Genomic DNA, 129,719 nt, shown 5'->3' on the forward strand with positions numbered 1-129,719 from the left:
AAACGTTTCTGACTTCTGGTCAAGATGGCAGCATAGGCAGACATGGCTTTGCACAACCATGTCAAAATTAAAACTGAAATATATAACGACTGTTACTCAGAACTGTCAGAAATTGATTTGAACAGAAGTCTCACAACTACGGACTTCTGTTACTGAACAAATGGACCCGTGGGCGGGTGGTGCCCAGATGCTATTACCTAAACAATGACTCCCCTTCGTTCCCCAGGGTCCCTGGTTGTAGGTCCCTTGACTGCTGCCCTTGGAATTATGGCTCTGAATGGCAGAGTTTGGTAGAAAAGGAAAGGAACTATTTATTCAAGTTATACAGGTTTGATTAATGGCTACATGTCGCCCTTAAATCTCAAAACCCCTTTAAAACACCCACCAATAAACATAGTCCTGCCTTCCCCTCTTTGCTCAGTCAGGCCAGTCAGGCCTGTCAGGGGTACCGTCCTTCAGAAGAAAAAGAACAGAAGTCCGCCTCTCGGCTAGGCAGACCTCTCGCAGTTTTCAGCACCATCCGCGGCTTCGCCGCGATCTCCAGCTCGTAATCCAAAACCATGTGGCACCTTCTCCTGGCCCACTAGCAAGAGTCCTTTCTTCCCTCTTTCTTCCCGCCTGGTCTTCCCACTGTTCCCCAGAGTCTGTGTCCCTTTGTCTCTCTTGCAGGCCCCTGTCTCTCCTCATCGCTCTCCCAGTTACATTCTGTATTAAGTCTTTCAAACCTCCTGAATAGCCTTGGTGATATGCAAAATAACCATCTTTTCATATGAGGAATGAAGCTATCCAGCTGTTATTGACATGCAAAGTAACTCTCAATGGCCCTGCTCCAGGTCTCCCATCCCCCATGGCAGCCTGTCTTGGGGTGGGGAGAATATATTTTTCTTGGACACCCCAATTTCTGCACCCCGTTACAAATACCCTTTGTCGGGGGAGGGCCCTGGCTGTGCCCCGTTACACTTCCATCCAAACTGGTACAAAAGGCACAGGCACGGAACAGGCTGGTCCTACACCCACATGTGGTGGATAAAAATTTGGGAGGGATATCTCACAGGCAAGGAGTTGCAGCCCTACAACAGGTCCCCCAGCCCCAGGCTCCAGTGCCAAGACGATAAGTCCCCACAACTTTTGGCTGCAAAATCCAGTGGGGATTGAGTTGGTGGAAGAATTTAGCACCAAGCGGTTCCTCTTAAAGAACCCACACAAGGACTTACCTACTCAAGACTCACTCCCTCTGGGCTTCATAGCCTGTGGCAGCCTGGGAGAAACTGGGGTGTCCGGCATCATGGTGAGCAGAAGCCAGTGTCCCTTTTCTGAGCCCTCTGCCCACAAAGCCACTGAGCCAGCAAGCTGGTGTCATATCTCAAACTCCATCAACCAGGCTAACACTGACCAGTCTTAGAGATCCCCAGAGACTCTGCCCCACCCAACTTACAGGTCCACCCAAGCTGATTTTCCATAAGAAGACTGGCCTCGGCTTCAGCTGCACGGCTTCCTAAATCCTATTACAAAACCAACAGCTGGCTTCAGTGAGCCTCAGGCCCTGCACTAGAAGCATCAAGCCTAGACTCACAGTTTGGCTTTACCTGGCTATCAAAGCTCCAGAAAAAGAGCTAAACAAAATGCAGATAAGCAATCTATCAAATGCAGAGTTCAAAACACTGGTTATAAGGATGCTCAAGGAATTTAGCGAGGACCTCAGCAGCATAAAAAAATCCAGTCAGAAATGAAGGATACACTAATTGAAATAAAGTATGATTTACAGGGAAACAACAGTAGAGTGGATGAAGTTGAGAATCAAATCAATGACTTAGAACATAAGGAAACAAAAAACAACCAATCAGAACAACAAGAAGAAAAAAGAATAAAAATAAATACAGGTAGTATAAGCAGCCTCTGGGACAATTTCAGGAGGCCATATTATAGGGATGCCAGAAGGGGAAGAGAAAGAGCAAGACACTGGAAATCTATTTGAAAAAATAATGAAAGAAAACTTCCCTAATTTGGTGAAGGAAATAGACATGCAAGTCCAGGAATCACAGAATCCCGTACAAGATGGATGCAAAGAGGCCCACTCCAAGACACATTATAATTAAAATGCCAAAGGTTAAAGATAAATAAAATAATCTTACAAGAAGCAAGAGAAAAGAAGTTAGTTACCAACAGGGGAGTTCCCATAAGACTGTCAGCTGATTTCTCAAAAGAAACTTTGCAGGCCAGAAGGGATTGGCAAGAAATATTCAAAGTCATGAAAAGCAGGGACCTACAGCCGAGATTGCTCTACCCAGTAAAGCCTTTGTTTACGATCGAAGGTCAGATAAGAGCTTCCCAGACAAGAAAAAACTTGTTTGAAAAACTTCCTAGACAAAGAAAAAAGAGTTCATCATCACCAAACCATGGTATGTGAAATGTTAAAGGGACTTATTTAAGAAAAAAAGACGACCAAAACTATGAACAATAAAATGGCAAAAAATACAAATATATCAACAATTGAAACTAAAAAACAAACTAAGCAAACAAGAAGAACAGAGACAGAATCATGGATACAGAGGGTCTTTGGACAGATGAGAAGGGGGTGTTAGGGAATGGGTGAGGAGGTGAGGGGATTAAGGAGGACTAGTAGGTAGTTACAGAATAGCCATGGGGATGTAAACTACTGTTTAGGAAACGGAGTAGCCAAGGAGCTTATATACTCATGACCCATCGACATGAACAATGGTGTTGGGATTGCCTGAGGGAGTGCAGGGTGCTGAGTGCAGGGGACATTGGGGGAAAAATTGGGACAACTGTAATAGAATAATCAATAAAATATAATTTTAAAAAAGAAAACAATCCCATCCACAATTGTTTCAAAGAGAATAAAATACCTAGGAAAAGATCTAATCAAGGATGTAAAAGACCAGTATTGAAAATTTATAAGACACTGAAAAAAGAAATTAAAGAATACACAAATAAGTGGAAGCATGTACTGTGTTCACACACAGGAAGAATTAACATCATTAAAAAGTGCATGTTACACAAAGTATCTATAGATTCAATGCAATTCCAATCAAGATTCCAATGATGTATTTCACAGAACTAGAACAAATATTTCAAAAAATTATATGCAACCACAAAAGGCCTCACATAGCAACAGTGATCCTGAGAAAGAGGAACAAAGTTGGAGGAATCACACTACCTAATATCAAACTGTACTATAAGGCCACAATAATCAAAACAGTCTGGTAGTGGCATAAAAAAGGACACATAGATCAATGGGACAGAATAGAAAGCCCAGAAATAAACCCATACCTTTGTAGTCAGTTAATATTCAACAGAGGAAGCAAGCACATACAGTGGACTAAAAATAGTTTATTCAATAAATGGTGTTGAGAAAATTGGATAGGTATGAGCATAAAAATGAAACTAGACCACCTTCTTATACCACACACAAGAATAAATTCAGAATGGATTAAAGACTTAAATATTACACCCGAAACCATAATAATCCTAGAAGAAAACCCAGGCAACAATATCTTGGACATTGCTCATAGCAATTTTTTGTTGGATATATTATCTCAGGCAAGGTAAACAAAAGAAAAAATAAGCAAATGGGCCTACATCAAACTAAAAAGTTTTTGCACAGCAAAGAAAATCATCAACAAAATAAAAAGACAACCCACAGAATGAGAGAACATTCTCCAATACAATACTCATCAATACATCTAATAAGGGTTAATATCCAAAATTCGTAAAGAACTTACAAAAATCAACACCAAAAAACAAAAACAAAAACAAACCCAATTAAAAAATGGGCAAAGGACCTAAACAGACACTTCTCCAAAGAGGACATACAAGATGGGCAATAGACATATGAAAAGATGCTCAATGTAACTAATCATCAGAGAAATGCAAATTAAAATCCCAATGAGATATCATCTCACTCCTGTCAGAATGGCTATCATCAATAAATAAAAAAACAAATGCTAGTGAAGATGTGAAGAAAGAGGAACGCTTTTGCTGTGTTGGAGGGAATGCGGACTGGTGCAGCCACTGTGTAAAACAGTATAGAGATACCTCAAAAAATTAAAAATGAATGTGCCTTTTTTCAAAAGCCATGGGGGAAGAAGAGGAGCACCCCTATGTTCATCACAGTGTTATTTACAATTTGAAAGAACATGAGCACCCCTATATCCATTGCAGCGTTATTTACAGTTGTTATTTACAATTTTCAAGATATGGAAGCAGCCCAAGTGTCCATCAATAAATGAGTGGATAAAATGACTATGGGACATTTACACAATGGAAAACTACTTGGCCACAAAAAAGGTGAAAATTTTACCCTTTGCAACAGTATAAATGGACCTAGAGAACATTATGCTAAACGAAATAAGCCAGTTGTAGAAAGACAAATACCATATGATTTCACTCATATGTGGAATATTACAAAGTGAACTAACATGGAAAATAGAGCCAGACTCACAGAGAGCCAGCCGGATGACAGCTAAGTTGGGGGGCAGGGGTGGTGGCCAGGGGATAGAGTGATTGAGCAAAAAGGGACTAAGGACTCATGGACATGGACAAGAGTGTGGTGATTGCTGGGGGGAGGACGATATAAGTGACCTAAATGGAAATGGGAAAAACACAATAAATATTAAATGACAAAAAAATGATAAAAAATAAAAAGCAATAAATAAAACAATCATAATTTCCTTGTTACCTGTTCTCATTTCCTCATCTGTCAAAGAGACAGTTGGAATCAGAACACGCAAAAATTCACAATAAATTATTTTCTAATGTCTTTTGTACTTAGAATCTTCAGTAGATACATAAGCATCTTATTCAGTAATAATGTACCACCCTAGTCTGTAACGTACTACGCATTAACTTTGACTACGTAAAATGTTGATATAATTTGGGAGCAGTCGTGAATTCAGTGCTAGCACAGTAAGCCCCCAGTACGTGGCGTTTTGTTTATCACTGGCATTGTGCGTTAGAGGGGACAAGGCGAATGGGCTTTGAAGGAGGGTTCACCTGTTTCCAGAGGGGCCTTAAGCGCAATGGTCAGAACTGTAGGATTTTCCTAATAGACACTTAGGGTTGAGATGGAAAATGCACCCTCCCTCACCCCTCTGTTCTCCTCTCCCCAGCAATGGAGGTGCCGGGTGAGTGGTGCTGTGATTGGGACGCAACTGTCTTTGAGCATCCTCTTCCCCACGAGCCTCACCGGTCGCTCCGAAGCGACAGCGGCCCTAGGGTGCGGAGGAGCTTGTTTCCAGCCGGACCGCGTCCCTGCGCGCTCCCGAGGGTTGCGCCTGCGCGCGCAGCCTATCGCCGCGCCGGCCTAGGGGACCTGCGCTGGCTGCTTTGAACTTGAGGTTGCATCCTCTGCGGCGCGTGGGCCCTGAGATGTGCCGCTGCCGGGTCCGTGCCAGCTGCAGGTGCGTAAGGAGCACGTCAGGAATCCAGGTGTGAGGTGGAGCGAGCCCCGGGAAGGGTCAGGCCTGTCTGGATCCCTCCATGGTGCTCAGGGACCCAGAACGGGGACGCCACGACCTCAGCTCTTTTTCCTTTCCCACTTCCCCGCGTCTTGACTGCGTCTCACTGGAATCGCTGAGAGGAAGGCCCAGAGAGAATGCTTTTCCTTTGCTGTGACGGGTCATGTCACATAAGGCATATTTTTTCCTGGCTGCGGTCACAGCAGTTTTCACCCTTGCTTGCCCTTCCTTTCCTAGTGTGGGATTTTGCAGTCTCTGGACTCGGCTACACCCCTAGGTGCTTATTGGTTGTGGGCGGTTAGGGCAAGGGCTAGTTGTCAAGGTCCTCTCTCCAGTGTATTCCCCCTCAGGGGGAGAGGTGAGGGTTCAAGGCCAAGAGAGTGGGTGGAGGTGTGTGGGTAGAGAAACTAGAAACTAGAGGGAAACGCCGTAATAATTGTCTCCAGAGATTATTCCCCAACTGAAAGTTGTCTAAGTTTCTCTCAGGTGTTTACTTTCTTTTACATTGAATTTTGTGCTGTCTTCACTTCGTTTTCTTGATGTTAGTTAAGGCTAGAAAACCAACAAGCTTTCAGCTTTGAAGCAACGTTGGAGGTTTTTGAGACCAGTTTTTACAGTTTTCTAAGAGTGTCTCTTGCTGTTGTCAGAATAGTTTTCAGATCGAACCATTGAGGTTTACTATTTTATTTTTATTTTCAGTTTAACATAGGAGAAATTACACAGTTTGGTTTGTTTTATTTTTTTAATATATATTATTGACCAAAAAAATCAGTTGAGAACAGAGAGAATCAGTTGAAGTGGGATTTGGACCTCTGTCAAATTAATATGTATCCTGTATAAGTACATAGGGAACTATACTTGGAGCATTGGGGATCCCTGAGCTGTCACTTATAAATAGGAGATGAGATCACTGCTTACCACCAGTAGGGCTAACAATAAAGAGTTCCCAGTGTTTTCCCACATGGTTTGGAGGCCAGTGACAATAGTATCCATTCTTATTCTTAGTGGTAGATTATCAGCCATAGACTCTTTGGCACAGGAGCTGTAGGTAGTCGATTCTTATTATTGTCAGAGATGGTTGTTTGTGTGTGGTTCTAGTGTGGGATTTTTTTTTTTAAGTGTTTCATAAACACTATAAAAGGGAAGAAGAAATCGACAACAGGAATAGAGTCGTCCAGCCCCAGGCCAAAATCCTTTGTGTGATCTGCTACCATAGATAATTGCAGGGCTTTTCCTGGCTGGCTTGGGAAGGGGAGACAAGGAGCTGGATAGGGAGGTCCCTCTCACCCACTCCCCCACCCACGCAACACACACCAGACTTGTGCCTGGTCAGTGCATTGCAGTTTTCTGGAGGGAGTTCCAGTTACGGACTCATCCTTTCCTCCCGTTAGCCATGTGTGTACTGCATTCCTGGCTTAGGTACCTCAATTCTGAGGATCTTGGCAGAGGCATTTCCAGGCACCTCTGCCAAGACCTTATTGGGAGGGGGTGGCCCTGACTGATGCACTTTTCTCCCTTTTGACACAGGACCTTTCCACTCCTAGCCCTTCCTTCCTCCCTGGCGTGGCCCACGGGTCCATAAAGAGGCAGAAGCCTTTTGTGTGTGTCTCCTCAGCAGTAAGATGATTTGTGTGCATTGCAGCTATCTGACCCTCACCTAGTGTCATTCTGTTTAGCCTTTTTCCTGCACTGTCACACTAAGTGAACAAAAGCTTGATTATTTTTTTCAGTTTGGCTCATTGTCTTAATTGACCACATCGACGCCTGATTGCTTGACAGGAATTAAATAAAGTGCCAAGCTCTTGGCAGTTCACTGGATTCATGACTTAACTTTAATCCTTATCCTGTTGCTGTATTAACAACATATTTAGGGATATGGAGGTCGTTCCCCTGTAATTTCTCTAATTTGGTGTCATGAAAATGAATATTAATAGCACCAATAGCTGATTGTTAATGAAATGGATATCTGGGTATTTTTATAAGTTAATATAGTGGCTTGCAGTCAGTATTTTGCATAAATTTTTGTGGTATATTTCATTTGGCCTCTAATTAGATTCTTGATAAATACTTTGGGATTATATGAGCCAATTGAACAAAACCAGACACTGTTGTTTTTCCTAGTAATCCTATCTCATCCTTAGCCACTTTGAATAAAGTGATTGATTTGTTGCAGGTTCCTCTGTCTGATGTGTGAAGAAGTATGTTAGGAACAGCCTTCACAGACTTTTTTACCTCTTCTTACAGAAGTTTCACAAAACAGTATTTGTCCTTGCTATGTGTCATGCAATCTGATATTTTATGCTCTGTTTTGTTAAACAAAAATGCTGAATGTGACCCACTAAATTGATTTCACAATCCATTAATGTGTAGTGACATGTAGTTTGAAGAAAACTGATAAAGCAACTAGTAGAAGATATTTGCTCAACAAGTGAATTATGATTTTATTTTTGTCTCTGATTTAGATTGCTGAAGAGAACCCTACAGTGGGAATGTTTGTGATTTTGCGTTTAAGGTGTGTTCTAGGAGAGGACAATGAATATCAAATAGCATATATGGTGGATGTTGGCTAAATCAATGGACAAAAGAACCTTGTATTTCCAGTAAACTTGTCAACTCTGATCTCAACTAAAAGAGACAAAATTAGAATGAGAGAGCTAGAACAGTGTTTTTTGTTTTGTTTTGTTTTAAATCTCTGATGCCCGTACTTAAGGAGAATACAGTAATAGAAGAATGATGAGAAGAAAATTGGCTTATAAAAGAGGGGAAGTTAGGCTGTAATATGGTTGTGAAAGTACCTTTTTTATGAGTCCTATGTAAGTATATTAGAGGGAAAAGTTTTATCTTAACTCTGCAATCAAAATGATCCTTTTATTTTATTACCTAAAAAGTGAACCACACATAACTTTCAAGTAAGTACTTAACCACAGACAGATATGTATATAGCCAGTTTGTGGATGTCATTGCTTCTGTACTTGTCTTTTAGGAATTATACAACAAAGTAGAAAGGAAAAATAAAAGGAACTGTAAATTTAGTGTGTTTATGTCTTAGTCAGAAACTCTAGAAATAATATTAAGTAGATAAGGATGAAGTTTTAAAGTTTCATTAGTATTGAGCTAAATGAAACCTTAACATTTATATCGTTTCAGTTTCCCAATAGGTTCAGATGCATCAGTAAGCATTTTTCTCCATTTTAGAGAGGAGGAATCTGTTTTTCCTTCTTCCTGCCACCAAGATTATATGGTGGACAATCCAGGACAAGAACACAAGTTTTCTGAGACATTTTCTCCCAGTTGTCCATGTTGTCTTTTGGTCCAAAAAACGTAATCAAGAGTACATAGTCCTACTGATGTGGCTAAGAAATCTAACTTTGATAAATAAAATATTCCATTCTCAAATCATGTTTAGAGTATGCTATAATAGAGTGCAAATACATCATATTTTTAGTATTATATTTTAATTCTTACACTGTTTACCTTTCAAGCCCGAAGTTTAAAAAAATGACAAAACAACTATATATTGACAAATCTACTTAATAGTGAACTAGGAAAATTGGAATTAAAAGGTCTATTTAGTGTTAAAAAATTCAATTGAGTTTCATTTTAATATAACATCTTAATTAGAAATATAGCTTAAAATTATATAGGCTTTTTAATATTTCTTTTAAAGACACATCATTTCTCTATATGTGTGAAATTATTTTTATGATTCTAAAGTATTCATCTAAAATGGATATTAACTTTTAAATACAGAAAAGTCCAGATCTCCTTATTCTTAACATTTTAGCCAAAGGACAAATGTCCTTTAAGTTATTTATTTTCATGTGAACAAATAATTTTTAAATTAATACATTTTTATTTTTAATTTTTAGACATCTGTGGAGATTAAGAATACTATGGAGTTCATCAGGATGTATCACTGAAGAATATGATGGCTGAAAACAATTTAAAAATGCTAAAGATTGATCAGTGTATAGTAACCAACAAACTACCGAGAAATAGGCCATATATTTGCAATATTTGCTTCAAGCACTTTGAAACACCATCAAAATTAGCTAGGCATTATCTCATTCATACTGGTCAGAAGCCATTTGAATGTGATGTGTGTCATAAAACCTTTAGGCAACTAGTTCATCTGGAGAGACATCAACTAACTCATAATCTGCCTTTTAAATGTAGTATTTGTCAGCGCCACTTTAAAAATCTCAAGACATTTGTGAAGCACCAGCACCTTCACAATGAAACCTACCAGAATGATGTTAAACAGGTCAGAAGATTGCTGGAGGCCAAGCAAGAAAAACCAGTGTATGGAGTGTATCATACTTTTACCACAGAAGAGAGAAGGGCATTACACCCGTGTACTGTGTCCGATCCTACCTACAGCCCTACAAAGAAAAGAAAGAGTATTCACACATGTACAATCTGCAGCAAGATGTTTCCGTCACAATCAAAACTTGATAGGCATGCACTTATTCATACTGGTTTGAGGCCTTTTAAATGTGTCCTGTGCAGTAAATCTTTCCGACAGTCAACTCATTTAAAAATCCACCAACTCACACATTCAGAAGAAAGGCCTTTTCAGTGTTGTTTCTGTCAAAAAGGATTTAAGATTCAAAGCAAACTTCTGAAGCATAAACAAATCCATACCAGGAATAAGAGTTTTCAGACTCTTTCATTAAAGGTGAGGAGTCCAGAATCATGCCCCCTGCCTAATAAATTAAATGCAAAACAGGATGGTTTTGAAAATGGTGATATAGGTGAATCTGAGGAGAATAATCAGCTTGATGTCCACTCTATTTATATCGTCCCTTTCCAGTGTTCAGAGTGCGAAGAGTGTTTTGAATCAGAGCAGATTCTCAATGGACACAAGTGTTTTCCTGCCAGAAGTGGCAAAATTCCAAGCAGTTTCCAAAGAAGCCTCAACTATAAAACCATTGTTAAAAAAATCTTGGCCAAGCTGAAACGTGTTGGGAGTAAGAAATTAGATAATTTTCAATCTGAGAAAAAAGTATATAAAAACGGTTTTTTAAAAAACTGTGATTTTATTTCTGGTGAGCCAAGCCCTGAACAAACCCAGAGAACATTTATGGGTTCTCTTGGGAAACATGGAACATATAAGAAAGTTGGCAATAAAAAGAAAAGAACATTGACTTTGCAGTCTTCTTGGCAAAAACACTTCCAGAGCCAAAATATGGGAAAAAACTTTAAAGGTATCCTGGTGACAGAAAACATGTTAAGTATGGATAATTCAGTGAATAATAAAGACATATCTATCAATGGTTCATCAGGTGAGGAATTCTTTGAAAACTGTGAGGTGCTTCAGTGTGATTTTTCAGTTCCAAATGAAAATATGCCTGCTGGACATAAGATGTGTCCTTGTGACAAATGTGAGAAAGTGTTTCCTTCCATATCCAAACTACAAAGACACTATTTAATTCATACTGGACAGAGGCCTTTTGGCTGTAATGTTTGTGGGAAATCTTTTAGGCAGTCAGCTCACTTAAAAAGACATAAATTAACTCATACTGAAAAGGTTCCTTATAGAAGATCTCTTTGCCAAGTAGAATTTGACAAGTTGAGCAAACTTTTCATTCATCCGGATGATAATGTTAACTATAATGCTTCCCAACAGTGCCAGACTCTTGGTTTTCAAAAATGTGAGGCCCCAGAGTCAGATCAAACATCAGAAAACAAAGGTAAGGCAGAATCCGAGGATTTCATTCTTGGTACTCACTATAGGAACAGGCAGCCCTATCTCTCTCATGCACTTCTGGAATCAGAACAGAGCCACCATAGCCACTGTTGTAGTTACTCAGGACATACTGAGAAGAATGATGGCCTTCTTTACCAATGCAGTGTTTGTTCTAAAAGTTTTAGATCTCCATCTAAACTGGAGAGACACTATCTAATTCATGCAGGACAGAAGCCATTTGAATGCTCAGTTTGTGGCAAAACATTCAGACAGGCCCCTCACTGGAAGAGACATCAACTTACTCACTTTAAGGAACAACCACAAGAAAAAGTAGTTATCTTAAATTCTGTTATATAACTGGCAGACCCACTAACACTTTTATGGTCTCTGGCGATCTTGTTCTTAAAGCCTGTATCATTTAAAATGTATTTTTATCAAAAGGCCTGCATTAGGTTGAATGATTTTAATAGGAAGTTGCTTGTCCTGCAACATAGGTAAGATACATAGAAAATGAATACAATGTTTTAGGAGCAGCCAACTTTTTAGAGAGAAGAACATGATTTGATGCCATAAAGTAAGCATGTATTTTATTATAATATATACTTTGGCTGTATTGAAAGTGTTATAAATCCATGATATGGCACAAACAATTCAGCCTCCTTTATTTTTTAAAGGAATTGTTCCTTGAGACATGCCATCTCTCTTTAGATACAGTCAAAACTAAGAGGCAAAAATTGGGTTTTGGCTGCAGCAAATGGCTCCATGATACTTCATTTATTTTACATTTCACATGAAAGCACAATTTTGTTCACTGATGGCTGAAATTCCATTGCATAGTTTTTTTCTTGTAAGTTTAAAAAATATAAAGGCAATAAAAGGGAAAATGGGTGAGAATATCAGCATTATTTTCACTTGTCATTTCCAAGCTCTTTATTCTTAGGATTCTGCAGTAGCCACACCTCCTTTTTCACAGGTGATTAGAATCAGTTTTTTGCCCAGACTGCTGTTGTCTTTCTCAAAATAATTTAAAAATAGGAGCGAGGCTAGGATGCACCTCCACACATTTACATGTTATCAGGAATATTGTCCAAGTGCCATAATCTTTTTGATGATACGTATGCAGTGTTATATTTTCAGAGGAATAAATTAATTTGTTTGCTTATTAGTGATTGATAACAGTTGATTTTTACATTTACTTCAGCAGAACTTTCAACGTTTCTTAATTGAGTGGTCCTATGACTTACCTAAATATATTCTATTAGGTTTGATCAATATTCTATTAGGTTTGATCAAAACGCAATGACTATGTCTAGTTACAGTTTTTATTCCTCTGTTTTTTGCAAGATTCTGATGCTAAAGAATGTTATTTTGATCCTTAGTAAATTGTTATTTTAATTAGTAATTATTCCTGTTCAGGAATAAGATGCTAGTAGAATTGAGAGGGTCATTCTTCTAAACGGTACTGTCATAATTTGGGAAATACTTCATCTTAAACTATAGAAGACATCACAAAATGCCTTTCATATTTGCCATTTTTTTATAAAAACCTAGCAATAAACAAAAAAAATTACCATTATCTTTGTAAGGTAAAAAGAATAGGTAGGACTTTGTCCTGTCACTCTTAAATACAGTGATAAGTCGTCTATGGAGAATGGATAAATGAAAAATTTTAAGTTTTTCATCATACTACACGAACTATGTGTGGGGAGAGGGGTCTGCTTACCTGTTTTATAAGTGAAATTTTGAGAAATGGGTTAATTTACAGAGATGAAACAGCGCAGTACAGCTAAAATGCCCAATGATGTACAAACGTGCAGGAGAATCATGTTTGGAGGAAGTTCTAGGTGTCCTTGAGATTCATTCCTCCAGTGCAAACAAGGTGGTTTATAGAATCTGCTTATGCAAAACTTTTCAAAAACATTACAGTAAAGCAAGTAATAAGTCCATATTTTCTAAGAATAAAGGTTCAAGGGATTTTTTTTCTTTTATGTCTAAAATGATGTATTTTGGGATTTTCCTAAGCTACTAATATAATTTTGTTTGAAATAAATGTCTTACATATTTCTCTCCCAACCCAAACAGGGAGAGTCCTTCACAGTGTTGTGCTTGTATGATTATTAGATTTTATTTGCCTAAGTGGTACTATACTTTTTTTGGCCCATGCCTTTTTAAGCTGTTTCATATTGAAAGTGGGAATACTGTACAAATTTTGTCAAAGATGTACTGTAGTGCTATTCGAAGTACCTGTAACAAAATACTTATTTACCTTTACTACCACTGCAAGCTTCTTGTGGAATCTTATAGGAGTGAAAGTAAACTGTATACACCCATACTAAGATTAAATGTTAGATATTAAATGATGATTTGCTGCATGCCAGAACTGTTAGTGTTGTTGAATCAGTTATATTGGTTTTCTGAAAAAAATAAACTTTATAAACATCTTTAAAGAGAAATCAGTAGAATTTTTTCTTTGGGTGATTCCAGTTTGTAGCATGATTATTTAATGAAGTAATTTGATTGGCTGAGTTAGGGGAACTAATGTTTCTTGTTTTGTACTGCGATAGGTTCTACAATTTTAGGACAAAATATGTATGTATGGAAGAAAAATAGATGGTGATTACAATTCTTGAAAAATTCAAATTTCAGAATATTTTTAAAATAAAGTTTCAAATTACACAGTTTGGACTTTTTTTAAAGAGAAAAATCATATAATACTGGATCGAGGTACCAATTACCAAACACTTTCCTGGGCGCACTCAACCCACCTTCTACAATGAACTTCCTAAGATGTATATTTAGTCTTTTTCATATTACATTTTTTTAAGGATGTTATTAATATATTTTTAGAAAGGGGGGAAGGGAGGGAGGAGGAGGGAATGGGAGGGAAATATCCATGTGTGAAAGAAACATCAATCATGCTCCAGCTGGGCATGCACCCCAACTGGGGACTAGCCCATAGCCCATTCATGTACTTTGGCCAGGCATCGAACTGGCGACCTTTGGCTTTGTGGGATGACATCCAACCAACTGAGCCACACTGGTCAGGACTCATGTTACATTTTTTTTGATAGCTTCTTATTACCGACAAAAGGATGTGTTAGCTACAGTGCATGCTGCATAATCTACCTGCCTACTATTTATCCTCCTCTTTGGCTTTCCTCTCCAGAGTTGTACTAAATAAATACAGAATTAGGTGCTCCAATCATGGTATTCCTGTTATTCTTGCCTCCATCTTCACTACTTGGTATAAATTTGATTTAGGCTCACACTCTTCAAAGAAGAAATTTAGCTGAGCCAGATTTTATTCAGAGCTCCTCCATGATTACAAGAGAACACTAAAGTGTTCAAGCTGACTTTAGAAAACATTTCTTTTCCCATGTTACATAAGGTAACCAATTCAAATTATAGATGTTTTAGGAACAATCTTGCAAGTCTGGGTATCTTACAAGAATTCTTTGTTAGAAATAACATTTGCAAGGTTCTGTTTAATGATGCAGAGTATTTGCTTTTTAGAAGCTTCAGGGAAAGGGAACATTTAATTCTATCTTGTGATTTCGCCTATTGGCAATTAGAAGGGCTTAGAATTTCAGAGCTAACTGCAAGAATTCTATTAGTACTAAGAAAAAAATTAAAAAGTGGTACAGTGGTGTAATTAAATAGAATATGGGAGGTATATTTTGTATTTACATTAGCAAACTTCTATGCATTCTTTGGCATTTGAGCTTAAATACCTCCCCCCGAAGCCTTCCTGATGTACTCGGCACCCATCCACTGCACTTCCACTGCCTTTGGTTCATCATGCTTTGACACTGTTGGTCAGTGGTTTTCAAATTTTAGTGTGCACTGGAGTCATCTAGAGGGCTAGTTAAAAACAAAGTGTTCACAGCATCCTCCGAGTTTTTGATCCTGTGTCAGACTGGGCTTGAGAATTTGCATTTATACAGCTTAGCTGTTGCTGCTGTATTGTGACTACACTTTGAAGACCAGTGAGCCAAACTGCATTCTCCTGGAAAGTAAGGGAATGCATATTTTATGTTTTATATGCACAGTTTAAAATATTTTGTACATCATGTTTGTACCTCTTGGTATCCTCAAATATATACTGAATGTACAAAGGAAGAAATGAATGGAGCCCTTCTTACAAACTCTTAATATTCTCCTTAAATCTATAACTTCACTTAGAGGTTTTCATTCACCCTTAGAATGAGTTTGCCTTCTAACATACTGCGATCAAATCCAACCCAATATGTACTCTCAAAACTTTCCTCCTCTTTACCCCATAATGGCTCTTTATCTTTACACCTTCCTTTTCTCACCATATATTCTGGAATAATAGTTTTCCTCCACCTTCTGAAGCTAGGTTTTCCTTACTCTAAGTCCCAGGAACTTTTTCAATAGTCCTTTCATTTTTCTCGTATCTGCAGGTTTTCTCTCTCCATTGGTTCCTTCCCCTCTGCCTTGGAAAGAAATAGTATGTTTCCTACTTGGTGATGATGGATTTGGCTGTAACTGACAGAACAATGGACTCAAACTGCTCCAGCAATAGGCACCTTTATTGGCTTACATGACTTTAATTCCAGCAACTAGACAAGCTCTAGGGTTGTTAAATACTATAGTAGAGTTGGCTCTGGTTCCTTTCTGGTTCCTGCTCTGCCTTTCACAATGACAAGGGTGTTTCCCTTACGGTTTTTGTACGCTTCATTTGCAATCAGGACGATATGCTTCCTTCATGAGGGTAGGGTGGGACAGGTTGTGAAAGAGATCCAGAAACTCACACGAAAGTAAAGAACAACTTGCCTACGATAAACATTACCTCTCACCTGCCAGAACTTCTTCACAGGCACATTCCTGAACCAACCACTGACCAGGGAGATAGAATTACCTGGAGCTGGAGCTGAGGCTCAGCTTCCTTTCTTTAGGTACATGATTATCTGAGGGTGATATGGACACTGGTCAAATTTGGAGCCGTGTTTGGAAAGAATGGGGAGGATTTGATAGGCAATCAATGATTTCCTCTGCACCTCGCTTAAAAAGAGATAGCGGTTGGGAGAAACAACCTGTTATTCTGGTATTGTTACATTTTGTTTTCTGCCTCTTATAGTCAAAGTTGTTGAAAATTCATTTTACACCTACTTTCTCATTGCCCCTTCACTCACTAACTTCTTAGCCCTTTCTTACTTAGTGATTTTCCTCACCACCTTTTGAGAGTGACTCTCTGCAGGATCATTGTTGTAGGCATTGTTGGTGGCAACCGCAACATCTTCTCTCCTTCATTGTGTACCAGCCAAGTAGTCTGGGTAGGACTGACCTTAAATGCAGCTTCAGCAATAGGTCATTATCATCTAAGACTATCAAAATGTTCATATTTCCTTTTTCATCATGACCATTCAGAAATGGGTTACCGAAGTCTAAGCCAGTCAATACACAGCATTACCTCAGCGGCCGTAATTGGCTCAGCAGTGAGCACTGACCTAAAGTGGTCTATCAGAGCGAAACTTCATATGTATTTCAATGATTGAGAAAAGAGAAAGGAGTGCAGAAAAGCTTTCTCTTAATTTGAAAGATGCTAGTCTGGTGAAGAAGTCAAACACAGAACAGGGTGGAGTAGGAGAGAGGGGAGCAGAGCCGAAAGAATTGAGAAATGGAGCTGGACGCCAATCAAGCTGAGGGCTAACCTATCTCTCCTTGGGGTGTCCATCCTTTTGGCATCTCTGGGCCATGCTAGAAAAAGAATTGTCTTGGGCCACACATTAAATACATTGCGACAATCACAAAAAATCTCATAATGTTTTAAGTAAATTCACGATTTTCTGCTGGGCTACGTTCACAGCCACCCTGACTGAGCTGCGTGCGGCCCCCCAGGCTGCAGGTTGCACACCCCCAATTCCTTTATTTTAAAGCCAAGTTTGACTTGCATTTTTTTTCTTACAACAAAAAATCCTAACTAATAATGGTCAACAGTAGTCTCCTAATTGTTAAACTACCTATGGAGTTTTCTAAGCTGTTGTCCTTTTAGATTTCTTTGAAGCATTTCACGCTAATGATAATCATGAATTTTGAAACTCTTCTTTCTTGATTATATGCTTCCTTTGCTTTCTCTCTTCCTTATTACAAAACAGATTATAGAAGGCTTGTAAAAATAAAAGAAAAATCATAAAATACACATAGTATTGTTTTAAAATGCCCTAACCCATCATTCAAAAACTTGGCTATGAGAAATGATAGGAAAATAAAGGAGAGGAGGGTGGGGGACTATTAAGAAAGAGAAAGATATTATGATACTGCATCTTGTCATAGGTATTATAAATTAGAACCTCTTAAATAGATCACTAGGAAGCTACATGTGATCTGAAGCTTATTGGCTTAATATTCTCTCAGCCACAAAATTATAGATTATGAATTTAATAAATATTTAAATTGGCAAACAAACCCCCCCTGCTCCTCACCACGTAGATCTCCTCCTGCTACCTGAGGCTGTCCCTCTGTAGAGAATAGAATCACCTCCTTTTAAAATCTGCTCTACCCTCTGTCTCCTCTACTGTGCTGTATAGTCCCCCTATTCTTTCAATTACTTAGAATGGAATTCTCTTTATTCTATCTTTTCAGTGTCTTCCACATTTATTCCTTCCTCTTCATTTTTATTGCTTTTGTCTTAGATTTGCAATAGCCTCCCAACTGGTATTCTCATGACGTATTACCTACTCTAACCCATCAAATATACTGTTGAAAAGGCATCTTCCAAAAGCAGGTTTTCAAGCAATGGATTCCCATTGCCTACCACAATGAAAACAGTCTCCTTTCCTTCACTTTCAAAGCCTTTGACATGTTGAGCCTTATCAATCATTCCTAACCTACCATCCCCATAGCATGACCTGCTTTCTTTACCTATGCTGTGACTATTCTAGAGATATTGTCCCTGCTCTTCTTCCTTATCAGAATTTTATCTACTTCAAAACTCAACACAAAAGCTATTCATAAAATCTTATTTTATCTCTCCCTTGTTTTACAGACTATATTTGTAAATAAAATGTCAATAGATTTTATTATATATTCAAAATCTGCTGCATCTAAAAGTGTAATCAGGCAAATTTTCATTTCTAGCTCTATCAACAGACTTGATGCAATAGCACGTAGATGGAAAAAGGACTCCACATTTAATATCCATATCTACAGACGTATTGTTTTTTTTCTTTCACAGCTTCTTATTTTCAAACAGATTATAAATGTTACAAAATTCAAAAGTTAAAAAATGCTGTAAATGTAAAGCATGCCTTTCCTCCCTCCTGGCCTCCCCTCCGCCAGTCCCTCCTTCCTAGAGGCAGTGTTACCAGTTTCTTGGCTGTATTCAGCCACGGAAAGCTTACCAGAGATACATGTTTAGTTTACATGTGGATTTGGGAATAGTAGAGGTGTTCACTCAGACTCAACTAAAAAAACAAAACCTAAAAAAATCAAGCAATCCAATGTAAAAATAGGCAAAAAATCTAAATGGAGGCTTTCCCAAAGAACAATACAGATGGCAAATAAGCACATAAATAGATTCTCAGTGTCATTAGTCGTTAGGAAAATACAAATTAAAACCACAGTGAGATATAACATAACTATTAAGGTGGCTATAATTTAAAGGACTGACCTACTAAGTGTTGGTGAGGAAGAGGAGTAACTGTAACTCTCATCTGTTACTGGTGTGAATGTAAAAAGATACTACTACTTTGGAAGACTGGCAGTTTCTTTAAAAGTCAAACATACACCTACTGTATGATCCAGCCATTTCACTCTTAGGTATTTACTTAAGAAAAAGGAAAATGCAAGTTTATATTAAGACATATATACACAAATGCTTATAGCGGTTTTATTTATAATAGTCAAAAATTGGAAACAATCTAAATGTTTATCCACAGATATGGAGGTTAACAAACTGTGGTATGTTTGTTAAATAGGATACTCAGCAATAAAAAGGAATAAACTACTAACACATACATTGACATGGATAAATCTCAAAATCATTATGCTGAGTGAAAAAAGAAGACGACCAGTACCTACTACATTATTTCATTTCTACAAAAATCTACAGAAAGTAAACTAATCTATACAACTATAGTGACAGAGAACAAACCAGTGATTGCCGGAGAATGGGTGAGTAGGAGTAGCGATAGGGATGGATTGCAAAAGGGCAGGAGAAAACTTTTAGGGGCATTAGATATGCCTATTATCGTTATTTTGGTGATACTTTCGCAGATTAAAATGGATCCGATTTTACTCTAAATATGTGCAGTTCTTTGTATTTCCACTTAAATATCCATGAGTCTGTTAAAAACAGTTAAAACCAAACCCCGCATTCTCGGTCTGTTTTTTTCACTACTGCTTTTTTTCTTTTCTTTTTTTTTTTTTTTTTAGGGTTGAAAGAAACTTTAGGTGTCCTACCCCTACCCGGCCCGCCCCACAACTACATCTAGAGAAACCCTCACCTAACACCATCTACTTAATTCCCCACTGAGACCTCAATCCGGCCTGTTGGGTGTTTTCTCTGAGTTTCCCGCTAGAGGGAGCATGCTGAGGAGGTCGGAGCCTTTGCCTCTCTAGCTCAGACCCAGCTTCATAGACTTCCGACCTTATTCAATACCGCTTCCGGGGAAATGTACGGCTGCTTTACGCGTTCCTTGTGGGACTGTGAAGGCTGAGAATATCCGGGCCGGGGGGTTCTTGCTTCGTGGGGTTAGGCGGCCGCTGCCGCCCCTTTGGTGAAGTGCATCGGATTCAGCGTTGCTCGAAGAGGTCCTTTCTTTAACCCTGGAGCAGAGGGAGAGTGCTGCCATGGCGGCTCCTGCTCAGCCAAAGAAAATCGTGGCCCCCACGGTGTCCCAGATCAACGCGGAGTTCGTGACCCAGGTGCGATTGGGAGTGTCTGGTGTGTGTGAGGGATGGGGACGTGCTAGGTGCCGGGGATGTCATAAGGAAAGAGGCCTCCCTGCCCTGAGGAGTTAACGTTACAGGGAAGGCAGGCAGACAGAGAAAGTTAGTATGCGAGCTTGCTCTGTTAGAGTTCGTCGTGGGAACGATGCCTTCACCCCAGTCTACCTTAAACTGGCAAGAAGGTTTCGTAGCAGAGGTGATGCTGAACGGATGGTTGAGAAAGGAGTAGGCTTTTTTTCTGAGCCGTAGAGTTACCTAGGCTTTTGAGTGGAGTGATGAGAATCTGCTCCAGATAGGCGCATCTGTGAAGAGAGGAATCCTGTGGTTTGAGAGCGTTTATTTCGAACCTTTTTACTCTATTGCATTGTGAACCGCGTGGTTGACTTTGAATAAGGAAATACAATTTTGTATCCCTCGGCAACATTCCTAATTCTTACTCGTTGCTTTAGGTATTGGATGAGATTGCAAATAGCACAGTTTAGAAGTTTGTTAACCCACCTGCTTCCTAATCCGTGTTTCAGCGGACTGGCCTGGGCAGAAGCCTTGGAATCATATTTGAGTCTTCCCTTTCCTTTAACCCCCACATAACTACTACATTCTTAATAATCTCTCAAATCTGTTTGCTTCGCCACACCTCTCTACCCTAAGTCAGGTTGCCATTGATTGCTGCATGTACCTAGACATCCTAACTTGCCTTCTTTTCTCTTGCTCTCCTCCAACCCATTCTTCATATTCCTATCAGAGTGATTTTACACAAATGCAAATCAGTGCCGTTAGGATAATGACCCGAATCCTCCAGAGTGTTGTTTGATCTAGCCTGTGCTCATAATCCAGTTTCCTCTCCCTTTCAAACTGTGCTTTAGCCATAACGGAACTGCATTTATTTGAATGTACCTTGCTATTTATAACCTCCTGGCCTTTCAAAATTGTTCCCTCTGCTTGGAATCCTCATCTCCAGCATTGCCCCCCTCCCCCGACTTCCCTGATATGGTTAATTCGCTATCTTTCATCGTTATTACTTTGGAGAGGCTCTTTCTGACAGCTGAGACTAGAACATAACTGTCGTTTTTCATACACTTGCATTTTTGTGGTGGAAGTCACTTATTAGTTTCCTTTTCTCATGGAGCTTCTATTTCAGAGTGATAAGCCAGACAAATCAACCGGTATAGTTTTAGCCAGTGATATGTGCTGTCAGGAAAATGAAACAAGGTGTTGTGACAGGGACCGGGGTGATGTGTATGAAAACGCAGTCAGGGAAGTCCTCTCTGAGGTGATATTTGAGTTAAGATCTGAATGGTGGTTTAAAAAAAAAAGAAAAAAAAGCCAGGTTTGGGAAGAGCAGGAAAAAAGTCTAGGGAATAGCAAGTGCAAGGATCTTACCCATGTGAAGGTGAGAAAGCCAGGATAGCGAATGTAAGCGGAAGAGTGGTATGCGAAGGCACAGAGCAGGTATCGAGGGACCAGAATCATATACAGTGTTGGAGGCTGAGGTATGAAGTTTGGATTTTATTTTATATACAGTAGCTTTTAATTGCACTGTAGTGAAAATTTTTTTAGAAAGATGGGAAGATCCCTGTGGCTCATACGTTGAAATTAAGTGAGGGTAGGAGAACAAAAGTAATAATAGGGTTACCATTTAGTCCAGGTAAGAGATGAGGGGCTCTATATTAAAGATTGAAGTTGACTGATACACCCTGAAACTAGAGGCAGTAGGATTTGATGATGATCAATTGTGGAGGGATGGAAGAAGAAACCAACTGAACATAGTTTGAACAATTAGGTGAATTATTTGGACATTTACTGTGATAGGAAAGACTGGGAAAAGGGAAAGTTTAGTGGGAATGTCAAGATTTCTGTTTTGTCCGTGTTAAGTATGAAATGCCTGTAGACATTCAATTGAGAGTGTTGAAAGGCTGTTGAATATGTGAGTCTAGAGAATGTTGGCAAGATCTGTGTTTGAATATAAACTTGCAAGTTAATCACCCAAGATGGTATTTAAAACTGTAGGATTGACTGAGATGTCCTACAGAATGTTGTTTGTAAACATAACATATTTATTGTATCCTGCTTTAATTGTCAGAGCTGAGGCTAGGGACTATGTGTTTTATTCCTCTGTAATACCAGCACCTAGCATTATATTAGGACACATTATGTGATGAGTAAGTATTTTGCTGAAAGAATGAGTGAGTGAATTAATGAATAAATGTACTGGGACATTAAGATGTAGTGGAAGGAATGAACTACATCTTAGTTCATCAGCCATCTTTGGCTGTGATAGAAACACTGAAGCTTAATGTTTGACAGATAACTGTTCAGGGCTCCCTAAGCTGCAAAGATGAATCAAATGTGATCCTTGTCTTCAGGGAGTACACGGTCTGTGGATGGAGACTTTAAGAGGCTTAAGGAACTCATCTTAGTTGAGTGTGATAGATGCCAGAATAGTGGTGTGAGGGAAGTGCTTTGAGAACAAAGTTTAAAATGATTACATCTGTCTAAGGAAAGAATTTCCAGAAAGAATGTTCTCATTGAGAAAGTGCCATTTGAGATGGACTTTGAAACATGAAAGTGGGAAAATGGGTTTTGTAGGTAGAGAGGACATCAGGCGGACCTCCTCCTCCTCCTCCTCCTCCTCCTCCTCCTCCTCCTCCTCTTCCTCCTCTCTCTTCGCCCTCCCCTCTCTCCCTCCCTCAGGCACACTTGACCAGAGAAGGTGCTTTTTAAGTATTATTGAGTGAATGAGATGTTGATGTAAATCTTAGTTTTAAGAAAATTAAATAGCTGAACTTTGACCTCGCCTTTTTTATGCTACTCTATTTTTTTCCTTCCTTTTTGTCTTTCAGTAAGACTTATTTTGAACAATTTGTGCTGTCATTGCTATACTAAGTGGAGAGTGGAAAGAGTTTCTATTTTACATGAGACTAGAGAGTGTGGAGGAGGGCAGTATGTTTCCAGAGGTGGAGGTGTCTGAAAAGTCCCAGGTTACACCCCAAGGAAAAGGAGACACTCAGAAAAAAGAGACATGATAAATGATTAATAAATGTTTGCTAGATCTTTAATGAATACAGTAAGCAGTTTAGAACAGAAGATAGGATTTACATATTTATTTGGAAACCCCTGAATCCAAGGAAACAAATCAGATTCAGTTCTCTTCAGGGTATGATGTTAGGAAGAGATGGCTGAGTTTTGTGATGCCCATCCTGAGGAAGTGAGCGTGCCACAGAATAACTAAGGGCGAAGTATTTTCTTTTCGGTTGATAATTTGGGAAAGTGTCCTATAAGTGGGCCATTACAGTAATGTTTTTGAGATTTTCAGTGCCAATGTCCTCACTGCTTGCAAGGCTCTTTATGTGTGTTGACTGTGGTATATACTTGCCTATAGTACCAAAGAAGACATTAAGTGGGCAGGAAGGATAGATAAGCAATGGCATGATTAAATAGGAATAACCAATAGGTCTCCATCAGGTAGGGTTGAAGAAAGCCTCATAGACAAGGTAACATTTCAGATTTTACTTCATTCGTCCATTCATCAGTATTATTTGAGTGCCTCCAACATACACTTCAAATTACAATACAATATTTTATAAATATATTGAGTCTTTGTGATTGCCAGTGTGTTCTATTTTTCAAGATTGTAGTTTAGGCTCCTTAAAGAAGCAAACAAACAAACAACATCCCAATAAGACATGTTGTTTGACTAGTTAACAATCCATCTACGTATGTGGAGACATTGTATGTATGTATGTAAAATTCACAATTTCCAAGTAAAACCGAATCTGCTGAAATGTAACCTACAGCTCTTTTTCTCTACAATCCGCTGATAGACTACAGTTTTTTTAAGGTTTTGTTTAGGTGTGTATTAGTGCATACTACTCATTTAAAGATTTATTTTACAAATTAACATTCCCAAAGATTTTGATTGTGGTTTTTAGTACTGGCTCAACTGTTAACTAATTGTAATCTTGGACAGCTCGCTTACTCTTTCTGGACCTGGCTTTCCTCATCTCTATGCTGAAGGCATTTGGCTGTGGTTATAAACGTTGCTCTGTTGTTTCCCTATGGATGGTTTAAAAGTATGTTAGATTTTTTAAACATAATGGCGGGTTGCAGTGCAGGGCATTAATGACATTTAGTGGGTTGTGGCAAGGGATGTCAACCGATCTGCAAGCCCTGTAGTTTTCTTAGAAGGTAGAGTCATTCTGTTCCCCCAGAGTCAGTAGTGCCCTTTAAAGAAACAGCTTGGCACCGAATAATCTCAGTCTTTTAACTCTAGAGTGGCATGAATCTATTACTTACTGTTTATACTGTTTCCTTTCACAGTTAGCATGTAAATACTGGGCTCCCCATATCAAGAAAAAATCACCTTTTGATATAAAGGTAAGTATTTTTGCTTTGCAACATTTTTTTTGAATAGATACACACTTCGTATCTCTTTTTAAGAGCTGATTCAACCAAAGCTTTTAGAATTTTTTAAAAAGTTAAAGCTACAGTTTTCTAATTATCAAACTAATAAGTATTCATGTGAGAAAATTGGGAAAATATGGAAGGCACACATAAAGAAAATAAAAATAACTACTCAGGGATAACCTCTATTGTCATATTGTTTGAGTTTCCTTTGAGTGTGTGGATTTTCATGTGTAAGATTGTTTTTAATTTAGTATTATAAATGACAATATAATGAAAATATTGGTAAATATAGAGAAATTTTTCTACAATTTTTTGACAGTTTATTTAGACTAGAATATTGTTTTCTCTTTTATTTTTAGGTTGATGAACTGTGATAAAGATCTTTAATAATGATTGAAGAAGTGGGAGTTTAATGTTGAGGGTTAGATGACTAAGGATCAGCAACAGTCAATAAGGAAATGGACTCACAGGGCACTTGATACTATTTAGAATGAATGAAAGGAAAAAAATTACCAAATGTAGAATTAATTCTCATTGAAATAAGTTCTTAGAGAGGGGTCTTTAAGTGAAATAGGGCTGGCACATTGCATGCTACTTAACAGGTAATTAAGAATTCCTTTAAGCTTTGCCATTATAAATTGAATGGTGATGTTTAAGGAACTCCTAATCAAACTGAACCTAACTCAAAATTTCTTACATTATTTTAGCTTAAAGGTTTTATTTATAAATATATTTTGTTTTGCCAGCAATCCTATTTTATCCATCAGGAAGATATTAATAAACATGGCATACATAAATCTGAATTATAATCAGGGTTGTTTTCTCTTATTATATGCTGTTTGTATACATGTTATGCTTGTATACCTTGGGTTTAGGGGTTCCTAGGAACATTTTTCATTAATAACAAAAAAATCTTGAGGACACTACTAAATTGAGAGTTGAACCTAATTATATTAACATCTTTAGAAATTAAATTTATATCCAGATTTTTAGTTAACACAAGTAATAATTCTAGAGGAACCTGTATATGCCTATTTAGAAGAACTGTACTATGGGTTGGTATTTAAGAAAGATTATGTCCTTCACTTTCTTACTTAATTTGATAAAAATAAAATAATAGAAAATTTCATAAATTGAATAAGATTGATTTGCTTAATCATCTTCTTCTATTACCCATATTTATTTAACAAATATACTTTGAGCAGTTAAAAGACATTATAATTACCATAAAATTTTATTTTACCATGTTATAGCACTTCATGATTTTACAGTAGGATTTTGTTTTTTTTTCTATTATCACTAGTACTACTACTATTTCTACTGATAACTTAAAGGCTTACCATGCCTGTGGACTTAAACTAAGTTGTTTACACGTGTTGCCTTATTTATAACCCCATGAGGTACTTTGTATTATTAAATCCTCTTTGTACATTGGGAAACAGCCTTAGAATGGTTGGGCTCTGAGGGGTCCAAGCCATCAGCAATGGAGATGGATGGTTTGAACCAGGCTTCCAACTCCAAAGCCTAAATTCTTAAGTATTGGATTGGCTAAAAGTTCGTTTGTTCTTTTTCCATAAGATGGCTCTAGTAATGCTTAGTTGTCTTTAACATCATTCGAAACAATTTTGTGAGATTGTATTGTGACAGCTGTCATACCAGCATGCATTTAAAAAAAAATTACGAAAATTAGTGAATTCTTGTGTAGCCATTTTAATATTGAAGCAACATTTTTGCATATTATGCTTTATTATTTCAAGAAAGTTAAAAATGTAACTGAAATGCAAAAAAAGATTTGTGCAGTGTATGGAGAAGGTGCTGTGACTGAACTCACATGTCAAAAGTAGTTTGCGAAGTTCTGTGCTGGAGATTTCTTGCGGGATGATGCTCAATGGTCCAGTAGACCAGTTGCAGTTGATAACGATCAAATCAAGACATTAATTGAGAACAATCATCATTATACCACACGGGAGATAGCTGACCTACTCAAAATATACAAATCAATAAAGTTACTGCTGAAAATGAAAAGTGTGTCTTTTGTTTTACAGAAAAAACTAAACGAACTTTTTTGGCCAACCCAATATTACACCATCCTGCCCACCCTAGCCTAAATAATTGGAAATTCTGAGGCTTTATCATTTGTATTTGGAAAACTGTGTAACAATTAACATTTGCTTCTCTTACATCTTTATACTTTTAATTTACTTTCTGGCTTTTGAAAACACATTGTTATTACTTATAGACAGATTGTGATAATATTTATACTTTAAAATTAAGTTTTTAAAAATACCCAGATCCGACGAACTTTTATTTTCCTTAACAAATAATGCATACACTTCATTTTTAAATTAAGTTCATTGGGGTCACATTCACTAATAAAATTATATAAGTGTCAAGTGTGCAGTTCTATAGTACATGATCTGTATCTATAATACATGATCTGTATTTTGCATTGTGTGGAACACCCAAAGTCTAGTCTCCTTCCCTCACCATGTATTTGACCCCCTTTATCCTCTTCATCTTCCCCCTCATCCCCTTTCCCCTCTGGTAACCGTCATACTGTTGTCTGTATCTATGAAATTTTTTGTTTGTTGCTTTCTGTTTTATATCCCACAAATAAGTGAAATCATATGGTCCTTGTCCTTTTCCATCTGACTTACTTGGTTATGATACTCTCAAAGTAATCCAAGTTTTCACAAATAGAAGTATTTCATCTTTTCTTATCACTAAGTAGTATTTCATTGTATATATGTACCACATTTTTAAAAATCCAGTCATCCATCAAAGAACACTTAGGTTTGATGGCATCATTTTAATAATTCTTTATAGGACTCTTTTATGCAGACACATTGTATTATATATGTTTTTTTGCTATTTTGTTTTCTTTTGCACATTTTGAGGAATGTAATGGGATTATGAAAAATCTTAAGTTATTATTTCTGTGGTAGTAATATTTAAGAGCTTTCCTAAACCAAGTTATTTAGTGTAATCTCAGTAATTGAAAACTATTTAGGGTCTGAAAAAAAATGAGATAGTAAACATTTTTGTATTTTTAATAACAGGTCATTGAAGATATATACGAGAAAGAAATTGTCAAATCAAGGTAGGAATGAGTTTAATTTTTATATATAGGAATTAGATTGGACTAACTTGGATCTTATCACAATTTCTTAACTAAATGTGATCAAAACTTAGAATTTTCTTTTCTTTTTTGGTTTGGTTATCAGAGAAACAGTAACTAGAAAATATTTAATCTAGCTGCTGAAGAATTATAAGGCTTTATTTTATTTTTGAAGGAATATGACAGTAAATATGGAAATTTTAAATTTTCAATTCAACTAATTTTTAAATCATTTACTGATTAATCTTTAAAAAATTTTAAAAAGCAAAACATAGTAACTACATACAAAATAATAAATGTATTTATAATGTATAAAATACATATAATGAAAAATAAAAATTATTTTGAATAATATACAAAATGAGGTAAGTTTCAATAAGTCTTCTTTCCCTTCCTTAGCCTTTAGTTTGTTTATTTATGTACATATATGTGCGTTCCAGTCCACTCCCACTCCATTTTTTTTAAACAAGAATTTATAGTCTCCATACCATTTGGCATCACGCAAAAAAAAAAAAAAAAAGACCAAAAGAAAACACAATGTATCTTGGGTATATTTCTGTATCTGCACCTGTAGACATACATGCCTAGTACTTATTTTGAAAGGATAATTGACTGAAAATGAAATAGAAGCATTTATATTATGTCACATAACTTATAAAATCTCAGATTTGATATTTATTATGTGTTTGAGTCTTACGAGGTAAATTTTGCTAAATATAGTAAAGGCAAAACCATGGCAGTGTCAAAACAAGAGACTAGTTGTTTCATTTTAATGATTGTTCCGTGAGCCTGTAGAAGAAGTAGGCAGGGCCAAAGACCATGTTACATAATTTTGTTTTTTAATTTGAAGAGTAAGGGGAAGCCAATGAAGAGTTGTAAGCACAATGGTAATATTTTTAAAAAAGAATTTGGAAAGGGCAAGAGGCAGGAAGGTAATGAGGTGAGAATTGTAGTAGATAGGTTCAAGACAGTGACAGCTTGGATTAGGGTGGAAAGTTGGGATGGCGAGGAGTTGCCAGTTTGAGAGAGAGGTGAAAAGACGGCTGGTGGTTGGATGTGGTGAGTGAGGAAAGGGAGGAATCAGTGATGACTCCAAAGTGTTTCGCTTGGGGTGCTAGGTGATTATTGGTGCCAAGACTAGCTTTTGTTATTTTTGCTGGGATGGGGTTGGTTGTAGATCATTAGTTCACTTTTGGAAATGTTGATTTTTTGCTGCTAAGAAGCCATGCAGATTAAGATATATAATAAGCAGGTGGGTATCTTAAGTGTAGAGCTCAGAAGAGACAACTGGGTTGAGCCCACTTTGTATCAACCTCCTTTTCAATACTAAGGATACGACAGTGAATATGGCAGTCTCCATTTAGGGAGCTTACCTTCTAAACCTTGTCTAGAAACAAAAAAAACACACGTATATAATATCAACAGGTAGTAAATGCTATGAAATAAAGTGTGGTTAGAATTTAGTGACAAAGGCTGTAATTTTGGATTGAATGATAAGGCAAAAATCTTCTGAAGCTGTAACATTTGAGTATATACGAAATCTGTCCAGAAGGCATCCAGCCATGTACTATGAAGAGTAAAGACATTTATTGAAGAAGATACAAGAGAGAAGAAGCATTGTACATAGGACAGTGACATCTCAGTTCCCTTCAGTGTAGGCAATTTGGGACCTCACACAGTTCTCCCAATCGCCATCGGCTGCCCCATCATATTTTCCTGAATCTCATCAATGGTCTGAAATCTCTTCCCTTTCAAAGGTGGTTTTAGTTTTGGGGAAAGCCAGAAGTCACAGGGTGCCAGATCTGGACTGTAGCGGGCCTGGGTCACCTGGATGATTTGATGTTTTGCCAAAAAATTGCATGAGACATGATGCACGAGCAGGCATGTTGTCAGGATGAAGCTGCCAATCACTCATTGCATCATCCCCGAAAGCCTTCTGAATCATCCAAGTAGTTTCTGCTGAGAAATGTTCAAACTTAACACAAAATATGATGCAGATTTGTTGCTATACTTGCCCATTTTGAATGCGAAGGCCACCCAGTACACGTGTTCATTCAATGGTGTCTACTGTCTCCACTGACTAATACAGTGAAGTCATCATTGTTCATGCATGTGCATTCCAGTCCACTCTCCTTGGCTGCCAGTTTACATCCATGTTGCGCAGACCATTCTCATTATATTAGCAATGGCTGGACTTTTTCTGGACAGACCTTGTATATAACATGTAACTTGTTGGTCTGAGGGTAGCTATGGATAAAAGTGCTTGAGGAAACTTAACTAAAGATGAGCAGGTAGATAAATTCTAGTAACCTTTTTTTCTTATATGTTAAGGATATATCAATCTGAAAACTGAACTTTCTGAACTAGTTCTCTGCCTCTTTTCAGAACAGGCTTTCAATCCGGTGGCTAGTAATTACATGTGTTTTTTGTTGTTTTATTTGAACTTTTGTTCCTCAAAGATAACTTCTGTATAATGAAAAGCTGCCAGTGATTTTTAAGTTATGTGATTTGGCTGCATTATTTCTATTTGCTGAAAGGTATCCATCATTAGCTGTCTCACTTGGATTTATCAGGGCACTTTAACAAGCACATTCTCATCTTGTACCATTTTAAAATATTTGAATACAAGTGAAATGATTTCATTCTGTCCTCAAGTATCAAAGTTCAGAACATTAAATGCACCTTTATAACACAAACTGTAGTGTATATTTAAAATTTTAAATGATTATTTTTTAGACCAGTGCCGTATAGAAGCTCTGTTGCTATGTTATGTGCTCATAATGTCTTCATTATTGGAGAATGACTTGATGTTAGATTTATTAATTTGTTTCTAACCTATCAAAATAGGCAGTTTATAGTCATAAGGCACTCAATATTATAAATTAAGGTTCTTGTAATATTCACTTTTGGAGCATCAACCCGGTGTCGCTCGGAAGCATCTGAGAATTAAATCAGTCAGTTCTTAACATTCTTTTGGTACAAATGATCATTTTTAGGATCTCAGAATTAGATCTTAAAATATCATTGCCTAGTCACCCCTGTAATGTGCTGTAAATTACATAATTGATTCAGTTTGCCATCCTTATTGTTATCAAATTTAGCAAGATTGTCTTAATAATTTTTTTACCATATTAAAAATAATTGTTACTTCTTGAGTGCTTATTACCTACCAGATTCTATTCTGAGCACCTTGCATATAGTAGCTTATTTATTTATCCTTACAACAACCCTGTGATAGTCACTGTTACTTTCATTTTGTTGGTATGAGGGAGGAAATAAGTAGAGATACAGAGCAGTCAAGTGACTAGCCCAAGATGTTTCCTAGTAGGTACGAGGCGGAGCCAGGTACTAAATTGTTGTTTCTGACTCTTATTCAATACACGGTTCTTAAATAGGATAGAGTTCATTGCCCTTTAGGATGCTGAACTAGCACACTTTGGTATGATTAATCCTGTTACGAGTTCTTCCTAGTGGTTTTTATACTGAAAAAAAGGTGGGTATAGAACAATTTACTTTTGCTACTGTTTACATTAATTTTTATTAAAAATAAAACTTCTTTAAAGTTCTTTACTATGAAACATAACAGAAAAGGGCACAAAACAGAAATATATAACTTTCTAAATTATTATAATTCATAACTACCGCCAAGGTGAAAAACACACACGCACCCCGTCGGTATTGCAGAAGCCCTTGCGTGCCCCTTTCCTCTACTGTTTTAATATGTAAGTGCACATCCGTGAACACTGTGGTTTAGTTTTGCTTGTTTTTGAACTTTAAATAAATAGAATCTCACAGTATGTAATCTTTTTGTGGCTGGCTTCTTTTGCTCACAATTACTGTTTTTTTAATTATCTATTTAACAATAAATCCAGCAGTAGTAGATCAGAAGTTTGTAATGCCAGGGCCCCTCTCAGCCTTTTAACAGTTTTTTTGTTTGTTTATTTTGGTTTGGTTTGTTGTTTGTTCAGCCTTTTAACAGTTTTTTTGTTTGTTTATTTTGGTTTGGTTTGTTGTTTGTTTTGGTTTGGGTTTGTTTGTTTGGCTTTCCCTGTGGGGTCGCCAGGGGGGCTGCTACAGCTCCAGACCGCATGTTTTCACACAGCCATATCCCCAGGAAGGAAGCAGGGGACAGTTATAGCAGCAACAGAAGTTCCCTTTATATGCCCCTCTCTACTTTTTTTCCCTTCAAATTTAATGAGCCAGTTAACAATACAGTTAATAGACTTAATTTATTGTACATAAATCACCCAACTTTAGGAGGATTTAATGAAATCCATATTAAACCCGTTACACAGAGTTGGGTGCAAAGCATGCTCTCAGTAAATATTGGTAACTTTAAAAAAAAATCCGAAAATTCTTTACATTAGTTATATTTGTCATTGTTACTTTTAACTTTCCATTCTTTAAATGTCTTCTGGCATGTTGTCTGGTCCTAGACCCATGTTCGTATCTTATATGTACACCTTTAGTTAAGCACCTCACTTTGTCTCAGAAAGGTTATATTGGCAGAAGCATAATACTCTAAATTTAATGAATACCACCAGAATTGCTAGAAGAGAAGTTGAGTTATTTTTCAGTGTTTTTGCTTTATCTTGACCTGTCAAGACTGATTTTTCACTTCTCCAGTCATCCAAAAAAATGATAAATTGGCCACTCTACCCTCTTTTGGACATGAGAAGACTGAGTCAGTCCCTAGAATGTTTAAAGGTGACGCTGAATTATGACTAGTGTACGGATTTCTGTATCTCATGAGCCAAGATTTTCTTTCTTTCATCAGTGAGGTCCTATTTGTGGCTGCAAATACGAGGCTGCAGTTACGTACAAAGTGGGCACCAAGTGAATTCTGTTGTCCAGCGTGCAATTAAAGTGGAATGTCTGCAACTGGAGATCTGGAGTGTGTCACATAAGCTGTGCGCCCATCCTCTCAGTGGACTGGCAGACTGGGGAAGCCAGGACCTTGGCAGGGTTCTGTCATGTGCTTTTTTGTGTACAATAAAAATCTTCATTTCTTTCTCACCAATATTCTGTAACAAAACTTACGTAGTGAAACTATTCAAGAGATCAGAAATCAGTGGAATAAGACTTTGACAGGATAATGGTCTCTTAGGAAATTATAAATTCATAAAGCATTTAATTTTTAAAGCTAGAGGCTATTACCCAGTGGCAGTGTTCTGACCTGACTACTTTGTTTCTCATATACAAAACGATAAAACTAAATAAGTGGATGTTTGGACCTGCATTTGAAGAGATAGCCTGTAACTACAGCATGGTTTATTCATATAGAATGAAATACTTCTATTGAAAAAAAGATAATAAAGAGATATCTGAAATTCCATCCACAATTTTGTAATATTTTAGACTTAATGTTAAGACTACAAAGCCTGTGAAAAGTCTGATTTCCATGTCTGTGATATATATGCAGTGTGTCTCATGCTTATAGGAAGGCATGACTTCAGAATGTTTCTATGTGAATGTTAAATGAAAGAATGTTGGTAATTTTTAAGAAATTGAGACAGGCTAGCATTTGGAAATTGCAGTCCAATATTATGAATATTAATGAACATTTGTGTTGTTTTAAAATATTTTTAGTTTATTGATTTTAGAGAAGGGGGAGACAAAGAGAGAGAGAGACAGAGAGAGACATATCCATTTGGTTTTCCAACAACCCATTAATTCATTGGTTGATTTTTGTATGTGCCCTGACCAGGAAATGAACCTGCAACCCCGGTGTATGCAGATGATGCTCTAACCAACTGAGCTACCTGGCCATGGCAAACATTTGTGTTTTGATTAAAATCATTTGGCTATGAATCTGTGTTATATCCCAGTATGTCATGGTTCTGATTGTGTTTCTTATATGGGTAGGGTAAGATTTTGCTTTTTACTGTTCCTAGCAATTTTTTAAAATAAAACAAACTACTCTAAAACAAAATACACATTAAGAAATATAAAAGCAAAATGAACTTTCATCAGTGCTTATCTAAATATGATTATTCTGATATGTGAGTTGATATTAAAGCAAGATTCCAAAATACATCTGCATTAATAACTACATGTTTATATTTTCTATTTAAATATTTTTATTATTTGATATTTTTAGGTTTGCCATCAGAAAAATAATGCTCTTGGAATTTAGGTGAGTTAAAAGTCTTTACTTTGATGAAATTAAAGATGACACCATGATTTAACTTTTAGCTAAATTTTCTGTACATTTCTGTAAGTGGTTAAAAAATAATTCTAAGTTTTTTAAGGTTTATATTTTTGTGATTTGCTTATTTTGTAATATGTTTATGAAACCGTTGTTTTCATAGTGATGCTCCCTTGTCAGTGTAACTTGTATTTTGAATTGTTTCTCACTGTGCAGAGCAATTTGTGAACTCTTAGTTCCTCTGTGATCAGTATGAGTGAATTAGAGTGCATCCTATAGCCACTTTTTCTTTCCAAGCTAAGTTGGTATTACCAAGGCAGCCTTGGTACCTGACCTAGCTACTTATAAATATTTCAGACTAAAGAGAATGTACAGCTTTTAGATCATGTAGGTAGATTAGGTCATATTTCAACCAAGTATAGTCCATAGGATGGAAATAAAAGTCAGGGTTGTTGTTAATGATAGTAATATTTACCATTTATTGAATGCTTGTCTTTACTAGGTAGGCACAGTATTAAATATTTTACATACAGAGATCTCATAGCAACTCTGCAAAGTGAGTGCTATGCTTTCTATTTAGTTGAGGAGGAAACTGAGATCAGAGAGATTAAGTAATTTGCTGAAGATAGTGCAGTTAAGTAATTGGCAGACCTGGGATGCCAAAGCTCATTTTTCTGCTTCTCTACAGTACCTTGAGGTTTAGTCTGCATCAGAGGTCAGAGTCTCTATATTAACAGCTGTTAATGACTATTACACACTGATTTGATCTTCACTCACACAAAAAATTGGTATGAAGTAGGTGTTCTTACCATTTTTACGGAGAGAAATGTAATTTTATTGTTGTGAATTAGCTAGAAAGTTGACCTACTACATCCTAAGAACTGTGTTGTTATTGAATGCTTGATCTCATTCAAAGTCTGAATAACCCCACCAGGATCTTCCTTATTTTATAGAGGAGAACACTGAGACTAGAAATTGGACCCATCTGGCCCTTATTAACATGCCTTTTCCATAATCATGCCATCTTTCAAGAAGACAGAAAAAATTAAGAGGATGCTGATATATAATTAGGATAAAACCAGAATTCTATGGTTCTGGCAAACAGCAGATATCAAGAGCGTTGTGGGAATTGAAGGAGAAAGCAATAGAACATATTGAGGCATCAGCGATAGTGAACATTTTTTAATAACTGAGAAATTGGGTTGTTACCTTTCAGGAACTTTTATGTAATATCTATGTGAGAATACAAATTTTGAACAGAGCAACTGCAGAGCAACAAAGAGGGAAGATCTTTGCTGATTTTAAGATTTGCTGAAGAAAAAAACAGACTACTCAAAGGGAAAGAAGGAAAATAGATTGAATGTAAAATCCTCAATTGTAGTAATAGAGAAGATAGTAGAGTGAGATTAGTAATAAAAAAAAATAACTATCAACCTAGAAAGAATTCTATAACTAGCTAAACATTCATGAAATAAAGATATTTCAGCTACATTAACATTAATAGCCTATTGCTAACAGAAGTTCTAAAGGACATAATTAAGGGAAAAGGAATTTAAACTTGCGAGAAAGGAGTGAAATGAATCTTCATGCACTTTATGGGAGAGCACACTAGTCTGTAACTTGGAGGCTTTTGACCATTATTCTGAGTAAAATATTATCCAGTTTCTTAGGTTTTCGCAAATTAAGTAAGAAGGATTGCTAAAGATAGACTCATGGAAATGCCAATGTGAGCAGACCTTTGAAGCACAGAAGTAGTGGAAAAACTATAGCACACAGTGGGATCAAAAACCCTTACCTCCGGGTTTGCGCACATGCACACGCGTGTAAGTGACTGAAACATTATGTGTGTGAATGCTTTAAAGCAGGAACAAAAAAATCCTGCTTTTTATTTTGTTAGTGCTTTAGAGTACAGCCCAGTGCAGCATTTGATGCTTATAACTATCCTAAATGATAACAAATGACTAAGTTATATTCTGGAAATCAGAAATATGTAATTTGTTTAGGAATATTTTCACCAAGGCCTTAAAATAAGAATTCTGGCATCTTGAGGGGGAATATGGCAGTTCTCTTGAAAACTGACTTATGTTGAATACCTTGTAAATTAAATATTACAAAGACTCTTTTTGATTATTTTTTTTAGTTTCTGGAAGTCACTTGATCCTGATAGGAGTCAGTGTTAATTTTCCTAATACATTTATCTGTGAAACTGTCCATGTTATTTTTAGAGTTGATATTTGTTAGATATTTTTACTTTTTACTCTACAGAGAGCCTTAGGTAAGGGAATATCTAGTGTTGTGATGATGATAATTACATGTCAATAACTTTTGATGTCCTTCTATGTAAAATATAAGACACTCATTCTCCAAAACTGCATTTGCTATACATAAGTTTGTAGTAAGTAGCAGTGGCCTATATTATAAGTGTCTAGTAGACAGGTAAATTGGTGAAGGATTCGCAAATTAAAATTACAGATATGCAAAATGTTTTTAGAGAGTTGTAAATAATTATGCCTTTTCAGATGACTAACATTACAAGTGTTACCAGCTAATGAAATATTCTATGCCTTTTCACTCTTTACAGCCAGTATCTTGAAAATTATCTCTGGATGAATTATTCTCCGGAAGTGTCCAGCAAGGCCTATTTAATGTCAATTTGTTGTATGGTGAATGAGAAGTTCAGAGAAAATGTCCCTGCATGGGAGGTAACAGATTTAAGTGACTTCATATTGTGCTAACTTAAGCCATTTATTACCAAGCAGCAGAACTTTTTATTAGTAATAAATAATGCTTTTAGAACAGAACTTTACCCAATAATAAAGTAAATGTTGAGAAAATGGATATATGAAAAGTAATACTTTTCATTCAATTTCAGTACTTTCTTCAAACTAATTTACTATTAATTAAAAAATTACGAATGGGGAGTCATTTTCCTGCTTTTTGCTTGAAACAAAGAATGACATGGATTATAAAGACCTTTACATCAGATAAAGTGAAGTTTATATTAATTAGTACAAACAGATAATGCTCAAATGAGCTAATATTTTTCAGTGCCTTGTTTCACAACTAGAAGTACAGATGTGTTCGTAGTTCTATGTGTATAAAATGGTGTTTCCAAAGTCAAGACAGATGTTTATATTGTAATTTCAGTTTCCTCTGTCTCTGATTTGGGATCTGTTTTCCTTTTTTGAAATTTCTAGTAGACTGACATTTTCTCTTTGTGCTTAGTGTAATTGGAGGTGTGTCAGTAGAGGTTCAAAATCTAGGTTTCCTTTGGCCACCACAAAATGCTCAGCTTATCAAGAGTTTCTTCCCTTTCAGTCATTCTTTTTTTCTTTTCCAGAATACCAAATTTTATTCAAGAAAAAAAAAAATACACAACCAAAATTTCACTTTATCTATTCAAAAGTTAAAGATACAGTTAAAAACCTCTCCACAAAGAAAACTGCAGGTCTAAGTGGCATAATCTGTAAATTCCACCAAACATTTAAGAAATAAATAATACTTATTATATACAAATTTTCCAGATAATAGAAGTGAGAAAACATGTCTTAGCTGATTTTGTGAGAGGAGCATTATCCTGATACCAAAACCAGATAAAATCATCAGAAAAAAAAACTAGAGACCAATAAATGAAGAAAAGGCATAGATACTTGCCATCTCTTTTGAGACGGTGGTCTCCAAAGTGAAAAGGTGTTAGACTCTTTAAGATAAAACCATGGTCACTTCTGTGAACTATGCATTAAGTTGCTACCATCTTATGGCAGTTAGAGCCCAAACTAAAATATGGGCCTTACATCTTATTCAGAGATCTTAGGAGTATCTTGAAGTTGCTTCAAACTATTGTACTATAGGAAAGGAGAGACGAAATCTTTTGATCCAGAGAATGGCCTGATCAGCTTGCATATTATAAAGACTACTTCGGCGACTTGAAATAGAGAACTGGCAATACAGATTAAGAGAAGAGGTTACACAAAGATTTAGAAAGTAGAATTGATTGGGTTTGATAATTGCTGTAGCATTAAAGAAGGAGAGTACTATTTTCAATAAGCTTCTAGGCTTGGGCAACTGAACATAGATGATGCTAATGCCACTTACTAAGATAGGTAAAAGAGGATTGAGGAATATTTCAGAGGGTACAGAATTGTTGAATTGAGTTTTGGATTTACTGAGTTTAAATTCCCTTTGGAGTATCTAGATGAAAGTGTCCAGTAGACAGAGAAATGCAAAGATTTCTGCAACTCTGAATAGTCCAGAACCCTGTATTTGACTTGCTACCATTAATTGTAAGTAAACAAATAAACTTTTTGTAAGTTTTACTTACTTTACTTATTTTTTTCAAGACTCCTAAAAAAGTCCACCGGTGCTTGTTTAAGGCAGAAAAAGAGGTGAACATGCCACTTCAAAATGAATTTTTATTTTTTCTCTTTTCAGACTTTCAAGAAGAAGCCAGACCACTTCCCGTTCTTTTTCAAGTGTATCCTGAAAGCAGCATTGGCTGAAACTGACGGGGAATTTTCACTCCATGAACAGACAGTCTTACTGCTTTTTCTTGATCATTGCTTCAATAGTTTGGTAATTTTACTTTACCTTTGGGGAGAACTTTCAGGTTTTCTTGTTCTTTTAAGTTGAATGTAGATGAGATTACCTCTGTAGCCAACTCTTCATTCATAGTAATGGGGAATGAGGAATGCTAACAGCCTAATTTCAGCCACTTCTTAATAAACCATTTTATAAGACCTGTTTGCTTTTTAATAGATTTGGACTTGCTCTCTCCTTTCTTCTCTTGGACTCCGAGAAAAATGATAATGAGAACTGAAATTCTCCAAGGTAGAATAGCAAAGAGTCTGGTTAATAGGAACTTGGAGTAATGAGATCTTTGCCATAAGCTGCACACAGAAACAGTTTCATTACTCTTTGGTCATACTTCACGCACAGGCTGGCAGGTCAGCAGGAGAGTGGCTTTGAGTTGACTGATCAGGGGCACCTGAGGATCATCTTTGAAAATCTCTTGGGTTGTATATGATACATTTCTAATCCTTCATAAGATTATCTTATAAAAAATTAAGTATTTACAATAATTAATATTTTATTTGTGCTTCCCTGCTGTGGTTCTCTGAAGGTATATACCTATTTATTTAAAGATAAGTGCTTCTGAATTGATAGTGCACTTAGACCCCTGCAGGAGAATGCATGGGCTTGTTTCTTATCCTGAAGACTGCGTGTCGATAGAGGGATGGTTGGTACCCGTCTCCATGTACTACCTCACGCGGATTTTGTAAACACATAAAAAAAATAGATTTATGATGCCTCATTGAATGCCACTATTACCCTGTAACATTGATTAAACTAAATGATGCAAATATAAACTTAAGTAGATATTATTTCTTATCAAAAATTTAACAGAAACAAGATTTAATTAGTTTGGTGCTAGCTTTAAGTTAAAAGCTAGCTTATTGAAATGCTCTATTTTTTTCAGTACACTGTCAGTTCTCTTTATTTGAGGTAGTTATTTAAAGCTGCAAATACTGAATTAGCTAAAACTGAACCATTGCTCCGGAGGAAAAATATAGGATTATTAGGATCAGCAAGCCTCTCTGGTTACAACATTTTCATCAACTAATCAATACATAATCTTGTTTTATATGTGTTTCTGTTTTAAAGATACTTTATGTAATATATATTGTTGATTCATTAATGTTGAACTCATGCTGTAACTTACATCTGAACCAACCTTAGATAACACATTTTCACTGAAAGGCACAACACAGCCTCCTTGAGCCTGAGCACACTAGACAACACTTCAGCCCTGTGGGTGGGGTCCATTTTAAATAACAAAACCACCAACAGAAAGCACAGAAATGTGAAAAAGTAGCACCAAATAGGCCATGACACTTTCTTATAGATGAGCTGAAACAAGAAGGCAGAGCCCAAAATGTGCATGTTGCGCAATTCACATTTTTCACTTCTGTATGCTGTCTGTGAGTGACTGTGAAAGCATGAGGACTCTTGAATTTGGGGTTACAAATAAATTTTTGCCAAGTAGGTGAATGTCTGAATACAGAATTTGCAAATAATGAGGATTGACTATATCTTTTTAAAACAAAGTATTGAACTTCTTAGTATTGCAATATCATTAATGTGAAAGCATCGGTGGCATGTTCTCCCCCACCTCCCTTCCCCCAGAACTGCAAAGGGCGGTATGCTGCGTGTGTAAAGACTTAGGTTAAAATGCTCATGCTGTTTCTAAACTTGTTTTCTTCATGCTTTAAATAGGAAGTAGACTTGATACGAAGTCAAGTACAGCAGCTTATCTCCCTCCCAATGTGGATGGGCTTACAGCCTGTAAGTATCTAATTTCAGAAACTTACTTGGACATAAAAGTGCAACATGTGGATTTAGGCTATGTAGCTTTAATATAAAATGGTAGCTAAAAATCCTCTTTCCTCCTCTAAAAAAAGTATCTAATTTACTATGCATTAATTCAGTCATAGATGTAGTTTTTAGTTTTAAAGTTCTTATTTGCAAGGTAATATATATTTTACCTAATTTTAGTATTGTAAGGTGAAATAAGGTAGTATCTATTGAGCTCATATAGAAGGGCCTTAATTTAGCAAAATATGGTTTATTCTTATGAATTTGGAGGAGAATCAATACAGAATTGAATTTTTATTTTCCTGGATTGGAATATACATACAACTATAGGAGAAGGTATGGATCATGTTTAACATTAACAACTTTATTTTTTCATTAGATCTTTATTAGAAATGCTTAACTAGTATCAAAGTCAGATTAACAGATCTTAACGAGTAAAGTTAAAACTCAAATTTCAGTATCATACTTTATTCAGGATTCCATTTCCTACATGCAAGTGATTTTCCAGACACTCAGATATGCAAGCTCATTCATAGGGACCAGTTGATGGGGATGAAAACAGACACGTAAATAATTAATAGAAAGTTAAAAACTGTAAGTGCCATATGAAAGAATATGGTGATGTGGACATTACCTTGTTTACTTGTAATACCTGTTTTATGTTCATTGTTTTAGACTCATTTTTCAAACTTTTCCAATCATTTCTGCTCATCAGTGTTAATGCTCATATTTTTCACAATGAAATTAATTTTAGAAATAAGAATTTACATGACTATTGAGCTTAAAATTTTGACTAGAAAAGGCAGTCTCTTTTGTCTTAGTTTGTTAACTAGTGTTAGAATTGAACAGTTTTTAAAAATAGAGTTATTATTTCAGGTTTTTTCTTATTGCTTTCAGGTTTTATCCCATTGTTCTGTATTGCATTCATAAATCAGGAAACCAGTAGTTGATCTAATTTTTATGTTTGTCATTTGCGAGGTTGCTGGTGATTTAATATCTTATTATTCTTTCAGGCACGATTGGAATTAGAATTAAAAAAGACACCTAAGCTAAGAAAATTCTGGAACTTAATTAAAAAGAATGATGAAAAGATGGATCCAGAAGCAAGAGAACAGTATGTTGCCAAAGCCTTGTTCTGTGTTGGTTTATTATGCTGGATTGTGGGTCTTAGGTGAAGTTGACTGGTTTGTTATTTGCTTTACATAGTGCTGAACCAAATTGATGATTAAGAAGTGTTGTTACCACTTTTTTCTTCTTTCTCTTCTCTCTGCCCCGAGGATAAATATATCAGTGGTATTCTTTCTGCCTATTGTTTATCATCTGTCTGTCGTGGATTGTTCTCAGTTTTCTCCACAATCTTTAGGCTGTCATTCTAACTTCTTTCTTTTTCTTACTCCCTCATTCTTAACAATGACTTTTATACATTTCAACCATAATTCATTCGTTCCTTCATTCAACAAGGATTGAGTGTTTATTATTTTGCCCTATACTATTATTGCAGGTATAGGAGATACAGCAGAGGACATACTGGAAAAGAATTCCTCCTGCTCTTGTGGAACTTACATTTTAGTTGGGGAAGACAGCAGGAAACAGATGGATTAAGATAGTATATTAGATTATGATTCATGCTAAGGAGAAAAACAAATCAAGTGTAAAGAGTAAAAAAGCAGGTGAGGGTTAGGGGTTATTTTAATAGTAATTATTATTAATTGGATAAAAGTCTGGTAGCAAGTGTATATAAAAGAGATCTGCATCTCTTTGAGGCTCAGTGGTCTAATTGTGCATTTACATTATTTACTACATGACTGGTCTAGCAATAATCCTATTTCTTTCTCCACCTTTAATTGCTCTTTTTCCACACTTTTTAGAGTAATAACATGATAACTTACTTTTTTTAAAAAAAACCCTCTGTTTCTATTACCTCAATATGATTTACCCTTACATCTCTCTGGTTCTAACATTCTGTGCTTTCCTGTCTTTGTATAACTCTTTGCTCTCTACTTCTGTTTGGATGCATTGCCATGAACTCCAATTTGGCTTAACAAAATAATGCTCATTGTTTTTTCCTTCCAAACTCACCTTTTTGCCCAGTTACTGTGAATTCTTTCAGCCATTTGGGCTTGAAATTCTCTGACTAGCTGTTTTTATCCATCCAGCCAGTCTTAACTGGATTCGTCTTTTTTTTTTTTTTTTTTTTTTTTTTTTTTAGATTATATTTATTTATTTTTAGAGAGAAGGGAAGGGAAGGAGATAGAAAGGGAGAGAAACATCAATGTGTGGTTGCTGCTTGAGCGTCCCCCCACTGGGGACCTGGCCTGTAACCCAGGCATGTGCCCTGACTGGGAATTGAACTGGTGACCTTTTGGTTCACAAGCTGGCACTCAGTGCACTGAGCCACACCAGCCAGGGCTGGATTCATCTTTTGACCTTCATCTTCCTTCTTGTCTATTCACACTACTGTTGTCTAACTGGAAGGCTTTTATAGGGGAGAGGGACCAGAAAAACCCAGAATTATCTCCTGGAGGCCAGGCCTCCTGTAGCACTGGCTCCCCCCGCTAGGTGAGTATTCTAGGAACCCGTCTGTATCAGTGTACCAGCTGGTGGTGTTGTGAGAGGCTGCCTTCTCCTTCAGTGGATTGTTTTTAAAAACTTTCAGGTGTCCATTTCATGATGGGTGATTTGGGAGTGCTCCTGCCCCCACTGCGCTGAGTGTTCAGCAGTTTTTGACCAAGAATGACATGAACCCAGTGCCCCACCCTCCCTATTTACTGGATCTTACCCTGAGCGGCTTTTTTTTTTTGTTTACCCTGATGAAAAATGCCCTCGAAGGGAAACAGGTTGCAGATGTGGAAGCGGTGAAACAAATAAACGGCATAAGCATTAAAAGACATCAAAATCAACAAATTCAAAAACTGTTTTGAACAGTGGGAAAAAAATGTCTCAGTAGGTGTATTGTGAGTACTTTGAAGATGACTGAAGTTTACACATGTAAGAATAAATAACCAATGTTTTATAAATAAATTCTGGGATTTTTTGGGCCCTCTCTTGTATAGCCTCCTGACTAAGCCGCCACAATAAATTCCTATTTAATGTTTCTTCTAGCTTTCCTACAATAATGGGCCTAACTAGCCATCCTCATAGAAAACTATGTTTATTTCGTCATATTCCTACTCACAAGCTTTCGGTGGTGTCCTAGTTCCCATAGGATAAACTCTAAACTCCTTACAGACCTTCTTGTGACTCTCCCAAATCACTAGACTAGTCTATTCGTTGTTTCTTAAAAATACTCCTTCCTTAAGTGCCCTTTCCCTCCACTCCATTTGAATAAAGGTTAACCTCCTAAACACTCTTCCAGACCGTTTTAGGCCACAGTGCTTTCTTCTGAATTCCTGAAACACATTGTGGTTTTTTCATTGAAAATCCAGTTGTTTGTGTAAAGGGTAGTTGTTTAGAGCAGCAATTTACAATTGGTGTGCTGCAAGAATTTTTATAACATGCAGTACCTGCCTATTTAGTCAAGGACACGGGCCTCTTTTCCCTTAGATTGTCAAATTTAAAAAATGACAGCAGCCTACACAACAATAGCCATCCAGTGTGAATGAATCAAAATTACACCTATTTTTTTTGCCAGATTGGCAAAAATATATTTTTTGGTGTGCTGCAGAATTCTGTTGATTAGTTTATGTGTGCTATGAGGCGAAAAAGGTTGAAAATCACTGATTTAAAATGTCATTCTGTAATTAGACATAATTACGTTCCACACTCAGTTGCCATGTACTTTTAGACAAGTTACTTCACTTCTTTGAGCCTCACTGTGAAATTGAAGCATTAGTACCTATTTTATTGAATGGTTTTCAGCATTAAATGAGATTGTTCATATGAAGTACTTAACACAACTCAGATCCTGGTACAGAAATGCTCAATTAATTTCAGCCAGTTTTATTAAATGCATGCTGGTTTGTGTTACTAATTATCTTTTTATTATATGACTTATCATTTCAAGTTTTAGTCATTCTCCCTCCTTTGTATTTCCAGCAGTACTGATATAATCACTTGTATTGACACCTGATGATTATTTGTTCATTCATTGGTATATAGTGCATCTTAAATTAGTAGGGAGTAGAAAATTGTTTTTTAAACTAGGTTAATTTTTAGATTTGTAATACTCTGTTATATTTAATACTTTAAACATATTAAAGTATAAAATTGCTCATCTTTGTCTTAATGACATACTTAATACTAAATTTTTAATGTTAAGGGAAGACTAGAAATGAAATTTTGAAAATTCCTTTCTTGTCCTCATCTTTAAATCACAACTGACAACTTTTACATGAAAAAGAAATAGATTTTTTTTTTTAGCTAGCTTTTTAGGCCAATAATTAGGCTCTTCTTTTCTGCATGTAGTGCTGTATTTACATAAGAAGAAAAGAGAAATGGAACATTTCAACAATATAAGAAAGGCTTGTTCAACCTTTTTTACTTTTGAAATAATTATTTTTCATAATAACTGATCAACGTTATATCTTTGATTTTAGAGCCTATCAAGAAAGAAGATTTCTTTCACAGCTCATCCAGAAGTTTATCTCTGTGCTAAAATCAGTCCCACTTTCTGGTAACTATCTTCTTTTACTCAGCTTACTTGAGTTATTTAGATACCCCCGTAGGATTTACTAATTTTTACTCCAGAAACTGCTCTTAGGATGACTTTTAATTGTAATGACAAAATGTTATGTCCTCCCCTTTTCAAATATATTACCAGTCTGAATATTGTGACTGCCATGAAAAATTCACATACATTAAAGGTATCAGCATGGTTATTAAAATGTTCATTTATTTAGTAAATATTTTTTGAGCTTCTAGTAAGACCCAGGTCCTGAACAAAGGAGCTTGGACAGAGTGGCAAACAAGATAGTCGCCAGTCCTGTCCACATGGCCCTTACAGAACGCTGCTGAGCAGTGTGTTCAGGCGACATCAAATGCTGTTCGCAGAGGAAGAGAAGAGTATTTTTGAGGTATAAGGAATGTATTTTTGAGGTAAAATGGAAAGGATTTCTTTCCTTTGTGGCCCCCATTTATTGATGAAAAAAATAAAGTTTATACTATGTATACACTTTGAAATATATCATGATTATACTATATGTAGAGATACCTTTATGTGTGTGTATGTGTGTGTTATATGCTTTTATGTCAGGCAGGGCCAATTATTTTATGCCAGTTTTACAAGATCTTTATAAACATTTGTGAATGCAAACAAAATATTGTTTACTTAATAAAGGTGTATATATGCTATGTAAGATATGTCATTGGTTAATAATATTTTATTTCCTAACCTGAATATAATCTAAGAACAGCTCTATAGATGTAACATAGTTCTATTTTTGCATCAAAAATTTTAGCTTTGTTTAACCTAAAAATACAATAGAATTACTTATAAATGCTGACCCTCCAAATAATATTTTACTGAAAATCATGCCTATAATTCTGTGAGGAAGAGTACTAATGTTATAAATCAGTTGTACCTGACTATGGGCACAATATTACTACCGGTATAAAGAAAAAAAATTATCATTTGCTTATAATCTAAGTCACTTAATTATTAGTATATTTAAATCATTCAGTTAAGAGGACTTAGATTTGGTTTTCTTGCAGCAATTAGTAATAATGAGTGCTTAGAACTACTAATATGTGTAATAATGAGGTCATTAAAAATTCATGTCTTGAACTTTGGAATGTTTGTCTGTGGTCATTTAGAAAAGTTTGATAATCAAGTAGCAATAACATAGGGCCTGCAGTAATTTTAACAGCCATTAAACCACTAACTATTGCCATTGTTATTTATATATTGTCAGAAAACAGAAAAAAAATTTTTTAGATCTTGAGTTTCAATCAAAATTTATTAACATTGCAAAGGAAGAAACAAGGTGTTGAAAACTGTGGGTTCAGAAAGGGTTTAAAGATGGATCGATTATATAGTTAGGAAACAGAAAACTAATTGTTAAAAGAATAAGAATTGTAGTTTCACTTTACAGGGTCATTAAAAACAACATGTCCTTACAGTTGTCATAAAGGAAATCTCTATAGGATAACCTGAGATGTCAGGGCGGCTCTCAGAAGGAAAAAGAAAACTGCAATACATGTAGGAAGCCAATGATAGGATATATTGATGTCTGAAATTGGAATAACAAGCTCTCAGCTCTAAAGAATGTGCACAGTAGGACCAACTAATTTAAAACATGGAGCTTTATTCACCAGAGCTCAGAAGTTGAGTACCAAGCATCATATTCAAACTTTAAATAAGCGACTGCCAGTAACTTTCTCAACCTATAAATAAAAATACCAAATACACAATGTGGTCACATTTTAAGTATTAGGCAAAAATATTTTCCTTTGTCAGTAACAAGAACAAAACATAGCAACAGAGGACTGGTTTGTATGGATTCTGGTCCTGTCCAGCCATTACTTTGTTCTACACTTTTATCAAGTCATTTTCTCTAGCCCTCCGTTTGCCTCTCACCTAGAAAATGGAGAGCTAAAATAGATCTAGTTCTCTAAGGTATTTTCGAGCTATCGAATTCCATGCATATGTAATTTTAGGGTCTGGATTATGGACATGGAAAAGTTCCAGTTAACATTTCCATATATTAGTCACAAAACTATTCACATTTTTTTGTCACATAAAGCCTTCCATTTTCCTGTATACCAGAAATAAATGCAATGAGTAGGTTTATTTAAGCATTTGTAGGGTGCCTTCGTCAGGTCTAGCAAGTGCTGCTTTACTTGTAGCTGGGAGTCCTTAGATTAAGCGATAGTAGGGGGTTGCCAAGTTTGCTCTGTGCCTTGGCAGAAATGCTCTAGCTGGTAAAACTGAAGATCATTTCTTGGCATGGGGGGCAGGGGATGGGGACTTGTACTCTGAAAGTATGTAATGTCACAAGATTGTAATTATTTAAAAACAAAAATGTAAAATTTTAAAACACAGTACATTAATGCTCATGAATAATATAAAATAAGATAGTGATTTAAAAATTATTTTATTGTATAAAGAATCCATGGACAAAGCCAAAGTGGGGAAGGATTGAGGGTGGGAGGTGGGGGTGGGTGGGACAGGGGAAAGTGGTGGCTGGAAAATGGAGACAAAGGTATTTGAACAATAAAAAATATATATATATATCAAATAGAAATAAATATTTTATTGCTTTATATGTCATTGACATTTTAATGTCAAAAAGGAATATGTGCACAGTGGGAAAAAAGTCATAAAAAGTATCCCTTTAATTAGTTTGGTATATATCTTTCCCACCCATTTTTTTATGCATTCTAAGGTATCTTTGTATATGTACATGTACACATATATGTATCTGTTTATGCATATAAAGAAGTTCTAGAAACTATGTGAAGACAATATGAAAAGTAGGGCAAAAACTGATACAAAACTGCCTTTCTAGTTTTTCTATCTCAGGTTTTTTAAAAAATGTAATCATTTAGTATAGATTTTAAAAAATTAACACTAAAATATTTTGCAAATCTTATTTTTATAATGTTTTCTGATGCAAGTTTTCATTTTTTCATATTTGTAGAGTAGATGTCGGGGAAGGCCCACCTTTTTGTGAAATCTATGGAAGGTCCTTACTCTGATCATAGTTCAATCCTGATGAATAGGGGACAAGTGACCTTGTTTAAATAACTGCCATTTTAGAATATAGTGCCACAGAATAACCTAAGTAAGAAAATTCTAACATGTTTTCTGTGTCATGTCTAGAACCTGTTACTATGGACAAAGTTCATTACTGTGAAAGATTCATTGAACTTATGATTGATCTAGAGGTAAGAAATGTGCAGGTGCTTTTCTGTAATACAGTCATTTTAAGGAGGCTATGATTAAGCATATGACTATATGTGAAATATTTTTTTATCACCTCAAACTGGCCTTTGCATTTATTTCAAGGTGTGTCAGAGAAGAAAGTCCAAAGCACTTGACTCTTGATGTTCTCAGATGGCTGCTGTTTGTAGGAAAAACGGTACTTAGTATAGTTATTAAACATGAACAATGGCAGTTTATTATCTGTCACATTTTAATATCCCTTCATAGAGTTTTAAATAGTGGCTGAAGTCATGGGTTTACGGCCATATCTTTAATAATCTTTTTTAAAACTTGCCTATATTGATGAAGAAACATGTAGCTGCTATTGTCAATTTTTAAAATTAAGATTCTTAAAAAAAGATTCCATACTACTAGGTAAAAGATTTTGATGGAAAGTTCACATGCAGAGTTGGTGTAGGTCATACTGAATTTATTTCCTTTCCTTTCCCTCTTTAATGAAGGAAATTGAAAGAAAATCCTTTCAGTTTGTCTCTTATCTGGAAAGGTGGCGTGGTTTCTTGACATGAGGATTAGAGTATTGGACTAGCAATCATTTATGAGATCTTCATTCAAATTCTAATTCTGCCAGTAACTGATTTATAACCATGGAGCATCTCAATAACCTCACCTATAAAAGGAGGATGTCTGATTATATTAGTGGTTTCCAAACTGACTGTCACCATCTTGCCTATCATCTTGGGCTGCCAGAGAGGGATGTGGGAAGTGGAAACCGAAAAAGGAGTCTCCCCTCGGGGTTCCTCCTCCCTTTTTCTCAAAGCAACTCCATTTTTAAACCTACACTCAGTACATTCTGGGATTTCATACAAGGTTTTGTTTGAAAACTTCTGGCTGAGACATCTGAGATTTTTTTCAGTGCTATAATTTTTGAGAAATAATAACACTGAGTTTATTTACAACATGGACCTTGCTTTGTGCACGATGTCTCCAGGAGACTGGAGGGTACTTTGGATGTGATTAACGCTTATAAGTTACATATCAGTAATTTTCACATTTAGCTACAGAAAACCTGCACACTTATTGCCATGGTGTTTATTTTTTTCTAGGCCCTACTCCCCACAAGGCGCTGGTTTAATACCATCCTGGATGACAGCCACCTTTTGGTTCACTGTTCCCTTTCCAATCTTGTTCATAGGGAAGAGGATGGCCATCTTTTTTCCCAGGTGAGCATTTATGTATCTGAACATACTTACTGTTCTTATTTCTAAATTGATCTTTTCTTTGCCTTGCAACTGAGAGTACCAGGGCATGATACAAAGTAATTTTGCTTTGTATTGAATTGAATAATGAAAATTCTTAATTGTTCATTTTTAAGTAAAATCAAGTCTTAATGTACAAAATAAATGCATTTTTTGTCCTGACTTGTGTGGTTCAGTTGGGCTTCATCCCACAAAGCGAAAGGTCGCCAGATTGATTCTTGGTGAAGGCGACACTCCCGCATTTTGGGTCAGGCACCCCTGCCCCTGTCAGCGTAAGGCAACCAGTCAATGTGTCTCTTTCACATTAATGTTTCTCTTCCTCTTTTTCTCCTTCTCCTTCTCTTCCCCTCTGTAAAAATAAAGAAATAAAATCTTTAAGAACTACAACAAAATGAATGCATTCTTATATAGGTGGCCTCTAACAAAAGCTTATACTGTATTATGTGAGTTTGTTATGATATTACTAAATTATGTAAAATTTAGTGATGTAGCCCACATAACCACTGTGGAAGATAAAAGATGATGAGCTTTAATTTCAAGTGAACTATGCCCTAATAACATGGCTCTCCATCCATGAGATGGTGCTTGATAGTGTGGAAGCATGTATGCTTTGTGTGCTAACTTGGATACGAAGATGAAGTATTAAAGAGTTTTGCATTTCCTGTAATGTCATCTGGAAGAAAATCCTTTTAACAAACTTCCAACACTTGTGTTTCAATAAGGTCATAGTTAGAGATATGGTTTTTATGTGTTTAGATATTATATATTGGGTTGACCAAAAAATCTGTTTATTTTTTTTTCTGTGAAGTAAAAGATACATTTTTTCTTTTCACCAGTGACTTTATTGATCTCGGTATGTTGAGTTTGTTGGCTCTCTCCCACTATTGGCCTCTACTGGGTAGAGGCCAAGGGTGTTGCTAAACATCTTCCAATGCATAAGATAGTCCCGCAGCAAAGAATTATTTGGCCAAATTGTCAGTGGTACCAAGAAACATCACAAACCACTTTTGTATTGCACAAATCTTTTTTTGCATTCCGATTGCATTTTTACCTTTTTTGAAATAATAAAGCATAACATGCAGAAAATATTGCATACTTTCTTCCATCTTCAATATTAAAATGACTGCACAAAAATTCACCAATTTTGATTTTTTTTTAAGTGCATGCTAATATACAGCTGTCACAGTACCATCTAACAAAATTGTTTCAAATAAAGTTAAAGACAGCTAAGCACTCCTAGAGCCATCATATGAAAAAATACTGAATGAACTTTTTGGCCAACCCAATAAGACTTCTTTTACCTTGTTTCTGTGAGCACTCCTTTTTTTTCCCTCATTCTCTTATTAAATCCCAGTGATTTTCCTCACATATTAAAATTCTAATATCTGATATGCCATGGATTAGCATTAAGAATAATACAGAGTCGGGGTGAAGGCAGCCAGTGAACCCTGTTGATGCTGCCACCCCAGGGGGAAAGCAGCCCGTTAGCAGCGGAACTACGGTGCCCTAGAGAAGGGGCCCGACGGCTGCGGAGACTGAGGAGAGGAATGGATTGTTATCTTTCCCCACCTGGCAGATTTTCCGCCATGGAAGCAGCACACACAGAGTATCTCTCCAATCAGCAATCCCAAAACTCTCTAAAAGACCTCGGGAGTTCCCTCTAGTGGTATAGTTCTATAGATTTGCAGTGATGTAGATAGATTTTTTTTTTTTCTTTAAAGTGACTGGCTTCCTTTGATTAGATCCTTAATATCTCTTTGTTATTGGGATTGGCGTTTAAATTCTTCTCTGTATAAGTAGACCATATATATGGTGTAGACTTAATTTATTCACAAGGCACATGCGTACCTTTTTCCACATAAATAAAACTACATTTGGGTATGTTCTGAAATGTTTGTTGCACTGTTTACAGAGCTTTTCAGAATCTCTGAGAAGGTAAACGTACTTGTTTATTATTTGAAGTAAATAATGTTTTTCATGCTTTCATGCTTTTGTGTTCACACAGTTTATTAATTTAAATATATCCTTTCAGCTTTTGGACATGCTTAAGTTTTATACTGGTTTTGAGATTAATGACCAGACTGGAAATGCTCTCACAGAGAATGAGATGACTACAATTCACTATGATAGAATTACTTCCCTGCAGGTAATTGAAATGCACTATAGCCTTTGCTTCTGCTCCATAAAGTCAGGTCGTGAATAATTTAGGATTTGTATAGTACAAATAGAAGAGGTATTAATTTAACACTGTTTTCATCATGAATTTTGAATTCATGAAAAAAAAAAACGGCTTTCTTTAATAGGCATCATCCTGAGAATAAATATGCTGATATTTGATACTCAGAAATATTAGTTACTGGGCCAGTTTAGTGCATTTAAACCTCTGTTTCATTTTATGAAAGAAGATATGTCAACATATGACAAAGTAGTGTAAACATTTTGTACATTTTTGAGAGAAACACAGGTAATGAAATTCACCAATATAGCGCAGATGAGCAAAAGTATTCTAGTTATGTTCTTTACTAATCTCATCTTCCTCTTGAGCCCCATTTCCTCTGTTGGCAGAAAGTAGCTTTTATTTATCAATGTAAAGTAATTCATTTCTTTCTGTTCTAAAAGTCATTTTTCTGAGTAAAGACTCAGTCAAACTTAAGTTCAACTTTCTTGCATAGTCAGTTCTACTATCTCGCAAGGAGTCTCTGCTGTTCCTCCTTTTTCCAAAATGGCATCTGGGTACATGGAGACACTAAGATTTATGGTTTGCAAGAGGAATGATCTTCACACTGTCCTAGCTCAAACATCTTTTCTTGCTTTTCTCAGAGCATTATTGTTTTTATCCTGTCTCTGCCCTTGAAGTGACCGTGGTTCGATTGGCATGTGGTCTGTTCTAGGCCAGGCAAGGCATGATGATTGCTCACAAGGAGCTTGGCTGTCTCCCTGGCGAGGAGGCCCCAACTTTGTTCTGGACAGAGCTAGAACTCTCCTGTGAGCTAACTCTCGTTCATTCCCTAGCTTAGCTCGCTCTTCAGCTTTGGGTTACGCAGTCATTTTGCCACTGCCTGTAGTAATCCTGCGGCAGGCTCATCCATAACCTTGACAGCCTCCTGCATGATACACTGTGGGTACATGAAAACCTCTAGATCTTCTTTGTGCCACATGGGCATTAAGGAAGACTAGGAATGCTGTCTTGTATTCTCCCATCAGATCAGCATAATTGCTGCTGTTTCGGTTTTCTTGGCACTTACTCCATGTTGGTTGGGGGTGGTGCCCTGCAAGGCCCTCTCTTTCCTGAGTTCCAACATAAAGCAGGACATAGCACACTATGCTTTTGGCTTCTCCCTCAAACTCTCTCTGTTTAGTGGGAATTTTCCTTGAAAACTAAAACTTTTAGTTTTGTTAGGTCAGTTCTTGATAATAAAGTGTTTTGCTTTCTTCCCTCATGTTAACTAAGCTGGCTTTCCTGTACATTCAGACTACAAGTTTAGAAATAAAATAACGAACATTGACTCTTTGTTTTTACATTTCTGCTAGAGCAATTCTGGGTTTCTCCCTGTTGTGTTAAATGCTTCTGGCTCAATAAGACAGCGGTCACATGTAAGAAGCATATCAAAAAGAGGAGGGCATTAGTATTTTTAAAAAATTTTAATAATAGGGTATATGAATTGTAGTTGATTGTATTAATATATATACATTAATTATTGACTTTTTTTTTGTTTTTTTTGGTTTTTTTTTGCTGTTCTTTTCTAGAGAGCTGCTTTTGCACATTTTCCTGAACTCTATGATTTTGCCCTCTCAAACGTGGCAGAAGTAGACACTCGGGAGTCCTTGGTCAAGTATTTTGGACATCTTAGGTAAGGCAACAGGAAAAAAAAACTGAATTCTAGCTTTCTTTTAATCATTTTTGTGCTACTTTAGGTAATGTTACGTGTTACCCTGTTTATTGACAACTAGAACTAGTGCTTCTCTGTAGCATTTAGTACCTTTGAGTCAATATATAATTATCCATCTTCTCTTTTTTTGGTAAAATTGGTACTTTTCATAACATACAGTTTTCCTAGATCTTAATTTTTTCTTAGAATTGAACATAAAGCTGGTAACCCATTAGTCATAAAAAACATATAACAAGCCAAAAAATGTTCATCATACACTAGTTCTTCCCTTAGCCATGGCTTCACTTTTTGCAGCATCATTTGTAGTTGTCTGTGGTCCAAAAATATTAAATGGAAAATTTTAGATATAAACAATTCATCAGTTTTAAATTCCACCCTGTCCCGCTCTCTCCCTCCCGGGGTGCAAATCATCTCTTTGTCCAGCGTATCTGTGCTGTATGTCCTACCCGCCATTAGTCACTTAGTTGCCACCTTGGTAACCAGATTAACTGTTACAGTCGTGCAGTGCCTGTGTTTAAGCAGTCCTGATTTTATTTAATAATGGCCCCCAAATACAAGATTAGTGATGCTGGCAATTTAGGTACCAAAGAGGAGCCATGAAGTACTTCCTTGTTTAATAAGAAAGCAAGCGTTTACTAAGGTTGCTAAGGTCTATGGTAAGAATGAATATTCAACCTTGAAATTGTGAATCTTGAAACTGAAGAAGGAAAAAGAAATTCATAAGCTAGTATTGCTGTCACATCACAAACTGCAAAAGTTATGACCACAGTGCGTGATAAATGCTTAGTTAGGATGGAAAAAGCACTAAATGTATGGGTGGAAGAGTGCTCACTTCAGCAGCACATACCCTAAATTTGTCAGTGGAAGACACAAACAGAAACGTGTTCCAGTTGTTGTGCCAGAAAGCATTGAGCCTATACAAAGACTTCAGCAAGTGATCCCCTGAAACGAATGACACCAAGACATTTACCGCAAGCAAGGGCAGGAACAGGTTTGGACTAAAATATAAAAATTACTGGAGAGGCTGCATTTGCTGATGAAGAAGCTCCTGCCGTATTTCTGATACAGTTGAAGTTGATTAAGGACATAAGGTATGTATGTACAGGGAAAAAACAGTATGTACAGGAAAAAACATAGTATATACAGGATTCGGTACTTTCAGGGTTTCAGGTACCCATTGGGGATCGTGGAGCACATCCCCCATGGCGAGGGGGATAAGGATAAGGCGTGGGGATTGCTGTCGATTTTAGAGCCGTGTCTTGGAAAAGTTTTGCGTGTTTAAAATTTATGAAATTAGTAATATTCTCTTGTCACTTAGCTATCTGCTAATATATTTTTTAAAAATAGTAATAATAGCATACTTTTATTTATTATATGGTAGGCACTCTGTTAAGTGTGTAAGTAACTTAATCCTGAAAACATTCCTGTGAGAGAAGTATGCAGGTATCATCTTACATATAAAGTAGCTGAGGCACAGAACAGTTAAGTAATTTGTCTGGTTCACATATCAAGCAAGTGACAAATAAGGACTCTGCTTTCTGAATCCTAACATTTAAAAAAACATTTTTTATTCAAGTATAATTGACAATCAACATTATATTAGATTCAAGATACAACATAATGATGTGATACTTGTGTGTATTTCAAACTGATCATCAAAATAAGTTGTTAATCTGTCACCATATATAGTTACAGAATTTTTCTCTCGTGATAGAACTTTTACCATCTCTTCTCTTAGCAGCATTCTAATGTGTAAATGTGTAATACAGTATTGCCACCTGTATCACCATGCTGTACAGTACATCCCCATAATCTATTTAACTAGAAGTTTTTACCCTTTCACTCCTTGTCACACCCTGGGGACCATCAGTCTTTCCTTTGTATCTATGAGCTTTTGTTTTTTTTTTTTTTTTTTTAAAGATCCCACATATAAATGAAATCATACATTCCTGATGGGAATTTGGAATGGTAGTGACACTTTGGAAAAATTTGAGTTTCCTGTTTCTTGTAAAGTTAAGCATGCACTTTACTGTGTGATCCTGTATTCTCACAGACATTCCCAAAGGACATGAAAACTGACATTCACACAAAAATCTGTGCAGAAATGTACATAGGGGCTTTATTTACAATTGTCAAAAAATGGAATACACAAATATCCTTTAACTGGAAAATGAATGAACCTACCATGGTATATCCCTATAATGGAATATTATTCAGCAATGAAAAAGGAATCAGCAAGGAATTATTCAGCAATGGGAAGATAAAACAGTGTGGGTGAATCTCAAGTGCATTGTGCTAGTGAAACTAACCAGTGTCAAAAGGCTGCGTAATGGATGATTCCATTCACTTGACCTTCTGGAAAAAGCAGTTACAGAGATTGAAAACAGATCAGTGGTTACCAGGGACTGGGATAGAGTGAGGGATATTGGCTGGGGACAGGGGGGTATTAAACTGTGCTTAAGTAGTAGAAAGCTATCAAGCTTATAGTGGCAAATGCAAGTTTTCAAAAATTCCAGTTTTTTACTTGGACGTTTACATTTTATCTTTGGCAGCAGATACTGTCAGTTGTTTTTCTTGAAGACACAGGTTTATTGTGTTTAAATTTTTTAAAATTTTGCCATTAATTCAAGTCTGAATAACCATCATTTGTCCGTTGTTCTGTCAAGGAAACATTGTGTAGAAAATGTGCACTTCCCATTCCATCACACAGGATATTTTTAAAACAGAGACTTAAGTGTCCCATTTTAAAAACTGCTCCTCCAAGGACATTCTTAAAACTGGGTTTTTGTGGAGAGGTTTAAAACTGCGTGTGGCCTGAAGAATGCAAGGACTACTTACAGTACTTGGTGCCACTGCCTCGGTCTCTGCCAGTATTTTTACCCGCCATTGCTTTTGCACTTGACTGCATATGCAAAGACAGTGGAAAAAAATAATGTCTTAGTATTAACATAAAAAGGGCTTGTCCTTGCAGACTCCCTGAAAGGATCTCAGGGACCATGAGCAGCTTTTCAGAAGACACTTTGAGGGGTTTAACTTTCATTGCTGATATTTTATATTTTCTACTCATGTTATAGGATTCTATTTGCTAGGTAAAACGTTTTAAGCATTCTATAAAATTAGATGTTTCATAAGTGAAATAAAATAAGAATAAAATATTCTGATTTCAATATTCTCTATTCTGCAGTTCAAATACACTCCACCAGGTGGCATCATACCTCTGCTTGTTACCAACTCTTCCTAAAACTGAAGACACAACTTTTGATAAAGAATTTCTTCTAGAATTGCTGGTAAATACATATTAATGCTCTTTGAGTTTTGCATATGGTTTTTCCTACCTATCTGAACCATTCTTAAAGATATAGATTGGTACAGATTTTTTTTCTGGACTAAATACTGGATAGATAATTTCCCCTTTGGAAATTATATTATCATTTGGTTTTATCCAGTTTCTTTTCTCATCTCTTGGATTTCTTTTCTCAAGTCTTTTACCTCTTAAAACTGCTTTATAGCATGAATTTATTTCAAGCAAATCTGTGTGAGCAACTTCTGCGTCAGGCAATGGCGTCAGGCATCGGGGGCCCATAGATAGCTGACACCATTACTGCCTTTAAGAGGTCACAGCTACACACTGTTATTTAAGTGTAGTACCTTGAATATGAAGCCATACCTTTATCACCAGGAAATTCAGGCATGTTTAGAAATAAAGTTATCACGAACTTAGTGGTTGAACAATTCTAAGGGATTTCGCAGTCATTTGGGAAAATGATGGCTTTAACTCTCAAACTAATACTTCTTTTGGTAACGTTTATTTTTTTAATGCATTTTTAGGTTCATAGCAAAACTGAAGGGATGGTATATACGTCATTTTTAATTTCAGTAAAATATTTCATAAAATGGATGAGTATTTAACCATACTCCTACTATAAAAATTTAAGTTGTCTACTGTTAGAAATAATGCTTCAATTTTTGTACATGCTTTTTTGTGCTTACTTAAAAGATAAAAGATGCAGTCATATCATCCCCCAAAAAGTGTATGTTCCCACCAACAATATAGTATATCTCCTTAAGCTCTTAACCAACCTTGGATGTTATGAGCCATCCTAATTTTTGCCACTCTCATGGGCAAAAAAAATAATAGCTTGTTTTAATTTTTTGTCTCCTGACTGCCAAAAGGCTGAGTTGTTTTTAATATTTCAGACTTTTTTTACACCTATATAAACATGCACTGTGGATGTATGTGTACATTTTTTATACACGTGGGAACAATTATGGGCACACCGTTTTGTGACTTATATCCAAGCTAATACTAGGATATAAAGTGTAATCTCCTACTGTAGAAAGAAAGATGATATACTAGTTTTTGGGGTAGTAATAGGAAACTCTTTGTAGCAGGTGTTTTAAGCCTGGTGACAGGTGTGTAAGTGCCATTTGGAGAGAATTCCTTGGGAATGGTTTTAAATTAATTCACATATAAAAAATACTTTATCAATATATTTACTTGCATGAAATGTGTATCCTGGGTCACCATCTTTACCTTCTTTCTTACAAATCATTTTTTATGGTCTCTCACTACAAGTACTATCTAAAAGTCTCTTGTCCTATTTTCTGACAATGTAGAATCTTCTCTAGTAAGTCAGGTTTTGGAGATTAGTAATAAATCCTTAAAATTTAAATTATTATGCCAAAAGAACAACATTTTTGAAATTTGTAGTGTTCCAGCATAACCTTACATATATCCTTCTATTAAAGAATTTTCTCAGGCTTTGGATTCTTCTGAAATTCTAAATTATGATTAAGAAGTTGAAATATGGCCCTGGCCAGTGTGGCTCAGTTGGTTGGAGTGTCATCCTGCAAACTGAGAAGTTGCAGTTTTTATTCCCAGTCAGGGCACATGCCTGGGTTGTGGGTTGGATCCCCAGCTGGCACGCATATGGGAGGCGGCCAGCCAAGGTAGCTCTCTCACATTCGTGATTTTCTCCCTCCCGTTCTCCCTCTTTTTCCCCACTCTAAAAGCACGTCCTTGGGTAGGGGTGAGAATAATAATAACTAACCTTTAAAATAAGTTGAAATATGCATATTATTTAGATGATATCCACTACCCTTTTTCCTAAAATAACACTATCTACTAAAAAGAATGTGACACATTTTTTAAATATGTCATTATTTTAGCATGTGTTAATTAGACAACAAACTTATTTCAGTATTTGAGATAAATCACTCTAATATTATCAATGGAAGGTTAGCTAGAGATCATAAAGTCCAGCGCTCTCATATTATCAATTAGACTGAGGCCAGCTTATTAATAAACTATCCCAGATTGTTTAGCAAGTTAGTACAGAGTGAAAACTATAACCTAAGACTTAGGGCGCCCTTTTTTATCTTACATAAACCAGTACTAAGTGCTATGGTTTTTAAGATCTTGGCATGTGCCAGGTACTATTTTACAGTATTCCATTTTATTTTCATAAAAAACCTGAGGCATGATTTACATTTTGTCTCTTTCACTGAAAAAGGTAGCTAAGATCTGGGAGATTGAAGTAATTTGCCTGGCTTTTACATAGTTCTTAAGTGGAGGTACTGAGAGTTGAACTCACATCCCTCTGATTCCAAAGACCGTCATGACTGGTACTTCCTTCATCTTTGATATACGGCAAAAAAAAAAAATGGAAAAAGGGAATAAAATTTCTTGTTAAGTGCTACAGTAACTGCAGGACATGAAACATCTCATTCCATACTTTTGGTGAATTTCTCCATAAATTATTTTGATTAAAAAAACGTGCTTCTGCCCTAGCTGGTGTTGCCTAGTGAATTGAGTGCTGGCCTGTGAACCAAAGGGTCACCAGTTTGATTCCCAGTGTAGGGCATGTGCTTGGGTTGCAGGCTAGGTCCCTAGCAGAAGGCACACAAAATGTAACCACACATTGATGTTTCTCTCCCTCCCTTTCCCTCTCTAAAAATAAATAAAATCGTTTTTAAAAAAAATTTTTTTAAAAAGATGCTTCTAACTTTCTGCCTGAACCTGTACTTTTAGGTATCCCGTCATGAACGTCGAATTTCTCAGATTCAGCAGTTGAACCAGATGCCTTTATATCCAACTGAGAAAATCATATGGGATGAAAATATTGTCCCAACTGAGTACTATTCAGGAGAAGGTATGATAAAGAATTACAGAGTCCAGGTGTATCATGAAACTTAGTTTAGAATTCATATATAACTGAAAATACTCCTATGTGTTATATACATTAGGATAATATTATGATACCCTCAAGTTCAACATAAGAAGCTAGAAACTATTTAGTAGTTTGAATCCTTAGCATGAAGGATTTTTATTAAATTTAATCATGCTTCTGTGTGTGTGTGTGTGTGTGTGTGTGTGTGTGTATCATCCTGTGAAACATGACCACAGAGCAATGGAATTGTGTTGTAAGGAGACCTAATAATACAGGAAGTATAGCTTTTCGTTATGTCAACATACTAGGCCTTGTTTGGTAGTGGTTTACTTTACTTTTTAAAGACTTTTTTAGAGGCTATTTCTGCATATAGAGCCAGATAATGACCACCAAAAAAAGACATTGTTATTTATTAATAATAAACGGTTAGTTTTGATCCAAAATGATATTGCCTAGTTTGTTCACCTACCTATTTTAACAGATTTTTTCTAAAAGCTTTTGCTCGTCCTCTAAGGATAAGAATTCAGTACACTTGAGTGTGTGCCAAAGTGTATCTGACATGCTTTGAAGGCATATTTCAAAAAGGTTGAGTAAATCTTTTGAACAACAGTGTTAAAAGAAATGGGGCCATTTTAAAGACATCAACAGTGTAAATTATTGGTACATTTATTTAAAAGAAAAACTGTTAACTTCAGAGTCATATCCTGAGCCATAACTCCAATAAACCCACTATGCTAAAATTGTACTGGACTTCAGAATAGGCAATCTTCATATTTTTTAATGTTCTGACAACGGTTAATGCATTATTTCCTCACTTTGCTAATTGTTCACACTAAAAGCATTTATGGTCATGTATGTAGGACATCTCATTCTTTAACTGATCAGCCCCTAAAAGGTACATAACACATAGGACTATTTTGTCCTTTTAATACAAAGCTTATATATCCCTAAAAATGTAAACAGTCTTGTACCTAGCTTTTGGTACTCTTCAGTGATGCTGGCCTCAGTTTAAAGCATATTTTGCTTAGTATCAAGTATTACTTTTCTTTCATTCCCATGGTTAATGAACTTAAATGAAAAGGAATACTCAGAATTTCAGTCTTTACACTTTTCGTAGAATGAAAGCATTTCAGAACAATATTAGTTACCAAATGGTTGGACTGTAACACAGCTGTTTTCAGAGACGTGGCTGCGCCTTCATTGTTCTTCTTCGACTGCGGATGGGACTGTGCTGTGAGGCCCGGTATGCGATGCTGTGAAATAGGCAAAGACCAAGCTGCTGCTGTGCGGTTATGCAAGCTGCCTGTAGCTCCCACGGAGAGAAACTAAGCATAAGATCGGGAGAGCTGTAAAAAGTACAGTGTATGAATTACAAAGAAAACCTTGGTGAAACTTTGCCTTTTTAAAACCTCTTTATTATAAAATAAATATAGAAAGCTACACAATATAAATATAGAAGTTTACTAATTATCATAAGGGAAATACCATTGAACCGTAGTAACCACCTTGTCTGCTCTCCCAGAACCCTCCCCTGGGCACCTTTCTAGTCACTTGCTCCCTCTACTTAAATGTGACCGTTTCTTTCTTGGCTTTTATAGCCATCACTATCTTGTAGTTTTAAAACAGTTTTATCACCCAATTGTGTATCCCTAGACTCTTCCTTTTCTTTCCATTGAATAACCTTCATTGTTTGGTCTGTATAGTTTCTCATAGTCTAGGTTTTTCTGAGTGACTATGACCATGTCCCTCTGTCCTTTTTTGTTTATTTGTTTGTTTGTTTGTTTGTTTTGCAAATTGGCAGCTGGTTGTAGAGGCTCAATCAGGCTGAGGTTCTCTCTCTTTTTTGGCTAGATTCTTGGTAGTGGTACAGTTTTTTTTCATCAGGAGGCACATAATGTCCAGTGGTCTCTCTTTGTGTTATATTAGTAGCCATTGCTGCTTGACAGCTAGGTTTGTTAAAATATGCTATTGAAAGAGATGGTTTTTATCAGCCTCTGACCTGTAAGCAATTGAATTAGATTTAACTCAGAGTTTTCTAACATAAACTGAAATTTTTATACATTAATCTTTTTTGCTTTTAGATGTGCTATTGCTTTGGTAAGTCTAGATAAGGATAATGAAAAGAATATGATTTGCTGGTAAAATATACTTTGGCTTTTGTTTCTTTTTGCTATCGCTGCTGAGTGCTTGGTCACCTATTATCCGAGGGAAGTCCTATCAAGTGAGGATAATGGAAAGAATATTATTTATTAATACCGTCAGAGAAGGGAAGTAACTTAAGGAACAAAATACAGTACAATCAAAGCCTTACCCTTAAAGTCTAGCAGGAAGGCAAAGGTTCAGAAGAGCGCAGCAGTGGTCTTACTAGAGATAGATTCATACAGTGTAATATGCTAATGCAGTTTTCTTGGAAATTTTGTCTTAGACTGATTTTATGGTACCGTTATTTATTTTGAAATTTGCCAAGTGTAAGTTAGGTGGTAAAGGAAGCATTTTTGAACTACTTGAGACTATTAAACCATCTTCAGATACTTTTTAGAAGCACAGTTTGAATATGAATCATTGATATGCAGATTACTTGTATTAATGGAATTCATCTTTTATTTTAAACTCTTACTATATAGCATTTGTTAACTTGGTTTCACTTATGTGTAGAAATAGAAATAAGATCTTATTAAATACACTGTATTTTAGACATAATTAAATTAGATTGTTACCAAATTTGTGATGCCCTTTTTATATAGAGGACAGATATCTGATTAAAATAATAATTCACATGTGGATGTTATGTTCCTTTTCAGGTTGTCTTGCTCTTCCCAAGTTGAATTTGCAGTTTTTGACTCTTCATGATTACCTCCTAAGGAACTTTAATCTCTTCCGCTTGGAATCAACTTACGAAATTAGGCAGGACATCGAGGATAGTGTCAGCAGAATGAAGCCATGGTTAGTAAATTGGTCCCACTTGCAGTGAAGAGATGCAGACAGTGACAGACACAATTCTGTCAGGAAGCTCATAAGTGTATTTAGAAATAATATACCTGGAATGAAGATGCCCTCTAAAATATGACATATTTACTTTGTGAGAAATTCTTTAATGTAAATTAGAATGTACCAAAATGCTAAAATGTAAAATCAGGGCATTTGGGGTTGGGACTGGGCATGAGGGATGATAGGTCATTGTTCTTGGGGCGGGGGGAGAGTATAGAGAGGACTAGGTCGGGCACTAGTAAAGGAGTAAAGAGGAAAGGGCGTGGGCTGGCCTGCAGGCCTGTGCAAGGGCAGGACAGTGTCAGTGCCTGGAAAAGCTTAGCACAAAGGAGTATTCTGCTACCCTAAGTGCTCCGTGACTGTCCCGCGTCTCGGCCTGTCCAAGGAAGCTGGCAGGAGGTGAGGGGCATTTCTGAACATTGCACTGCGTGGAACACTGGAAGGCCTTCCCTGGTCCTCCACCCATCAGTTGCCTTGAAGAGACTAAATCATCATTTACTTTTAGGGCTGGTTGAGTAGGTCTTGTTATTTGAGGAACTCATCTGCTTGAACTCAACTCCCCACCTGCCAGCCCATTACTTGAGATAATTCCTTTAGCTAAGAAAAAAAAAACAACTTTCATTCTAGTTATTGTATACAGCTCTGTAATATATTTGTGAAGGTTAGTTTTACTTTTTAGACATGACTGATTTGGGGTAAATGCTCTTGGTCACTATTTCGTTCTAAGTACAAAGTTGATGGAGATACAATGTATATCACAAGTGACTATAAATGAGTAAAGTGATTGTATAAAATGAAATTTTGTTACATTATAGTTATACTATGCACATATATACAATTATACTGTATTCTATAGAAAAAGCTTGACATATTTTGAATGTGAACTGATTCAGGTACCTTCCAGGCTTCTGCTGTTACTAATTATAGAGAGCTACATGGACACTGTGATTATGATCTATTTTTTCCCTTTCACATTTTATTTCATACACAGTTCTATTTTTTAATTAATTATTATGTGAATAGTTATTTTGGGTGAGACTATAAGACACAAAATAAAGTATTTTTGACTTAATAATCAGTTGAGTCACTAGGCTGGCAGGCACTGTGAAATTTATATACCCATTGGCTGATCATCTCTGCCCACAGCTTTGCTGAAACTGTCGCCCATTGTTTGGGCCCCAGGGGAGTGCTTGATCAGAAAGCTTCCTTAAACTGTATGTTTACCTTGCATGAATATGCTCAGATTCTAGGCCTAATTTTGGCCATTTTGCAAAGTAGGGATTTATTAACTAGCAGTTTATCAAATAGAATTTACTTATACTTTACTTAAATGCCAAGTAAAGCAATAACGCAGTTTTCATGGTCTATTAAAAACAATTTTTTTAACTTACATTTTCTGCCTGGAGGAAGAAAATGCCACTTTTTGTAGTTAAGTTGTGATACTAAATTTTTCTAAATTTTTATTCCTAATTGCCATGATTGAAAGCTTAAAAACAGTGAGATCTGAAAAAGGGCAGGACTTCTTTCTGTTCCATGTGTTCTGAAGGTAGGAAAGTAGCAGAGGCACTTTTTGAATGATCATGGTTTCAGGCTGATGAAACTGCTGAGCAGGGTAAGAGGATGTGTTTATGAGAAGCCGAAATCTGTACTTTTTAGTGCTGATTAGTGCCTGCCTGGAGGTGGGAGCAGGGGTTGACTGCAACTGGACAAGAGGAATCTTTTTTAAGTATCATGGAAATGTCCTAAAATTAGATTATGGTGATAGATGTACAGTTCTATAAATTAATAAAAATTCCTGAATTGTACATTTACAATGAATGAATTTTATGATATGTAAACTATACTGTAGTAAAGTTGTAAAATTTGAGGGCAGTGATAGAAAGTTATGACAAAGGGTTTAGATACAAACTAATGTCTTTTAAAAATTGTCCCGGTATGAGCACAATTTTTATTTTAATTAGTTTTACTCTTCAATGGTACAAAGTTCTACAGTTTTTTTATGGCACAAAGCCCTTCCTTGGGATGTAGTTATCTTTGTAAGCATGTCATTTTTGGCAATACTTTCAAATTTTGGAGTATTGCTGCAATTTTATATCATAGATTTCCCAAATATACTATTTAATGTAAAAATTAAAGTACTACTTGGACTAATGTAAGAGGAAAGAATTAGTGTTCAGATGTCAGTGGGTCTAGTTATTACAACTTGCTTAATTATTTGTCCCCCCAGCCCATGGTAGCTTCTTTTAAACGATTTAAGTATTATACCCTAAGGAAGGTATTTGCATAGATATTATCATTTGTTTGCCTGTTTTTAATTTTTTAAATTCTAGCTTGTTCTAAAATGTGTTGAAACAGTTTATCCAAATACTTATAGTACATAAGATAAAATTAAACAGCTGAGACTGTTCTCTTGAAGGGCAAAGGATAAGAATATAAAATAGAACTAAATGTACTAGATTGTTTCACTCTTCGATAAAATGGCTCAGCTCTTATGTACATAGAGTTACCTTTTCCCCTGGGGGTGCAGGGAATGTTACCCTATTTCCCTTTCTTTTCTGGACCATATTTGCCTGTTTCATTCTACCATATATACTCCCTATAGATTAAGACTTAGATTTTTTTTCAAGTGTTGAAGTAAGAGTTACTAGTGTCAGGGCTTAAATACTAACTAAATATGTATTCTTACTGGTTTTACTTGTCCAAAAGTTGTATTTTGTTTGAGTAATCATGCACTTCTTTGGTTTTCAGGCAGTCTGAGTACGGTGGCGTAGTATTTGGCGGTTGGGCACGAATGGCTCAGCCCATTGTGGCTTTCACTGTGGTTGAGGTTGCTAAGCCCAACATAGGTGAAAACTGGCCCACCCGCGTTCGTGCCGATGTTACCATCAATCTAAATGTCAGAGATCACATCAAAGATGAATGGGAAGGTAATTTTGCATTTCGAGAAGTGGTTACATTTTACCTTTTAATTATGTAGACTTTCACTTAGAGAATTAGCTTACTAAATGTTACCCTTTTAAACTCTTTAAATTTCATCCTTAAAATTTGATTTAAAGAATGGCAATTGCCTTTTTAATTAGTATTAGTAAAAAATACCTGGGATCATGTAAGGGTGATTAAATACCATAATACTTTAACCATAATAAAAGCATAAAATAGCATTCATATCAAAGTGCTTTGGAAAATTGCAGTCAGCAGAGCTGAAAGTGTTTTAAATCTTAGTAAGGTAATGTTTATGAATCTGTAGGATCAATGTAAAAAGTAGAAATATTAATGTTCACTAAACAAAGGAGGAACACACAGCAGAACAAGTAAGGAAAATTGTTATTTTTAAAAGTTAAAAGCAACCCAAGTGGAAAAAATAGGGATATATACCATTTATGGAAATAAAGATACAGCATCAAAATTAGACAAACTCAAAAGAAATTATAGGGGGACCTAACAAAACAACTCAAAAAGAAATAATAATAGTTTGTTTGCACCAAAGGGAGGAAGTCAGAGAATCAGTGAAATACTACATACTCAAGGATAAATAATAATTGCAGAAAATTAAATGAGTTCTTCTTTCTATTTTTTACCAGGCAAGAGTTGGGGGATAGGAGTTCTACAATTACTGTTACTTAGGGGCAGATATGTTTGGAGTTACTTAAGTCAGAGTTAAAACATTGCTGACACCTATGTCAGAAGTGGCACATGAACTGAGTTTTAATTGGCACTTTAAAATTTTTCTCCCAGCTGTCTGTCAGAGTTCTTGCTGCCTCATTGTGAGAAATAGTAGCTGGCAGGTTTTATCTCCTTTCTCCTTCTTGGCATGCCAGAAGGAAAGGGATAGTCCCTTAGCGGTTCAGTTTTCAGAAATTATTGCTCTCGACATAGCTGTTTATAACGACAGGGACTATATGATATATTTATCACATAATTCTGAAGGAATGCTGCGGCGAAGCTAGCCAAATGTTTTAGCAAATGGCCCCTGTAGCGGGTATAGTTTGTGGCAGATTTTATGACTCCACATTCCTTCAAAAGAGCCCCAGTCTGATGCATTACACATCTAGAATAACGTGTACCTTTAGTATTTCTGAATCTTGAGAAAGGCATTATGTTGCTGGAGAAGGTCTTATATTTGTTAACCGTTAATGCTTAAGGAGGTATTAAAATAAACACTGTTTTACATGGTAGGTAATAAACTGAAATAACTTACTGGCTACCCATAGATGTAATACTGGAAATAAACTTAAAAAAATATAAAAGATTCTTCACAGAAATTTATAGATGACAGATGACAAGTCTGTATTGTGTTAAGGGAAAAAAGGATGTTCATCTCAACCTCTTTCCTCCATTACTTTTCAGACTTCTATCAGACGGATATCAGTCTTTTGGGAGCGATGAGGGAGAGCTCTTTATTCTTTTAAACATAGACCTCTGGTAGAATGAGAAGCAGAATGGGTGAATTTTGATGGGCAAGATCGAGAACAATAGGGCATTGTGGGAGAAGCAATTCGTATTTTGAGGAATGGTGGGGAGAAAGTGTTTTATGGGAAGCCAGAGCCAAAATTCAGACCCAGTATTGATGACAAATAGAATAACCAAGTGGAAAATCAAGGCAAAAAAATGAGAGGGAGGTTGTGTAAACAGTAATGAATATTATCTTGTGAAAACAGAATAGCTTTTGCTTTGGCTGACATGGCTCAGGTGGAGCGTCGTTGATTCTTAGGCAGGGCACATACCTAGGTTGCATGTTTGATCCCGATCCCCTATCCCCGGTCCCGGTCTGGACTCGCCCGATACCTGGCCTGGGCACATACGGGAGGCAACCAATCAATGCTTCTCTCTCGCATCAATGTTTCTCTCTTCCTCTCTCAAAGAAATGAAAAATGTCCTTGGGTAAGGATAATACATATAGACATACATAAGAATAGCTCTGAAGAGTTTAAGCTAGATACTATAAAACATTCTTCTTATTCCTGCAAGAAGATGTGATGTTCAGGTTCTTACCTTCCCCATACCTCATTTAAATTTAAGGAAACAGAATTAAGGAAATCAAAACACCAGCTTTTGCTCCAAAAGGCATATCCCAAAAAGAATGAATATATATGGTTGAAAGAAGAGAGGTAGTTGAGTTCATTGTAATATATGTTTAATGTTCTACAGTAAAATAATCTGCTTTAGGTGGGAACAAGCACTCATCCCTCCGTGATGCTAAAAATTGACACTGGTAGAGACTAAGTTACTTCTCAGGGCCACTACTTTGACTCTAAGACTTGGAAGTTTTATTGAATCGTGTGGACCAGAAGTCACGCAGGCAGTACAAGTCATAGTAGAACAGTTCCCCTTAGTTCTTACTGCTGCTTCTCCTCTGCATAGAATTTGTTGAGAAATAAAGTATTATTATGTATCAAGAATTATTATTTCTAGCACACTCACACTCTACTCCATATTGAAACAAACCAGAATGGTCCCAATACCGTTAGCCGCACACTCACATTACTGATTTGATTTAGTTGTGTATCTTGTTACCATGGTTACGAGCACACAGACTTGTTTAAATTTACATTTATGTCATACACTGGCTAACAAAATCAAATCAGAAAATAAATAAAGATTAAGTGGCTTGACATTATATGCTTTGTGATCTAATTTTATGTTCCTTGTCTTCCACTGTCTACTTTTAATAGAACAGAGGATCCAATTAAATTTATTATTTGGTCAGATAGCTGAGAAGCCATGGACTTTGGCACAAGTATCCTATTTCTTGACATTCACTTATAAAAATTTTCAGTATTTTCCAACTGAAACTATATATATTCTGCCTTCTCAAGATATACCTATCAAGATAGTTTATCTTGATATATATCAAGATAGTGATGTTGTGCTTTGATGCATTATTTTCGAGTTGACCTTTTTTAGTGAAATACACTTAGATTGTGTTGTTGGAATGACTGATGAATAGTTTAAACTGATGTTAGAAACCTGCTAAATATGATATAGATGGATTATATGCCAACCATATTTTTGGTTACTTATTAAGAATGTTAAAAATAAGAATGAAGACGAGCATCCAATTTTGGAGCTCTAGCCTGACTTGGAGGACTTATTTAGTAATGTATTCATGGCATAAAAGTTTCAAATTTTAATATAAAGAAACTTGCATTTAAACTATTACTATCTAACGTTGAGTTTTAGAAGTTACAGGAAAGCCCACGCATGATTATATTACAATGCAAATATAATCATTGACCATCTCTGATATTTTAAATTTTTTTAATATCTCTATTTCTAAGATAAGAGGATGAAAATTTGCCAACAAAAGACTAAAAATAATGACATTCTGATAAGTGAAAATGTCTTTATGTTCTACCAGGCCTTCGTAAGCATGATGTATGTTTTTTAATTACTGTGCGTCCCACAAAACCATATGGTACCAAGTTTGACCGGAGGAGACCTTTCATTGAGCAGGTTGGCCTGGTTTACGTCAGAGGCTGTGAAATCCAGGGCATGCTGGATGACAAAGGACGTGTCATTGAAGACGGTATGGTGATCTATGTTCTTGAAAGAGTGTGTGTACATAATGATGAATTTTTTGCCTTTTTTTCTCTTGGCATCTTAGGTGCTATTTTTAGTTGTTTTATGTACTAAGCTGACATAAAGGATTATATATAAAATATGTGTAGAGTATCGGTTTTAGGAATAAATAATATGATTTCTAAACTTCTATGTTAAATACTAGAAAAGACAGGATCTTTTGAAATTATCTTTATTTAAAACTTCCTTTTATAATACTTTACAATATTACTTTTACAAAACCTCTGAAAACCTCTTATAGTTGTTCAGCAATACATTTGTCTAATTTTTTCTTCTTAAGTTTTATTGATTTGATTCATTATAGGAATGGTTCTCAACTGGGAATAGCACCACCCTGCAGCTTGAAATGTGTGGTGATATTTATATTGTCAAATAACTGGTGCGGGGATAGGGGATGGTTAACTGTTGGCATTTGCTGGTTGGGGACCAGGGCTGCTAAGCATGTAAACAAAACTCTCTTGTACAAGGAATTGTCCTGTCTGGGATGCCAGTATTACCCCATTTAGAAACCTTGCCTTCCAGGGGTGTCCAGTCTTTTGGTGTCTCTGCGCCACACTGGAAGAAGAAGAGTTGTCTTGGGCCACACAAAAAAATCTCCTTATGTTTTAAATAAATTTACAGTTTTGTGCGGGGCATTCATTGCAGGATGGCCTTCGTAGCCATCCTGGGCTGCGTGCGGCAGGAGGGCCGCTGGTTGGACACCCCTGCCATACTTAGTTAGCTCTTTGAGTTCTTAAGCTTATCACCGATTGTTCTTTGAAATTTTATGTTGTCCTCACTTTTTTGATAATACTGTTAAATGATAGCTGCATCCATGTCCAGTGCTTATTTTGTAATTTGTTTACTAAACCTCTCGTAGAACTTAAAGTAGTTTCTGTTACTTGTGATTTCAAGATTGCACCGTTGCTAAAGTGCTGACAATTAGCCCACTTTTATCACTAGAATAAAAGAAAAATAAGAGAAGGGAATAGAAGATAATTGGAATAAACATAAGGCCACATAATGGGACCAGAGTTGGAGGTCTTAGACAAAAAGAAAAAGCCTCTGAGCTTTCAGCCATTAGTAAATGACATTCTTTCATGCTAGTGATATTAGGTATAGAATGTGGAAGGAGGGAAGAGTGATCAGTCAAGTACAGTAGCTATGAGTGACTTGACAAAGGTAAAGTTCTTTGACTTCTAAGGCTCCATTTTTAGTTGAGGTCATATAGAAATAATTGGAATTCCTGGCATTGCATTGTAAATGTTACATGACAGAAGAAATAGTAACAATTTAGAGAAAGAAAATGTTTTCTACTTTTTAGAATTTGTAATGAGTGGAAGCATTCTAGTCAGGGGAACGGCTGGAGTTAAGTCTGGACAGTTTACTGATTATTTCTAGAAATGGAATACTAACTTATTTTGATATTTGAAAAGTACATATTTTTTTAACAAACTTTTTAAAAATGTTCAGGACCTGAACCCAGACCCAATCTTAGAGGAGAGTCAAGGACATTTAGAGTGTTTTTGGATCCAAACCAGTATCAGCAAGATATGACCAATACTATACAAAATGGAGCAGAAGATGTGTATGACACTTTCAATATAATAATGAGGAGGAAGCCAAAGGAAAATAACTTTAAGGTAATATTTGGGTTATATAACTAAAAATACTGCATAATTTAAAAAACTTCTGAGACAAATATGTATATACTAGGTTTAAATGATGTGTTAATAAAATAATGATCATTGCATTTTGATTCTAAAAAGTTCTCTTAGATTAAATATAGAACTTAAGGAAATTTCTTTGCTAAACTTTTGTTTTTTGATAAATTTAGAAATTTAAAATGTAAACTAATTCATGTGTTACATTATTTTTTTAATTTTAAATTTTTTTATTCATTAATTTTTAGAGAAAGAGAGGGAAAGAAAAAGAGAAACATTGATTTGTTGTTCCACCTATTTATGCATTCATTGGTTGTTTCTCGTATGTGCTCTGATTGGGGATCAAGCCCGCAACCTTGGTATATTGGGCCTGCACTCTAACCAGTTGAGCTACCCAGCCAAGGTATAATTCATATGTTAATTTAAAGGTCAGCCTCCTTCCTTGCTTTTTGCATGTTAGATACTCAGTTTGTGCCCCAGTAAGAGGTGAAGAAAACTGCTTATTTGTTTTACTGGGACTTCTTTTATGGATCAAAAGTAAGTATACTTCCCACTCACTAAGAATACTGTTGTGGAACCTTAGGGCTTCGATTTACACTATGAAAAAATGTATTTATACTTTACTCATTAGTGGGGAAAGGGAGGTTTGGGGATTACAGAGTTTTACTTTCATAATAACTGTGTGGAGAGGAGTTTTAGTAAAGGAAGATTTAAATAATTATTATTTGACTCAGCAGGATGACAGCTTTAGAGGAGGGTTAGGGAGTAGAGGGATCGAGGAAAAAGGACTCATGGACAGCAAGGTAGTGATTGCTGGGGGGTGGGGAGGGCATAAGGCGGGTAAATGATAATGGAAAAAGTACAATTGAAAATAAATATAAATTGTTGTTTGAAACTATATTATAAAACTTAAACATTGAGCACTTCTAGCATTTGGTAACACTAGCTTTTGCTCAAGTACCTTTCTTCCCTTTCCCCAACACAGTGCTGCTTAAAACATTGTCACTTGATTATCTTTTTCATTCGTAATTAAAAGAGAAAACCTCATATACAAAGGAGTTTATTCCCCGTCTCACTCTGTTGTCGAGACAAAACAGTGGAAGGACCCTTGATGTTTCTGGCCTCAAGCTCCACACCCAGTTCCTCAGGCAGCCTGATTAGCCTGCCACCTCCACTGATGCCTTGCCCTGGGCACCTTCATCTCTGACATCCCTGCTTCTATTTTTTTTGACTAGTATTGTGCTAAGTTTTATGGAGTTCACAAGGATGAGTAAGATAACAGTTTTTACCTTTAGGGAGCTTAGCTTGCTAATAAGGGAAGTTAGAAATATAGACAATTACCATAAAAGATTAGAAAGGGGCAGAAGCCATCAGAAGAATGCGGGTAACGGTGCCTTGGAAGTTCAAGGAGGCATTCAGGTTCTGATCCAAGAAAAAGGAGGAATGATTAAATTGCCTGTGTCTGGGAAAGGGAGAATGCTTTTTTGGTATCTTTGGTGTTTCATTAGATACTTGGGCAGCATCCCTTGTTTATTTCCTTCTCTCTTTTCCTGGATGTGCAGCATGTCCTAATCTGGATGGGTTACTTCCTGCCTGAATAGTTTCAGAAGTGGTGTCCTCTGTTTCTACCCCTGTTCTCCTCATTCTCTGTCACCAGTCACCTGTTCTTCATGTGCTTCCACTGATCATTTCACTTTGCTTCTCAAAACATTTCTGTGGCTTTACATTAATGATGACATAAAGCTTTTTCACAGATCCTTTACTTGAGCTAAATTGAAATACCACTTTTCCTCCAAGAAACCTTTGCTAATGTCAAAAGTCTCCCCTATACCCATTATATCCATCTCTCACTTACCTCGAATTGTGTTCCTGTTGTATTTTGTAGTATTTTTTACTCTTTGTCACATTCTACTGCTTTGCATCACTATTAAAGATATATTTTATCTTCCTACTATAATCATAATTGCCTTAGAGAGGGGATCTCTCATCTTATTCATCATGTAAACATACTCACATTTCCGTCCATCCATTTACTCGGCCCATATTTAAACTGTCCTATATCCCTGCTCTCATGGAAATTATATTCTAGTGGTGATTAGACAAACGATAAACAAGTAACCAAGTACATGAATAAGAGAATTTCAAGTAGCAATAAGTGCAAGAAAATAAAACAAGGTAATGTAAGAGTGTAATTTACATTCCTGTTATTTTGTCATCCTGTTGGAATGTGTAGCATTTACAATATAAAAATGGCTGGTTTGTTTATTTTAGCCTTTGAAATTAACAGTCTAGCCTTCTGATTTACATATATAGGATAGAACATTTTGTTGAATTATTGGAAAGTCTAAGAATTTGCCTTGGCTTTTAGTAATTATTTTTGACTGTATATATTAACTACTGTGATGTCCTTTTATTGTAGTCTTAATTCTTTCATCCTGAAATTTTATTTGACATTTTATTTTTATGATTTTCACTTCATTTTTTATTTCTTATATCTAGCAGTGCTAACTTTAATATTTCTAAATTGTGATATATTTCACAACTGAGGCATACATTAATGTTCTTTTGATTGTGTGTTCTCCTCATTGAGGCACTGTGGATTACAAAGGGGAGGAGACTCCTGTAGTTTCTGAGAGAAAGCATTTTCTTTAAGAGTTTGTTCTATAGGGGTTTTTGTTTTGTTTTGTTTTTTTCCTGTTTTCCTATTGTGTAGACCTGACTGGAGTTTTATCCTACCCAACAGAAGTCAAGTGGTCAACTCATTTATAACATTCTATCTAAATGAACTCTTAACGGATAAACTGTTCTTGCTAAGTTTGGTCTTTTGTTTAACTCAGTGTATGGTATCAGCTGAAAATATAGCTGTTGATTCAGTCTAGCCAAGCACCTGTCAGCAAAAAATAGATTCTTGCCCTGAAACACTCGGGAATTCTGGATTAGTGCAGCCAGCTCTGCATTCCACTGAAGTGCAAATGTTTGAGATGTCTTCTCAACACTATCCTTTTCTGTTCTTTTACTGACAGGCTGTGCTGGAGACTATTCGGAACCTGATGAATACTGACTGTGTGGTACCTGCCTGGCTGCATGACATCATTTTAGGTTATGGGGATCCAAGTAGTGCACACTATTCAAAAATGCCCAATCAGATTGCCACCCTGGATTTCAATGATACATTCCTCTCCATTGAACATTTGAAAAACAGCTTTCCTGGTCATAATGTTAAAGTAACTGTGGATGACCCAGCTCTACAGATACCCCCTTTCAGGTAAAGTCAGAACTGGATATGCTCCTTTCGTGCTTTCTGTAGTCAGGCCATTAGAACAGTAGCTAAAGTAAACGTTGAGCACGGTATCTGGATTTCCTTTGGGCAGTCTTTACTTTAGCTGTATACTCACTGGGATAAATTTATTTTTACTTGACTCTGTTTCTAATTATTTGTGCAGTAGTTATTTTGAGACCACAATAAAAGTAGCTTAAATCTTACAAGGAATCAAGAAATGCTTGTCTGAAGAGCACTATATAAATATAGCATTTGACTGAAGAAATATGTGTGCATATTATGTGTCTGGTATATTTCCTAATTAATACACGTGGCCATGTGATTTTGAACTTTATTTTGTTTTTTAAGAAAAAAAAATTCTTTTTTTAACCTTGCTTGCTTTCAGAAATTTTAAATATTTACAGTGGAGTTATATTTAATGTTAAAGGAGCCTTGGTTTTAAAATCTGAGTGGAAATAGAACATAGTGCTCGAAGCACTAATGACTCTTCCCTGATTAGTGGCAAAGCACTCAGTGCATCTGTGGGTGGTAGGAAAGTCCTTACATTTTTAGTTGGAAATTAGAATGTAGAATTTTAATTGACTGTTAAGTATAAATAAAGTAATAATTCTACATATTAAAATCATGCATCCCTTTAACACCTAAACCTAGTCTTCCTCCATTCTTTCCAAGTCCTATTAATGACATTATTTTTGGATCCTTTTACATCTATTGGCCTGCTATGCCTTGTAGATTCAGCCTTAAGGATGCTTTTTTTGTATGTCATGCCTCACTGCAACCTCTCAGGGCCCTCAATACCTCGGTCTTTACGGTGGCACTGTCTTTCCTGCCTCCGTCTCCGTATTCGAACTACGACATGCTTTATTGCTGAAGTCATTCCACTCCTGAGCTAAAAACACCTGATTTTTCCGGTTGCTTATCAAAATCAGGGCTGATCTCTTAGCCTCTTTGTTTCATAACATTTTGGGGGGTATTATCTGTCCTTTCAGAATGGGAAGAGAGACTGGAAAAAGTGCACATAAGAGAATGTTGTAGTTTAATTTTAAGGAACACATTCAGTTCCCCAGGTACCTATGGGGAGTTGCCTCCTGAGGTATCCTTGACTCCAGGCTAAGAACTTCTACCAATAAGGCTTTCTCTCCAGCCTTATTTTCTCTACCGGGTCTTACACTCCAGCAAAACTGGCTACTTGATCTGCGTTATTTTTTCCTTCCTGGAATGTCTTCCCTCCCCTGTTTATATGTCTGAATTCTTCAAAACTCACCTTAGATTCCACTTCACCCATGAAGCCTTTTCTAATTAAATGAAGGACAGTGTGCAAAGTATTTCATAGCACTTGTGACATAAGTATACTGGTCATATAAATGTTTTTTATTTTCCCTTAATTAGATGACTTTCTAATCTGAGCACCTTTGCACACATTTTAATGCTTTTAAATCTGCTTTGTTCAAAATATATGTATAGATAGTGAGTTCCGTAAGTCATAAATGTTCAATACTGATCTTATTACTCTTTATACAATGTCATGCACAAGATAGCTGCTTGATAAACCACTGTTAGTTGTAAAACTAAACAAAGGTTTTGTCTTGTAGGATAACTTTTCCAGTAAGAAGTGGAAAAGGGAAGAAAAGGAAAGAGGTAGATGGGGAAGATGAAGACACTGAAGAGGCAAAGACCTTAATAGTTGAACCTCATGTTATTCCTAATAGAGGTCCTTATCCTTACAACCAACCCAAACGGTAATTTTACTATCTATTCTAACTGTAATAATGAATAGTAGTTTCCTATTTCAACTGGATTTATAATATTTTTTTAATTTTCTGATTCTTTAAAAATCTCAGGAAACTTCTTTGCTGTACCCTCTTTCCTTCTTGTCTATCAGTTGGCAGAATAGCTCAGACATTTTTGGCCATCCTGTGGTCGTCTTCAGGTCCTATAAGGAAGAAATATTAGAAGACTGCCATAACTAGTAAAGGGGCATTACATTCGGTATTAGATTGTGAACTAGAACTCTGACACTCCAAATGAGGCTTGGGGTGGGCTAAGTGTATTGAAAAATAGCTGTAGTCTTTTCTTCCCACAAGTTTCACTCAGTTGTAATTGATCTGTGGAAGGGCAGGTATGAAGAGAGTCATTTAAAAGAGATTGGTTCAGTCAAATGAGATGTAAAAGTTCTAGAGATCTGCTGTATAGCATTGTACTTACAGTTAAAAATACTGTACTGTACATTTAAATTGTGTTAAGAGGGTAGGTTTCATGCTATGTATTTTACACACACACAGCCAGCGTGAGGGGGAGAAGAGACTGGAAGAACAGGGACAAATGCAGAGCACATGTTTAGAACTCTGGCCATTGTTATCTAAATTTTTACTAAATGTCATTCATCTGTATATTCAACCAACTTTCAATCTATTCTTATTTGCAGTAATACAATTCAGTTCACTCACACACAGATAGAGGCCATCCGTGCTGGAATGCAGCCTGGACTGACTATGGTAAGAGCATTATTGTTCTACGTGTTTTTACACAGATTCAGATCAGAAGTTAATAAGCACCAGATTTTTATAGTGTGTTCTATTTGGAGCACAAAAGCCCAGCTTAAGTGTTTCTAAGTACTTGTGGCATCCTTTGCATATGGAGATCTTGCTATTCACTTCAGTATTCACAAATAAAGTTTTATTGGAACATGGCTATGCCCATTTGTTTATACATTGCCTGTGGCCATTTTTATGCTGCATCAGCAGAGTTTAAATACCACGAAGCCTGAAATGATTACTTGCTAGCCCTTTACAGAAATGTCTCCTGACAACGGATTTAGACGTCTGTTTAATTTCCAAGTTTTTGGAGATTTTCCTGTTACCTTTCAGTTACTGATTTCTGGTCTAAGTTCATTCTGGTCAGGAAACATACTTTATGTGACTTCAATTTTTTGCTTTTTAATTTGTTAAGGTTTGTTTCATGACCCAGGTTATCTCTCTTGGTGGATATTCCATGTGCACTTGAAAAGAATGTGTATTCTGTTGTTTCGGGTTGGAAAAATAGCTTCTATATGTCAATTGGATTCATTTGGTTGATAATGTTGTTCAGCACTTCTTTGTCCTTGCTGATATTCTACCTAATATTTCCATTGATTACTGAGAGAAGAGTATTAAAATCTCCAACTATAATTATGGTTTTGTCATTTCTCCTTTAAGTTCTGTCAGCTTTTGCTTTATGATATGTATATACACATTCAGGGTTGTTATGTCCTCTGGGTGAATTAATGCTTTTATCATTATGTAATGTCTTTCTTTATCACTGGCAATTATCTTTGCTGTAAGCAGGGGTGTCCTACCTCTGCCCAGGATGGCTACGAATGTGGCCCAATACAAAATCATAATTACGAGAGATTTTTGTTTTTGTTAGTGTTTGTGTATTTAATGTGTGGCCCAAGACAACTCTTTTTCTTCCATTGAGGCCCAGAGACACCAAAAGGCTGGGCATCACTAAAAGTTCACTTTGTTATTACCATGTTTTGCCATGTATAATGTGCTCCCCCATTTTAATACTAATTCGCATGTATAATTTGTATTATACACATATAATGTATAATTTGTATGATACACGTATACACATATAATGTGCCTATGTATAATGCACATCTTTATTTTCCCTCAAAAATTTGGACAAAAGAGTGCACATTATACACAGCAAACTACAGTAATATAGCCATTGTAGTTTTCTTTTGAATCATGTTTACATGATATATCTTTTTCCATCATTTTACTTCTAACCCACCTAGTATATTTGAAATGAGTTTCTTGTAGACAGTATGGAATTGAGGCATGTTGTTTTATCCATTCTGGCTATCCCTGTCTTTTAATTGTTTAGACCCCATGTAATGTACTTACTGGATGAGTTTGGATTTAGATCAACCACTTTATTATTTGTTCGTTCCCTTTGTATTGCGGTCCTGTTTTTCCTTTTCTGCCTTCTTGTTAGTTATTTGGATAGTTTTACTTCCATTTTTTTATTGATCTATTCTGTTCTTTTATTATATGTCATATAATTTTTCTGAATGGCTGCTCTAGAGAATTAGAGTATATGTACTTAATTTTTCACAGTCTACTTAGAATCAGTATTTTGTTTCTTAAGTTCAATGGAGGGTTGCTGACCTCCATGTAAATCCCTTTACCTTCCTCTTTTATGTTATAAATGTTAGATGTGTTACATACAAATACGTTGAAAATGACATTAGCAGTGTTACAGTTTTTGTTTACAAGCATCAAACATTTTAAAGAACTCTAGAGAAGAAGAGTCATCTATTATCATACTTACCACTAATCCTTTATCACAAGCCTCCTCTAGTATCATTTCCTCTCTGGCTGAAGAATTTATTGTACCACTCTTAAGAACAGGCCTACTAGCAAGGAATTATCTTTGGTTTCTTCATGTGAGACTGTCTCTAATTCACCTTCATTCTTTAAAGATACTTTCACTGGATATATAATTTTGCTTTGACAGTTTTTTCCTTTCAGCACTTTAAAAATGTTATTCCACATGCTTCTGGCTTTCATGGTTTCTAATGAGAAATACTCAGTTATTTGAACTATCCTTTTACTGTGTAATGCATCATTTTTTCTCTGGTTGTTGTCAATAATTTGTCTTTTGTTTTCAGACATTAAATTAAAATGCATCTAGGCATAGATTTCTTTGGGATTATTCTGTTTGGGGTTTGCTCAGCTTGATTCTATAGTTTTATGTCTTTTGCCAGATTTGGAAAATTTTCTGCCATCATTTCTTCAAATACTTTTTCTATACTGTATTGTTTTTCCTCTTTTTCTAGGACTTCAGTGACATGCATGTTAGACCTTTTAGTGTTATAGATGCATGGGGCTCTGTTTATGATTTTCTTTAATTCCCTTTTCCTGCTTGTTATTTAGGTTGGGTAATTTCTGTTGATCTGTCTTGAAGTTCACAGACTCAATCTTGTCCATTATACTATTGAACTCCTCCAGTGAATTTTTAAACATTTTATCTTTCAGTTTTAGAATTTCCGTTGCCTAACAATGTGATAACTTAGTAGTTTGCTATGTGTCCATCTCCTTTGTAGGTTGTGGGCCCACCAGGTACAGGAAAAACAGATGTAGCAGTTCAAATCATATCCAATATATATCACAACTTTCCAGAGCAGAGGACTCTGATTGTTACTCATTCCAATCAGGTAAGAGTGAGAGAGTGAATGTGTGCATACATGTAACCATAAACATACAGAGTGGGCCTGGGGGGAGCTAAAGAAGGAGTAAAATCACAGTGGAGATTTCTGCTTGTATGATAACCTGATCATAGGTATGTAGGAACGGCTGAAGAGTATAGTGTGTATTATTGAGTTACTCTTAGATTATTACTAGTCATGACCAGACTGTATTGAGGAAAATACAAAAAACAATTTTCTCTTTCTAATTGAGGGGGGCAATTACAGAAAAGCTAAGAAGAATATTTAGATATGTAGTTAAATATTTGGATTAGATTAAATTAAATTACCTTTCCCTTCCATCTTATGTGCTAAGCTAGAGCTTTTACTTTAAGATCAAAAGCATTAGTAGCATTTGTCCTGCAAGTAGAACAAATATTCCTAAGTGACTAAGTCTAAGCTGTATTAATACTGGATTGAATTTTAAATCTTCATTAAGTATACAGATGAATATCAATATTACATGGAAGGACTATTTTAGGTTGCAGATTTAATACACAAAGCTTTATAAACAGCTAAAACAATAAAAACAAACTCCTTTCTTGTAAGTAATATCTGAAAAATTATCATTATAACTACTTGTGTGACGTGATAGTTGTTCTGAAGCTGTTGCTATCATAGAAAGGGAGAAAAACAAGTAACATTTATTAGTTCTCATGTAGAATGTAACAAACAACTCTCAGAACATCCTGAAACATCTTATGAAACTTGCATGGTAGTCTGAACCTCTGAAGGTACTTATTTTCCCTGAATGTATATTAATAATGGTGGCTTTAGTTGACCAGTTCTATAAAGAGTTGGTCTGCAAAGAAGCACTGAGTTTTTAGAATGCTAAATTTCATTTATTTTGGGTTTTTTTCAACTTTCAATTTATAGGTTTTAAAAATCAATACTATTGTGTTCATTCACTTATCATGTTTTTGTATCTTCTAAGTTTATCATAATGGTGGCATATTGTACTGCAACTGCATTGAAGAGGGTTGATTGAGATTTTATCTTGATAAAAGAAACCTCTAAAGACTCACCTTTTTCTATTTAATAAAATTTAGTCTAATAATTTTTCTATTTGTAAATTCTTAGAATGAATAAAGAATAGTTTATGTACTTTTTAGTAAGTCTTATTATATCTTGACAATGACTTTCTATGGTACCCTCTATTAATGATTGACTTGCATAGCACAATTATAGAGAAGGTCACTTTGTAAAAATAGCCAAAGACCTATGGTTTCCTAAGGGCCTTTTTTGATCCTTTGATCATCAAACCATCTTTCTTGATATCGATCAAGTTGTTGATTTTTCATAACTATTTTGTTTGCCAGATCTCAATTTACATATATAACTCAAGCAGTTCTCCAGTATCACTCTAATTCATAATGAAATCATGAAGTTTTTTCTGAGATTGTAGTGTGGCAGTATTTTTACCCTCTCAATCTATGTAGTTCCTGAGTTTAAATAGTAATATGATGTAGTCTGATCTCTTGGGCCTCCAGTTTTGGCTGAAAATATTAAGATTTTGGATAGTGGGGAATTTTTCTGAAAATTTATGTTTATGCCTTCAGTTTCTGAGCTCTAATAGCAAAGGGTATCTATATTTATGTTATATAACCTTGCTATTGAGGTGATTGTATGCTCACTAGATGGGCAATGTTAAACTGATGGTAAATTTGGAGAGATGTTTGAGTGGGGGCTAATTTTCAAACGATGTCTTTATTAGTGTATCCTCCCATACTATGAAACTTCTCCCTTTCTGAAAAACCTTGTAATTACAGATGTTTAGATAATAAATACTAGGATTTGAGGGAACCCTAAATAAGAACTTTCATGGTAGAAAGGATTGACTTGTGAATAGCTTTCATCAGGAGAGTTTGCAATGGATGAGTGCTATGCTCATTTCTGCACAGAGGTGTTCAGACTTTCAGCCTAAAGTTTTCGCTCTTGGTCCTCTTGATGGGTTCCACCTACACATCGCCACCTGGGGGTCCTCCAACCACAAATGCTTTTCAGTTCTCTGCGACCTGTGAAATTTCATTAAGTGAAATGGAACTTGGTGTGGTTATTAATTATTTTAGTAATTGTTATTACTTGGGGGAAATAGAAACTGAGCCCAGTCCTTTCTCTTTTCATAAATTAGAAGTAGAAATTTAGTTATTAGATGTTTTTTATGGTTTCCAATTACTCATTTGGCCAAGCATACATAGGCAGAACTATCAGAATTCAGTAAAAACACTACTTTGTTCAAATTGCAAATAGACTGATATAAGATGTTTCCTTTGTGTTTTTATTTGATCCTTATCTGACTGAGCAATTCTTATTCTCTTGTATCCTTCTAAATGTTAGTACTTGTTACTTTTAAAGGAATGCTGATTGGTCCTTCTTATTTTATTCTTCAGGCCTTGAACCAGTTGTTTGAGAAAATCATGGCTTTAGACATTGACGAGCGCCACCTGCTGCGTCTCGGTCATGGAGAGGAAGAGCTGGAGACAGAGAAAGATTTCAGCAGGTGAGCAAATGGGATGATAAGTTTTGAAATTGTGGACAAAGGAATTTTTAACCTTCTTCTTTTTTCTTGGCTAAAGAGCTGCCAGGAGAAGAGAATAATGAATAAACAAACTTAATACTAAAAGATTCTAGGGTAACCTACTTAAACTATGCATTGCCCTAAAAGTCTAGACACGATTGCCCTCAGCTTTGATACTTTAAGTTTATGCCATTTTTCTCCTCAAATATACAGGTATTTCCATGAAGAGAGTTCCTTTGTTCATCATTTTAAAATTGCAGGTTTCCATTTGCTTTCTATTTATTGAGGCAATTTTTAGTGTTACCATATCCAAATTATACAAATGATTCCTTTTCATGTTTCATCCAGACATTAATTTGCATATATTTTAGGCTCTAATTAGGAAGTTGATTCATTTAATGAAATGCAATTGAAGATTAATGTCAATGTAAGCTTTGGGGTTGTAAGTATTATTTTAGGTACTTATTGTCAGTTTAGCTGGACTTTTATGTTTAATATTGCATATTATAAAATGATTAACATTTCACTACCCAGATTTCTTCTGCTGTTAGTATTTTTTCAAAGTTGCTTCATAGTAACTCATTTCATTTATATTTAAATTCATTCTTAAAGCACAGTTTCAGACAGAAGGCATAATTAACAGCTGCACATATTTACTATAGCCTTGGCTATGAATATGACCTTTAACTAAATTGATCATAGACATCAAAAGAGCTAAAAGAGTGTTAAATTATTACATTGCATCTACTTTGAGTTCTTGTATTACCGAGATCACTAAACATTTGTTAGCTTCTGAAAAGTCAAAGGGCAAAGAACAGCACACATTAAGTAATTTGGGACTCTAGATTTTTAATTTTGTATCAGCCACTGGTAGTTCTGAATTTCTTCCCATGGGTGTTTCCTCATATGTAAACCTAACTGACTAGAGGGCCAGAGTCTAAAATCTAAAAATCCAGAATTCAGTGAACATACATGTGCTGATGAATCTACATATATATTGCTGTAGAATTTATAGGTTTTAAAGAATATTACAGTAGAGCAGAGATGGAATTTTAAAAATGATTCCTGGTTCTACTAAACTTCGAGGGGGAAAAAAATCTTTTGCTTTCTGATACACAAACCAAGGCCCAGGTCTTGTTATGTGTGCACTTGATCATTGGGCATATCCTTTCCTTTCTCTCCCTTTGTCATAATTAAAAAGAAAAATGTGAATATCGTGTCACAATGAAAGTAGTATCATTTTTCATAAAGAAAAAATTTTAAATCTAATGAGACAGGAGGGAGACAATGATCATCCGTAATTTCACTTATCCAAAACAAGTATTGATAGTCTTTTTTTTAATAATCAGTTGTAATCTAGCTATTATTTATAATTTTGTACATTGCTTTTTTAAATTAATAGACATTTTTAAATGTATCGTTAGATTTACAGACTAAGTGAAAAACTATCACATAGAGTTCCATTGTATATTGCTTTAAAATTTAACATGGTATCACAAGATTCTGGCATTTTTATTACAACCTCTTTATAAGCATTCCCAATTTTTTTCTCATTACCAAAGTATTCATTATAGGAAAAGTTTTAAACTGTAAATAAGCGTACAGAAAAAAATTTATCTGCTATGTTTATATTTTTCTAAGTTGGAAAATTCTTAAAAACATAGACCATGTCTTATCTCTTTTTTTCTTCTTCCTCATTGCTTACTGTCTCAAAGGCTCGTGTCTAGAGCAGCCATGAACATGACTTTTTCCTTTGTTTACACTATTGTATGTAATCTTTCTTATTGTTAATGGGTTATAGTGAGCAGTTTGTTAACAGTGGAAAGAGTATGTGTAGGCTTTGGAATCCAATTCTGGTTCCACTTTTTCTTTCTTAACTATATATCTCTGGGCCAGGTACTGTCCAAATTTTGGTTTTCTTACTCATTCAGCAAATGTTTGTTAACCTGCTCGGTTCAGCTGCCAAGCCACATGGGAGGATGATAGAATGAAAAATACATGACTTTTTAAAGCCTTTAGAACTAATCTACTTTTGTGATAGTACAAAACAGTGCTAGTCAAAGCAGTTTGTCTATAAAGTATATGTTCTTGGTCTGTGATGAGATGTACTAGCACCAGAATGCACTGTACTGTCTTCTGTGTGAAGATATTGTTATGGAAAAATTGCTAGCTGAACTAAATGGTGTACTTAGTGATGTAATTGATTTTTTTCCCCTCACTGATCACTAACACATTTGCAGATTTGCACTGATTTATAGGGTGCACTTTTGGTTACTTTGGTATAAAATGATCCAAGAACTACTACTTATAGTTTAATTTAAACTATCTTTTCTATAATTTGGCCATTTATTGTTTCTAATGACTTTTCTTGAATATCTTACTGACAGTTTCCTTGGAAGCCTCTTCATTACATAATTTTGCCCTTTTGCTTAATTGTAATTTCTAGGTATGGAAGAGTTAATTATGTCCTGGCTCGAAGAATAGAACTTCTAGAAGAAGTCAAACGATTGCAAAAGAGTCTAGGGGTTCCAGGAGATGCTTCATATACTTGCGAAACTGCAGGCTATTTCTTCTTATATCAGGTAAGAAGTCAAGGGGTTTTAAATCATACTGCACTTATATGGTCTTCAGTTGGAAACTGAGGTGGGTTTTTTGAGATTTTTCTTGAAAGCTTAATTTTTTCCAGCAAGTAGGTTAAAATACATACTATTACCAAAGCAACATTTGTGAGTGTTAAATCTTTGTGTTTCCTGTAATCTTCAGTTTTCTATGCTAACTTTGCTTGATGGCTCAATCAATAAAGACCAATGTTGGTACCTTTTAAATTTTTCTTTTTTCCTTTTTGCTATTGAAAAAGTTTCTAGTCTTTTTTTTAATCACAGTAAGGAACTAAATATTGTAGCTCCTAGTGGTAACAAAGTATAGTTTTGTAACTTAATTTTACTATGCATATTAATCAGTTTAAAAGAAAAACAAAATCTCCTTTAAAATTTCCAGAAATAAATTCTTTTAGAATTAAATTCAGTGTAGGAGTTTAAGTTAAAATTCTTTTGACTTCTCTTTAGAGATATCATCGTTTGCTTTTGTAAAGTTAGTTTCTTGAATATGAAACCAATGAGAAATATAGGCAAATAAAATGAATACAAATAAACTTTAATAGTCAGTTGGTTTACTCATAACTTTTAATAGACCAAAGCTTAATCAAATAATGAAGATTTTTGTATAACTTTGTTCTCTTTGTACTAATTTTAGCTATAAATCATAACATTGAAATTTTAAAATGTATATGAAAGAATGAGTTTGTGCTCTTTTTAAGTGCGTACCCAAACCAGTTGAGTCCATTCAAAATGAGCATATTCCATGGTTTCTTTCAGAACAGGGAAGATGTGCATCATCCTACAATGTATTTTGCATTAAACTGCATCTGTTTAGAACTTTGAATAATAGAGTAAAGATCATGCCTAAATGTATATTTGGACAAAATAAAAATCACTAGGCTATCAGTAAAAACTACCATACTTTGCCATATAACTCATTGCCATGTATAATGTGCACCTACGTTTTTGGCCCAAACTTTCAGGGGAAAAAAGTCTTTTGTTTTAATTTTTAAATTTAATTACATATTTATATTTAGATACTTGGTTTTTTGTATAATGAAGGAATTTTAGCATTTATTTTTGAACATATTATGGTACAAGAAATTTTATGTAACAAATAATTTAAACACAAGAACAGATACAAGTTATTTCAGGCATTACCCATGTATAATATGCATCATTATTTTTCCCTCAAAAATCTGAGCAAAAAAATACACACTATAACACAGCAAAATATGGGTACTTTTAAAAGTAAGAGAAGTAATCTATAAATTATGGAGACCTAGGTAATAATATTTGGTGACTATGAACTTGAGGCTTCACGATATAGGTCAACAATTTTCAACGCATAAGAACCTCATTGGGAAAAGGTGGCCTGTCCCCAGAGTCTCTTTCAGTAGATTCTGCCTAAGGACCACACTTTGAAAAACACTGAAGCTTTAACAGAAAGACTTGGGAGAATTACAGAAGTTGAGATTAATTAAGTAGGAGCTTCATGGTAGAGACATAGTTAATGTTACACCAGGATGTAATTGAACTCTGTCACAAAGGTCATAAAATGAGCTTTCAGATGTGTACTTGGCTTAACCAGTTCTTTAAGTTCTTTATAAATGTACTGAAGAGAAACTGGAAATATTATAAAGGTCTGGGAGAAGAGTTAAGTGCCAAATTGATTAAAAAACTGCCAAAGCTGAACTTACCATAATTGGAGAAAAACTGAGATAATGAAAATATGAGGAATGTCTCCATTTGTTTAAAGCCTCAGTAATAACCTGCCTTGCATAAATAGAGAATCTGAAATATCTGAGATAAAGTCCACGAGGTGACCCTGACTGAGGTTTTTTTCCCCTTCCAGCATTTTTGATTAAAAAGGCTTTTTCTAGAATGTTAAAGGTTACTTCTATAAAAGAAGGGCAGTCCCATCAGTGATTTTTGATAAGAAATAGTTCTTCTGGGTCAAAGATTGCTTTTCTTTTCCTTTACCTAGCAGATCTTACTTTGACTAAATTTCTTTTTTATTTTATCATTTAAAACAATTGGCTGGCAATTTTAACCTCAGGTTCATTTTATAGGTAATGTCTCGTTGGGAGGAATATATCAGCAAAGTGAAAAATAAAAGCAACGCATCGCCAGATGTTACAGAAGTCTCCACTTTCTTCCCTTTTCATGAATACTTTGCAAATGCCCCTCAACCCATTTTTAAAGGTCGATCTTACGAAGAAGACATGGAAATTGCTGAAGGATGTTTCAGGCATATTAAGAAAATCTTTACTCAGCTTGAGGTAAGGTTTCTCAAGGTCTTTTAACTTTACTCTAAAGGTTTTAAATTTAGTTGTTTTTATTTTAAATGAAGTAAATGACATATTCAGGTCTAACCAACCAGATTGTTACTTTTAAGTGAGCTTATTGCAGATATTTCTAGTTATAGTTCAAAAAATAAGTAAAAATTAAGATATGAATTGAATGCACATTATTCTGGCTGATTCAACAACAGTTCTTTGAATTGGAATTTGAGACTGCCACATGGCCATTCTAAGGTCTTCGTGCCACTTTTCAGTAGACAAGAAGTGAGATTGCCGGTTAGCTAGGATGATTGATCCTGATTACTGAGGTGAAGTAAGAATTACCTCTGTCCAAAGGGGACAGAGAAGAATATGTTCGAACCCAAGAGACTTCCTGGAATGCTTCCTGGTTTTCTCATTCCTTTTAGAAAACATCATTGGAAGACTAGCAGTTCTGTAAAGTAACCACATTCAGACCCAGATTCCTCAGTAAGAAGGTTTAGGATTATTCCAGGTCCATGTTTAGATTTGATAAAGCTTGTTATTAGGTACTGTTTGGGCCTGTTTGCTCCTCACATCCATCTGTTGTCCATCCCCCTACTCTGCTCTCTGGGGGATCCTCTTACATGGTCAAGGGCTGATCCTTGTAGGTTTAATTCCCCAGCTTCCCATGTCAGCTGACTTCAACTGGGTTTTGCCAGTGAGAACTGTAGAAGAAATAAAAGAAAAGGAAAAGTCAGGATATTTCTGCACCACTTCTCTATGCCTTGGGCCCCATCTCTCCTGTAGCCCCAGTTTTTGCTGGCCTGGTCACCTGTGGTTCCATAGTCCCAGGGCTCTGATAGCACTGCCTCCTCCCTTTATTCTTCTTAGCCGAGGAATGTCATAACTCCCTGCTGTTGCTGCTCTCTGGGTTACTTTACCGTTCCGTGTTGGCTTTTCTGCTCCTCTGTCGCGTGTGTAACAAGTCCCCTGCGATAAATTCCCTTTGTTATGAGTACTTGAAATGGTTTCAGTTTTTCAGGAGGGACCCTGAGTAATATAGGTACAGCGGTGATTAATATTTTATTCAGCATTCTTGTTGATCTCGCAAATGTCTACCTTATGCAAAAAAACAGTCAAGTTATAGCTTGAGTATCAGTTGTTACTTGAATTCAATATTACCTAATTAATAATGAAAAGAATTGTGATTCTTTAGGCCTAGTTTATGATATATTTATATTAACTCCTCGGGAAGTAAGCATGATTAATTGGATTGCATGGATGTATGCATAAACTACGTTTTCTTAAAGTACTTTCTCACTGCTCCCTCCCCACCCCCACTCTTTTAGGAATTCAGGGCCTCTGAACTGCTGCGAAGTGGCCTGGACAGATCCAAATACCTTTTGGTGAAAGAAGCCAAAATCATTGCCATGACCTGTACTCATGCTGCCTTAAAACGACATGATTTAGTCAAGTTAGGTTTCAAGGTAAAGAGTTATATTTTAGTTCCTTAATTCATCATTTGTTCAACTGTTGGTTTTGGTTGTTTTGTTTTTTTTTTTTTTCTTAAATGTAGGCCATTTCCCTTGGGGATTGGCTCACCTCTTACTGTAGTTTGCATTTATAATTACTTAAAAATGTCTCTTAAAAGTGATAACTTCTATATGATTGGTGAACTCTACATGTAATTTTTCTAAGTCAGTAATATGTCCACTAAGTAACATTATAACCATATGATTGTCTAAGCAAATTCTAATACTTGTTAAGGTAGATTAACATGTTTTCCCTACATGAAAAAAATCTCTGAACAAAACTAAAAGCTATAAAAATAACCTTTGGTGCCCTCGCAGGTGGCTCAGTTGGTTGGAGCATCCCCCCTATACACCAAAAGGTTGCTGTTTGCCCCCCAGTTAGGGCCCAGACAGGAGGCAAGTGATGGGTGTTTCTCTCTCTCCCGCCCTCCCCTCCTTTCTCTCTAAAACCAATAAATATATCCTGAGGCGAGGATTAAAATAAATAAATATCATGGCAATGTTTTTTACCTGTTAAACATCCAAATGCTCGCATTGTTCACATTTTAAGCACACATTCAGTCCCAGTTATTTGTTCATTCAATAAATAAAAAGCCTTCCATGTGAGGATATGTAATACCCTTATTTAGACTGGAAAGATGAGATATTAAATGACTTAATTACAAAGACCAGAGAGCTATAGCCTGTTAGCTTGTGACACAATTGAAATGGAAGGTAATAATTGAGCAGTAAATATGAATTTGCAGACTCTTTGATTTTGCTAATGACACTACCTAAACTCTGATTTTAATACAAATCAGTTAACTTTCCTGCAACTGGTTTATCTATGCTTACTTAAAGTAGGGTTAGAGTACTGGTTTGAATTCAGAGTTTGAAAAGGACTTGTTGTTGACAAAAGTAACTGTCAATTTTTTTAATGTTATGCACTCACTGAAAGATGGGTGCTCAATAAATCCAAGATAACAGAATTATTCTTGGATAAAAGGCTCCAAAGCTGCAAGGCAGGACAAATATGGTAATTTATTAAAGGGTAGTGTGCAGTACTCTCTTGCGAGTTATTAATGAGAATTTTTCACCTAAATATTTTATTCTTGGAGCTGACACCAAATATACTTTGAAATTGATATTAAATCTTACCAGTTCAATAACAAGGGGAAATGATGCATGTTAGGCCATCATGCAGCCTTTCATGTCCATTTTCTAAAAAATATTATTTGTAGCTAATCACGTTTTCATTAATTATTTTCTTCACTTACATTGCTGTATACATCTAAAGGTAGCATGAGTGCTGATAACATCTCTTAGATTTATGTTTTTAATTTTAAAGTTTTATTTTATACAACTTACTCATATATCTGGTTTAAGAGCTTAAAAACCTCCTAGATTTTCCTAAAATTTTTAAAAGACAGCCTTCCACTTCCTTATCCTCCCCAATTATTTAATCTTTCAACTCTCAGTATTTCCTTTGTTATTTTTATCTGTATTAGTAAAGAATGTTATATTGCCATTTTAGGCATTGTCTTTTGACTCTGTGCTGTCCCCAATGAGACATGTGTGCACTTTCGTGGGCTTTCTCCTTCCTAATATTCCCAATATAGTATGTCATGATTTTGCTTCATGACTCAGATCTCCTCTTTGAAACGCAAAGTACATATATATGTAAGTTAAATTGCATTACATTTTCAGAAGTTTTCGGAAAGCAGGCTCTTTAAGCTGTCTTCGTTGAGCTTTTCCCGTTCCCTTTGCATGGTGTATCGGTTACCCTGAGGGCCCACACAGGGACTTCTGTAAAAATGTGGCTTTCTGAACACCTTCTTCTAAGCTCATACCAGATGACATAATTAATCATCGTAATAGGGAAATCAGTATCAGATAGGGTTAGAGAAGATATCCAGCCACATGCCTAAACCTTTTCCAATAAGAAACAGTGCAGAATTGAACTTTAACTTTCATCCTGTTGAATAGAAATCCAGCTCACCTACCAGTCTTGGACAAATATAGACGCAAGCCAATTTTGATAAAAATGAGTAGCACAGAAATTACAGGCTATATCAACTATGAGTTCAAAAAGGGAGATTTAATTAAGCATTAAGAATAAATATTATCCCCCTACCTCTTACTTCCCCAGAAAACAAAATAAGAGGAGAAAACCTTAAAAACAGAAAACAAAGGAATTCTAATATGCATTTACGAGATTCTCAAAGAAGGTATTTTACCAGTAAAACAAGGAGTAAGATACACTAGATAGCCATCAGAATTAGAAGTAGAGGGGAAAGATAAAACATGTTGAGAAGTGATATAGAAGAGAATTAGTCAGATAAAAGAGAAGTAATCATTAAAGAAATAATGAAATTTCCTCATGTTGGAGAAAGAATTTTTTGTTGTTATTTTACAAATGTGGAGTGCCTAACATTACTATAAACTGGGCTAAGTGAGAAGATACAGGTATCAAACAAGTAAATACACAGGATTGCAAATTTAGATGTGCTGTGAGACAAAGAAAAAGAACATTCTAAAACCCATTTTAGATTGGGAGGTCAGAGAAGGCTTAGATACACTGGGATTTAACCTGATATTTTTAGAATGAGAAAGAACCAAGCAAACACAAAATAGAGAATAGCATGTGTAGAGGGCCAGAGGCAGGAATGGTTTTGCCATTTCTGAGGAAATGAAGTAAGTCAACATGGTTGAAGCTTAATAAGTAAGAATGACGTCTAAAACAGAGAAAGGCCGGTGCCAGACTGACTACAGATAGGCCCTAAGTTAATACATCTGTCCCAGGCCACTTAAGGGGCTTTTTTTTCTTAGACAAGCAGAAGCCAATGACAGGTTTGACACCAGGGAGGTGAAGCGATGAGATGGTGGCTGCTGTGTCAGTGATGTCGTTGGTGCAAGACAGGAAGGGGAGGGACTGGTAAAAAGATGGCCTGCAGTAGTCAGGGAGTGGCTTAAACTAGAGTGATAGTGGTGCCAGAGATGGAGAAAAATGAATAGATTCAAGAGGGAGTTTTCGAAGGTAAAAGTTACTTGGGTGATATATTAGATGCCAGGGGCAGAAACAAAAGGAGATTAAGTACTGGGAAGGATTCGTAAGGGAAAAATAATTATCCCCAAATACCAATGGATGAGAAGTGCAGATTGGTAGTTACAAAATAGTCATAGGGAAAGAAAAGTGCAGCATAGGAAATACAGCCAGTAATACTGTAATGACTATGTGTGGGTTCCAAGTGGGTACTGGGAATATCAGGGGGAACACATATATATTTGGTTAACCACCATGCTGCACACTGGAAACTATTACAAAATAATATTGGATATAAATTGTAATTTTAAAAACTATTTAAAGAAAAATAGAAAAAGAAGTACCAATTGAAAATGACCTATATAATCATAAATTGATTCTTGCTTATATAGAACTTAAAGAACTATATTGATATTGCAGTCTAAGAAATGATGTTCAAGGTCTCTTCAATGCAGAGTGATATATTTAGGGGGCTTTCCTTTAGGTTAGAGACTTGAATTGGAGAAGCAGGGGCGTAGTGATAAATAAGATTGTGAATTCTGTTTGAATAATTTGTTAATATTTTTATCAGAAATTATTTGGCTTTAGGGGTTTTTTTTGGTTGGTTGGTTGGTTTGTTTTACATGATGATTGTGGTTATGATAGTAGTTGTTTAGTTTTCAAGCTGTCTTTTTGACAAGCTTTCCTGTGTTTCCTTTTCTCAGTACGACAACATTTTAATGGAGGAGGCTGCTCAGATTCTGGAGATAGAAACTTTTATACCTCTTCTTCTGCAGGTAAGGTATTGAGATCTGAGACAAAGAAAGTAAAGTTTTAAGAATTCCCAGGAGCAGCATCAGAAAGCTAGATAATTTGGGAGGTGCTAATTGCCATAAGTATGTATTTCCCTAGCATCATTATGTTTGATATTCTATTTTAAGCCCGTAAACTTTCCTTTAATCTATTCACTGGCTATTTAGTAGTTTGTATTGTTTCCAGGAGTACTATGTAAAATTTCATAATTTATCTCTTAAGTTTTGAAAAGACTTAGTAATTTGAATCAAGAATATTGCATTTTTATGCAGTGTGGTTGAAAGATAAGCTATTTTTTAATCTCTTTTGTTAGAGTTGTTTCTTGAATTATTTTTGGTGCTTACTGTCACATTGTTTTTTTTTAGGTTATGCCTAAATTTTTTTTGAGCTACATGATGACGTTTAAGTATGTTACTTATTGTACAATAGTCTTTACTGTGGAAGAATTAAACACAAAATGTGGAATCCCCAATTTAAAAATAAAGACTGCTCTAACTTATAGATACATTGGGTTCCAAAAGTCGTTTTAAAAGCCAGGTTATTTGAAATGTATTTTGTCAGGACTTGTTTCAAAGGAATAAGGAGACACAGAGTAGGAAATTGAAATAGCATAAGAAATTTAAAAGGTATAATTTTTACTGCTGTCAGGGGGTTCAGAACTGGCTCTCTGCATAATTGTGATACAAGGTGTTTACTTTGGCATCTTTTTATTTCCCTGCATGTGCCTATGTTTCCTTCAATGCACTCTTTGCCTAATTCTGACCTAAGCCTCCCAGGCCTCTTTGGATTATCCCACAGATTAAAATAGGGTAATGCCATGCTTGTCACCTCAGTCCCTCTTCCTCACACACTGACGACCAAGAGCAATGGTATCCACACTTAGTCTGCTAGTCATTCTATAATTTGCCGGGATCCTCTCTGGAGCTGGTGAATATGAAAAATTAGCTAATGAAGCCATTTCGTGACTAGCAGGAATCTTGTGCAATAAATTGAAGACTGGTAGGGTCGTATATCAATTAGAACATTTTGCCAGTTCCTCACTTTTCATTTCTAGAACCCTCAGGATGGTTTTAGCCGACTGAAACGATGGATAATGATTGGGGATCATCACCAGTTACCTCCAGTCATTAAGAACATGGCCTTTCAAAAGTACTCAAACATGGAGCAGTCTCTCTTCACTCGCTTTGTCCGGATTGGAGTTCCCACTGTGGACCTCGATGCCCAGGGGAGAGCCAGAGCAAGGTAAGAGGGGCAAGGGGGACGGAGGGGATTACTCCAGCCTATGGCCGTCAATTCCATAATCAAAGTATTTGATAACGTCTTCTGTATAAACTCTTAGTATTCCCCGCTGCCCAGGAACTGGCCATCTGAATATCTGAAAGCCCCCTAACTGCCTTTGACTTGGGGTGTGACTTAACCAAATTATTTTTTCCACTGTCACTTCTTTTTATGCCCTCAGAAGATCTAGAGATAATATCATTTTGAAATATAAAGCAAAAAGTGAACAAGAGGAGAACACCCAATTCTTGTTTCATAAAGTGTACAGGCCCTATCTCATAGTTACCTCAAAATTTCCCTCAGTTTATAGAAATTTTCCTGCTTTTTAAATTTCAGTGAAGATAACATTTACCTTGAGAACACAATGGAGCTGCCATTTCTGTAATATCATATACCTGCTGATTTGGTTAGTTGAAATAGGGAGGCAAAGGTTGAAAAAACATTACTGCTAGGAAGACATGCACAAAATGGGTACCATGAAAATTAAGAGGAAGAACACAGTTCCTTAGAAATGCTCTTATATATGTTAAAAGGGATTTTACCTTACTAATATTTCCTGTTTGGGGGGATTTGTCTTTGGAAAGCTTGTGCAACCTCTACAACTGGCGATACAAAAAACTAGGCAACTTACCCCATGTGCAGCTCTTGCCCGAGTTTAGCACAGCGAATGCTGGCTTGCTGTATGACTTCCAGCTCATCAACGTTGAAGACTTTCAGGGAGTAGGAGAGTCTGAACCTAATCCTTACTTTTATCAGGTAAGAAAAAACCATGAAGCTTTTAAGTTTATTTTGCAATTACTGGGCTGAATTACTACCTTAATCAGTTATACAGAACCATTTGGCTAGTCTTTGAATAAAGGATATTAGATCCCCTCCACACACACAATACAAAAAGTTAATTTCAGCTGGATTAAAGATACATACACAAAAGAAACTATAAGCACACTTTCTGAAAATAAAAAAAAATATTGATGAATATTTAATGTTGGAGTGAGAAAGATCTTACTAAACTTGTTACCAAAAGCGAAAATTATAAAGAAAAATACTGCTTTAAGAAAAGTTTATTTTCAATATTTAACAAACAGTGGGTTGAAGTCTGAATGTTTATAAAACTCTTATAAATCTCTTTAAAAACTCATCAATGCCCCAAAAGTAAAAGGCAGTAAGGACAAGAATATGCAATTCACACACGTGGAAAAATATAGATTAATAGCAAGTACAAATCACTGGAACATATTTTCACCTCTGTTGGGGTAGATTTGAGGAAATTCTGTACTCATGCAAAACTAGTAGGAAAGTAATTGTGTAGACAGATTGTCATTATGTATTAACAGCACAGTATTCTCGCTTCTAGGAATTCATTCTTTAAAAAATTAGATGAATTTTTCAAAGACTTACATTCTAAAATGTTTATTTTGTCTTTTTCTTTTACTGCAAATTATTTTGGAAATGAGAAACAACCTGAATGTCTTGTCAGTGGGAATTGATTACATTATTACCTATTCCATTTAATGAAATACTCAATTGCCACTAAAAATGATGACATTAGAACTTGATTTACTGACAGTAGAAATGTTTATGCTATATTAAATGAAAATATCAAATTGTAAGTTGTATCTATAGTGTCTCATTTTATTTTTAAAAAGGAACAGAAAAACACATATAGAAAATATATGCTGATAATCTGTACAAAAATACCTGGCAGCATATGCACCAAAAGATTTCTTTTACCTGTGTTAGAGTTGATGCTTAGATAAACGTAGTTTGCTACTGATAAGAAAATCAGTAAGTCTTACAGTCATGTGACTTCTCGCTCCTGTCTTAGAACTAGAAAATTTAAAAGATAACCTAGACTGTGTGAGTGTCACCAGAATATAAATGATTTTTCTGAAGGTCTTCTGTAATGTTCCTGTTTCCTTGACATGAAATCCAGCTTTTTGTCTTTCTCTTTGATTGTGATGTCATGTTTATATTCTCTTTTTACTTTTTTCCCTGATCTATTACTTTCAATTTAGTCTCTACTGAACTGGACTAAATAGGCTTGTGTATGCTTCCTGGCTTTCAAGTTCAGTGAAGCCCCGGTTTTAAACTCCGTGTCACAAATCTTTAACCAGTCTGTTACGTCCCAGTCAGCCAGACTGACCAATTTGGGCCCACGTCCTCTTCCCACCTGAAATGGTCTGGTAGAGGTGGCAGCCATCATAAGAGAACAAATACAAAACACAAAAACTACTGTGAAATAGAAAGAAGAAGGAAAAACATTGTATAACAGTTGAGAACTGACAACAGCATTGCTAGATATATATGCTATTAGACTGGATTTTACATTGCCTTGTAAGACAGTTATTCCCCCATTTATGTTAGTTTCTTTCGAAAACTGTAGTTCCAGTACACTGTAGCAGAGTATTATTGATCTGTGTTGTGACTGTTGTGGTCCCAGAAATGTTAAGTCTTCAGGTTGGTAACTCTTATTTTATGATATTCCATATATTACAAACATTGCAAATGTCAAGTAGTAGTAATTACATTATTCTGTGTTTATTATCAATGTTCATCTAGGATAAGGTTATTCATTGGTTTTATGTAAGATGTTCACTTGTCCAAATTATTAACGCTTCACCCCTTGAAGAGAGATAAATGAACAGATTGTGCTAGTGAACCATTTTCTCTATAAAATTGAAACAAAAGGAAATAAATGCACAATCTGATTATGTTTGCATTACAGAATCTTGGAGAAGCAGAGTATGTAGTGGCACTCTTCATGTATATGTGTTTACTTGGTTACCCTGCTGACAAGATTAGTATCCTAACAACTTATAATGGGCAAAAGCATCTTATCCGCGACATTATCAATAGACGATGTGGGAGCAACCCATTGATTGGAAGACCAAATAAGGTAATTTTATGAATATATTACATGTGTCTTCTTATTCATGATTTTGGTAAGAAAGAAAGATTTCATTATGAGTTATTTATATTGTTTCACTTTATCTTTATGCCATCTCCTTTTAAAAGGTGAGAAAATGCAGTAATAGGAACTATAAATAATTCTTTGGCAGTCCTCTCTGACAGTGTTATTGGTTTGTTTTGACCTTCTGCCTCAGCTGCCACACTGAAGGTTTTTATTGACAGCAATCAGAAATAAATGTTTCTAAAATCTTTTGTTTGCAAAATGATGGATAACAATATTACATTAGTTAGGTACTGTTAGAGTAGAAATAGGAATTGCATCATTTTTTGTTTTGTTTGCAAAGCTATAGTTTGTACTGCCTCTTATTGTATGTGTATAGGGAGTTTTTTTTTTTCTTGAAGATAAAGGAAAATTGTTAAGTGAATCCAGATCAAGGATTTTTTATTTTTTGTAAAGGATTTTTTTTTTAAATTATGTATAATATAGGCACAGTTATTTAAAGTTAATAAATTTATATTTAAGGAATATCACATGTTGTGATTCCACAAAATCACATGTAACTTGTGTCATATTTATATTGGACAGTGCTGATGGAGGCAATGAGTATAAGTAAGGTTACTAAAATGTTCCTGGTAGACTGGATGCTAGCAATGCAGCACAGAAAACTAAACGGGAAAGGTGCTTTGTGATCCTGTCCATGGCGAATGAGAAACTGCTCGACCTAGGATTTATTTTTTTATTTTTTTATTGTGTATGTGGTATGATGTAATAATATCAAATAGAAGTGAATATGCTTGATTTCATCAATAAAAGGTTGAAAATTTGAAAGAATAACAAAACATATATTAATAATGATGAAATTAGTACTTTGGTTGTGAATATGGCTGTATAAAAGCTCTTTTACCTTTTCTTGGAAATAAGCCAAAAGTAAGAGGAAAGTGAGAGGAGGAGAAGACAAATTCCATTTTTAGTCAGATGACACAGGTATGGAGACTAAAATCATGAAGGAAATGTGGGAAGAAGAGAATTTAGTGGATGAATTTTTAAAGGCCAGAAAAAATGCACTTCCTGAAGGTGAGTGGCATATTCTGAAGCGTAGGAGCCACATAGCTGTTATTCAACAATGGATACAGATTAGGGTGAGCACAAGCCTTCTTGATCCCAGTCTGGTTCAAGGAAGCCTATAGGTGAGTTATATTTGCAATAGCTTTATTTTCAAATAGTTATATTTGCAAGTAGACTGTCTCTGTAGTAGCAGAATATCAGAACCTTCTGTTGTGAAAACCATCCAGCCTTTAGAAAACAGTCCCACTCACCGCAGCCTAATCTCTTAATCAATAATGAAATGGGGGGGGGAAGGAAACTAGCACATGCTTGATTTATATAGGGAAAAAAAAAAAAACAGGTAAAGAGCCTCAGAATATCCTAATTGACAAAATGCATGTTCCAGAAAACATGTTGCCCTGGAACATGAAAATTTTGAATGCACATTTGGATTCAAATTTTAAAGTACTTAATGAAGTAACCATAGCTGTGAGGGAGCTACAAAGTAGGGAAATTGAAGAGCTTGGGAGGAGACAAAATGTGAGCTAAAAGAAAATAAAACAGAATCATAGAAATCAAGACAAAATCTAAAGGACTGCAGTGAGACTAGACACCATGAACCTCTCCATAAGGGATATAGAGAGTGAAAGTGAGAAGCTAGTAACTTGGAAGGCTTAGAAATAGAAGGACTTCAATATCTGATTTCTTTTAAAGTAACGGAAAAACTTAAATAATAAAGTTACTCTCTCCCATAACAAGAGCAAAGTAGTGTGGCTCCAGGGTGGGGTTACAGTGACTCAGTGCTGTCACCAAAGACCAAGGTTCATTTCATCCTTCAGCCCTGCCATTCTCAGTTTGTGAGCCCATGTCTCAGACAAGCTCTTCACAACGTCAGGATGGTAGCAGAATTTCCTAGTGTAACTTCCACATACAGGAGCAAAGGACTTGTATCCAGAATATAAGGACTTCTATCAATATAAAAGTCATTAAATGACAACAACCCAATACTAAATTAGCAAATGTATTGAACAGACATTTCACACAAGAAAACATACGAATGGCCAATAAGCATGTGAAACAGTGCTTAACATCATTTGTTGTCAGGGAAATGCAAATCAAAACTATAGTGATGTACTACTACACGCCCAAGAGAAAGACTAAAATTACAAAGATTGACTCGTAAGTGTTGCCAAAGATGTGGAACAACTGGAATTTTGGAACTGGAACGCAGCTGGTGAAAGTGTAAAGTGATACAGCAGCTTTGGAAAACAGTTTGACAGTTTATTACAAAGTTACACACTTCCCATACAGCTCAACAATTTGTTTTAGCTTTTATCCAACAGCAGTGAAAACATGACACAAAAATATTTATACAAAATTGGTCATTGCAGTTATATTCAAAATAGCCCCAAACTAGAGACAACCCAAATGTCATGAACAAGTGAATGGGTAAACAAATTGTGGCACATGCATTCAGTGGAATATTAATCAGCAGTCAAAAAAAGAGAAGGATAAACTTTTAATATATACAGCACATGGATGAATCTCATAAATATGCTGAAAGAAGTTAGCAAAGAGTACATAATTTATTCCATTTTTATGGAATTCTAGAATTGGGGAAAAAATTCTGTAGTGACAAAAAGCAGATCAGCCGTTGCCTGGAGTGAAAGGGATGCAGATTTGGCGACAAAGGGGCCCGAGGTCCTGGAAATTTTTATGGTGGTGGTGGTTATATGAGAGTATGTATTGTCAGAACTTATCCAGTTGTACACTTCATGTGAGTGTATTTTATTGTATGTAAATTATACCTCTGCAAACCTGAGTTAAAAATAAGTGTTCACTTCCAAAAGGTAGGACCATGATTGTAGTTTGCACAGGATAAGCATTTTAACGGTTTATTGAATTAATGAAAAAGAGATAAGCACCTGAGCGCCAATATTAGGCTGAAACCTCTTTGAATTTTCTTATTTTGCATGTATTTTCACACTGAACAAGATGACTTGTTTGGTTTTTGACAGAGGAATGCAATAGATGAGAACTAGAAATATGTTAAATAACTTGAGCAAAGTAAGTTATACAGCTGGACATCCAATTGGGAGACCAGGTAATAAGCTAAATGCAGTCCTGTTTCATGGCGGAGAGCAGTCTTGTAGAGGAGGACTATTAATGGCCACACGCACTTCCTCAGCTATCAGCATAGGTAAAGGTGAATAACATAGAGACATAGCCTAATCTGGTTACAGTGGCTTTCAGTTAGTGTTCATTGTCCTTTGAATTCCAAGTACATGGTCATGTTTATTTAGGGATTGATTGTTTTGAGGATAAGATTTTTATTTCTAGCACATTATTTAAATGATCTCTTTAGAGTCTTATTGTTGAAAACATACCATATTTACCTTTTTGTTTGTTTGTTTTTTTCCTAGGTGACAACTGTTGACAGATTTCAAGGTCAACAGAATGATTATATTCTTCTTTCTCTAGTACGAACCAGGGCAGTGGGCCATCTGAGGTATGTACAGAAAAACTGATGTAATATTACTGAACTTTACTATTTGTTTCAATTTGAAACTTCTGTGGCTAAGTAGTTTTACTGTTTTTAAGTTTAAAGTATAATTAATTGTTATGGCAGCTTTTGATACTGTATGTTGGAATGTAACAATATCAGATTCTCTGTATTGCTTCTGAATTTTTTGAATCTTAAATGTTTTAGTAGTCTGATCTTCTTTAGTCTTCAGTAACATTCAGAAATAGCACTTTATCATAAAATCTTAATATATATTCTATATCGGTTGGAAACTCACTTCAGAAATTGAAGGAAGTAAAGTGGTTCAAAAGTCTTTTCAGAATGGATTTTTCATTGCACAGGATTTCTGTTTCTCCACAGTCTCTCAGCTTTGGTGTTATAGGATAAAGGAACCATTTGTTCTCCCAAGATTAAGAATTGTCAGAACAAACAACAATCTATTTTTGTCATTTATTGTGATCTATTTATGTGCTAGAGATTTATAGGAATAATATCGTCTTATTACAAAGCAGCCCTTTAGTTTTATACAAACCTTCATCTCTCATGACTTAATAGCAAAACTATATGGAGAGTTCATTTTATTATTTTATTTGATGGGTATAAAAAGAAAATTCTCCAACCTCTCATAGTATTATCATTAAGTTGAGATCTGTTTGGAGCTTAGCCCAGTGATCCGGTTCCATTAGACTGATAACTTTTATGTAAAAGTAAGCAAAGATAGAATGTTTCAAGAAATTATTTTAAGATGATAGCATTCTCCAAGAGTTTATTTTTGCTTATTTACTTAACTGTGAAGCATGTATTTGGATACTAACATTTCTAAAAGCAGATCCTTTCCCATAGTGAGATTTATAGCTAGCTGCTTTCTGAATGGGGATTTATGTAATTAAAATCTCTCAGAAACTCACAGTATGAGTACATGAATACTGCTTTCCTCTCCTGCGCACCTTTTTCCTTACCCTGTAGAGCTTTGTCTTTGCCAGATTCCCATGAGTTTAGTTCTGTGTTATTCTTGGCCTGAATTTACTGGAAACTTAAAAAAAAAAAAGTGATGATAAAATGCTTATTATAAATGAAGAGTTAAAAAACAACCTGATTTCATATTGTCGTATATATCAAGATTTTCTAAGCAAAAATACCGTTATCCATGTAATCAAATCTCCTTTGTATTCACCAAAATTTGCTCTTGAATATCCAGCTTCTTCATCAGGGTGGAGGGGCGGAAGGGGTGGTTCAGGTGCTGTTAAAAGTATATAGGGGATCTGTCAGTTTAACGATTATTTATACTTCCAGTTACCCAAATTCCTTAGGTACCTTAGCTAGAATTTTATCAAACTTTTCGTAGAATATTTTGCTTTACAGAGATAATCTTTCATATCTTTCCTTTTCTAATATTTTGTTTCTTAAGTTTCAAGAGACCAAGAAAACCTACTTTCTTTCATATTTCTCTTAAATAATAGCTTTATTGAGATATAGTTCGTACACTATACAATTCCCCTGTTTTAAGTGTGTAAGTGGTTGTGAGTTACGCGGCTATCTTCACAGTCAGTTTTAGAAACATTTCCATACCCCAACAAGAAACCCTGCGCTTGCCAGCAGTACTCCTGTCTGTTCCTCAGGTCCTTGGCAACCACTACTCTCCTTCCCATCTTTGTAGATTTGCCTGTTCTAGGCACTTCATATAAATGGAATCACTTGGCATAATAATATCAGGGTTCAATCATGTTGTACCATGTATGAATACTTGATTCCTTTATATTGCCAAATAATATTCCATTATGTGGTTATATCACATTTTATTTAGCATTTATCAGTTGTTGGATATTTGGGGGTCTTGTTTGTTTTACTTTGTGGCTTTTATAAATAATGCTGCTATGAACATTCATGTACAAGTTTTTGTGTGGACATGTGTTTTATTCTGTTGGTCTAGTTACCTAGGTCATTGATAACTCTTTAAGTTTTCCAGTGCCTGTCACATTTCTTTAGCCCACGTCTTTTTCATCCAGGGTAAACTGAGGTGATTGTGTAGGAGCCAGGGTATTCAGCTACTTCCAGAGGCCTGACGTAGGACACTGTGGAGCTGTTTAGAAGCCAGAGTAGTGAGACATTTCTATTTCCTTTTCTAACATGCATTGTTCTTGTCCCCACCTGATTTGAATAGCCCAAGTACCAGTAGAAATGCCTGGGACTTGTTCCGTGCAAAGCAGTGACACTGACTTTTTTGTGTTGTTTCCTCATAATGGGTTCTGTCAGATTGCTGGCTTGTTTCTGTCCAGCCGTGTTCTAGGGACTGTGAAAGAAGATGGTAACTCTCATTGCCCTGAGTTCAAGATACACTTCCAAGGAACCCTGTCCACTCATTTATGTTTTTGCCTGGTAGTCTGTCGTGTTCATGGTGTTTGATCATTCATTTAACAAATACTTTCAAGTCAATCTATTATTTGGTAGTGTGCTGCGTTCTCAATATATAGAAGTAACTCTAATATTTATTAGAGTCCAGGTGGGGAGACATTAAATATATCCTTAAAAGATACCTACATTTGAATCTGCAGAAAATTTTAGCTTAACTCTCTTCACGTGCAATAGGGTCAGTTTAGTATCACTGCAAGAGCACTGCGTGCGTGCTCTGCGCAGCGATGTAGAGCCTTGTGGATGTGAAGGGGAAACTGAATGTTGCCACAGAGTGATTACCATGAAAACAACAGTTTATGTCCTGCTTCTGCCACTACCGTCCTTTCTTCCCCTGACAACATTGTTTTAACTATACTTTCCTTTATAGTGTTTGTGTGAGAACCCAAAATGCTAATAAGCATTTCTAGTATTGTACACCTAGTTACCAGTGTTGGAATCACCCACCTGTATCACGACCCCCTTGGGTCATCTAAGGAAATGTGGAGAAAATAAAAAACAATTTGGTTTGCAGTAACCTAGAGGATAATATTTCTTCATGACTCCAGTGTGTCACAAATGTAGAAGTTCCTGAAAATGCCACTGCAAAGGGATATGTTTTCTTCTACCTAAATGAACATCTCATAGTTTTGTATATGAGGGGAGGTGTAGGTATCCCTGGTTATTATATGATCTTTGTAACATTTGATCTCTGAAACTCTAATATTTTCATTCATGAAAGTCTTCATTTTTGTAGCATACTTACAAATTTAAATAGCCATCTAAGAGCATCTCAAGAAAACAAACTGTGCTTTGTACTTGAAACTAAAATGTTTTTCTTACTAAAACACCCACTAATAATATACAGACCTAATAATATATAGACATAATATATAGCCCTACTTTTATAAATTTATTTGATTCAAATAAAGTTTTAAAAACATATATTCTCTTTAAGAGATAAAGAAAAACTGGCATAATTTATTAATCACATATATAGTTGTGTCATTCAATTTAGCCATTTTTATTACTGGTTATGTGAACATTGAATACTTATAGACCAGGTATTGAGGCTACGTACTAGAGTATATACATGAATAAGGCATGGCATTATTACCTTGTATCATATCATCATACTGTGTGTTTGTATTTGTAATTATTATTACAAGCAAGTATAAAACAGTGTGATAAGAATTATCTGGGAAGTAAAATTTGACTTTGAAGAGCCTAAGAATTTGGTAGGTAAAGAGGCAGAGGAATGTTTGGTTCAGATTGATTTAATAGTGGTGACTGACAACTGAGCGATAATACCCATGTGGCTACTTGGATCTTTTTAATCCTACATTTGTTATTTCGTGATTCCCCGCCCCACCCTCTCCCCACCCCCACCAAAAATAACCAACATAGAGATTAGTAATAAAGCATTAACTTAATGCTCGGTTTACTAGTCACATAACATTGATTAACTTAATGTTTACTCTGTTAAGTTTTGAAAACACTAAACTTTTTATTGCCACAGCTTAACAGGAATATTTCATGAAATATGTAAGAAAAAGCTGCATAAATAATGTCGTTACTCTTGATATATGTTAATTAATTTTGTTTGTTTTCCAAAGGGATGTCCGTCGCTTAGTGGTGGCCATGTCTAGAGCCAGACTTGGACTTTATATCTTCGCCAGAGTATCCCTTTTCCAGAACTGTTTTGAACTCACTCCAGCCTTCAGCCAGCTCACAGCCCGCCCACTTCATTTGCATATAATTCCAACAGAACCCTTCCCAACCACTAGAAAGGTAGGACTTCTTTATGCATCGTGTAGAGCTTCTTTCTCTTATAGATGACCACATTCGCTAGGAACATCATCAAAAAGTTCATCTAATCACTGGTTTAGAGTGCTGCTTGCATTAAGGAACTAAATTAGATTTTCTATATAAAAACATTTGCCAACGTATATGCCAACATTTGTTGAGTACTCATGATCTATCAAGCAATTAGTTCTTTACAGACATTATCTCATTTCATCTCAGTAACAGCCCTGTTCAATAGGTTTTCTTATTAGCCCAATTTACACATGAGAAAATGGAGGATTAGAGAAAATAAGAATGGGTGAGACTTTATAAACATTTTATAACTGACTGTAAATAGGAAAGTTGTTCATCTTTACTCTAGTACGGTTTTGGAAGAAGTGCAAATTTTGTACTTTCTTCATTTACTTTACCTGTAATGATAGAGCACTGTTCTCAGAGTGTTGTCAGAAACTGCTCCATGAGAATCGCCTCCTTCTGTCTCAGACTTACTGAATCTAAACCTCTGGGGCCGGAGCCCAGGCCTCTGTGACTGACCTTTCTCCCCCAGATGGTTCTGATAAAAATCACCAAGTTTACACTTCAGACCACTGTTTGTCATCATTTTTGATTATGTAATTTATTAGTAAAAATTCCTTTTGAGTATTCACCTTCCTGATTGACAATCTAGATATTGTTAGCTTTTTACTGTAAATGTTAGCTTCCTATTTTTTAGAAAAACAAATAGGAAAAATAGTTTTAATATTTTCTTTCTGAATAATCTTAAGAATTGCCTTTGGAGCATATATAGTATTAGAGACCATTATTTTAGACCATATTGATTTTTCTCTCTATTGAATTGATTGCTTTTTTCCTAACATTAGTTAGCAGACAAAACTCACATTTTACTTACCAGCCTGAAATTGCATTAAAAACTAATGACTCTGAGGTCCCTCCTAATCTCTACATTTTCTAAATTTAAATTGAATCACTCTTCTTCATACTTTATTGGAATCTCACTCTTACATCTTTATTTCCTCTAAACCCTAATAGTGTTTATACATAAAATGGAGACGTGGACTTATATTGGAATGTTAGTTTTTAGTGTTTTTCACTTTTATATTTAACTTTCATTTGCTTTCTTCTAGAATGGAGAGAGACCATCTCATGAAGTACAGATAATAAAGAATATGCCCCAAATGGCAAACTTTGTATACAACATGTACATGCATTTGATACAGACTACACATCATTATCATCAGGTGAGTTTTCTCAAACTCTTATTTTTCTTACTGAAGAAAGAATCTTTTTTGTTTCAGAATTTTTTTTTGTAAGTATAGTTGGTATACAATATTATATTAGTTATATTAATTTCAGGTGTACAATATAGTGATTTGACATTTTTATACTTTACAGTGTGATCACCCCACCAATTCTAGGAATTATTTGTCACTGTTCTATATTACCACAGTGTAATTGACTGTATTCCCCTTCACTCTAGAATAAATCTTTAAATACTTGAGTCCTTGTAGAAAACCAACTAAATCAAAGTGGGCTGTTATTATTCATGCAACATCCATACTTTCAAAACATTTTTATAGAGGTATGATTTGGCATACAATAAGTTCTACATATTTAAAGTATACAATTGGAAATGTCTTGAGATAGATAGATAGATCGATAAACAGATAGATAGATAGACAGACCTGTGAATTCATCCATCTTCACAATCAAGATAATGAACTTATTATCCCCAAAAGTTTTCTCATGCTTCTTGTAATCCCTCTCATTTTTCCCTAGTCCCTCTCTCACCTTTTCCAGGCACCAGACTCAGCATCTAGAAATTTAGAGCTGCTGTGGTGTTTGAGGGGACAGAGGCCTGTACCTCCAGCTCCCTCCCTGCCAGGGCTTTGTCCCACAGCTGGGTTCCTCCCCGCCCTCCCAGGGCCCCTTGATTGAACGTGGCCCTTCTTGAGTTGATGTGCCAGTCAGTCCTAATCAGCCACTGTTTTTCCAGGTGTGACAGCACATTCCTTTGCTAAAAAAAAATCTAAGAGTGTTTTAGGCCATTTTTCTCTCTAAAGATAAAATATGTATTTTGGTCATTATTTGTGATATCTGTTGGCATATTCTTGGAATCAGCAAAACCTAGGCCCTTGCCATCAGAGTTGTTTCATCTGTAATACAAAATGGCCGGCAGTGTTTTCGAGAAGACTAGAGTGAACAATATGTATTGGGATATTTATTTATTGGAAGATAATGTTCATGTGAGAGCTTAACTTTATAAGCCAATGTTTTTTCACTTGAATTAGTTCATATTGATATTTTCTCTTTCTTTTTTTTAAATTAGACCTTATTACAGCTACCACCTGCTATGGTAGAAGAAAGTGAGGAAGTTCAAAGTCAGGAAACAGAATTGGAAACGGAAGAAGAGGGCACGCCTGCTCAAGCCGACATAGCCAGTCTCACAGACAGCAGCTCCAGTCAAGACACGTTCACCTCTCAGCCTGAGGCCGCCCCCAGCCCGACTGAGACCGCCCCCGATCAGACGGGGGCTGGTCTGCGTCCAGAAGCCATCCCTGCGGTCTCCGAGGCAGCTGCTGCCCTGGAGGAACCTGAGGCCCCACCGGCAGAGGCTAACAGCCATCGGGATGCCACTCCTGCCCCAGAGGAGACCAAATAGCCAAAGGCTAGCCTTTTTGAGGGAGACTTTTCATTCACAAAGTCAAAGTAACTTTTTGTATTTTATATTTGCTTTTGCCGTTTTAAAGCTAATAATTAATGTTCATTCCTTATTTTTGTTATCCGATCAGTGCTCTTCTTGGATATGTTTGTAGAAAGTGTATGTGTATGAACAACGCCAATTTTATTTGTTCCATCAGGAAGTAAAATAATCATTCCTTTGACATTTTCCCGATTAACTGAGTGTATCTTTAATCATACCTGCATTAAAATAATTTTTTAAAACATATGTAAGACATACGTTACATTTCTAGTGAACTTCAATAAGGGAAAAGATAGAATTCACTGGAAATAATAAGTGCCCCTAAGCAAGTGTTGAAATTGGGGAGAAAAGAGTTTCTTCTCTCATAGTATCAGATGCTCAAGTCGTCTTAATTTTCTTTTAAACTTTGTTTCTTAATGTAAAGGCATTAACAGCCATAGAATATAGGTTTTTCAAATCCATCAAAGAGATTACATGTATTTCCTTCCCCAAAATGCCCTAATGGGCCCGAATCGCCTAGGATGTCTTACTTCTTCTTGGGGCCGCTCCAGATCTAATGAATCGGAGTCTCAGGGTCAGGGCTCAGGAATCTGTACTTCAGCAAGGGTTTCAAATGTTTCAGTTGCAGGCAGAGTGGCCTCAGATAAGCCTGGTGAGGCCGAGCCAGGATTTGTCATTCAGCTAAGCAAGCAGCAGCTGGCAAATCCATCTGGGCAGGAAGAAATATCCAGAGTCGAGGAAGTGAGAGCCAGTGACCTTTGCTCTAGTGTGCAGGATAGGATTCTCCAGGGCATTGCAGAGGTTCTGAGTTTTCTGCCCTGTTGAGTTCTCTTGGGAGATAACTAGCCACAGGAGATGCTAGGACCTTGATACTCAAGTGTGGTTTGCAGATCAGCAGCATCATTGTCCATTGAAGCTTGTTAGAAATGCAGGCACTTGGGCTCTACCCCAGACCTATTAAATTTAAATCCGCATTTCCGCAAAGTCCCCAAGTGATTCATAAGCACTCTGTAGTTTGAGAAGCACTGTACTGAGATTACTGTGCTCTCCTCACATGAATGGTGGTAGAGCGATGACCTTCTGATGGTAGAATTGAGTGTCACTAATGTTTCCTGACAAAGACCTCTGCGTATAAGGCCCCTGCACATGGTGGTCAGAAAAAGAGGTGAATATGCATGTAAGGAGAGGGAGAAATTGCCCTCTAGTTCCCTCTTCCTCACCTTGACATGTGCTAGAGCAGCTAAGACAAGCATTTCCCCAAAATACCTCCTCTAGTACACGTACCTATCAACTTGACCATGTCCAGGGCACCTTTGATGAAATAAATAAGAACTGCACACTGCCACTGAAACACTTCTGATCCTGACATTTTGAAGGAATGATCGATTTATTAGGAAATTAAACCCAGAAAGTCAAGTCAAGGATACAGTGTTTTTGAGTGACTAGTGTCTGCCCGCCTCTTCCAGGCTGTGGTGGATATGGTTCACTCAACTTAGAATGTGTCTTCGGGCATCAGAACCCAAGTGTAAGTGTTGGGTGAGGAATGGGAAATCAAAGCGATGGGATAATGGTGGCGGGGGGGGGGGTGAAGTGTCAAGGAAACTACCTAGGAAACCTCGGGCTTTTTTGTTATCACAGTGAGCATTGAGCCAGATAGTCTGTTACATAATTTCTCTGATTATAAGAATTTGAAGGCACTCACAGAAATTATTTTCATTTGTGAATATACAGTATCAGCCTAAGCAAAGGGGAAAGAAGCTTGACTGTATTAGTCTTTCCTGGAAAAGGCTGATTTTTTCTCTCTATCCTTCTGAGGGTATAAATCATGATACCTGCAACCAAAATAAGCAAACTTTGATGCTACTGTCTCATTAAGTAAACTGTTTTCTGGATTACCGTACCTTTTTCTTTACTGCTTGATTTCCTATCAGACTCAAAAGAAAATTTAATTAGAAGATGTGTTAGTCCTTTGCCTTTGTCAAAGAAATTTTTTAAAGGATTAGGTGATAGGATCTGAATTATTTTAAAGTGTTTAAACACTGGAAAGGCCAATGAATTGCAATAAACTATAGATTCTTTTTTAAGGAACAACTCATTTTAAATAATGAGGAAACCGAATGAGAGAGTCCTAGCCAGGGTGGCAAGTGGCGGCGGGGGGGGGGGGGGGGGGGGCGGGGGGAACAGAATTCTCCAAGTCTGCAGCCGGAGGGCACTACTTTATTTACTCTTTTTTAGTCCCAAGCACACAGGAGTGATTATGTCATGCATTCAAGAGTTTTCTATTTAATTTAGGATTAGAATAGACACAGATCCTCTAGCCATGTGACCATTTCACATTAGTGTTCCCATTGCTCGCCCTCCTATTTTTCATATCTGAATATGCAGTGATTTGGAATCTATTTTTAAAAACAAGCCAAAAGGATGCATGCAAAATGAATGCGTGTGAAATGAAGCAATTCAAGTATTTAGACTTTTTTTCACCAAAATGCTGAGTTAAGAAAGTTTATTACCAGCAGTTGAAAATAAATAGCTCCATTGATTTGGGCAAATGAATGAGAAGATCTAAACATCCGGTCTCTAGAAGTTGGTGTGATGATAGAAGTTGAAATGCTTTGCTAGATCTTAGGAGAAATGGGCCATTTATACTACCGTATAAAAGGCAGTTTTTTTATAATCAGGAGACAGCATATTGTAAAACAGACCTTGGACTCACTCAGACCTGGCTCAAATTTTAACCTAATTTACTCATCAGCATTTGGATTGACCTTGGACTGGTTTTATAACCTAAGCCCCAGTTTTCTTTATGTACAAAATAAGGAAAAGATGTGTGTGTTTGTTAATGAGATAATTTGTATGAAAATATCTGGCCATCTAAGTGCTCAGTAAATATTAGTTGCTCTCTCTCCACTTTTCCCCAAATCTTGCGACAACACAGGATTTTGCCAACCAGTCCTCTGACTTGGGTGTTAACTGTGCCCCTCTCCAGGGAGCACGGAGGATGATGAAGAAGGGGACATGTGGTGGCAGTTGACCTTTGAGGAACAGGAATCAAGTCTACTGGTTGGGGACCTCTGGATCAGCCCGTCATGACACTGAGGGTGGTCTGTGCTGAAATTAAAACCCGGTAGCGCCGTACACCCGGAGGGAAGGCGCTGAGCACGGCCGTGCTTCTGATGTACCGATAACTTCCGTCAGTTCTGAATCCTGTACTCTCCTACCCCCAAATCATCTATATTGTTGTGGTTATTTAGTGTTGGGCCTTGAATATGCTTTTTCCTTTTTATCTCAAAGCCACTCAAATGGTATTTTTAGAGATATTTTTCAATTAAAATAAGATAAAAAAAGATTTAAAAAAAACAAAAAACAAAGAAACACTGACCCCTTTACACAAGCCAGAAGAGCAGTTAAAGACAAGCAGTGCCTTGCTTCCTGAGAAAAATCCTTGGCAGCTAGCCCTTGTATAATTATGAAGCAATCATGTTAATAGATGTTTAAGAATAATACAACTGGAGCTGTCCTGAGCCAAGGATGGAAATGAACATGAGACCATTTTTTCCTCAGCCATTGGTACTCTTCAGGGCCCAAGAAGGGGTTTTAATCAGTGGGATCCGGAAGCTTTGAACGCTCTAGTTTGCCTTCCTAAGAACAAACCGGAGCTCAGTCCCCGGCAGCATGATTCAGAATGCAGCATGTTACTGCTGACTGACACTTGCCAGCCGTATTAAGTTAGCTCTCTCCCTTTTGGCTTATACTTACTTCGGTGGCTGCTTAAACTTTTGCACTTACATACAAACGTGCTGATCCCATCATTCCTCAATATATTTTATAGGAAACACTAGGCTTGAAACATACCATTAAAAACCTTCTTCGTGGTCAAGTAGGTTTGGGAAGCAAACGATTATTCCCCTTTTGTTGAATCACAATGTATTGTTAGCTAATGAAAAGTTCCAAGAATTCTTGCTAGAAAAAAATCATGTTTATCCTTGTTTAACTTAGCATTTCTCAAATTTACTTAACCATAGAACTTAAGAAAAAGGAAAAAGACACCTTAGGGAACTAGCTCCACAGAACACAGGTTGGACACCAACATTTTTTACAGGAGCAATTCAACTTCAATTGCTTCTTAGAAAATTAAGGGATCATGTCACCCTGAAATAGGCCATTTTAGCATAAAGATTATTTTGAGTTGAAGGCAACTGAGAAGCAGTAGATGAAGGAAGAACTCTGTCCCACTACTGCCTCAGCAGGGCATACATTTCCCTCTGTAAAGGGGTCTCCTCTCTTTTGGTCCTTACCACTGGAAACAGAGGTGATACTCAGATGAGTCTACATAAACAGACCTTAACTGAAATAGCCCTTATTTTCTAAGAGTTTCCCCATATATTTACTTTTTCACAATATACCACCCCTAAAAGCCTAACTCCCCTTTTCTTTGCCTGTTTACTTTACAATTTATCACCCATTGTGAAAATGTTATGTAAATTTCCAAGTCTGACTGCTTCATTTGAGTTTTATTTCTGTGTAGCCCCTGTGGAAGGAAAGGCTAAAATACCAATTCAATTTGTTTTTATAAACTTGACCATTTTGGATTTTTTTCTTCCGGTTTTTAGTTCAGTTAGTTACAAGTATGTATGCTTTTTCTCCTGTTAATCAGTCTTTTGTCAGTTTTATTCACGGACCCCAGTCACAGGACTTAAGGTAGAGAGAAAGTTTTTCTTCCCCTACAAACAAACAAACAAAAAAATAGTACATTTTTTTCTATAAGTAACCAGAGGCTGCAGTTACACAGCTGAGGAAGAAACTAGAGGTGAAGTTATCTGTACAAAACGTCATGTTGTAGTGTAATTTGTTTAGTGTCATGTGGTATTAATAGCAACATCCTGAAAATGCAAATGAATAAAAGTTTGATCAATGTACTGTGACATTTCTTCACGTGAGCTTCCAACAAAAAGGTCATTGAGCTTCTCTGTTTTACTTATTTTCAGACTTCAGCATTTCACATTAGGCCTTTCTCTTTTCCTACCATGCAGTGGAAAAACAGTTTATATTTCCAGTGTATTTTATGTTCTCAGTTCTTTAACTGTTTCTTTAAAAAGTTTAAATGCTTGTTTCCTTTATAAATTTTACATTTCAGAAAGGGAAAAGTATGGCCAATAGCCATGGGCCAGAAATAATAGAAGAAAATTAAGGCAAGTATAAAAAATGAGGACATTTTTCCTTCATAAGAATGTTTAACATAGAGGACCCCAAAGGTGCCACGCAACAGACATGTTGCATTCTCTCTTGGTTGCTCTCCAGAGATGACTGTCTCCACGACCCCTTCCCCATCATTGACTTACGCTGCACACTCACCCAACATGGCTCTTCTTAGAGTAAATCCGAGTCCGAGAATCTTAATCGTAGCTGCTTCTCCTGGGGAAGAGAATGTAATATATGAAGCTCTTTTGAGGAACTGATTTTATTGACATTTTTCAAAAAGTCAAAGAGTTCTGGACAGAAAGAGGTCACAAACTATCTTTTTCTTCTTTGGTTCATTTGTTCATTTGGGAGCTGGAAGTCCTTCTGATTCTTCAATCAGTTATTTACAAATAAATGTGCTTATTATATCACTATTTTCATTGCCCCTTTGCTTCTAGTAGTACCTTCCAGCACTGACTTCTTTGAATCCCAGGCTGCCCCAAGAATAGCAGTGGAACCGAAGTAGACCTGATTAATTTGCATTTTATTTTGCTGGTAGACTACTTTTCACAGAAGTGAATTGAGCTAAATATAAGAAAAAGTTGGAAGACCTCTGCGAAACTGTAATTCTTGTGCATTCATAGACTGCTGAGCACCTACTGTGTGGCAGAAAACAATGCCAGAAATAGCCCCATTAATTCATAGATGAGAACACTGAGGCTTTGGGTGATTTGCGTAGGATACCACAGTCAATTGAACAGGGACTAGACCTACCATCTGCCTTTCAGGCAAATCCCTTACTGTGATGTTCTTTAAACTCACTTGAGACAAATTCAGGTAGAAAGAACAATACTTAAATCCGCACATAAACGTGCTAAAGATTCCTCCCAAGGTTAAAATAGCAGAGAGACTACCTTGCCAGAAATCAGAGTAGGAAATAAGAGGTCTATAGACCTCATGCTTCAGTGTTTATAATGTTTATAATTATGTGTGAAAGCCAAATTAATACTTGCTTTGGTTTGAAAAAGGTATGAGAAACATAATGGGAGGGACCCTAGTAAATAGTACTTAATCTGTGCCTCCAAAATGCTAATTATCCTAAAATCAGAACAGTTTATATAACAATAGTTTTTAAAGAATGTAATTTATAATAAAGGGAAAGATAAGATTTACCAAGACTTGCAGTTTAAATTACCATTATACATAAACTGGTTCAGCCTCCCAGTTTAACTTTACTTCTCACAAAGCCAACATTAGCACATTTGGGAGCTAAAACGAACACTCAAGCGAGTTAAAGTTCTCAGGAGCATAAGCCTACTTTAAAAAAGAAAAAAAACTTAATTGTAAGTTTTTTAGAGGCTACCATTGCACCTATTGATCTCGTTGGACTCACCAAATAAATGGGCGGGCTCATCTGAGCAAGTGAAGAATGTGTCTGCAGAAATGTAGTCCTCGCTGTGATGAAAGGAGTCGTGAACGTCAGTGGCACTGATATTAAATTGATCAGGCGGTTCTCTTAAACTGCTATAATGCTATTAATATTGGGTGTAGGAGGTGAAATTATTGGTTCTTGCCTGCAGTTAACAATTACAGGGATTACCTGCTGGTGACCTGACTAGTTGGAAATGTTGAATGCAGGTCAAACAAATGCGAAGTTCTCTTCCTTGGTGCTCTCAGAGCCGATTTAAAGTTTCTGAATTAGTGGAACTTTGCATAAAACAGGAAGTTCTCCTCTCAGGAGGCATTTGGGGATCTTAAGGGATACATTTGATAATACATTGTATGAAATGTTTACATTTATTTTTAGGACAAAATGATACTAGAAGAAAGTATTTTTGTGTGTGAAATATACACTCTTGGTTCCGATGCCAACCAAATGGGACCACCTTTTTCTGTTAATATTTTAGTGAAATATTTTAACCATACAGAGAAGTACACAAGACAGAGGTGAACAACTCAAAAAATTTTCATGAAGTCACCCAAATCAAGAAATAGAACATTGCCAACTCTCCAAGAATTTTCTTTTGCGCCCCCTACAGGTCATTCCCTACCAAAAGGAACACCTTGTTTTTTGTCACAATTGTTCCTGTTTTTGAGCTTTATGTAAATGGAATCGTACAGAATGTGCCTATTTTGTGTCTCCTCAAATAGATTTCTCTGTATAATGTGAGGGAGGGATCAAGATTAACTGAGCACTGTTAGAAGACGGCCTTTTCCCTCACTGCCTTGTAGTGTCATTCTTGCCAAATCAAGTGACTGGATGTGTGTGGCATATATTTCTGGAATTGTTTCATTGGTATATGTTTCTATTCTTGTGCCAGCATTTCGCTGTTTTAATTACTATAGCTTTACACTAAATCTTGATATCTGGTTGTATATATCTTTTAGCTGCATTGTTCTTCAAGATATTATCCATTCTTAGTCTTTGTATAAATTTTAGAATCATCTTGTAAATTCTACAAAAAAATTTTTTCTAACCTGATGGGATTTTTATGTGAATTGTATTGACTCTATAGATCAATTTGATGAAAATTGGCATCCTTACAATCTAGGAATATCTCTTTTCATTTACTTAGGTCTTTTTATTTTATTTTTTTTATTTCATTAATGTGATTTTTTTATGTAGAATCATGGCCATCTTTTGTTAAATTTATTCCTAGGTATTTGATCTTTTTATGCTATCATAAATGGTACTTTTTAATACATTTTGTAATTATTTGTTACTGGTATAGAGAAATACAGTATATTTTTGTATATTGACCTAGTATATAGCAATCTTATTGAACTCATTTATAGTTTGTTGATTCTTTTGAATTTTCTACATACATAATTATATCATCTGTGAATAATGCTAGTTTCATTTCTTCCTCTTTAATCTTTATATTTTTTATTTCCTTTTTAATCTATGTTTTTCATTTCATTTTTCTGCTTTATTGACATATTGAGAACCTCCAGCACAATGTTGAGTCAAGGCAGCCACACTGAGTACTTTTTTTTTCCCAATCTTAAGAGCAAAGCTTTCAATATATCGCCATTAAGTAGAGTGTTTGCTATGGGTTTTTGTGATACTCTATCAGGAAGCCATTTGATTTTTAAGCAAAGTCAGAACAGGTTAAATAACAATAGCTTTTTAAAAATGTAATATTTACGAAGACTTGCACTTTAAATTACTATTATACATCAACTGGTTCAGGCTCCCAATTTAACTCTACTTACCACAAGGATTAGGATTGTTTTCCTAGTTTGCCAAGGGTTCATATGAGAGACACTGAAGACAGACTTTTGGACAAAATATTAAAGGTGTTTATTATCAAAAATAATAAAGATGATTACACATACTAAATGTACTGTGATTTTTTTAACATGCTTTCTCTTCTCAATGACCCTGAGACTTAGGTGTTATTTTAAAATCCGATTATACACATGAGAAAATTTCTGTAGGCCTGATTGATCCAAAGTTACAAAATTTACAAGCAAGAACTGGAATTTGAACTTTGACTCCAAAGTCCATGACTCGAAGCTGCTTCAAAATATAACCATTTTGTTATATTTATCTACAGAGGCCTGTCTCTGAGATAGCTTGTATTGTCTATGTTGATATTGTAAAAGTTGCTTTCTGATCCTGAGATCATCATCGGTCATAAATCTAATTTGCTCTCTATTAAGTGGAGATGATAAACTCTTTAGTCAGTGTTTTGTTTATAACAGCCATAGAGTGAGTTTGCTTCAGGCACTTCCTCTTCAGTAACCATGGTTATGAGATTATTTACATCATTCTTATTTAAACATGTTTTAGTTACTTACAAATCCAGTGTCAGAGAAATCTCCATTGGCATCTATTTCTAATTTCTACCATAGTGCATTTAATTTAGAATATCATAGGGATATGTGCTCATGAACATGTTATTTATTACAAGAGTCAGTATTCCTCTAGCACCAGGAGAGAAAGCAAACAGACACTATTTCACCTTAGCAGGATCTGGAGCTGTGCTGTTGCCGTCTGTCAGCTCTGCTTATGTAATTCAGAAGAAGAGCACTTACCACTGTTTAACAGACCTCTCCCCGGAGAGCGCCTGGGTGTGCAGCGCCCTGCCAAGTTCCGCATTAGTTATGGAGAAAGGCCATTTGTATGTGGAAATTGCAAATCAGCCAGGCAATCACCACGCCGAAAGAGCCCCCCCCCATGAAAATAAAACAGTGCTATATTTGAAGCCTTAATCATGTATATTTATAGACCCAAGTTTAGTTTTATTTGGAAATTTTCACATTATACAGTAACATTGTGATTACCAACATGCTCAGAGGGGGAGGGGATGGGGATATTTGATCCACTTACATTTTATGAGTAATGGGGAATTAGTCACAAAAGAATTTTTCTGTCCACCCTTTGCTAAATGCCTTTCAAAAATTGCTTTCGTCAGCTCATTCGGTCAGGCCGGCTGTGAGGCGGGGCTGTGGAGGGGAGTATGGAAGTGGGTTCTCACCAGACTTGGACATAAAAACCCACCATTCGCAGGTCAGTCTATGGCTTAGGACCTTTTGCCACGTTAAAATGAAAAGCAATTGGTTTGTCTAACGAACTGCACATACTAATATTTTAGGACTCAGTATTAATAAGTTTATCGGGACACTTCCTGAGAGAAGATTTGAAAAGATGGTGGATGCTTGAGGGCCGGGTACCTGGAGTGAGAGCAATTTCATTCACCTGTTTCCAAACGCTGCCCTTCTTGGGTGCAGACTACCACTGCCCTGTGGTGACTCAGCACTTTGTGGAGGCCTGAGATTCACACACACAGAATGACTCGGCTTCCCCACCTTCAGGCCTGCTACTGGGACATTCACTGTCTCCTCTTCTAGTCACTCAGGCTGATGAAGGCCTCACTGAGCAAACACGTGAAGGAGGTGAGGGAAGGATATCCCAGACAGAGGGAACGGCAGGGTGAAGGCCCTGGCCCAGGACCTGGCCGGGGTGTTTCAGGTGAATGAGGAGAGGCCAGAAAGGAATGTGTTGGCATTTTCCACAGTTCAAATTAGAAAGCTTAGACTTGGCTTTGACATCTTCTACCTCTATATTTTTGTTCACTCCTTCCCCTAGTGCTCTGAAATATTTCTTGCAATTCTGAGCCCCTTCTCCACTCCTGTTGGCTACGGCGAGAAACCAGTTCCTCCTAGAGTCTTGAGGCTTTTCCTCCCCTAATCTGTCCTCCATTTACTGTAAGAGTCAGCCTTCCACACCACGCATCTGGTCCGGTGGTTCCCTCTGACGTCCTCAATGGCTCCCCGTTATCTCTGCCGCACTATCCAACAGAGCTTCCTGCAAAGAGGGAAGTGTTCCCTAGTCTGCGCTGTCCAATGTCCCCAGCTGCATTGGAAACGTGGATTGGGAAACTGAATTTTAAATTTTATTTAATTTTAGATCATTTAAATGGCCACAAATAGCTAGTGGCTTCAGTACTGGAGAGTACAGCATTTCTGTGGTTTTTAATCTTGAGAAAGTCATATTGCCCTTTGGGAATCCAATGAAAACTTAATTTTTCTTTAACAATTCAGTTACAGTACTTTTCCTAGAATTCTTTTTTTCTAATTTATCACTTTTTACTTTTCAACTATAGCTGACATTCAATATTATTTTAATGAGTTTTAGGTGTACAGTGTAGTGGTTAGACAGTAATATAACTTACGAAGTGATGTTCTTGATGTGTCTAGTACCCTCCCTGGCCCCATACATAGTTATTACAATATTACTGACTATATTCCCTATACTCTACTTCATATGCTTGTGACTATTCTGCAACCACTGATTTGTACTTCTTGATCCCTTCCCCATTTTCACCCAACTCCTAACCCCCATCCCATCTGGCAACCATCAATTTGTTCTCTGTTGTCTGTGAGTCTAGAATTCTAATGGTTCATGATTCCATGGAGCCCATCCATGGATCCCTGGTTAAGATCCTTGGCCTACCGGGCAAAGTCCAAGCCCATTTCTGGGGCTGGAAACAGATAGCATATGGATAATGTCCTCAGTCTCAAGCTAGATTGGAAGGGTGGATTGTCCTGAGCTCTGGAAGCAGACCAGTTGGAGGGGTGGGTCAATGATGATCAGGACAGGAAGCCAGGGGCCGGTCCCAGAAGGACAGCATAAGGGTCAGGCAGCACAGCGTGGGAGTTGAGGGGAGCAGGAACCAATGGGAAGTGCAGTGCCGCGTGGCGCAAGGCAGCATGGTCCACCCTGGAGGTCGTGGGTGAAGTGAGGTGGTGCTGCCGGTGCTGGGGCACACTGGTCCGCTTGCAGGGACGGTAGCCCCAACCTGTGTACCCCTATTCACCATCACACTTTGCTGGTCTGTCACAGCTCCCCAAATACAGTGCTTTCTTATCTTTGCTCAGAGGGACTCTTGTTAAAATGCCCATTCTTTCCTGTTGACCTGGCAATTCTACATGGTCAACCTCCTCTCCTCTGTGATGCCCCCTCACTTCTCGTCCTTTGGAAATGGCTCACTCCTCAGCCACAGTCTCTTACCACCGCTTCTCCCCCCACTCCCGGCCACCCAGTGTGGGTTAGTGGTTTGGGAGTAAGGAGAACCTAAATTAAAAGTTGCTGAAGTAGTCACCTTACTAACTGGGTGACCCTGAACTGCATTGCGTTAGTTTCCTCATCTGCATAATCAGGATAATTATACCTCCCTAGAAGAGTTGCTGTAAGGATTAAATGTGCTGGCATATGGGAATGGACTAACACAATGCAGACACATAGTGGAGCTCAGTAAACAGTAGCTGTCATTCCCATTATTATCAGCTCTCTGAATGGTGGTGTTACCACATGATGCCACAGTTACTTGCTTATAAATGTTCTTCTCTTCCACATTAGACTGGATTCCAGAGTGTCTTTTCCTTTTCAAGCAGATTAGAAGCCACCTGATACAAAGAAGGAGCAAATGACCTGGTTCATTAGAAAGTTCCAGGAATCATTTGCGTCATTAAAAATTTCAGGGCAGCCTTACTGTGGCACGTATCACACCCTTCCATCGGGCAGACCAATAGTAAATGATTACGTACCATCGAAACCTCCTTCGCATGGCTTGAAATGTCCAAAAAGTTCTGATTAAGAATGTTCCTTCTCAGTCCTGGCATTGTCCAAACACCGTTTTTTTCATAACTTGGGTTAGCAGACCAGTGTCAGAGACAGCGTGTGAGACAGGACTGTCCCTGTCCATTGAGGGAGGAAGACAGCAGGTATAACCTGAGTGATGAAAAGACCCCAGACGGTGGTGACCAGGACCATGATGATGATGATGGTATTTATTGTGCACTTACGCATCAGATACGGTGGTATGTGTCTTACACAAATTATTACATTTGATTGTCACGATGACCCTTGGTACTGTATGTCCTGTTTTAGAGATGAGGAAATTGATGCTTAAAGAAATGAAGACGAACATCTAAGACTTACACAGCCAGGAAGGGGTGGAGCCAGGATTTGAACCACGATTTGAGTGCAGAGCCTATACTGTGACTGGTCTAGGCTTGGAGATGCTGCCCAGAAGGGCAAACCCAGGTTTTGGGAAATGGGAGGGAGAGGCTGGTCATGTGTAGGGTCCTGTGAGGCCACCAGGAAGAAGGTGGAGGCTCTGGGGTGCAGAGAGGGCTCCAAGAGACAGAAGGTGATACTGAATCCCTCCGCATTTATTACTGAAATACGTGTGGTGAGTGAGCTAGCTCACTCTAGCCTCTTTTTAAATTTAATTTAACTTAATTTAATTTAATTTTTTTCCATCATAAAGCTGATTCTATTCTCTTTTTTAGTTTTACTTTTTTATTTTATTGAATTTATTGGGGCGACATTAGTTAATAAAGTTATATAAGTTTCAGGTATACAATTCTGTAACACATCATCTGTATATTGTATTGTGCTCTCACCACCCAAAGTCTAGTCTCTGTCCATCACCATTTGTCTTCTTTTTATCCTCTTCCACCTCCCTGACCCCCATCTCTAGCCTCTTAAATAAGTAAAAGCCCCACTTGATTTTCTGAATATTTCTAGTGGGTGGTGGTGCATTGACAGATGCCACGTGTTGCTGCTGGGCAAACCACCCCACCCTTTGGCACCATCTCTGATGCACAAAGTGCATTCAAGTGGCATTCATTCCTCAACCTCACACTGCTCTTAAGATGTGATCACTTTCACACACACTAGTGTAACATAATGGATTCACTCACCTCAGCTCTGAGGGAGAAAAAAAATAGCTCTTTCTCGATCTTTTTTCTGAAATGACTATAAACTTGGCTTCAAACAAGGATGAATGACTGCCTGGTGCTGACTCACCACTCAGCTGCGACTGCTGGGACCAAGGGGGAGGCCGCCAGCATCCTCGCAGCAGCACCTGCGGCTGAAGTGGCCTCGCCTGGGGGCGGCTGTCTGTCCAAAGACCGCTCTTCTGCTACCGGCTCATGGCCCGGTCCCTTCCCTGGGTCCCTCTCTGCTCCTCAGCACCGTTTGCGGTGACCTGCCAGTGTCGGAGGTCTGGAGCTTCTCACTGCTCTCCCCACATCATCCCAGTGCCCTGTTCCCACTGACCTGTTTGTCCCCGGCCTGAGCCTCGGCTCCTCCATCCCTGCACAAGGCAGGGGGCTGTTGCTCACCTCCTCCCTCCTTCCCCCTCCCGCCTCAGCCCAGCTGAAATGTAGTCTTTCTCCTTCATCTGCTCTGATAGAGAAGGCGTCCAGGGGCATTTTAGATTGGGAAGTCCCAAGGCACATGTCTGACTGCCAGCAGCCTTGATTTGACCAGATCTTCAAGGGCCATTCCAGTCCTAAACCGCTGAGATTAGATTAAATCCTGCCTGGAGCTTCCAATAAAGACCTTGGCCATTACGGACTAACTAAATCATCTAAAATTGGACCACTAGGAGAAAAGTGGTGTCCATTCTGAGAGAGATGTTCCCGCGGGGAGAGGAGCTGTGAGAAAGCTCATCAGCTAAGGTCACCTGCTTGGTATGTGGCCTGGTACTAGGATCTCATCACTTGCATTTCTCTCCAGGCCTGGGAAGCTAGCACGGCTCCATTGAACAACTAGGGAGAGGCAGCTTACGGATCATGTGCCCATTTGTTTGGAGCAGCTGAAGGGCACCACAGCCTGCAGATTTATATGTCGCTTAGGGTTGGCATCAGTCATTAGCTGGTAAGCTCCCAACGCTCATTTGCCTTAATGCAATGATGTGCATAAGGAAACCTTAAAGGTGGGGTATTTATAGTTGGGTATTTTAGCTTCTCCCCAGGCATTAAAAAAATTCATTCATTCATTGCCATATCCGGAGAGCTGAAGAAATGCCATAATGTTTCTAGGCCATTGTCATCACTGCCATCTTTAGAAAAAAAGGGGGGAAACCAGTGTAGGATCCTTCTCAGCCTCTTTCTTCTCCAGACTGCCTGCAGTGCATGTAATTCCTACAGTTTTTGGAAATAAAATAATCAAACAGAATTTCTGTGCTAGTGTTGATTCGAAGCATCATGGTATTGCACAAAAGCTTCTTCAAACAGAAAGTGGCTTTTACAAGAAAACTAGATATTAAATGAAGCCTTCCTCTATTTTTGTCCCAGGAAAACAGAATGCAGCTGACCTGGAGCCCAGTTCCAGGGAAAGAGATGACCCATGAGGTCCATGTTAGGAATAAGCAACTGCAGGATTACTCGGGTTCACAAAATAATAAAGACTCAATGCATGAAGGCAGTCTGTAAATAAGTGTATCCTGTGAAGACCACATCTTGAAATTGATTCTTGAAAAATAAGTCAACATTTGCACACAGGTGCACACCTGTGTGATAGGAGTAATTTCTGTTATGAAGATGAACCCAATACAGAGACTATTCTCCATCCCCACTGGCTAAGGGTTACCAACAGCTGCTTAATGAGGCAGAACAGGAGACATACTGGAGTCCTCTGTGTCCCCTTTACAGTACAGTAGCATGTGGGTTGCCATTCTCATAAAAGCCCTTTGTCATCGTCATTACATTTTGTCAGTTCAACAACCCTCTTAGGTATAGTTATATGTAGATGTCTGGATTTACCTGCCCCATTGTTGAAAGAAACCATATATAAGAGAATACATACATGATGATTCCCCTTACATAAAATTCAGGAACATGTTGATGAGAATCCATGGTGATAGGAATCAGAACTGTAATTGTTGTGAGTGTAGAGACTGGCTGGAAGGGGGCCTAAGAAATTTTCTGGGGTGATGGAGATGTTTTATGTTTTGACTGAGGGTATTGGTTACATGGGTGTGCACATTTTTTAAAAAACTCATCGAGATGCACAACCAAAATATATGCACATCATGTTTGTAATTCTAAGGTAAAATTTATAGAATTCTAAGTCAACATAAAAGGAAAAAATTAGTCAAGCCCGTATGTTGCTGCAATGGACAGCTATTTTTAGAATAGCCCCTTCATCAGAAGACATTCCTACCCCTCTGTTTTTCAATTTCCTCTTCATTTCTAGCATTGAGGGATTTCTTTTTCTTTCAGCGACTTCCATACACCTGTAAAAAATAGTGTTTTATACTATCTGGCATTTCTAGTTGTCTCTCATGGGATAATTTAAGATTATCCTGTTACACTATTTGCTGGAACCAGAAGTCTTTACTTTCCCTAATGACTTCATCTATAGTAGTTTTTGCCCTGAATTTTTATATATGGACATACATATATACATATATACATGTAGAAAGTCTGTCTTCTATTCCATAGCTTTAAGATTCTTATCTTGGGTTAAAATCAGTACTTTAAAATCATTTTCCAGAGTCTGTGGCACTGAAAGCCGGTGACCTATGATCAGTAGTGTCTGTCTCAGTCCTATGCCTGAATGTTGATAACTGAGCAGCACGCTGCCCAGTAAAGCACTGAAAAAGAAAACAGAAAACATGGTGAAAACCAACATACCCTTTGGGAGGCTGACAGATGGCTATGTTATCTTCTATTCCTGTGTATATTTTATCCTTTGCCTCGTGTTTTTTTTCGCATGGTTAGGAACCACATTTAACTTTCCCTCCAAAAATGTTACATCTAATTTCTTTATTGAGTTTTAGAAAATGATTGGCCCTAAATAATTAAAATTATGTAAATCAACATAAAGAGAATCTAGTTTCGTTTGTTATATGATTTCAATACTTCTAAACACAGCAAAAATCAACATTAGGATCATCACTGCCATTTATTCTTAGCCATTATGTGCACAGGTGATGGTTAGAAGCCCTTCATCTACTCTGGGAATTTCCTGACTGCTGTAAGTTTAAACTTCCCGTGATATCGTCACACTAAAATTCTCATTTGCACTAAAATATTTAAAGAAGGGAAAATGGCACCTAAACTGTGACAATTGCATCACTCATGTGAGAAGTATGTTTCTGCAGATGGCATGTGTAAATCAGGGTGTGAAATTGAAATATATTTACTGTGTTATTGGAGGTTTTCCCACATAGATAGTGTGTGCGTGTGTATGTGTGTGTGAGGGAGGAGAGGGATTAAAATACATATGGGGTTGCTTACGCACGTATATGTATGCTTGTGAAAACATTTTATTACCTGATTCTAAGATGTACTTTTTTTCTCTATTTTAACATTAATCATGTATACATTTCATAGAGAAGCTTCTTTCCCCCGAAATATCTGTTATTGAATCATTGGTGCATTTCACAATCAATAGCTTCCTAATCATGTAAGTACTATGTATGCGCGTAGAGAATTGAGACTTTTGGTGGAAAGGGTGAGGTGCTAGTATCAATTTTATCAGAAAACCGTGTGCTCAGACCTACCAAGCAAGTGGGGAATTATTCACAAAATCAACATTTTCTGTATATAAGGTTGTGCGTACTGGGGACTGTTTTAAAGATGCTTTTTGCATAACTCAAGCCCAGAAAAGAAAAACATTTGAGAAATATTTATTTTACTTAAAAAAGTTTACTTGGTTTGGCTAAAGTTTCAAGGAAGTTTTACTAAATGAACAAAAGTGTGGCCATTTTGTGGCATACTAAGATATATAGATTGGGTACCTTCAAGAGAAACACTGATATGGAGAAAAAAAATAAAATAATTTTAAAATGTAGGAAACTTGGAGAATAACTCTTTCATCTTTAGTTCAGCCTATTTTATAGTAGCAAGCACAGTGTCTTGCACATTGTTGATAACCAAATATTTATTTAATGATCACAAATATTTATTTAGTGAAGTGCATCTACCTGTCAAAAAAGAGAATAACTTTAATCTTTCAATTAAAATCAGTCTGCAATGCTAATAATTTTCTTGTTGCAGATATGATCTGAAATGTTTCTTCTGATATCTTCTCTTCATGCTATTGGATATCATATTAAGTGCAGATCAGCTGAAAATTCTGGAATGCATGCATTCTGAGAAATGCACTTGGAAGACCTAAGACTTGGACCCTTATCTTGAGATTTATTTTTTTCCCCTCTCTTTAGAAATGTCTAATTACTGAGCTGCTGAAATCACGAGCACTATTTTTTTTTAATACAAATGTCATATGTTGATTCAGTAAAGTGATTATACGACGATAGAAAATGAAAGTGATTAAAGTGTGGGCAATTTGAAAACACTAACTCTAAGTGGGAAATATTACTGTAGTAGAATGTAGGAGGTAGCTTTTCTTATTTCAATTTTTAGCACTAACTGCCCAAAATATCTCCAAAATTTGCATATCAGAAATAATACCATATGCTAAAATAACATAACTTCAGACCTCACTGCTTTATATACATATGGGGACATTTTTAGCTATAAATGCTCAATAGAAGAAAAATATGGGCTTTTAAATTTCCAGTGGTGATCCAACTGTGTGTTGCAAGACTACAGAAAAACTCTGCCTACACTCGGCCATCTTTCCTAGTCTGTTGCTTACAAAGGTATGCATTCACTAATTCAATTCAATTAATCCAGTTCCTCTCGTATTTTCAAAACTTTCCAGTAAGAAGATAACTATCAACTTTGACTCCCCCGTCACTTCCATGAAATATTTTTGGCTTTGTGGTTCTGTTTTATTCCTGAAATAGTAACAAAGCAAGTCAGAATTGATGTATTTGAAAATTGAGCCAAGATATGGCAGGAGGCGAGGACAGTGGGGTCACAGAGGGGAAGGGCTGGCGGACCTCTTCGAATTCTCAGAACTTTTGGGTATCGATGGACAGGCCTGCGCAACAGGCAGGGTAGCAAGATTCCGCCTGGGGTACACAGCCGCACGGGAAAGGACCTTAGGAATCATCTAGTCTGATGCCACTCAAACTGTAGTCCCTGGACCAGCAGCACACACATCATCTGGGGGCTTGTTAAAAGTGCAAGTTGTCAGCACCCTCCCGACTCTCGAATTAGAATCTGCATTTTAACTAGATCCCCAGGTAATCGTATATGGGTTGTAGTTGATCAAGCACTGAAGGGGAGCGCAGACGTGTTCTTGCCTCTTGTTCAGATGTGCAAAAGAATTAGGCCCGGCACACTCAGGAACCAGAATCTCGTTGAAGACAGAAGAGGCTTTTTAATGATAGTTGTTGTGCTCTTCAAAGATAACCTGGTTCTGCTAGAATATTGAACTTCAGGGGAGATGGAAGGTGAGCCCCAACATGTGGAACAGTAAAATACATTCTAACATACAGATCTACTGGCAGTGACTTAAGGATGCTTCAGTCCTCTGGTCCTGGTTGCCATAATCCTATTATCAAGAACAAAATCCCTGCAGAGGCCAGAGAGGGGAGGCCCGTTGGAAGAGCTGCCTGGAGAGTGAGAAGGGAGAGGGGGTGCAACAGAGGGGACTCAGAAAGCAAGGCCCAGCGCCCAGGCGCTCTGGCTGGTTGTTAAATATTGCAAGCTGGGAGCAGCTTGAAATTTGCTCCCGGTGGGAGTATTTATAACCACAGAACTCAATAAACACTACAAAGCAAGGATTTATTTATTCTTTTTTTTTAGAGAGCCAATTTACCAGCACACCAGATAGATCGGAGGAGAAAAGCCCTGGAGTTAGTATGTGTAAAGTGTGGAAGGAGAAATACAGGGAAGGGAAGGACAATTGAAGTCCTAGAAAACGATGTTGCCAGAGATATCTCATTCCGAGCTCCCGGTCACAGCTGGGATTCACCCACTAGCCTCCTTTCTAATACTCCTTTTAACAGGTCTGTCTCAAGAGTGGGAGTTCATTGAAGGTTCAAAGAGACTGGAAATGGCATGAAACAATGTGGAGAATAAAATCATGAACTGACTAGAGAAACTTACAAAGATGACTGAGCAGCTAGAGCTCTATGGGGCAAAATGCCCCCGTAGGTCTTCATCTGCTGGGGATGAAGCCTGGGGAAGGCGGACACTGAGTTCCCCTAGGGTGGGGTCAATCATCTGGATATTGTGTTTACTTACTATAATGTTCGCATCCAAACCAGCCTTTTTTGTTGACTTATATTTACCCTTGTGCTTCTGATATTATCATAACCTCCGGTTAAAAAACAAGTTTCTGGTAAAGAAGTGTGTTATTGGAACACATTTCTCTCTCCTTAATTAAACTATTAAATGCTTTAAATAAGCTATATCCTTGAGCATCTCTGCTTCAATCAGGACATTTTCCTTAGCTTCCATTGAACACATCTGAAATTTTTTCACCTCCATGGCTTTGCTTTTTCTGTGCCTCTTATTTGGGTTGCCATTCCCTTTCCTGTACTTCTGGTCAACTCCACTCAGACCTCAAGACCAAATGCTACCTCCTCCAGGAAGCCTCCCCTGATTACTGCAACCTGTAGTAAACTCTTCCACCTTTCAACACCAGTTGTCTGGACAAAGTCCTTGGAGATTTTGTCTCATACATTTTTCCAAATGAATAGGAGGAGGTGTGGTCTTTCCACTGCAGAGTTCCAGCTATGGAGACTTATGACAGTCAACAGTTGCCTCCTGCAAGGCACTTGATAAAAATAATACACATTTTTTTCCTTTCACTGTCAAGTTCCCCAGTAGACTTCTAAGTATGCATCCCCTGTGCCACTTAGCATTCTTCTCTGTGTCTTTGTTGTTTTCAACTAGATACAATTCGAAGGGCACCTCCAGTCAGCAAGAAGGATCAACTGATTTGGGTTCCACTCTAAATCTTTACTTTTAGATGATCAAGCTGAGGAAAACCTAACTTAAGTATGGGAGAACAATGTGTTACATTGTTACAATACAATAAGCTTAGCCTTATGGGGAGAAAAGAAAGAAAGAAATATCTTAATAACTTCAAATGAGTCTTTAATTAGCTGAACAGAAGGAGTATGGCTTTGGGAACTGAGGCGAAGGAAGCAGGACAAATATTCTCAGAGACCCTCCCTCACCCTCCAGCACACACAATTGGGTAACAAGGTAGCCAGATGATAGGAGCATTTTTCTTATATGTGTGGGGCTTTTTCCTTGAAGAGAGGGTTTGCCCCCTGTCCCTGGTGCTTCGTGAAATGCTCAGACTATATCGTATCGCACATTGACATGACCATATCTCCAAAAGAGCTTGTAATTATAAACATGGTGTTTATTTTCCTGGCCTCATGTCGTCTTATATTCTTTTCACGTATATGAGATAGGACACATCAGCTTTGAGGACTTGCTGACACTTTAATGAAAAGAGCCTTGATTGTGAATTGGTTGCTTTTTATTTCTGTTTCCATGCATTCCTTAACTTGAGTATCTCAACTTCACTCTAAAGGTGAGATTCACATCCTACTTTCTACTAGAGAAAATCCATAAATTAGCACAGGATAGGAATCTCGCCCAACTATGAAGGCAGGGCACAGTGACAAGTCCAGCATGGGTCTTGGATTACACTGTGATTTTTCCCTCTGTTTTGGCTAAAGTTAAATTGTCTTCCACTGTGTTGAAACATGCTGTATGTGAGCACTTCATGCCCATAGCAGAGGCTACAAGGCTATACCTCCCTTCCTTTCCTTCCTCCAGCTTACACACATACCTTATTTTTTTTTAAAGTGCAACGCAACACAATCTGAAGATGATCTGTTACAAAAGAATTCTTTCTCAGTTCACTGCTCACAGAGGCAAGACCCAGGCATCACCCCCTACCCCACTCAGGTGATTCCACACGTTGCTCAGATTGTCTGCTTGAGAACCCCTATCTGCAAAGCTACCCTTGTTCCCTTCAGTGTCTCTCACACCCTCCTGCTTTCTAAGGTTCCCGCGTCTTCTACTCTCCCTGGAGTTCCTGGGGAGGGTATCACAGGTGGTGCAGGTAAAGTGCGGACCACTACTCTGGCCATGGCCGTGACCCGGCCACTCTGGCCATCACTGGCACCGCCTTTGCCACTCACCCCTGGCTGCCAGCGTCCAGGCCTCATAGATAGATACCTTCTCCCGGTGCTGCATTGCAGGCTAAACATCGCTCAGTCAGCGGGGCTCTGGTCCAGAGCCGGAAACTAACTTCCCAGCCTTTAGGTCCTGCTTTTCTACTAGCAACTCCCAACAGCGGCACGCAGGCCCTGTGAGCTTAGTGGGACAGCTGTCTTTGTTTGAAAAATAGGCCTTTTGGTTCAAAGTGTTCACCTGCTCCTGGGGTAGCTCAGCTGGTCTGTTTTTAAAAGCTACCACGCTATTCATCGGAAGCATCTCTCCTCTCTAATCTTTAGATCCCAGTGCTGAGCCTGCTCATGGGGCCAGATTGCATCTTAAGCAGGTATAAAAACGAGCCTCCTTCTGGGCTCCTCCGTAACCCTGCGGTGTGCCTACTGTCATCGTACGCATTCATACTGACTCAGCTCACATGCCCGTGGACACTGGGGCCTCCGCAGCCGAGCTCATCACCGTGCCATTTCTCAGTCCTAAAGTCCCTGGGCAGTTCACCTTCTTTCCGCCTCTGAGTCTTCCTGTGTTTGCTTGTGACGTCCACGGTTGTAAGAGGTAGAACCTGGGAGAAATAGGATGCTCCATCTTGGGTAAAACCAGAAGTCTGATCTATGTTTGATTTTTAAGAGAAATAAATAGATAACAGGTGTGTTGATACCAACAATTAATTCATACAGCAACTTTTCTGGATGTTACAATTTTATTTTAGCTCAACATTCTACATCTGTCACACATATCATGCCAACCAAATGTGATAAGAATTTGTTTTCCAAATGAGAATATTATGTAAGAACTTCTGAAGCATCAAATAAAATTGAATTATCTTCTCTGTAGTTTTGTGTGGGTGTATTTGGATGAGTTTACTTCTTCAAACAATGGTGGTTGTTTTCCATTTAAACAGAAACCCAACATATAACCAATTTGGCTAAAAGAAATTTTATTGCACATGGAAATCTTGGAGCAGAGTTAGATTACTTACCGAATACAAAAACAGTTTTAAAATTAACACTTCTGGTGGAAGAGATCCTAAAGAGCACTTGGGATGCAATGTTTTTCTTCAAGGATGTGGGGGTTACTATGAAGAAATCGCCCTGGGTCAGTAAGAAGAACCATGCTGGCCTTCAAGCAAGAAAATGTTAAAGTAGGTTGTTTTCTTCCTTTTTCAGATTTATAAAATTAGCCCTGGCTAGTGAGGCTTAGTGGGCTGAGCGTCAGCCTTTGAGCCAAAAGGTCACCGGTTCGATTCCCAGTCAGGGCACATGCCTGGGTTGTGGGCCAGGTTCCATTTGGGGGTGTGTGAGAGGCAACCAATCAATGTATCTCTTGCACATTGATGTCTCTCTCCCTCTCTTCCTCACTACCTTCCTCTCTCTGTAATAATACATAAATAAATAATCTTTACAAAATTTATAAAATTAATACATGGTTCTGGAAAGATATCCAAACAATCCATAAATATGAAATGGTAAATGTAACATTCTTTTCTTGTTTTGCCCTTCAATCCTCACCTCTGAGATAACAGTTTAGGTGTGTTTGGTTAGATAAGCTTTCTATGCACAGGTGAACTTGAAACTGCTCAGTCCCTGGAGATTTTTGCAATCAGTGACTTGTGGGGACAAATTCTCTCTAAGGTCTCTGCTAGCTTTCAGTTCATGAAGACTAAGAAGTGCCTGTCCTTGAAAATATACACGCTTGCACAAGCACACACACATTTAGCACACTTTTCATGTGAAAAAGCCATGTCACTGGGGCCTTGCGTGGTGTGCTTATTTCTGACTTGACATAACCTGAAGCCATCCCTGCAGGAGCACAGCATGTGG

The 129,719-nt window shown here is 36.7% G+C and overlaps 2 protein-coding genes across 3 annotated transcripts; both read left to right on the top strand.

Moving 5' to 3' along the window:
• The first annotated feature begins 5,286 nt into the window (after positions 1–5,286).
• ZNF770 (zinc finger protein 770) lies at positions 5,287–13,619 on the top strand. Of its 2 annotated transcripts, none has more exons than XM_054565616.1 (2): positions 5,287–5,420; positions 9,347–13,619. In XM_054565616.1, the coding sequence occupies exon 2, from the start codon at positions 9,403–9,405 to the stop codon at positions 11,521–11,523; it is 2,121 nt and encodes a 706-aa protein (XP_054421591.1). In that variant the 5' UTR covers positions 5,287–5,420; positions 9,347–9,402; the 3' UTR covers positions 11,524–13,619. The 2 variants fall into 2 exon arrangements, with proteins under 2 accessions (XP_054421591.1, XP_054421592.1); XM_054565617.1 differs by having other exon boundaries at positions 5,414–5,448.
• A 6,167-nt stretch (positions 13,620–19,786) lies between these two features.
• AQR (aquarius intron-binding spliceosomal factor) lies at positions 19,787–107,851 on the top strand. Its single transcript, XM_054565618.1, has 35 exons — positions 19,787–20,055; positions 24,397–24,453; positions 27,543–27,583; positions 33,702–33,737; positions 36,331–36,451; positions 38,181–38,321; positions 40,023–40,091; positions 41,135–41,235; positions 44,657–44,733; positions 47,881–47,945; positions 49,047–49,163; positions 51,232–51,345; positions 52,947–53,050; positions 56,274–56,376; positions 59,121–59,241; positions 62,061–62,202; positions 64,996–65,174; positions 68,606–68,773; positions 70,279–70,448; positions 73,493–73,734; positions 75,342–75,488; positions 76,175–76,244; positions 78,842–78,952; positions 81,373–81,482; positions 83,947–84,082; positions 86,170–86,379; positions 87,711–87,848; positions 91,620–91,691; positions 92,762–92,949; positions 93,570–93,741; positions 95,711–95,881; positions 99,364–99,449; positions 103,469–103,643; positions 104,783–104,896; positions 105,985–107,851. The coding sequence occupies exons 1-35, from the start codon at positions 19,981–19,983 to the stop codon at positions 106,315–106,317; spliced, it is 4,476 nt and encodes a 1,491-aa protein (XP_054421593.1). The 5' UTR covers positions 19,787–19,980; the 3' UTR covers positions 106,318–107,851.
• The last annotated feature ends 21,868 nt before the right edge of the window (positions 107,852–129,719 follow it).

Source organism: Pteronotus mesoamericanus, unplaced genomic scaffold (genome assembly GCF_021234165.1).
Source record: "Pteronotus mesoamericanus isolate MK-2021 breed Mesoamerican mustached bat unplaced genomic scaffold, CSHL_Meso_final contig_164, whole genome shotgun sequence".
Taxonomy (NCBI): Eukaryota; Metazoa; Chordata; class Mammalia; order Chiroptera; family Mormoopidae; genus Pteronotus; species Pteronotus mesoamericanus.

Excerpts from the sequence above, each read along its gene's own strand:
- ZNF770 (XM_054565616.1), top strand. The coding sequence starts at position 9,403 with ATGATGGCTGAAAACAATTTAAAAATGCTAAAGATTGATCAGTGTATA.
- AQR (XM_054565618.1), top strand. The coding sequence starts at position 19,981 with ATGGCGGCTCCTGCTCAGCCAAAGAAAATCGTGGCCCCCACGGTGTCC. Across the intron at positions 47,946-49,046 it reads AACTTATGATTGATCTAGAG|GCCCTACTCCCCACAAGGCG; the intron begins GTAAGAAATGTG and ends ATTTTTTTCTAG. Across the intron at positions 92,950-93,569 it reads CAGGGGAGAGCCAGAGCAAG|CTTGTGCAACCTCTACAACT; the intron begins GTAAGAGGGGCA and ends GTCTTTGGAAAG.